Here is a 119635-nt window from a genome sequence, read left to right as displayed (position 1 = left end):
GTTGAGTTCCCTGAGTATTTCCAGGGACTTGCCAGGTTACCTCCAGATCTGAAGTGGAATTGCCATAACATTAACATCCAGGTACGATGCCGATATCGAAAGCTCCGTATTGTCATGGCTCTAGTCGAATTGAAAGAGTTGAAAAGAATGCTTCGGGAGCTGCTAGACAAGGGGTCCATTCAACCTAGGGTTTCTCCCTTGGGGAGCGTTGGGGTATTGCGAATAAGAAGGATGGGTCGATGAGGATGTGCGCGACATAGAGAACTGAAAATGCGATAAAGAATAAATACCCGCTAACTAGGATCGATGATTTGTTTGATTCAACTCAGGGCACGCAGGCCTCTCCAAGATTGACCTACGGGTCTGGGTATCCCCAACTTAGGTGAAAGCGGAGATGTATCGAAGATAATTCGAACACGATATGGCCATTTTGAATTTACGGTTATACCTTTGGTGTATAATGCAACATGCAGCCTTTATGGACTTGATTGAACAGGTCTTTCATGAGTATCTTGGACCAGTTGTTCGTGGATTTATTAATGATATCCTAGAGTATTTCTAGGAGTACTGTTAGAGCATGAAATTCATTTGAGACAGTATTGCAAAATGCTTAGCGATAAGAGGTTGTATGCTAACTGAAGAAGTGCGATATTGTTGGAACAAATTGCATTTATAGGGACACGCTGTGTCTAAAGAAGGAATATCAAGGAACCGAGTAGTAGATCGAAGCCGTCAGTAGGGAATGGTCGAGACCGAAGAATGTTCAGGCGGTTAGAAGTTTTCGGGTCTTGAGGTTCTACCGTCGTTTGTGGAAGGGTTTCTCCTAGTTTCGAGGTCCTTTGATGAAAACTCACGTAGAAGGAACGTAGTAGATTGGACGGAATGAAGTGCGAAGCTGAGTTCTTAAGAGTGAAATGGCGATGGTCACGACCTTCGTTTTGGACTCTTCATCTAGTGATGGTGTTTTATTATAGTAGTGATGCTTCGAAAAAAAAGGGTCTTGGCTCGTGTGTCTAATGCACGCAGGGCAATAGTTAGTGCTTAGCTTCCCATAATCAAAGAATACAAGAAGAAAACTACCTGATGCATGATTTAGAAAGAATTAGCAGCCGTAGTGTGCGCACTGAAAAATTTGGAGACAATAAAGGTTTTGAGATTTTTACCGACAAACAGTCTTAAATACTTTTTCACCCAAAAGGAGGGTCAAACATTGAGGACAACAACAGGTGGCTGACTTGATTAAAGCTACGACTGTATTATTAGCTATCATCTGGAAAGGCTAATGTCGTAGTAATGCTCTGAAACCGAAAGTCTATGGCGCATCTGTTTTGGCGGAGGAGGTTCAGCACAGATCATATGGACCTTGAACGGTTGAGTTTGGAGGTGTAGATGGAAAACCATCAAAAAAAGTTTGTCCTGCTAGCTTGTGGTACAGCCGACTTTGGAGAAGAGGATCCATGCGGCGGCAGAAGGAGGATCTTGAGTTGGTTTAAGGTATGAAGGATGCAGAAGGGGTTGAAGTTGGCTTTAGTGTCTTGTGGCCGATTGGGTTTATTGAGATTTTGTGGAAGGGTTTGTGTTACCGAATATGTCTATGATCAACGAGGTATTTGGAGAAGCGCATCGTTTCATTACACTGCATCCTGGTAGTATGGAAAATTACCGGGATTGGGGCAAATTTTGTGGTCCAACATGGAAAGAGAGGGATCGCACGTTTTTTGAGCATGCCTAACATGTCAGCGGCTCAAGGGACATAAGAGGCCGGTAGGACCACTTCAGGCACTAACGTCCGTGAGTGGAAAGTGGGAACACGTCTCAATGGATTTGTGCCGGGTTTACCGGCCGGCGGTGCCCATGGGCAGACAGGCCATATGGGTTATAATGGATCGGTGACGGAAAGACTTACACATTTCATTCGATAGAGTCAGTACTCTATGAATAAGGCTGACAGAGCTTTCTGTATTGGAGGTGGTACAACTCCCTGGTTTGTCCACTATACTATGTTTCAAATCAGGATCCGCATTTTACCATCTCAATTTGGAAGAGTTTATAGGATGCCTTGGGATCGCGGCTAATGTTCAGTACATCCTTTACAAGCATATGGTGGGACAGCGGAGAGGAGAGGACTATTGATAGTAGAGGCTATGTTGTGGGCGTTGTGTACTAGTTTTTATGTAGTTTGATAACGATATCTACCGCTTGTTGAGTTTGCTTCTAATAACAGGTACCAGCGCAGATAGAGATGCACACGTTATGAGGCGTTGTATGGTCGTCGGGTGTCGATCTCCATTTTTACGGGATGTCGGGAGGTGAGCGGAGATACTTAGGTCCAGAATTAGTCAACAGACCTATGCCAAGGTCGAAATGATTAGGGAAAAGAAGAAGCAGCTCAGAGTTGACAGAAGAGCTATGCTAATCCTCATAACGAGAGTTGGAATTCGGGTAGGCGATATAGTATCCTAGAATCACTCCAATGGCAAAGGCGGGGTGGTATGCTGGTGTAAGGTTCGGACGGAAAGGAAGTTAAGTCCTCGTATATAAGGGCCTTTTTGAGATCGTTGCAAAGGATAGGTGCGGTCGCTTATCGAGTGGCTTTACCTCCAGCATTATTCCAGAGTCCCCATGATGTATTACGTGTCTGTATTGAGGAATACGTTACCAGATCCATCCCACGGATTGAGTTACACACTCTAGAGATCGTGATACCTTATCATATGAGGAAAGCACCAGTGCAGATAGTTGGATCGGAAGATACTCAGTTATGGCCTAGGAAAACCTTTCTTGAAAGATATTATGGAATAAACCATACAGTGGAAGAAACTTATGGGAATTAGAATCTGAAATACGCTGACGTTTACCAAGTTATTGATGGATGTAGTATATATAGTGTAGATGGTATAGATTAATGGGAAACGGTATGATCTTCGGGAGAGTTTTGTTTAGGTATATAATCTCCCGAAGTATTTTTTTTTTTGTACCCACATATTCTCGGCCATAGGGAGGGTATGTAATGAAAATTGGGCCAAGTACTGGATGGGTGACGGTTCGATTTGGTTGGTAAAGCTAAAAATAGGAAAGATTATGGTAACAATTGTTATCAGTAATTTGGAGGACGAAATTTTTATAAAGGAAGGGAAGATTGTGAGACCCAAACCTATATAACTGGGTTCGTTAATGAAGGGTCACATTCGTCGACGAAAGTCCTTTAGATCCGCGTTTGATGAAATTCAGAAGACCTCTCTTCAATGAGCAGATATCAAGCGGATTAGGAGATATCCGGAACTGGACCGGCGATGAAGGATGGCCTTGTTGGCCGAGCTGTTGTGTGGTGGGATTCGTCGATGAAGCACGTCGCCTGCTTGTCGATGAGTTGGACTTGGTCAAAGGCCCTATAAAATCCAAGTTGCTGCTTAGAAAGCTAAGTTGCTTCCAAAACTCTATCTCTCTCTCTCTCTCTACCAATGAACATTTCTCTCTCTCTAGATTTTCGATTCGCAGTACCTTTTCCAAAAACGGAGGGTATTGTGTGGATTAGAAGAGAAACTCTACAATTTAGTGGATCAGATCCTAGTTTCAGAGATTTGAGTTTTCCAAAAAATCGAGGTAAGGATTCTGATCTTAACTTTTGATTGGATATTTGGATAGTACTAGAAGAATAGAAGATTATATTTGGATTTTTAGGTTTTTGGGATCCCAGGTTATCGATTTGAATAAGTAGTACGAAGTTAGTTTCGTTTCGAGTTTAACGGTAAGGGGGAATTGATTAACAACATTTTTTTGGAAAACTAAACCGATAGAAAAAGCTAGTTTATAATTATTATGTTGATTTAACTGCTTATTTGCTAAAATTCTACAGAGTAGAAATGGGGTTTTATGATTTACGATTTTGGTAAAAATGAGGGATTTTGGCATATGATCTCAAAGTTTATGAAATGCTTCTTGCAGTTATATTGTATAGGAGATGTTGGGGGGGGGAATCCTTACTTTTCCTTTTAAAGAGATGTTGATGGGATTATATCATTTAGCGGTTTTTTTTGGACTAAACTCGTGTGGATATATGTTGACATGGAAATGGTATGAATTTCTATACTATGGATATAAAATTTATGGGAAGGAGTTCAAGTTGTTCTACTGAGTATGTTTTGAAATGGCAACTTATGAATTTTCTATACTATTTCGTATAGGATTATGGGGAACGGACTTCTAATTTGTTATATGAGTATGTGGAAAACAGAGGTGGGATACACTGAGGTTGCATCCAGTAAACAAAAAGCGGGTCAACTGAGTAGATAGCACCTGTTGAACCGATGGGAGTATCTGAATTGTGAAAAATACGTGGAATTGCATAAAGCTTACCTATATTTTGTTTATACATTGTATATATGATACTGGAACCATAACTTGGTGACCAAAATAAGTTGAAAGAAATCTTCAGTAAAAAGGGGTTGAAAGATATCACAGTGCAGGGTTGAAATAAAACTCTAGGGCTAGTGGTACCTGCTGGCAATACAGTGCAACCATACATGAGAATCAGTATGGGTATATTAGATGGTCGACCTGGAGGGAGGAGGAGTTAGTTTTAAGATGTGGTAAAAATAAAACAGGGGACGGCGGACTATACAGATGCTCGGCTCTTGGCTACCCGAACGGACATTGTCAGAGAGCAAATCAAGAGTGCACAACCCGTGCACGAGGGTAAAAAGGAGGAAGGAAAATTGGTCATATTCAAGCTGGAGGGTTCTAATAATCATATGCATGATTTAAATACTTGATGGGCAGATACATGGTTATGTGTTACAGTATTATAAATAATGTCCAAACGTATGGGTTGATGAAAATGTGCATATAGCAGTCACACCTGTTTAACACTTTGTTGACATCTACGAGTCCAATCCGGTTTTGAATGACAAAGCGCTTGGTATTGATCTGTGCATTGAGTTTGTGAACAGAATCTATATTAAGATGTACGGAAAGATACCGAGTCCTGAAAGCATAAAGTAAAGCTGATACATTTTGGAAAGCACCATGGAAACTCAAAAACGTGCGAAAATTCAGATGCAAAGCAACAAAGTTCAAGAATATCTTGTGAAAGGATATTTAGATTCATGTACTTACATTTTCGTATGATTAATTGGGATCATAATTAAAATGATGTTAGGATTCAGCATTTATGGTACATCATTAGGGACTTTCATGTGGACTTAGAAATGTTTCTGAAACCTCATGAAAAAAATATGTTTATAAAAAGGACCCAAGAAGGAGAACAAAGAAAATTTGAGTTTAGGAATTATATATATGTGAAAAAGGGGGACTTCGGAAGCCTAAAGTGAACTTAGACGCTGAAGAATTACTTCTGTTAGTCTGAGATTAAGAGTTCAGTCACCTGAAGAATTAAATGGGAAAAGACACAACCTGGGCAGAGGTATGCGGTCGCCGAAAGCACTTCGTAGCAGAACTTGACAACATTAGGAGCCTGATGAAGTCGCGGAAACAGTAAAAATTCATATTGTTAATTAAACGGAAACTCGCGAGCCTCTTCTTTGATCCAACTGGTTTTGAAATCAATCCAAGGGTAAGGACAATGTAAAATACTAAACATATCTAAACCCTAGAAGCAGCTAAGACATGCAAGAGAGAGAATACATATTTTGACAAAAGATTTGAGAAAACCTTGCTATCCTTGCTATACGATTGCCTACAACTTCAACTTATACTCAATTTCTTTGGGAACATCAATAGAATATCAAAGGATCTCTCTTATACTTCGTGTTTGTCAAAATTGGTATTGAGGTTTATCATTCAAGTCAATATTTTTAGATTTTCTATTCCCATCACTTGTTCTGTTTTTCATTAGACCGTTTGATCTGCTCTACAATTACATCTTTTTGAACAAGTTCATACTGATTTAAGTATGGGTGATGGATTGAAAAGGGTGTTTCAAGTGCAGTGTTTTCAAAGGATCTATTACTTTAGATCTATTACAAAGCCACTTGGATTAGATATCTTGGAATCTCCCTTAAATTACATATGTTGTTGAAGGATTTTTTTGAAATAGATTAATTTGATTCGTGGATTCAAGTGTGTAGCAGATTCATATTTTAGGATAAATTGAAACACTGGAAAATATATCCGTGGTAGTCATATATATCGATGTATTAAGGATATTTTGCTTGGAACAATCTTATACTCAGTTTATTGATCTGTGGATTACATATCATATACTCTATTTACATATTACAAAGATTGGGTTGGATTAAATATTTTGAAGAAAGCTTTTTGATAAGATTTATATATATTCAAGATAAGGATTTTATCAAGTTCACATTTAGACCTACTTGGGCATCTGTGCAAAGGAACTATAACCCTAATATTACCCAAAGCATTTCTATATTTTTACTTGGGCGTTTTGGTTTTAAAGAGGGATTTTGTGTGAAGCATATCATACATCAACGATGGTTATCGTTTCTACATTCTGAGCTCAACGCTATATCATATGCTTAATACTAGGACTTTAATGTACTCACCAGCTTTTGTTAGAAAGCAAATTGCGTGTTGCAGATTGAGCCTAAATTGTAAACACGGTTCGGTGTTGGAACAGGGTTGTAAGATGGAAGTGTACCTCTGTAGCCGCGAGTATGAGGAAGTGTAATATTGTAAGCAGCGGATTAGGAGAACTGTAACTCTGGTAAGCAGCTCCGTCCCAATTTAAGGCGCAAGGATTTTAGGGAATCCTTAAGTGGGCTTCGCTCAAGCCGAGGACGTAGGCGGGTTCGCTTGACTCATAAAATCGTATTTTAATTTCTTGCTTGCTTGTGTATGTGGAATAACTTTCATTGCACTTAATTGGGTAAAAAAGGAATTCATTGATAAAATAACTTTATTCCGACATTAAGTCCCTACCATTTAATAGTTCAAAAACATAGAAATAGGGATGTTAGGTAAATAGGTTTCAAATTTTTTTTTAAAATACCCAATTCACCCCCCCCCCTTCTTGGGATTACACCATGAATCAACACACTTTCTTCCTTACTGAGAGGTGTCTCACCCTATTATCCAACCTTTGTTTTCAGGTCCAACAGTACGTCATTCCTTGTAGCTAAAGGTACTGGGGAGATTTTATTTTGGTTTTGCTTACGTAAGCATTCGAATCATGTATTATACTTAGATGAAGGTCCTTACTGGAGGATTGTAATAACATAATTTATTTTATGTCTGAATTTATGTACTGGTGGATGTATTAGTAAGCTCTGGTATAAGTCTAGTAGAAATTCCAATGAATTGTTTATGTTTTTTCGTAACATTTACATTATAATTATGTATGATTTACACCCGTAGGTCCTTGTTTAGGGCGGATTGTCTATGTATCTTGAACAGGTACAAGTATTTGTATTCGGGTTAACGGGTGTCGGTCCGTATGAAGGGTCGGGTCGCTACAAGACATTAGCATTTCATTTCATATGCATTTCTATTTTTTTATTCTTTCTTCACTCATTCTTCAATTTCTGTCTTTCATTGTCAATTAGGACAATCATTACACTTCTTTTGTTGTCTTCATACCACTCATGTGAATTAAGTCGAAGAGTAGTCCATGAACTAACTCTATTTCTAGGGGTGGCTCAACCTTCACATCTTGAGTAGGCTACAAGACCTAGATTTCTATCTCCCCACTAGATGTCACCTCTAGGTTAGCAAGTCAAAAATAGAGACTAGTGTACAAAGAATATCTAGAAAAGAAGGGAAAGTTGAGTTTCATGAATTCTGAGATAATGTCAAAACTCAAAAGAACGATAAATGGCTCAACAGTACCTCACAAGGTGTCATAGTCACCACGAGCACTCTCTCAGTGCTCATAAGGAACCCTAAGTGCTACAAATCACGTGAATGTATATTTCAGCCTCATGAGATACCATGCAAATACAAGAGTTTATTTAACCCAGATTAACACAAATAAACTACTAATCAACCTACATACAGTTAAAATTCCTAGTTTAGCCGTATAAAGATAAACTGCACATAAATAACCCACTATACTACTTAAGTGTGTAACTCCTAAGTTATATGCAAGTATGTAAAGGGTATAAGTTAGTGTTAATCATGGCTTAATCATTCATATTCATTTTTTTTTTTGTATTTTCTCATCCCCCCAACTAAAGTGGAGCATTGTCCTCAATGTGAAAGCATAAGGAAAGTAGAGCGTACCTGGGCGGAGAAGTAATGGAAAAGAAAAACTGAAACTATAGAAAAATGTACCTGAAAATTAACTAAAAATAAAACAAGGTAAAAGAAAATAAAAATAACGGAAAGAAAAACATCACAGTCTGTCTGGCGGAGGCTCTAGAGGAATTTCATCTGGTGGGTGCAGGTATATAAATTGAACCGGCGAGTCTCCAAATTTGAGTCGCCACAATGAATTAGTCTTGTTACCTACACAAAAGTTAGTCTCAAATAAATCAATACATTCTATGTTACCAGACAAAACATGTGTATATTGCCTTCCTTGTTTTAACAAAAAAGGATCTTTATTTAGTATATTTTCAGGAAGGTCACTTCTTTAAGAGCTGGTCTTTGAGGCAAAGTTGTTAGAGTAGTTACGTTTGGTTCTTCAAAAGCATCAACATTAAAAATTTTACTTGGTTCTTTGAAAATTAAACTCTCACTAGTCTGCTCACCCTCTTTATCGGGTGTACCCATCACCTTATCATTGTAGGGATTTGCTTCAGCATTGTGCTCCTAGACATTTAGTCCAATAGGGAATGATGGTTCCATAGCTGTCAATCGTTAAAGGGTAAGGTACCACAAGTTGTACTCCTTACTAGTCTCTCTCTCCACGTTAACTGATTTCTTCAATTCTGGGTTTGCTTCCTCTGATTTTTTTTTTACCACATTTATCTCAATTGTAACTTCAGGTGTCGAGATAACTGTTGGTTTGTCAGTAAGTATCTCAGGTGGGGAACTTCTTTTTCACTCTCGAAGTAATAACAACCTCCGCAGTCTCAAGAGAAATATATGTATTTGTTACTGTTGGTGGCTGGTATTCTTGAGGATTAGGCTGAGGTTCTACCAAAAATTCTCCTTTTTCTAAGATATCCAATTGCGGCTATCGCATTAATGGTGTCCCATAATTCAGTTATGGCTTGAGTGTACTGATTGTTAGTTGTGACGTGAATCTGCATTGAATGTTGAAACCTATTCGTCATCTGCGTCATGCTATCATCAGGAGATTTCTTTACTGGAATAGGAGTTAAATTTGGTTGAAATCGCGGAGGCGCGTAGCTTTGAGAGACCTGTTGCGACTTATACTGCAACTGCTGTGGAGGGGTTGCATAAGATTGAGGAACTTTCTGACATCATGAGGAAGATGGACTAGATTGATCATTCTTCCATGAGAGGTTATGGTAATTTCTTCATCAAGGATTATAAGTGTTCGAGAATAGTTGATTTTGGGATTTTTTGACCCAATTTACTGATTGTACCCGATCAGATCTACTCTCCTGCCAAATTGGTAGTAAATGACAATCCGGAATTCTGTGTTCTGAGGTCTCACAAATAGAGCAATCCTCAGCTTTCACTTTTTCTGATTCCATAACCTCTAGTTTCTTAGACAACGCAGCAACAAGAGTCTGTAGACTAGTTTCCTTTTTGATCTCGTATCTGCCTCCACCACTGATCGCTTTGAGAGGTTGTGCTGCCACTGGTGCCCGTTTATGTCTTGTGTTCCATTGTTGGGCACTCTCAGATAAATAATCGAAGAATGATAAAGCCTCATCTGGTTCTTTACTGAATAACTCCCCGTTGCATATAGTCTAGACAAACTGTTTACATTCAGGGGTTAAAGCAGTATAAAAATAATTCATTAACCTCCAAGATTCGAATATGTGATGTAGACATATATTCATCAGGTCCTTGAATCTCTCCCAGTAAGCCTGGAACGTCTCATCACCTTCTTGCATGAATTGAATGATCTGTTCCTACAAAAATTGAGTTCTCTGTAAAGGAAAAAAATTATGCAGAAATTCATTTTGCATATTAACCCAACTAGAGATAGAATTAGGTCTAAGAGAATTAAACTATGCCTTAGCCTTATCTTTCAATGAAAAAAGAAATAGACGCAATCTAATTGCTTGATTAGTAGCAGCCCCACCTATGAATGTAACACATGCAAACTCAAAATCAATTAAATGCTGATATGAATTTTCGCACTTCATCCCATAAAATTGAGGTATCATAGATATCATTGCAAGCTTAATGTTAAAGTTCTGTGCATTCTTAGGCAATATGATGCAAGATGGTTGTGTGGTTCGTGTGGATTGCAAAAAATCCATAAGCGTGCGTGGTGTAGGTGCAACCATTTTTTTTTCAAAACTTAATTTTTTTTCTTTTTCTTTTTCATGAGAAAAATTAAAATAACGGAAAAACACTAGTTTGAAATTAAAATTGACATTTTCCGTCAACGGTGCCAAAAACTTGACTCATTCTAAAAATGAGCAACTCGGAAGTTATTCCAAGTATAGGAGTTCAGTTGTATAATACTTAACCCAAAGGCATGATCGTTTCCTCAGGGAATGCAGTTCAGTTCCAAAATTTATGTAATTCGAAAAGAAATTAAGAAAAGACAAATTATCGAACACAATTCAGATTCAGTTCCTGAGATTTTTGCAATGAAACTTAAAACAACGTAAATCCTAACTGAAAATTTATTATGCATAAAAATAAATAAATAAATGCCATATTAAATGCTAGAATAATGAAAGAAACAAATCCTGTAATCATTCTATTAAATAAAAATATTAACTTTAAACATAAACCCAAGCAAAAATAAACTCTAATTAAATAAAAATACTAATTTTAATAGTAAAAATACCAAAAAAAAATATTTAAATGCTAACAAAGACTCCAAATAAGAAAAACAAACTAAAGAATGACCCAAACAAATATTAAAGATTCAACGCAAGACTTAAAAAAAAAAAAACAATCTAAACTGAATAATTTAAACTAAAATAAAATTTCAACCATAACTTTTTATTAAACGAATAAACTAAAGAAAGGGAATATAAGAGAAAGAAAGATTTAATTTTAAAACTAATTAACAATATTTAAATGACAAGAAAATCAAGCTTATTTTTTTATAATAAAAATAGATCCAACAATTGTTTAAGATTCAAACAAAAAAATAAAGAGAGAGAGAGAGAGAGAGAGAGAGAGAGAGAGAGCTTAGCCGTGAGGAGGGAGAATGGAGAAGAGGAGAGGCCTCCCTTGCTGTGCGCGGCCTCCCAAGGAGTTAAAAGAAAGACCTCCAAATTATCCCTAAACCCTAGCTTACTCTCCTAAAGAAAAAATAACTAAAGAGCCCCTTTTGTTGACTTTTCAAAACCCACAAAAGTCCCTTTTTTTCTTGAAATTTCGGCTACCCCCCAAGGAGATCCATCTCATGGCTTTTGCATGGGCTTCAAGCCCACTCACGTGGTCACATCAAAATAGGTCTTTATTCTTTTTTTTTTCCTTTTGTTATACATGGTCAATTCTGCACTTTTAAGCCCGATTTTGACCCAGTAAATGTCTGTATCTCTTAAATATCAAAACACAAAAGTTGTATAGATCTTTATAAGCTTTCCCTAGAATTTTGAATTGTCTCGATCGGATTTCGATCGAGAAAGTTACACCTAGATCACGAAGTAATGTCGAAATAGTCCACAAAACAGCGTATGGTAACTTCATGTCCAATTTCGACCTGGATGCAATCAGTATTTTTCAAAATGCAAAACACGAAAATTGTAGAGTGTTTTCTTATATTTTTACAAAATCTTGAATCATCTGAATTGGAGGTCATATGAGAGAGTTACGCACGGATTATGAAGTACCATCGATTTTTGATTTCCAATAGTCGTCCTGCAATAAAAAATACCAAAAATTCATAAATTACTCAATAAAACTCAAATATTATAAATAAGACATAATGTTAAAATATTGAGAGTAATTAAATATTTAATTAAAAATATAATTCTTAATATATAAATTAAAGTACCTAATTACGCAATTTAAGCACGTAATCCCGTGTGAAAGCTCATGCGCCGAAGAAGACTTGAAGGCCGAATGGAGGGCTTGCTATGAGCTTTATTGGAGGGTCAAAAACCGTAGGCTACTAGTGCTATTTGTTAGAGGCTTCAAAAAAAGCAAGAAGCTGGGCCGTGTATTTGCATGCCACATGCAAAGTGTGGGCTGAACATGAGCTGGGTTGTGTGTGTGAAAAGAAGAGGGTGGTGGGCTTGTGGGCTTGCTGGGAGGCCTCGGGTGTGTGCAAAGGAGATAACCGTGCATGGATGAGACCACGTAAAGGGCCTTGAAGCCCATGCAGACGGCCATGCGTGAACAAGCGTGAACCGGCCGTGCATGCGTGAAGAAGCAGCCGACCTGGTGGGGATTTTGAATTGGCAAATTGGCATTTAATGTAAGCGGTTGCTTTTGCTTTTAAAAAGGTGTCCTTTTAGGGTTTCTTTATCTAGGTAATGCATGTGCCCTGGGGAGTCCAAGCGCCGTACACAGCAGTTGGGGAAGAGGACCCGAACTCTCCTCCATTCCTCAGGGCTGGCAACCTTACTCTCTCTCTCTCTCTCTCTCATCTCTCCTTTTCTCTCTCTCTTTTCCTCTTTGTTTAATTAGTTTTTATTTACTTTCATTGTCATTTAAATATAATTTTAAAATTTTGGTTTAAGTTTATTATTGCTTTGAATATTCAGTTTTAAAATCATTGTTAGGTTTCTCTCTTTCTCTCTCTCTTCCTTTCTCTCTTTTCTTTTAAATAATTGTTTAAGTTAATATTACTCATTTGAGTAATGTTTTAATTAAAGTCTTGAAAATTTTAATTTCTATTTGATTTTTATTAAAGTTTAATTTTTAGTTTGCATTTTGTTAAGTTCTTGATTGTGTTAAAAATTTATTTTTAGTTGCATTAGTGTTTGATTGACGATTTTAGGGTTGCTTGCTTTAGTTATGTAATAAAGTTTTTTGTTTTTGGGCGTTTGCCCAAAATTTCAAATGTAGGTTTTATTCCCTATCTGAATGGTTAAACGTAGTATTATTTTTCGTAGTTAATTTTGTTATCGTCTATTTTATTGTATTTGTTTCCTGTTTCTTGTTGTTAATTTTATGCGTGTTAGGTTTATAGTTTATCTTTTGTGTCGTTTCAATTGTACACAAATATCTCAAAAATCCCAGGAACTGAATCTGAATTGAGTTCAGTGAACTTTTCTTTTCTTAAGTTCTTTTGGGTTTACACAAAGTTTGGAATTAAATTGCATTCTCTGAGAAGACGATCTGATCTTTTGACTAAATATTACATGACAGAACTCCTATACTTGGGATAGCCTTCGCGCTGCTCATTTTTAGAGTAAGCCATATGTTCAAAAGATAATTAGACTACACGGCATACCAGTGTCCATTATATTGGATCGAGACCCACGGTTCACATTTCAGTTCTGAAAAAGTTTACAGAAAGCTTTGGGGTATCAACTTACTTTAACACAACATTTCACAACCAAACTGATGGACAATGAGAGATGGAAATTCAAATATTAGAGAATATGTTGTGGGCATGTGTATTGGATTTCAGAAGAAGTTGGGTTCAATATCTGTCATTGGTTGAGTCGCTTACAACAACAGTTATCGAGCCAATATCGAGATGACACCGCATGAAGTGTTATATGGTCGAAGGTGCCAATCTCCATTGTATTGAGATAAGGTTGGCGAACGGTAACTTTTGGGACCCGAGATTATACAGCAAACTTATGAGTTAAACTCATACAGGATAGAATAAAAATAGCTCAAAATCGAGTAAAGTGTTATGTTAATACCCGTCGACGAGAGCTAGAATTTGAGGTAGGGGATAATATATTTATGAGGATTGCTCCGATAAAAGGAATCATGAGGTTTGGAAAAAAAGGTAAACTAAGTTCTAGGTATATTGGGCTGGGGAGGATAGGTCTAGTTGCTTACAGAATAGTCTTACCTCTAGCGTTATCCAAAATTCATGATGCATTCCACATTTCAATGTTGAAAAAGTACAATCCAGACCTTTCTCATGTGATAAGTTATGAGTCATTGGAGGTCAATGATACCCTATCATATGAAGAAGTGTTAGTCCAGATTCTAAACATGAGAGATGAAGAGTTACGTACCAAAAAGATTTCGTTAGTAAAGGTACTCTGACGCAATCATGTAATTGAGTAAGTCTCGTGAGAATTAAAAGAAGAAATACGTCATAAGTACCCACATCTTTTCAACAAGATTCGACACGAAGCTAGGTACTCATGTAAATAATTCAATTCATTTCCATTAGATTTAAGTTAGCAAATTTTGAAGACGAAATTGTTATAAAGAGTGAAGGATGTATTAAGTCAAAAAAAAATTATTATTATTATTAAATTAAATTATTAATTAATCAATTAATTAAATAAATATATAATATAATATAATATATATAATAATACAATAATGTAATAATATTATATATATATATATATATATATAGTAAAAGGAGGATATGGATTATCCTCGCGTCTCTCTTGCTCTCTCTCTCTTCCTTTTGTCTTTTCTTACTTAAGTGATTTCCTTTTGCAATGTAAGGCTTTGTAAGCTCATCTTCCCCATTTAATGATATATATATATATATATATATATATATATATATATATATATATAGTAAAAGGAGGATATGGATTATCCTCACGTCTCTCTTGCTCTCTCTCTCTTCCTTTTGTCTTTTCTTACTTAAGTGATTTCCTTTTGCAATGTAAGGCTTTGTAAGCTCATCTTCCCCATTTAATGATATATATATATATATAGTAAAAGGAGGATATGGATTATCCTCACGTCTCTCTTGCTCTCTCTCTCTTCCTTTTGTCTTTTCTTACTTAAGTGATTTCCTTTTGCAATGTAAGGCTTTGTAAGCTCATCTTCCCCATTTAATGCACGACAAGTAAACGCCCTTTACAACTTAATTTAGATACAATCTTATCTCATGTATGTATTTCTCAAATCCCGCACCCGCATGCAAGCTTGCGAGCACTATGCATTCGAATACACCTTCAACTATGCATTCGAATACACCTTCTGTTAAAATTACAATTTTATTCTTACTTCAATTTTATTATAAATAGGATTGATGTAGTAACGTAAAAAAATTAATTAAGATTAATTATTAATTAATTAATTAACTAACCTAAAATTTAATTAAGATTAATTATTAATTAATTAATTAATCAATTAAACACCATCAAATAAATAAATAAAAAGAATAGTGTCAATGTGAATTGAAATGGATAATTAAATGCAATCCATGTGAAATTGAAATGGATTTCAATTCTTTAGCTTCTAGAACACGCCCTCTTTGCGCCATTCTCACGCCACTCTCTCTCTCTCCTTCTTTTTCAACTTTCTCTCTCCTTAACTTCTTTCTCTCTCTTCGATTTTTTCGGTCAAACGAGCACCGATTGAAAATCGAAAAATACCACTGGACTCCATTCTCTACCACTGACATTTCTACTGGAGTGAATTTGTCGTATAAGTGACATAGACATATTTCTTGGGGTAAGACAAATTCTCACCCTTACCTCAATTTTTCTTAAATCTTAAGTTAAATTAACAATTGGGAACCACCACAGGATTCCTGAAACAATTCTCTACAAATCTAGGGGAGCGAAATTTTGGTTTGAGGTTCCGGGGCATAGCTCCAAAATCAGGGTAAGGTTGCATTTTTGGGTTTTAATGATTATTTGAGGGAAATAGGTTAAGGAATATTATTAAGAAGTGTTATAGGATTGATATGATTGATTTGGAATTTATGAATACAAGGGCTTTTGCATGGACGCCGCAGGAGCGGTGTAGGGTCCCTGCGGGTTTATTTTTAAGGGTCAGGTAAGGGGGAATAAAATTACATCAGTATTTTATTAAAGTGAACCAAATATTTTCGAGCATATGAAACCTAGTATTTATTTATATGATTTTCAGAAAAAACCTGAGTATTGGAAAATAATGATTTTGTTTAAGATTTATATTTGGGATAATTGCATATGATATTAAAACTGTGTGGCATGATAACAATTTTTCTTAATAAATTGAATATGAATTACTGTGATATTTGAACTTGCATATGGGGATATTTGTAATAACTATGGCATGATGAATGAATTGTTATGTTTGAATTCCTGTGTGGAAATGCGTGTGTGAATTACCTGGTGTGGTTATTCGAATGCATCACAATATAATGTTGGCATGAGGAGGTTGTTATATTGCCTATATATAAATCATGATATTACGTTGGCAGGCTGATGAGTTCGTTATATTGTCAGTTATATGGGGTAGGACATTGGCAAGTCTGAGGAGCTTGTTCTACTGATGTACTACGGGTAGGTCATAGGGATTGGATACTAGTGAATAGTGGTGCCTGTGTGGACCACATGTCGCGGAAGTCGGAGTGGTACCTGTGTGGGCCACATTATATCCTATGTGAATGATGGCGCCTGTGTGGGCCATGTTATGTATCCTATGTGGATGGTGGCGCCTTTGTGGGCCACGTTATGTACCATGTGTGGATAGTAGTACCTGTGTGGGCCACGTGTAGATAAGAAGTACGTAGGTGCCTGTGTGGACTACGTACTGATATGTACGCAGTTGCTGTGTGTGGGCCACGTGCTGAGGATAATAGAAGACGAAATATGAGATGCATGATTCATGTGTGGATGTGTTGTGCACATGTGAATTTAATTATAGCATAATAATAATGGTATATCATATTGTGAATGCATGTGTGTACATGAGGCGAGGTAAACATACCTTCGGGGCTTACTAAGAAAGGCGAGTGCTCTGATAGGTAGTTTCTTGGAATCAGTGTAAAGGAATGCTACTTGTATGGGCTGGTAATCATCCTGATCCTTGGAAACTTTTGCCTTTAAAAATAAAAATAAAGATGTGTATACTGGCGGCGAGATAATTCTTCACCTGATGGCTTACTGAGTAAGGTGAGTGCTCTGGTAGGTATCTTTTAGGTATTAGAGCAGAGGGAAGTTACTTATATTGGTGGGTAATCTTCCCTATCCTCGAGGACTTTCGCCTGCATAAAAATTATGTACTTGTGCATATTGGATGTGTGTATGATGTCAGATGTTAGTGATGTTATTAATGATGCATTTTCTTAACTGTTATTGATATTATATGAGAAACAATTTATTTTGATATATATATTAAAACTCGTATGCTATTAAAACTCGTCTGCCACACACTGTTATAATTTACTTCCACCCTTACTAAGAAGCGTTTTACCCAAATGGAGAATCAACTTTTCAGGTTTTTTTGGAGATCGGGCTTGAAGGCCTAGACTGTGATTGTTTTTGGTAGCTTTCTTTTTGGGGATATTGTGAGATATTAGTAAATATACAAATATATTTGTACGAACTTATGTTTTAAATACTGATTATAGATATGGATATCTGGATGTTGCAGTGTTCTTTTTTGGGATGTTATATAGAATTCTAGTATTTATTTGAGGTTATTTATTTATATTTCATTGCGTGATTGTTAATTATGGTATCTGATATGGAGGAATGAACAGCGTGGCACTCGGGTCCCACTTGGCGGGCTCGAGGCGTCACAATTGGTTTTTGAGTTAATTTACATATGAAATTTCAAGCAAAAAATTGAAGGAAAAAAATGGGAAAAAAAGATTTAGTGGTAGACGAAGAATTTTTTGTATAACTAAATTCTTACTCTCCCACTATTTTTAAACTCATTTTGGGAATTTGTTATTTTATTGCGTTAGAGGAACGAATCAAGGTAAGTGAGCTAAATTATGTTATATTTTATTTTAAAATATACCTTATTTAAATTAAGTACGTGGATTTAATTATAGTTGTTTTATTTAAATATATACCTGAGTTTAATTAAATCACATGGGTTTGACCACATCCGTTTTATTTTAAAATATATATATATATATATATATATTTGAGTTAAATTAAAATACGTGGATTTGATCATACTTGCGTTTTTATTTAATATACCTGAGTATATCATTATAAATTTTCTCAAGTAATTTATAAAATTATAATTAGCACGCAAATAGTATGACATGAGTTTATTTTATTGCATAAATGAACAAATATGAGATTTTTGCAGTGTTATGTTTATTACATGATTTATTGCGAATAATGCTAAGATTTTATTACAAATTTATATTGAAAAAATGATGAGATTATTATATTATTTTATTGCAAAATAATAATTGTATATTTTAATAACCCTGATGGCTCGAATGTGGCGGATGCTTGGTTTCGTAGCTACAGATGAGTATGAGTGCAACCACACTGTGTGAAAGTGTTGGTGGTAGATAGTGGATTTGTCCTGAATGCACACTCTGAATCAGGATGTGATAGGAAAATCGCACTTATAGATATGTTACAATTTGATTAATTTGGTCGGCCAATCAAGTTATGTTTAGTCTTCGGACCGCACAACTCGGTCATGGGGGGTAAACATGACATGCATAGGCCAAAAAGAGTTTTTTTTTTTTTTATACATATTCATATATTTAGGTGATCAGGGCCAATTATTAGGCCTAAATAATGGTTTTCTTATGACCATATTTAAAGGGTCCTATATGATGATTTCAGTAAAGGAAAGTGTACACGTATTTGTGAATAGAGCCCCGTTTAGTAGGTTTATATGATGATGTGAAAGAAAGGTATAAAGAAAGTATATATATTTATATGCGTACGTCTATTTGGATAAAAATGATTACATGCAGTTTTTAACAGTTAAATTATTAAATGAATTTTTACACTATAAAGTCATTTTAGCACACACTAGTAATAATCTAACTTTTACTTACTGAAAGTTATCTCACCCCAATAATTATCTTATATTTTAGGACGTATTAGAAATCAAGCATAGCGAGCATCATCTAGGCGGGATTAGAGAATATAAATTAGAATAACTGTTTGTATAATATTGTTAAAAAAAATATTCTTATATTTCATATGATGTAAATATTTCTATATGGAGATACTCATGTAAATATGGTTATTTAGTACTCTGATTTATAATACTTGAGGTTTTACATTACTTCCGCTGCAAATAAATAAATTATTTATGGAAAGTCGCACCCTGGACCCCATCGTATTTGGGGCATCACACAAGGTGCATATTGATCCCCATCTAATTTTCATTTGCCATGTGATATGCTCATGGATAGAGTCTTTCTTTGTCCTTCATTGATTCTTTGATCCATTCAATCACTTTTTTGCTTGTACTTTTGTTCAATTTTTAATGAAACCTTCTAGATGTGTACTTACCAAATGCCAATATTCCATTTCTATTTTCCAGTATTTTCCTTTTTGGTTGTCCATATTGCTACTTTAAAAGAATTTGGATACGATTTTATGGTGCATATGTGCAAACACAAATATACACGTGCGCACAAATGACAATAAACTATGCAGTCAATAAATAATATTATATTTCACTATAATCTTTTGCAACGAATATATCATGCCCCAAACTAGATGAACCTTTCTTTGATATTATATGATCTTTGAGATAATTTTACCTTGTGATTTGTCTGCACGTCCTTTTGTTGTTTACTTACAATGGTCATACTTAGTAGTTCAACTTGTAAATCTCCTATATCTCCTACTAGATTATCATATAATATTCTTATTCTATGATTTCATTACCACGGCTAGCTCATTTGGATTGTCATCTAATGCTCACATTTTGTGTTCGCTTCATTTATACTTTTTAAGAAAAAAAAAGTTGTTTTTTTAAAATAATTTGTGCGTGAAACTTTCAAAAATATGGCAAAAGTTAGCAAAATACTTGCATAAAGTGAGAATTGACACATGGTCACCAACCATGAGAAACTTGCACACAAGGCCGACTCTTCACAATATGGGCTTTAGGCAAATGATTTAATTAAGGACTCTAATATTTTGTTTAATTTTTATTTTTGTTTAAAATTAATTTTTCTAACTTTTTGAGATGCAAAATCACTAATTATGGGAATAGTGCATAATAAATAATGTTAATATTATTTAATTAAAAAAAAATTTGGAACCCAAAAACTATTATTATTATATTAAGAAAAAAGTTGGGGGCTCCAAAAATTTGGGGACCCTAGGCGGGCGCCTCAACTGCCTAAAGGTAAAAGCCGGCCCTCTTTGCACATCAATATTTTATAGATGTCTTGCAATATACTTTATAGCCTTGATTTCTTACAGAAATTAAGGGTTAGTTTATGCTATTGTTGAAGTGAGTTTAGAATACTAATATAAACTGCTAAAATAAATGTTCTTTATTTTTATTTTTCTCATAATTTGCATAGGCCATGTACATAAGGAAAGTTATTGTGAAAATAGTAGTATGTGTATGAGCATGTATGTGCACATAGACAAAAGGAAAAAAAAATTATGCAGCAAATAAATAATATTATGTCTACAATTTCCTTCTGCAATGATAACATTATGCTCTACTCCAAATTTATACGGCTTTATGATTGTCTCTATCACATCTCCTTTTGGATTATCATGTTATGTTCCAATTTAATAGTGTCCAACTATACAACCAAGTTTACATGAAATAATATGTCCTTTAACTCCCAGGGTGTAGCTCAGTTGGCAGGGCGGGCTTGGGATTTCCTTTCACGAGGTGAGCCTAATCCTGGCATCCCGGGTTCGATTCCTGCGGCGGGCTCCTGAGTTTACCTCCTCGTAGTGGTGTGGGGTAGCTATTACGAGGCGTGGGATTAGTCACTGCCGGTGCGGACCGTAAAACGGACGTTGACGGCTGGTGGACACTCGGCGATATTCAAAAAAAAAAAAAAAAGTCCTTTTGTAAAATTTAGTTACTTTTATTTAAAAAAATCTATTTACATTGAACAATGAAAAACATAAAAGGAAAAACAACAAAGCCATTCAATAAGTACAAATTGCTTCATTCATATTTTGAAGAAAAAAGGTTCATTTCCTTCAAATAACTTTCTTTGATAACTTTTCCCAATTATACTAAGAAATTAGCATAATACTTGCGTAAACTTGAACTTGATAGATGGTAGATTACATAACAGTTTGAACATCAATATTCTATAACAATCTAGTAATATTTTAAAGGCTTTATTTAACAAAAATAAAGTATCAAACTATTATATTGCACTAAAATGTGTTTGAGCACTATTTAAAAAACTCATTGCATGAGTTTTTACTTCTATCTTCTTTTTGAGTCTGATAGTTTTTTTGCTTTGCTTCCTTTTGTGCTTGCGCTTGCTTTTCTATTTAGTAATTGATGTTCATCTAAGAAACACGAGCAAATCTAGGTTTTTTGGCATTTGTCCATTGCTATGGAGCTAGCCTTTTGTTCATTATTTTTTTTGATCAATAAAGGTAAATATATTGATCAAATCATATATACAAGATACACTGGGCATACCTAGGATAACAAGGGAAAAACAAGTCCTATCCCAAATATTACAAAAGAAATCCAGGCCACTAGACCATCTAACAATTAGCAAGATGTTCCAAAACTAACAATAGAAATGGGAAGCATTAAAAATCATTAAACTGTTAAATTTGTCACAAACTACTCTATAAGTGTACCTTTGGATCACTTCTAGTAGTTCCGAGGGGGAGATCCTTTTTGCTTCAAATTTCCACTGTTCCGGAAAAGTGCCATATGAAATAAACCGTGGCTACTAGGCAGATTTTCTTCCCAGCTGATTGTATCCCATTACCTTTGGCTTTCTTATGTAGCCATTTCAAGGTAGCTTTCAAGGTAGACATAGATCTTCTTAATACATAGCATTCTTTAACTCTCTCCACACTTCATTGGTAAAGTTGCATTTAAAGAATAAGTGCTCATTGGTTTCAATTTCTGAATTACACAGCACACATTGCAAGTTCACACCTTCTCCATGAATTCTATCATTTGTCAATAGCTTTCCCTTGATCCATCCATAATGTAAAGCATGCTTGGGAAATACTTCCACATTTCATACATCTTTTATCCACAACACTGTACTCCTTTTTTATTCTCCAGAAATTATACGCTGCTATGTTGACAAGTTGACCCTCCACCACCCAGCTGTTTTAACAAAGTTTCTGCATATCTATAGTTTCCCCAGCTCTGTACAATATGGTTTCTCAGCTCCTAACCCCAGCTTTTTAAAGAGGGAGAGTCATCATGTGTGGGAGCTGCATCCCAAAAAAAATTTGTATCCCTTAAGAAATTTGATGAACCATTTCGACCATAGTGAGTCTTTTCCATAAAGTCCTAGAGAGCAAGGCTTTTATTCCAAGCACTCAGATCAAAAATTCCCAAACCTCCTTCATTTTTAGGAAGACAAATTTTTTTTTAAGCAATCGAGGGTTTCTTCTTTCCTCCCCAAAGAAAGGATCTACACAATTGCACTACATAATCAATAATTGATTTTGGAATAGGAAAATGCCAACCAGAAGCATTCAACCCCTTGGATAACAGAGTTTATGAGTTCCAACTTCCCTGCACAAGAGATGGTATGATTTTTTGGGGGGGGGCCATCCACTGAGTAGCTCAGAGATCTGTTGATAAGAGGAGCATAGTGTATTTGTTAAGCTTGAAAACTGCCAGTGGAATTCCCAAATACCCTAAACGGAAAACATCCCTTTGAAAATCTATAACGCCTCTGATCTGTTCCAGTTCCAGTGCTTTAATTCATTGCATGTATAAAGTAAAAAGTAAAAATAGTTTCTAGAAGTGTGGTTTCCTTCCTCATTGTTGTGCCTGAGAACATATTTTGATTGATTTTTTTTTTTGTTTTTTTTTGTTTACTTCCACATGGGTGCTTTAATTCGTCGAGCTATTGTCTAAATTAATGTGTGTTTATAAAATAAATAATCTATAGGCATAAGGCAAAGGAGGTCAATTTTTTTTTGCTTCTCATCACACAAGTGTTTGTTTCGTTATTTAGTATTTGATATGTCATGGAAGAAATAGCTAGCAAGCATAGTTTTCTTCAATGTTCATATAGATGATGGAGCTAGCCTTTGCTTTTCCTTTATTGATTCTATGATCCATAGCATTTCAGGCTTATATTTTTTCTTAAGAAAAATAACAAATTAAAAAAAAATACCTCTACAAGTGTATTTTTTCTTCCGATTATTGCACACGAGTAAGCTACTTGCTTTTTCTTCTTTTGGTTGTTTGCTCCCCTATGGATGCTTTACTATTGTAGTTTGCCTAAATGCTCCTCTCCTCTCTCTCTCTCTCTCCCTCTATCTCTCTCTCTCCTCTCTCTCTCTCTCATCTCTCTCTCTATCCTCTCTCTGCGCGCACGCACGCTTGTATAGAAATAGTTTTTGTATATGAAAATGCTATAGGTACAGAACCTTTCTTTTTTACTGGATTCTTTTGCGAATCTATAATGTTTTCATATGATTATACTCATAATAACTTCTTTCTCATTATCTTTGGATTTCCTAGTACATGTGTTATTAGTTTGTTATATGTCTCATTTTTTACTATATGGTTGTCTGAACACACATATGCATGCACACACTACCCAAGACCGCCTTGGTCTGATTCTTGGTCAACCTTGATCTGCAATAACTTGTTCTTCTTCTATTGCTCTTATTTTATATAAGAGGAGAGAGAGAGGAGAAGAGAGGAGGGTGAGAGAGAGGAGAGAGAGAGCGATGTATGTCGGTGCAACCCTAGCGAAGAAGACTCCAAGTGTGTCCGCCCAATACAAATTTTGGCATTATTGAAGAGATAGCTAGTAGAACTGGTCTTTTCCCATAAGCCTTGGGCGGCTGCTACATGGTGTATAGTGGGTAGCAAACCACAATTCATCAAAAATCATTAATAATATATAATGTTAGGGCTAGAGTAACATGATTTTGGGAATTGTACTCATTTAATATAGGGTGGTAAGTACAAATAAACAAGATTTGGATCCAGGGCTAATTGGAAGCAATTTAATTTTTAAAATTTATAAAATTTAGAGCTAATTCAAATAAACAAGATTACATTTCTAGGATTCATCTCAATATCTTATGAAATTTAATCAGAAAAATTTCAACCATGACCTATTTATATTAGAGTTATAATTTGAGGTGAACCCTAAATTGTTATTTTTCCATATCCTATTGAATCATAAAAATATCGGATATAAGTGATGTCAGTCGCTTATATTGAGAGAGGTTTTCAATGCGCTAAAAACAATTTTATTATGGCGCATATTAAGATAACTGTTGAAGACCAATTGTTCGGTATATATATTTTTTGTTTAAACATGAATGCTAATGAAAAGTGACTTTTTTTTTCTGTTACTACTAGGTGATTCTGATCAAAAAGTAATAGCACAAAGAGTTCGAGGATGATGACCCTCACCCCTCCCCTGCCACATTTCCCTCCCATCGCCCGCTTCTGCCATGGTTTTCCTCCTCCCGCTTTCAACTTTCTCTCCCTCTCTATAACTTTCTCCCTTCCCTCACTTTCTTCTGGCTTCCCTTCTCATGGAATAATTGTAAAAACTTAACATTCTATAAAATAAATAAATAAATTTAAAGTTTTCTCGTCATACGAACAACTCAGCCAACTCTTCACAGTCCAGAATATAGCAAACCATTGTTAGGACTTGCAATTAGGTGCCAAGTGATTTGGTTACGACGAGATGAGACTAAAGTGGGTTCAAGTAACTTGTTTGTGAATGGATTAGTTGCGTTTGAACTTTGAGTTGATTCATTTGACAAGATGTCAATTAAGGGGTTATATAGCTGGTTTCCTAATTGAAAACATAAAAATATTGCGGGCGAAAAAAAAAAAGAAGTTATGACAATCCTCCAAAAATTGTGAAACAATTTTAAACAACCAATTAAAAAAGGTAAGAAAAATTCGTTGAAAACAATTAAAAATAATTAACAAACTTAAATTAACTACGAACAGCGCAACAAGAAACGAAAGCATGGATTAGTAAGATACTGAAAATAAAATCGCGCCATCCCAGTTTGCATCACCGTTAGGCCAAGACAGGCAGGAGGTTTCCCGTTTTATATTCCCGTATAACAATCTAAACATTAATATTGAACAGGGAAGTTTTCCCACAATACTGCTACGTCATCTCACAGCTTCATGCTGCGAATTTAAACTGGTGGCCACTCCGACATCGGGCGTGGCAAGCCCGACGCCGGGGTCACGTGACGCGTTGGGACGGTCAATCAACTCTCGCAGGTCGCACCTGCGAGATTTTAGAAAGGGAGCGAACGGAAGATAGGGCGGCGACTACGTGGGTAAATCTTCGTCGGTCGAACCTGCGACGATTCCAGACAGGGAGCGCAGGGGAGGCGACGCGTGGCGATGGTGATTCAGACGGGGAGCGAATGGTGAGGCGGACACGTGGTTCAATCTTTGCAGGTCGAACCTGCGACGATTTCAGAAGGAGCGAGACGGGAGGGAAACGCGTGGTGGTGAATGCCGTGCTAATTGTACACGTGTTTGAATCTCGAAGTGGACCGGCGAGATTGTTTTGCGCGGTAAAATCTTTTGAGCTATCAGAACTCATTCAGGCAGAGGAGCAGGAGAGGACCTGTTGCAGACGAAGCCGTCGTGAGGACTACCCGTTGCGTGTGGCAGGTTGACCGGTCGGGCTCAGGCGGAAGGCGCGGCGCGCGAGAAGACTATTTAAAAAACGAAGATGGGGTACGGTATGTTATTAATCTTTTGAAAAATAACGTGTGAATATTTTTTTAGATTTAAATGAGATAATTGTTGATGTGTTATGTTGGTTGATATCACCGCCGCGTCTGAGTAGTGGTTCGTTGCTGCATCTAGAGGAGGTTAGTTTTTTTTAATTAATAATGTCATTATAGTTTATGTCTTTAATGGTATTTGTATATGCGGAAACAATATAATCTGAAATTTTGAAATACAAAGGAGGTTCAATGAGATTAGAACATAAATTATTTTTTTTTGAAAAAAAAGTTTGGAAAACTGAATGAAACCATTTCGTACATATATATATTTATATAGTTGTGTAGTTACGTACATGTTGAGACGAAATTGTTCATATTACAAAATTATGCACATAGATTTATAAATAATAGTGTTAATTATGTAGTTATGTATGTGGTTAGATTTCTAAATAATAATCTTAATTATGTAGTTATGTACGTACTACTATAATTGCATACCTACATATTTTTTGACGTATCTAAATCGAATCAATTATATAATTACGTACATGCATGCATGTTAGATGGTTTTGATAATTGAACCAAACTATTAATTATGCTTATCTAAATCAAACCAATTAGATAATTACGTACATATTCAGATTGAATTGTTCATAATTAAACAATTAGGTACATATATTTTCAAATTATTATGTTAATTACGTGATTATGTAGTTTAATTTCAAATGATAGTTCGGTGTAGCCAATATTATAATTAGGTACATAATTTTAAGCATATCTAAGCTGAACCAAATATGTAATGTATGTTCATGCATGCTTATTAGTTTTTTTTTTTATTTGGAAAATCGAACGAAATAAAATTACATGCGTACACGTAATTATGTAATTATGCATATATTCTATTTTAATGGTCCATAATTATAAAATCATGCATGTAGATTTTAATATTATAATGTTAATTATTTAATTATGTCATTTAATTACAAATAATAGGTATAACCAATAGTAGAATTAAAAACCAACGTACTTACGGGCATATCTAAACTGAACGAATGATGCAATTATGAATATGCATGCATATTAATTAAGAGAAAGTCGAACGAAGTCAAACTACGTTCATAATTGTTTATGTAATTGTATAAATGTTCGAATTGAACAATCCATAATTATGTTATGCACGTAGAGATTTTAATTATTATACTAGTTACTTGCTCGTAGTATAGTTTTAAATGTGATACATTAAATAAATTACTATTATAAATGATTAGGTTGAAAATTTAAATGGGCTGATGGTTTAAGTGGGTACACCCGTTTTATTAATTTAATTTTTGAGTCTAAATGGGTCACCCATTTATGACCCATATAATTACATGAGTGTACCCTAACCCATTTAAAGAATATAATGTGCATATTAATGTATTGAAAATTATTTTTGTTCACTATTCACTTAGCATACAACTTATACATAAAATTATTGTTTTGCGTAGGTCGTTTATATTTACCGGGCGTCAATTTAGATGACAGGAAGTTCAAGCAGTATTCCGGTTCCGGTATTGTTGTACATGGGGGGTAACATTATAACCAGCCAAACCGGTGTTAGTTATAGTATTCCGCCGGTTCAACCTATTAGAATTGGTCATAGGTGTAAATTAACTAAATTGCATACGAAGATATACAAGTATTTGCAAATTGATCAAAATCAAAATGCATTGCGGCTAACTGCGAGATACCCGATTAAGGGGCATCATGATACAATCTTCTATGAGGTTGTTCCCGTAACTAGTGATTACGGTTTACGCATGGTGTTGGATGCACACTGCGTAGGGACGACATATTTGACTGTGCAACTGTATGTTGAACTCATTCCTCAAATGGGTGTCGCCGCACATGGGCAGCCGGGAACGTCTATTGAGCACGTGGTTGAAGCGGAGGAAGAAGATGCAGATGTTGGTGGGATGCCTGTTGTGCATATGAACGAATGTCCACGATCGTCATTTGAGGCGCAGACGTATGAAGGAACTACTATCCATACGAATTTTCATGGTGTTTGCGAAGATGTTTCAGCAGAACAACCAGGATCGTTGTTCGCAATAGCGAACAACGCGCTGGACGTGGGGATGAACATCACAAACGATGTTCATTTACAAGATGACACGTACGAGGAGGAAATTGGTGAAGGGACGAACGAGTTCCCCGATGATGTCGACCGACCCCCCCGTCAATCGAACGATGGCACGGATACGGCAGATTTCATGGACGAACCTCCTATGTATGGTGTAATTGACGTAGAGGCTGCAGATTTGTCCCATGGTGACGAGCTTCCTATACGGGTAACTCGTTGGGATGAATCATCAGAACTCAGTCAAGGGATGCTATTCGGGTCGAAAGATCAATTGATAGCTGCTGTGCGAATATACCACGCTCGAACGCACCATGACTTCTACGTCCTGCAGTCGACCCCACTATTATGGGTTGTTAGGTGTAAGAACTCTGAATGCAGCTGGAGACTGCGTGCAATGTATCGTCAGAAACATCGATTCTTTGAAATCACTCAATATGGTGGTCCGCACACATGCTTGAATGAACTCCTCTCGCAAGACCATAGCCAAATCACGTCGTCCCTTATTGCTAGTGAGGTTGTGAATATGATAAGGGGTGATGCGTCGACCTCAATCGCTACATTGAAAGAATTCATAGATCGTCGTTTTGGCTATTCCATCTCATATAAGAAAATTTGGTTAGGCAAACAGAAGGCAATTGCCCAAGTATTCGGCGATTGGGAGAAGTCTTATCAGACGTTGCCTAGGTGGATGGAAGCAATGTGCACTTATAATCCTGGTACTGTCGTAAAGTGGAGGTGGAACCCTATACTGGGCAGCGATCAGACCGTAACATTTGTATCAGTCTTTTGGGCGTTCGCAGCATCTATTCAGGGTTTTCCTCACTGTCCTCCTGTGATCTGTATAGATGGGACACACTTGTACGGTAAGTATAAGGGAAAACTCCTTATTACGACGTGCCCGGATGCAAATAGGCAAATATTTCCCCTTGCATTCGCTATTGTGCAAGAGGAAAGTTTGGACACATGGAATTGGTTTCTGTGTTGTCTTCGTTCCATTACCGATAGGGACGACATTTGCCTTATATCAGATAGGCATCCAGGGATCATCGCCGTAGTGTCTCACAATCCCGATTGGCAGCCACCGCGTGCGCACCACCGATTCTGCCTTCGACACGTTGTAAGCAACTTCAGCACGAAAGTGCACAGTGTCAACCTTAAGCGAATGGTTGAGCGCGCGGGAAGGGAGCATCAGGTTAGAAAGTTTAACATGTGGATGGAGAAGATCTTCGATGAGGGTGGGGAACCCGCAAAGACGTTCTTCGATCAAATCGCTCGTCATATGTGGACTCAGTGCCACGACGGGGGCAGAAGGTATGGGAACATGACGACCAACCTCGTCGAATGTTTCAACGCCGTCCTTAAGGGCGCTCGTAGCCTCCCAATCACTGCCCTTGTGCAACTGACATTTTATCGTGTTGCACATTATTTCAATAGCCGACATGAGGCTGCTCGTAATGCAATATCAGGAGGAAATGCATTAACTCCTCATATATTGCTTGCGATGGAAAGAAGGAAGTTGAAGGCGACTGGACATCGCGTGACGACGTTCAACCGGTCTAGAGGTACTTTCAACATCACGACTGCGCAGTTGGGACCTCATAAAGGAAACAACGTGCAAACGCTTCGCATTCAGGATTTGCACGGCTGCTCGTGTGGGAAGTGGCAAGCCTTACACTTTCCATGCTCCCACCTTCTCGCTACATGTGCGGAGACACGACTCAACCCCATGCAGTACGTTAAGCCTTGTTGGACCACCGCCGAACATTATGTGACATATGCGGCGGATTTTCAGCCGATTATGCACGAGGCGTACTGGCCAGCATCGTTTTTGCCGACTATACAGGCAAATCCAGCCTATGCTCGACATAAAGGTCGTCCAAGGAGCTCCCGTATACACAATGAGATGGATGCTAGGGAAGGTAGGAAAAGGAGCACGTGCAGTATATGTCATCAAGAAGGGCATAATCGCACAAGGTGTCCAAGAAGGACCCACTCGGGCGATGCAGCGGGACCGTCACGATGATTTCGTATGCAGTTTTATAGTATTTCACACCGTTTCTTTTTTATTTATACCTATGCTGATGCAACTGTGCATTTCCAGGATTGATCCCGGGCCTTCTAATCCGAGCGTCTTGACGATGGGCGATCATCACAGGGCTAGCCGAGCGTGGGCTGAGGGGCATGCGGAGCCCCTGTGCTGCCGAGGGGGCACGCAGTTCGCCGAGCGTTGGTTAGAGGCGGACCTCCGCATTGTCCAGCTGATACGCGAGGCGGGGTTTTATGGCATTTATCGGATTGCTCATATCCAGCTTGACTGGCATCTTGTCACATCATTGGTGGAGCGATGGAGACCTGAGACGCACACGTTCCACCTACCTCATGGTGAGGCCACCGTCACATTACAGAACGTAGCTGTTTTGTTCGGGTTGCCGATTGATGGGCGAGCTGTCATAGGTCGCATTGCCGGACCAGTGGAGGGACCTACAGACCGTCAGGGTCGACACGCCCTGCGTACTATGTGCGAGCGTTGTTAGGCGTTGTTCCGCCTGACAGCGAGTTGGTTGGTGCACGCATCCGTATGCGGGTTCCTTGAGGGGGATGCGTTTCGTGAGCTCCCGGCACATGCAGATGTTCAGACCATAGCATGCCACGCACGAGCCCACTTGTTGCGTTTGATTTGTGGGGTGATCTTCTCGGATGTTTCCGGCAGTTATGCGCATCTTATGTTCCTTCCACTTCTTGAGGACTTCGGAGCGTGTCACTCGTACAGTTGGGGGTCCGCCACTTTGGCGTGGTTGTACAGGGAGATGTGCCGCGCCGCGCACCACTCGAAGACACAGATTGCGGGCCCCCTTCGCTTACTCCAGGTTTGGGCTTGGGAGAGATTTCCTTCATTCACGCCTACGCGGCGAGGTTTCCTACAGATTGAGAGGGGTCAGGACGGTCGTTCGGTTGATCCTCTCCCGCTCGCATATCGGTTAGTAGATATTTTATCTATCCCTTTATATTCACTCAATAACTATTACGAATACTAATTCGTAATATGCAGTAGTCTTGCATTTGGGAACTTAGATTTCATCTTACACAGATGGAGGGACGACTTGAGGGCATCGATGGTTGCGCTTCACACATTGCCCTGGTACAGGTTCGAGTTGGACATGCACCGGGAGCATAAGGTATAAATCAGTTAAAGTATAGCACATGAAAGCATTTCTTTCTTACTTTCAGTTGTGTATAGTCCGCATAACTTTGTGTTTTGTCTAACTACAGTTTATATGGATGCCCTACACGGATGAGATTTTAGCCGACATGCCGCCTGACTATGCAAACGGGAGGGACCTGTGGGTAGCGCGAGTGCCACTCATATGCTTTCATATTATTGAGTGGTATCTCCCCGATCGAGTCATGCGGCAGTTCGGGTTTCGACAGGTCATTCCCGCCCCATTTATGACTTCAGGGATAGATATTGTTAGAGACGATCTCCACGGCATGGATGGACGCGGTCGAGGGATCACAGACTGGTCGACTACGCACGCGATATTCGTCACTGCGTGGGAGCATCGGCGAGACTATATCGTACGAGGAGTGGCGGAGCACATTCCGATGCGTCCAGATGACCCATACTTCACTTGGTATAGGTCTATCACACGCCGCTTCGTCGACAGGACCGCAGCTGTATATTTGAGCCTCGTAAGAAGATTAATGACACAACTCATTTTTTTATATATACGTTCCAATTTGAATGCGTTAATAAAATATGTTCATCTCCTGCAGGCTGACATAGTCATTGAGGCAGAGCAGATCTCGTCGGATCCTGCGATCCACCGATTGATGCATGCTGCACTGGACCTCGTCCACGAGGACGGTCGACGGATCCCACAACGAGGAGGGCGACCTGATGTACCAGCACGAGGAGGTCGACCAGCTCCAGTCCGCGAAGGACGACATGCTTCCTCTAGTCGTCCAGGGACTCCCATGTCCTCCCCACCAGTCGTACAGGCCGAGTACTTGTTTGGCCCGTCAGCGCCTTATGCGCCTTCCACTGCAGCTGATATTGCCGGACCATCGAGCAGATCGACTGATGCCCCATCCGACTCTACTGCTACCCCATCGATGTCATTTTTATTGGACGATCTTTTCGATGGGGTCGAGGTCGATGCACCCTCTAGGCCGCCTTATTCTCGTCCCGAGACATCGTATCATTTCTCACCGCGTGCGCTACGCATGGCTGATGATGATGATGATGCAGCACCTCTTGGGGGAGAGGATTCACATCCAGCACGACGGGCCAGGACACCTGATGATGTTGACGAGCAGGGAGAGGGTAGACGCAGACGGCAGCCAGCACGACCCCGGAGACGACCTCGCTGCGGCACGGAGTAGTTTAGCATTACTTTAGTTGCATTTTATTTGTATGTATATCATTGATTGTTTTGATTTCATTTGTATATAATTGATTACTTTTTTCTTTCTTTTGTATATATCATTTAATAATTCGTATATCTAAAGAATTCAATACTGCCAAATCTAAATAATGACACATAATTCGTATCGTCTAAATTTGCATGTCTAGTTAAGTTAATTCCTTAAATTCAGTTGTCTTTTACTACAAAATTCGTATTGCTAAAATTTGTATGTCTGCATGCATTTACGTGCGTCGTCAGATGCAAACGTGTTTCAGCACTCTAAACCCTCGCATGTGTAATAATTCTATATTATAAGCGTTGATGTCCAATCAATCAAAATAGTGAAAGCAATTGGCATAAAAATAGAATTTCCAAGGGAATAATTTTTCGTTGAACCTTACCAAAGGATGATGCTCAAGGGAGGAATGTAATTAAGGCAGGCATTGAACTATTTTTGGAATGCAATTACTGCATTTGATTACTGACATGGAGTAAGTAATTCAAATTTTTATTTCTTTCCAACATTTTGTATTCTTTTTTATAATGGTATAAAAAATAAGTTTTTTTTTTTAATAAATACCCCTAAAGCATAATCAAATAATTTTATAATTATTATTTTTTATTTGTAATAGTGATTATTAATAGTTTTATTATACATTTTTAGTGCTGTTATTGATTTTTAATGAATTTATATTTAATATTATCCTTAAAATAATAATAATTTATTAGTTTCATTGAGATTTAAAAAATTCTAAGGACCTTTCCCGAGCTTTCAAGAATTATGATGACCTCCCTTGCGGTTTATTAAAAAAACATGTACCTCTTCTCGTCTTTTGTAAAAAAATAAGTCTTTTAAGGAAGATTTATCTATTTTTAGTAAATTTCAAGGGAGGTCTAACAATTTTGAAACCTTTAGGACAAATAAATAGGATTTTGGAAACTTAGGGGAGCTCCAATCGGTTTGCCAAACCTCAAGGTAGGTTTGTTTCTTTTACCGTAATTGTTAGTATTACCTGTTTTTTTTTTTTTAATAATAGTCCTAGTTGCAATTATGCACGTGTTACTTCATTTTATTTCAACAACTTGAGCATGCTTTGGATACGTTCACATTTAGACATTATATTTCTAAAGAAAAAATATGTCATCAATAACATACTATAAGAGATACATCATAACTCATGAAGAGTGTAGGGAAAATAAAAACAAATGTTCCATCCCATTTCTAACCATTAAAATTGTATTCAAAATTCATTTCTCTTACAATTTATTCTGTGCATCAAATCCATTAAGTGTTTCCGCACATGGAGCACATTTTGTGAAAAAAATGCTATTATTTTGTATGAATTTAAAATTTTCACAAATTTTTAAATTTTGTAGCAAATTGTGTTATTTTATTGTAATTCATAATCACTACAAAAAACATGATTTTTAGTGACGAAAGTATTAGTGACGGTTCTAAATTTGTTACTACAAGCGCATATTAGTCACGGTTTTTAAAAACCATAACTAGTAATGCACTTTTGGTGAAGATTTTCAAACTGTCACTAATACTGTCGTAACTAAAAACCAGTTTTCCTCCTCAAACCATTGTGGGAATTCAGGGTTTTGCGCGGAAATTATCCCGCAAAAATATTGGCGACGTTTCTTGGTATATTAGTGACGGTTTATTAACCGTCAGTAATAGCATCATATTCATAACGATTGCCTAAGCTGTTACTAATAATAATAGTTGACTAAGAAAAAGTCAACACGATTAGTGTCGGTTCTAAGAAATCGTCACTAATACTACAATATTAGTCACAATTCTTCTAAACCGTCCCTATTAGTCTTGTACTAGTAACGGTTTATAAAACTGTCACTAAGAATGCATTTGTTGATACTAAAAAAGTCAAATCAATTAGTGACGATTTATGTAAATCGTCGCTTTTAGTCTATTATTAGCGACGAATTTATTAAACTGTCACTAATAGAGTTTTTTATTTAAAAAATATAAAGAATTTATTAACTATATTACTGACTTTTTAGAAAGACCGTCGCTAATAGTCTCTTATTAGGGACGATTTATTGAAACTGTGACTAATAGTCTATTATTAGCGATGAATTTACTAAACTGTCACTACTAGTGTTTTTTATTTAAAAATATAAATTTTTTTTTTTAACTATATTAATCACAATTAATTAAGAGAATCTTGGCAAAATACTTGGAAACTGACCTAGTTAATGAGTTCGACTTCTCAAACTCCTAAGCGGAATGATCTATGTTTGGCCAATTCGAAACTGAGATTGTTCTTAATTAACATAGTGGATGAAAAAATTGGAAGAGATGTCATTTATATATAATAATATTACTGAATATTGGTTGAAAAGATTCTCTAAGTTTAAACATTTTTAAGTTCATATCTTTTGGAATGACCATTTACTGACCAGGGAAGATGTGGTCAAGTTCTGGAATGATTAGGCTAATTTTTTAAATGCAAAAGAGTTTGAGAGATCTTTTGAAGTTGTTCATTATCACAATATTAGTAAGGAATAGGATGCATGAAATTAAGAACAATTGTTGATAATTTACGATGCCAACCCACATGGTTCTTCTTTAAGGCCAACCCAGAAAAATGACTTAAAATGAGCCTCTGTTTTTATAATTTACGATGCAACGAGGACAAGTTACCCCTGTTCAGAGTCTTATTTTATATTTTATTTATTTTTAATTATAAAACGGGAAAAAGCTCCAAGTTCATTCCTTTGGTTCTCCGTACGGTCGCTCCTTAAATCTCGCAGGTCCAACCTGCGAGATTTACCACGTGGCACGATCTAAGTTCACTCCCTTCTTAAATCTTGCAGGTCCAACCTGCGAGATTCACCACGTGTCACGATCGCTTACCAGCCACGCGTCGCCTCCGTTCGCTCCCTTCTAAAATCTCGCAGGTTTGACCTGCGAGATTTATTCACCCGTCGCCACGCGTCACGTTACCCCTGCTTCGTTCTTTGCCACGCGTCGATGGCGGAGTGGCCACCAGTTTAAATCTCGCAGCATGAAGCTGCGAGATTACGTGAGCATTATTTTGGGAAAAAATTCCCTGTTCAGAGTATTATTTTATATTTTATATACTTTTAATTATAAAACGGGAAAAAACTCCAAACATTTTTCATATTTAGGTTTCGTTTGAAACTCAAAAAATATTAGAAAAAGGAAAAAATATTCAAAAATCTACATTTTTATATTTGCTTATCAAGAGAAGGGAAAAAAAAAATATCAAATTTATAAATAAAATTTAAAATTTACATTTTTTTAGTATTTCAATTGTCTTAATTTCTAATTATATTTTTAAAAAATTATTTTAATAATATTTAATTTTAAAAAATACAAAATAAATAAAAAAATTTCACCGTGTTTTCCTTTCCTTCGACAAAATCCTTGGACAGGCAGAGAGAAAAGCTCCCCGGACCACACCACACACAATGGCGGAAGAAGGAAAAGCGGATGTTCAGCTATTTGAGCTGCTCGCCGATCTTCTTTACCAGGTCTGTAGCCCTAATTCCCACCGGTTCTGAATTGATGAATTGATGAATTGATTTGCCCTTTTGGATGTTCCAATTCCCCTTTTTCGCATGATTTTTTATTTGCTATTCTCTGCAATTTGCATATTCCAACCGAGTTACGCTGCGGTTTTGTTATCGGTTCGATTTCCTCCATAGAAATTTAATTTCGTTTTAGTGACCAGACGTAAAAAAAGTATTCGAATAGAGACAACCATATCTATAACTCAAATTCAACGGCAATTATGTACAAGACAACAATTACAATTCAAATAGATGCAATTATAACACGCATTCAATGAACTGCAAAAATGACTTTGATTAAGTGGATAAAAACAAAAGCGCATAGTGAATTACTCCATTACACTCTTATATATACCTTCTTCTGGGCAGAGGGTTTTCATATCTCAACAATCTCCCAATGGCTAATTTTTCGATCTTTGCTAGAGTTTTTATACTATTGTTGGTCATCTTCTTGGGAAGTTTCATGAGTTCCTAAGCATGAAAGGCTCTAGGGGGTTCAGATCCCCTCCACAACTCTACTCCATCCCTTGCATTGCCAAGCTTTCACCTCAATAGGAAGATTCCAGGGGATTCCAATCCCATCCGCAACTCTACTCCACCACCCAAATTGCCAAGCTTTTATCTTGACAAGAAGGCTCCAAGGGGATCCAATCCCATCCACAACTCTATACCACCCACATTGCCAAACTTTTACCTTGGTAGGATCTCTCCAAGGGGATCCAATCCCATCCACAACCCTTTTCGGCCACCCATGCCAAGCATTTACCCTTACAAGAACTCTCCAAGAGGATCCAATCTCATACACAACCTGTAATGACCCGGCCCTTTACACGGACCCGGGTGGCCACTGAACATATGAAATATGTGTATCTGATAAACATGCACGAATAACCCGCCCTAAACAAGGACAAACGGGTGTAACACATACATAACTGGGATATAAATATTGCGGAAAAACATAAACATCCATCGGAATTTCCTATTAGACATTTACCAGAATTTACTAACTGTAACGTCAAATACAAACGTCCATACTTAGAACATCACCAGTTCTTACAATCACCCAAAAAGGTACTCCGAATAAGTTTATTACACAAATAAAATACTTATGTAATCAAAACTCAAAACAAACTCCCCAGTCCCTCCAAGCAACTAAGACCGACGTCTAGAAGGACCTGAAAACAATGGTTGTATAATGGGGTGAGACACTTCTCAGTAAGGCGGAAGATATTACAATCAGTGTGTGACCATATTTTGTATTCAATTTAAAACCGATACATTAAATGAACATTTTCAATACTGAAATGCGAAAGATATATCAACATAAATAACATGAATTTCCCATAATAGCTTTTAAATCATGTATATGAGTGTTAGAACAACTACCAGCTTGGTATGATATAGTATGCCTATTTTACCCCGTGGCACGGGTTGTGCACTGATGACTCTAACAATGCCTTGTTTGTGCAGACACTGTTAAGTATCTAATATATAGTCCGACTGCCCCCATGTGGTTTATTATTTCACCAGTGGTTTCATTTCACCTGCTAGCCGACTATCTATGTACTCAAACTGATTTTAAACATGAATGGTTGCACTGTACCCTTCCAGTTGAGGAATATTCCCTGCCATTGGGGGTTATCTTTCAACCCCATAACTGAAGCTTTTTCAACTACTAACTGGAGTATCTTTCAACTCCTATTAGTGGAGTATCTTTCAACTCTTTTAGTAGCAAGCTGTGGTTCCATTTATCATATATACAATTTATAACAAAATACAGTAACCTGTGCAATTCTAGTATTTTCACAAATTCAAATAATCACATCGGGTTCAAACCAGGGCCTATCCACTTGGTTTACCCCTTTTCACAAATACAGTTCGGTGTATCACCGGCCTCTGTTTTGCACATACTCAGTATAACAAATTGGAACTCGGTTCCCATAATCTATATCAATAGTATAGAAAATTCATACATTTCCATTTCAACATATATTACACGAGTTTAGTCCAAAAATCCGCTAAATGATATAAATCCAATAAACATCATTTGAAAGAGAAAGTAAAGGATTCAAGCATCTCCTATTACAATATAAATGCAAATAAGTGTTTTTCGTAAGATTTGGAGATCGTATGCCAAAATCCTTGTTTTTACCAAAAACCGTAAAATCGTAAAACCGGCATTTCTACTTGGTAGAATTTAGCAACTAAGCAGTTAAATCATACATATAAATATAAACTAACTTTTTAGCGGTTTAGTTTTCCAAAAATGACTGTCGTAATCAAATTCCCCTTACCTTAAACCTGGAAATGAAGACACGAATGGTTTGGTCCAAAACAACGACCTTAGATCCTCGAAACCTAAAAACCACAGAATATTACCTCATTGCAATCCCGACTACTATACAAATACCTAATCAAAATCAGAATCAGATCCTTACCTTGATTTTTGGGGAAAACTTGAAAATCTTCAAAACGACGATCTGATCCGCTATAGTTGTAGAGTTTCTCCTTCTGATCTATGCAGGAACCTTCGATCGTCGAAACGGACGACGAACGGCGAAGGATCTTAGAGAGAGAGAGAGAGAATGAGAGAATTTATAGAATAAAACTTAACTTAATCTCTAAGTAATCTAAATAATTATCTCCTCCAAGATATTTATATACAAATATCTAAAAATATCTCCTTTCAAAATATCTTCTCCAAAATATCTCCTCCAAAATATCTCTTTATTTATTTATTTATTATTATTATTATTATTAGTATTATTATTGTTTTTTCGGGTCGGGTTACTACACAACCTTTCTCCGCCACCCATGCTGCCAAGCTTTTACCTTGACAAGAACTCTCCAAGGGGATCCTATCCCATGCACAATGCTTTTCCACCACCCATATTGCGAAGCTTTTACCCTGATAGGAACTCTCCAAGTGGATCCAATCCCATCCACAACTCTATTCCAGCACCCACATTGCCAAGCTTTTACCTCGACAGAAACTCTCCCAAGGGATCCAATCCCATCCACAACCCGTTTCCACCATCCCCATTGCCAAGCTTTTACTCTGATAGGAACTCTCCAAAGGGATCCAATACTATCCCCAACCCTTTTCCACCACCCACATTGCCAAGCATTTACCTCGAGAGGATCTCCCCAAGAGGATCCAATCCCATCCAAAACTCTATTCCAACACCCATATTGCCAAGCTTTTACCTTGATAGAAACTCTCCAAGTGGATCCAATCCCACCCACAACCATATGCCACCACCTACATTGCCAAGCTTTTACCTCGACAAGGAGGCTCCAAGGGGATCCACTCCCATCCACAACTCTATTCTATCACCCTCATTGCCAAGCTTTTACCCCAACAGGAAGGCTTTAAGGGGATCGAATCCCATCCACAACCCTATTTCGTCGACCACACTACCATTTTAACTGCTTGTTTGGTACGTCAGAATGGAATTGGTTAACAATATAATGGAATGAAAATTATGCGGTGAACATGTGAAAATATAAAGACCAGTTTTATTCAAATAAAAAAAATTGGGTTAGAGTTTTTCTGACACAAAAATAGCTCGCCCTCTATTAGGATGTAACCAAGTTAGTTTGGAATGTAAATCCTTTTAGAAAAAAAAAGGGTTCTAAGCTTTTCATCAGTTTCATTCTAAATTTTGGTGAATGATATGTTATTGTGTGTTTTCGTGATTATGAGTGCTTTTGGTTTCCATATAGGAATGCTTGATCTCTCTTCGATGTGTGTCCAACTCTTTGTACATTGCATGTCATTGATTGTTGCTTGATTGTGGTTTGATTAGAATCTCATATTGTCTATTAATCGTAGAGATTAGTCAATCATGTTAGTAGTAGTGAGTTTGGCGTATGTCGTATGTAAATTAATTATTTAGATTAAGCTTCAACTTTGCAAGACACCTTTGATGGGACAACCATCAGACACAATGAGCCAATGTGGTCTATACCCAAGGTCTTAAATTTCGATTTCGACCCAAATTTTGAAGCTCCAAATGTACGGAAAGTTCGACGGAAATTTTGATTTTGATGTCAATTTCAATTTCGATTTGAAAAAATAACTGAAATCAGTAGTAAAGCATGGAATTCTTTATGAAACTTTAGAAATGGTTAATAGACATAATAATGTAAGTTGTAGGACTAATATATTACAAGTTAAATACATCTATGTTGTGTATGAGGTGGAAAAGTTGTAATATAGTATGCGTATCAAACATATTTGTAAGATAATGTACATTAAACATATTTAGGTAATACAATGAAATTCATAAGTCATTTAAATATTATATATCATACAAATAATGATAATTTAGACATGAATGGTTAAATAAATGTTGCTGTGTGCTTTTTTTTTTTTTCATTAATTTCAAAAGCACTTGTAAAAATCTCTTGTTTCGATAAAAATAAATAAAAGGAAAATTTCACATCACTCCTAAGTCTCTTATTATTTGAGTTCTGAGTATAGTTAAAATTTCGACAAGTTTCGCTAAAATTTCGATATTTCAATAAATTTCAAATGATTCATTGAGATTTTGACAAAAATTATGCAAGATGGAAATTGACGGCCATTTCAATTTCGAGGGTAATGGAAACCGGAAATTTCGATGATTTTGTGGAAATTTAAGACCATGATTGCAGTACTAGCTATGAAGATACGATGGTATTCTATTAATATAAAGCATTCTGATAATCATGCGTCCATACCCATTTTTTTTATCCTTTTTTAGCAAATCAGTCAATGGAACAACTCTTTTTGAATACCCTTGAATGAATTTTTGATAGTAGTTGGCCAACCCAAAGGAACGAATATAGTAAAGCAACCTTTGAGGGTGCAAGACAATCAAGTATGGCATTGACATTCCTTGCATCCATTTGGACTTGTCCTTCGCTCACCCAATGTCCCAAGAACATTACTTCTTGGCAACACAATTCACACTTTTCTTTTTTAAGATACAACTAATTCTCTTGCAATTTGGTGAACACCTTTCTCAAATGCTTCACGTGATCCTCCAAGGAATCACTATAAGTGACAATGCCATCTAAGTATATAACCACAAAATAGGCAATATATTCATAGAATACAACATTCATTAAATTATAGAAAGTAGCGGGAGCATTAGTTAAACACAATGGCATCACCAAGAATTCATAGGAATCACACCTAGTCACACATGTTTAGGTCTAGTTTTGTGAAATAGGAGGCTTTGGGCAATTGGTCAAACAACAACTCCACATTAGGAATGTGTTACTTATTCTTGATGGTGATCTTGTTCAATGCCCGGTAATAGTGCACACACATTTGCAAAGAACCATCTTGTTTCTTTTGAAACAACACCAGAACACCATAAGGGGCGTTGGGGGTTTGGATGAGTCTAGCTCTCAACAATTCATTCAATTGCTTCCTTAATTCAATCGACTTCAAGGTTTCCATTTTATAAGGGGCTTGTGCAAGGGGTCTAGTACCTAGCATTAATTCAATTGATCTAGTTTAATTCCACAGCATGGGACTTCAACCAATTGGTTTGATTTAATTTTTGCTAAAGCGGCCAAGAATGTGGAGTCCCCTTTCCTCAATCTAGCAGTCGCTTGGATGATAGATATATTACCAACCTTATGCTTGCCTAACTTCTTGCTTGAATCCTTGTATGCAATATGAACAAACAAAGAAGCTTGTTCTTCAAAGACTAAGATTTGAGTATGTTGGGGCATCAACATCACTTCTTCCTTCACAAATTCTATGCCTAGAATGGCATTAAAGTCATAAAACAATAGTTTGCATTGTCCTTCTCATGAACCATGGTTAAGATAGTCGTAGCCATTTCCTTATTCGGCCTAAATTCAGAGAATGGCCTTCCATAGTATTGATTCGACTTGAACTTTGAGTGAGTTTGAGGCCAAAATTTGCTACTTCTTCACGACAAAATTATGGGTGGCTCTTGAATTCCCCACTTAATTCCATGATCTTCATCATGACATAAATAAGACCCCTCTAAGATAGGGGCTTCGTAGCAGTGATAGCTTTTGACAATTGCAATAGATTCACCTGTGATAGTCCTTCAACATCAAAGTCACAATTCTTCGAATCTGAAACTACCGAAATCATTTAGGACGATTGCAGGCTTGATGAGGGCTAGAATTTTGAGAATTTTGAGAAGTTTATGATGCAGGGGTGGCATCAAGGATTTGCAGCCATGGGAAAGGTTAGAAGAGATTGAAGACAGGAAGGGAAGTGAAGGGAAGAGAGGATAGAAGAGATACAAGGGGGAAAATTCATGTCGAATTCCAATTCAAATTCAACAACTGCTTACAACATGGCTTTCACACTTTATTTATAATAAAGCCTCTAAACACATGAAATTGCACACATACCCCTAAAACTATAGTACGTTACAAACATACCCCCTAGAATACCCAAATAATGCAAACAAGCCCCCAAATAAACGTACTACTATCTTAATTAAACTAAACAATAATAAAATACTAACTAAACCCAACAATCCTCTATCCAATTCTTTTGAAGTATCCTCCAAGTAGGATCTTCCCAAAATATTGCTTCTTGTCCTACATCAAATCTCCCCCAATTAGAAAAAAAATTGGCCTCGAAGTTTGAAATGTTGGAGGATTAGAAGCAAGAAGCAAACTTGGACTCTTCAAAAGCCAGCTCTTGAGTGAAATAAGAGACCACGTTCCATTGGCAGCAGTTAACACTAATGAACTTATAAACATATCAAGAATGACCCACTCAACCTTTGGTATGTCTAAAAGACTTTGGATGTCTTCAAACACATTCATTTCGTTCCTTGTAGTGTCTTCAAGTTGAGTAATTGTGCTTGATTTCTTGTCTTGGTTGATTGGTAGAGCGGGCAAAATGATCTTCTTACCATTATAATGGAAGACATATGTGTTCTTATGTTCCTGAGTCACACCCAAACAATCCAACCGAGGGGAACTAAGGAGTACATGGCCAATATTTATGGGTATAACATCACACCAAACATTAGCAAGATATTCATCCATTTGGGTAGGAACCCAAACTTATTCCGCATACATGTAGAGTAGAGTTTTTAACCCAAGATATCTCATAAGGCTCTAGGTGAGGTTCCAGTTGAAGTTACATTCGAGTGACTCCATTTCTAGATATCACATTCATAGGACATCTTCCATCAATAATTAATTTGCAGAATTTTTCCCGTACTTAAGAAAGGCATGGAATGGCTTGATATTAAGCTTAGAGTATGACAAAAGCCATTCATTTTTCCAATAAGCTGTCACCATATTGCTAGATTTCTTTATATATACTTTTACTATATATCACCAAAAGCCCTTAAAGAAAATGCTCAAAATCATGCAAAACCATGAACTTGACTCCTAATTTTCAAGAAATATCTTCAATTCACCTTAGATCTTGAGTGTCATGCTGAAATGAAACAAAGTCACTTACAAAACTCTCAAAGTGGAGCAATAAGACCTGATTTTTGATGCTGGCAGTGACAATTTCTAGGTTTTTGTGCCAAATTATCGCGCTTGCTTGCTAAATATTGGTCACTGTCCACAATCAAAATATTTCCTTGCAGGTCAAAATATCATGGAGAAAGCCCAAAATCTCGTGATTGGGTTTCTTGCGAGATTGAAATTAGGTGGACAGTCTAATAGATTCTCACTCGCAGTTGCCGATACATAGGGTGTGTGCGCTGCCGGTAGGGGTCCTTTGGTGGTGAAAGTTGGGGCGAGGGGAGATCAAGGGATGGGGATTGAAGTGGTGGTGGTAGTTTGATGGGGAAAGCATTGGAGATTAGGGTTTTTGAAGGACCGACAATTGGGTAACCTAGTGATGGGCCTCGTGGCGCATGGGCCCACATGCATGGCCAGATGGTGATGAAAATTTGAGGGAAAAGGTTTTAGAGGTTTTGATTTCAATGGGATGGGTGTTGTTGCACAATGGTGTCTGGGAAGCGGTGTTCGAACAAATAGGGACACGACTGGAATTTTAGAAGAAGTTCAGAATTGTTTTCTCATTTTATTTAATTGAAATTTCAAGGCATAGGAGAATCAGACAGAGAGAATGAAAGAATAGAAGAAGAAGAGAAGAAGAGGGGGAAGAAGAGTGAAAAGAGAAGATGGGGGAATTGAAATGGAAGAATAGAGATTGATATCAGGCTGATACCAAATGATGTAGGGGCAACATCAAGGATCTGCAGTCATGGGCTTAGTGTAGAAGAGATTGGCGAAAGGAAGGAAGGGAAGAGAGGAGATACAAGGGGGAAAACTCGCGTTCATTTCCAACTCAAATTCAGCAACTTCTTATAACATGACTTTCACGCACTAGTTGCAAGAAAGCCTCTAAACACATGAAATTACATGCATACGCCTACATTACATTACAAACAGACCCATAGAATACGCAAATACTACAGCAAGCCCCCAATACACATTATACTATCTTAATTAAACTAAACAAATAATAAACTGCTAACTAAATCCAAAAATCCTCATTCTAATTCTTCTTAAGTATTCTCCAACAAGGATGCTCCCAAAGTCTTGCTTATTGTCCTACATCAATTTGCTTTCCCTTATTCTAACCACTTATTGCTCCCCATTTGCCTTATATTTGTTTTGCTTTTGGATTTGCTTTGGAACCCTGGTATTTGCATTGATTATGAAATCAATTAAGTTGTTTGTTGCTACTATGGTTAGAGGGTGATCCTTCACACAACCCATCTTTGCAATTCCATTTGTGCCCATGGGTATAGACCAAGCAAGAAGTTTAACAACTTGTATTCCTCTCCAACATCAAGGAACTGAACTCCTTGACATAGTCATGAATTGTGCTGGTTTGTTTCAGTTGTTTCAAGGCATCCCTTATAACCTATGCCTGTTACAGGGGAGGAACTGATCTTTCAATTCTTTCTTCATAGTCTCCCATGTTTCAATCCAAGGCCTTCGTGTGTTAGCATCATCCTTTGTTTGAGTTGGCCACCAAATTTTTGCATTATGTGACAAAAACTGCTCCATACTCCACTAGAAATTTCCCATATTCTTCACACTTCAACTCCCTTTAAAATATTTTGGTTTAGGAACTCGAATCTAATGGGAGGTTTCACCCCCACCAGAGCTTGAAGAGATGGCCCTCTTCCCTAGTCTGATCTCGCCATCCACAAAACCAAGCCTACCATTTATGAATTCTTTGAGAGTTGTCATGTTGCTTGAGAGGAAATTTTTTGTTTTGTTGCAACCAGGAAGTCAACATGTGTTTGCTGCAACTCAACTAATTCCTTAGTTAATCATTTGTATTGCACTACCAATGGAACCATGTTGTTGATGGAAAACCAAGGAAGTTTTCCAATCGATCTACTCTATCTTGCCAACCTGAATTCGTGAGCTATGAACTAGGCTCTAAGATCAATTATCAAGGGGTCTTAATTTCCAACAAATTTTTACCTATTGTGATGGCACTAGGTCTCACTTGGTTCAACCAATATCCCACAATTAAATTTGTTGGTATGTTGTCCTACAAGTGTACTGACAGCATAGCATGCATATAAGCCAAGCAGGAGAAGCACCTCCTAACCATGCACAAGCACTCACATATGAATCCTGGTGGTTTCATGAATGCAACATGTCTATTGAAACCAATTGACAACCTCAACTGCATAGGAAAGTAAGTGACTCCAATGGTTGTGGTTATGCGATGAGGGAAGTCTAGGAAGGGGTTGATTTTGATAGGGTGGCAGTGGGAAGAAATTTGGTGCACACATGGGGGCACACCAGTTGTTAGATAATGATCAAAATTTAGGGATCGGCTAGTTAGAGACACTTGATTTCAATGGTGTGGTGGTGGTGTTGCAAATATTACTAGCGGAATGGTGTTCATAGATGAGGGAGAGCAGTACATATGCTTTTTTTAGGGGGGGGGGGGGGGAGGGAAATTATGATTTAATTCAAATTATGAACTAACTTCACAACATGCCCTACCCAAACACCTTCACACCCTAAAGTTAACTAAAGTGTAAATGCATAATCACACATCTTTTTAGAGCATAATCATACATGACCCCTATGTGAAACAAATACAAAATAGGCAGAGTTTAGGTGCATCATGGTTTTCTAAATCTAAGTATAAAAAAATATGTATGCCATGGTTTTAAATAGTAGCCGTTACTAGTTTGTAACAATTTTTTGAGTTCTCAATACCGTTACACATTGCTAAATTGGTGGGAAAAAAAATCGCAACTGCAGCAGCTGTTATGGAGGGAAATTATGATTTAATTCAAATTATGAACTAACTTCACAACATGCCCTACCCAAACACCTTCACACCCTAAAGTTAACTAAAGTGTAAATGCATAATCACACATCTTTTTAGAGCATAATCATACATAACCCCTATGTGAAACAAATACAAAATAGGCAGAGTTTAGGTGCATCATGGTTTTCTAAATCTAAGTATAAAAAAATATGTATGCCATGGTTTTAAATAGTAGCTGTTACTAGTTTGTAACAATTTTTTGAGTTCTCAATACCGTTACACATTGCTAAATTGGTGGGAAAAAAAATCACAACTGCAGCAGCTGTTATGGTCCACTAGACCACTACTATTTCTTTTAGATAATAGAAGAACTATATTAGATAGAAAAAAGAAGGTACAACGTGCAGGGACAAGGAGTGCGCCAAATAACAACAAAAGACCATCAAAGAAAAAGGAAAAAAGAAAGAAAGTAAAACACCCAAGATCACAAAATAAAACTAGACTAAATTAACTAAGGAAAGCCCTTTTCAAACCCTTTCCATCCTAATTTATCGAGCTCTTCAAATTCACTAACTCTCTTTGACCCTCAATCTTTTGACTTTTGCCACCATCCAATCACACCTCATTTCTTCTAACATCAGTCAATTTTAAATCCATTTTATCCAAAAGATCTTGAGCTTCTACCTCCTTCTTAGGAGTCTCCTCCAGTGGTGTAGGCAAAATTCCATCCATACGCTGTAAACTATTAACCAGCCCATCATTTTCAAAAATAGATACTCTCTCTAAACCTTACGGTGGGGAGGATGAACATAAAATAAATCCCTTAGCTTGTCACAAGAGTCAGAAACATAACCATATTGTTCTCGAATCTCACCCAACAACAATCCCCCACCATAGTCGAACTCACTAATATTGTCACTCCCTGAATCTGAAAAAACCCCCATTTCTTTTATCTCCTTTCCTTTACTTGCCTCATTGTAGCCCCCAATTTCCTTCTTTGCATTAGTCTTCCACTAGGCTAAATCTATATTCTCCTTTAGAATGTCTCCATAATACCTTTGGCACTGACTCACCAGATTTTTCTCTCATCCTCAAATATCGTCCTCATCCCCACGCCTATACGAGTTGCCTTCTGACAAGAACAAACCTTGTTGCCCTCAGATCTTTTAGAATTTGGATAAAAAAACATTAAAATTTCTCCCCAAGACAGCTTCTAATTTTTCACTCCTTTCCACCCCACCTTTTGATCCCTTTTCAGCACTAGTCTCATCTTTAACATCACAATCTTGTTTCAAAACTAACATGCTACTATTCTGATTTTGTTCCAAAGCTTGTTCATTTCGATTTGTATCTCAGAGAGCTGGAGTTTGTGAAAGAAGTCCATTATCAAAAGGCAAAAAGTCCTTCTTCCCACTTATCAACACCTGAATATTAGGAACGGTATTTTGGGCCTGCTCATTATTGGGATCCAGCAAGGAAGTACCCGAATCACCTTGTTCCTTCGGCTTGGAACCCAAAAGATGTGGTTCACCCTTAATCTCCATATTACTGCCCACATCATACTTACCTAAACATTGGGCCTACTCAAATAATGGACCGAGTTTAGATAAGAGAGATGCACCTTCTTTTTCAAATATTTGGGCCAGGTCCAACGCAAGAAAAAAACCGCCCTGCCCACTCCTCTTCATGATCTACTCCTTGAAAACAACCCTAACTGCCTCAGAGAGGTGTGCAGCTTCCCCTGGAATCCTAGCTTCCTTCGCATGCTAGTCAGTTGATTCTGGTTGGTTAGCACTGGAACCTGTCTTCGAGACTCCATAATCCTTCTTCTGTATTGTACCTCCACGCCTACAGCACTGCTCTTCCCTTTCAACCTCTCTATCCTGATTTTCCGAGAGATCTTGACTTCTGCAACCTTCACCTTCCGCTTTTTTACCTTCCCGCACCACCTGACTCCACAATCTGGGATGAGAAGAACCATCTTCAGCTACACCTCCAAAATCCTAGTGAAATTCCTTAGCTAACACGCTGAAATCGCTTGCAAAGTGACACCACCCCTCACCCTTTTTGCTGCCAGGAATAAATGCTGAAAGTTTCTTACCTTTCCACCCCAACCCTGACTCCAAAACTTCCACTCCTTCGTCCATCTAATAGACAGCCAATACTGTGTGATACCCTTGCGCATACATCAAAATCTCCTGTCCATGTGACTGAAAACCAACAATCCATCAGCAAACCAGGATGCAGCCTCTTGTGAAAACCTAAGCCACCCGTTTTGAGCAGCATTATTATCAACCACAAGCAAAGATGAAACCCCCCTGCCCTTGCCCAAGCATACCCTGCAGCAGTAAGTTTCATAGAAGTGTATGCAGATTGTTTCACAAGAGAGGAAGAGAGAGAACAATAGAGAGAAATCGAGACATCCTTGACCTTCCTGCTCTGAGCCCTGAAGATGAACTTCGAGGAAGAAGATTTGACCTTGCAAGGGCTTTTGCGAATATGAAGCTACCAACTTGCAGTCTTGTTCGCAGTAGGTTTCACTACTTTCTAAAGAGCTTATTGCTGTACCAATTGGGAAGTACCAGAGCAAAGAATCGAAGAAGAAAAAAATCTTCTTACGATGAGTGGCTGCTTCTGATCTATTTCTGCTGCAGCAACTACTCTGGTCATTGAAGCAGCATCGGCTACCTTCTAAATCCTAGGGAGATTTGTGAGAGAGGTAGGGAAAGTCGTTTCACGAGAGAGAGAGAGCCCAGGAGCACTGCTAGGCCAGAATCAGAACATCTCCAGCTACCTTTGAAACCCTAGGGAGATTCACAAAAGACTATCAATGGGAATGATAATCTAAAATGGAAAAACTGTAAGGTTCTTATGGACCACTAAATGGCTACTACAAGACTCTTACAGTAAAAAATAATTTTTTTCCCTTTTTCTTCTCACTGTTGTTTTTTTCCCCTTTTTAAACCATTCTCTAGAAACTATGTGAAGAGAGTGGGGAGAAAATTATAACAAGGCTGATAATGATGCAAAAATTATTTATTTTTTTAAGGTACGAGAGATGCATTAGAGGGCGGGCCATGGATCTACACAGCAACGACCCTCCCCTTACCCAGCGGGGAGCCTTGTGGCCTGACGATGCCCTTTTTTTTTCCTTTTTTTTTTTATGTGAGAGATGCATTAATAAACAATTTGACATGAACATTGTTTTGTTAGGAAGTATTTATTTTGATAATTTAGTAATTTAATATTTCTTTTCTATATTTTTCAACTTCAAACTTTTTTTTTTTTATTTAAAGATTTTGTCATGTTCAAGTTGTTGCTTTATTTATTTAATGATAAATTTTATGATTTCATATTATAATTTTAAAGCTTATGTTATAGTTATACAATATAACTTGTTGGTCATTACTTTAAAAATAAACTAATAGAACTTGTTCAATTTGTTGTATTTATGTGCCTGATAGATTAATGAAGCATATAATATATTTTGTTTTATTAATTAATTTATCACACATGATTAATGAAAAAGTGGGAATATATATATATATATATAGTGACTGTATAAATTTTCTATCAATAGCTTTTTAAAACAAATGTAAAATTTGTTACTCTTACTAGAACATACTGAGGTTGTGCATGCTTGAAATAAAATTCACTGCCTACACCTGCTTTATGTAACATCTGCTGCTCTCGCTTCCCGTTACACCCATTATTATTACACTACACTGCCCGTTACCACTATTTAAAAAAATGATGTATGCTGAATAGATGGTTTAAACGTCATTGGCAGTTTGCTGTCAACAAGTCTTTAATCTTTGCTTAAAGATACTACAATGTCAGTTATACTGTTCACAGACAATTAATTGAAGCACAAACTGTGTAGGTAATATTACCTCCTGCATGCAAGAAGGGTGCAGTCCCTACACCAAAAATCTTTTGAAGGAAAAATTATCAATATTTCCCATACAAATCAACGTTAATATGGCGTGAAATGGATGATGAATAGTGTAGGAATAATATCCCTTTTTCAAGCTTCATTGGGTATGTAGCAAAAGAAAGCTAGTTTCATTAATTATAAGTGACATTTATTCAGTTGCCTTCATCATCTGTGAAACCATGCAATATGCATTTTGACAGATAAATGCTGAGTTTCTTATTGGGTTAACTGATGCATGGTGCCTAGAATTTCATTTTGATGCTCTTCATTTAGTCAATTTTGTTTGTCTACCTAAACATCTTGCAAGCGGAATCTGCATTTGAGAATTATGTATGTGAAGAATGAGAGGAAAGAGTAAACCAAATGGTTTGTTCCATAAATGAATAGTCTCCGCTATGGCTCTTGTAATGATTCACTCAGTCTTGAGAAGGATCCTCACTCACTCTCCTCACTTTCTCGATCAAGACTATGGTGCTGATAGCTATTGACAATGGGGATTTGTTTGGTCCAGATCAAAGGGAAATCTTTCGATTTGAGATTGGATAAAGTAGGGCTGGTTGGAGCTTGCTTTGTTCAAGAGAAGAATTAGTGGATGAATTGATGGTTTCATTTTCCGTCAGTTGCAGCAAAATGGTTTTCACATGGACTCTCATCTCTTGTTGGAAGACTAAGCAAGGTTTTTGTAGCTCCACTTGGGTTTTTGTTGATTATTGGATGGTGATTCATGCGAGGGTAGGGAAATTATTGGAATTAAGGCATGGTTGGAGAGGGAAAAGATATTATTTGTCCTTGAAGGATCCAGAGACAATGGGTGGTCTCGATTTGGGGAAGAATTCAATATTTTGGTTAGCTTTTGTTTGTTAGGCATTGATGGAGTTGATAGTAATAAGAGTGATGAGAAATGGTCCTGGAGTTCGATAGTTTCTGAATAAAAATGAAGCTAATGGAGTTCGATCAATTCCTAAAATAGGTGTTCGCTTTATTCCTAACGATGGAGTTTGCTTGATTCTCAAGGATAGAGTTTGACCGATCCCATAGGATGTGCTGGAGGTGGTGTGTGTTTGTTGTAGGGGGGGCGGGGGAATGCAATAGGGGGTTTTGTTAATAGCTTTTATTGATCAATCGACATCCTTGAGGGAGAAGGCTTTGGTGGAGGAGGCTAGACTAGAGGTGGCTAGGGTTTTTTGCATAGACAAAAGTGATGGCTAAGATTGGGTGGGTTGGGCCTAGGCTTTTGACAATTAATATATATATATATATATGGGCGAAATGTTTGAGAATAATAAAGGCCTTTTAAGCTTCTTGATGGGCATGTTGGTTAAGGAGGCCCAAGAGTAGATTCTTGATTCTATAATGGGCTAGTATAGAGAAGAGAAGATTTAGTAGTGTAAATTGCAATTGGGCCAATCGAATGGGCAAAGCCAAATGCTTAGTCAGGATTCAAGTGAAGAAGAAGGCCCTCGTACAAAAATGGGCCAGTATAGAGAAGAGAAGATTCAGTAGGGTAAATTGCAATTGGGCCAACCGAATGGGCAAAGCCAAATGCTTAGTGAGGATTTAAGTGAAGAAGGCCCTCGTACAAAAACCTCTAAGGTTATGGGATTCTGCATCTCCTTCGAACATAAGAAAGAAGTGTGCGGTTTAGCATATTCTATCCACTTCAAACAAGATATATGGTGGCCAAGAGGAGAGAAGCATGTGCTTTAAGAATAAAAAAGGAAAAGGAAATTGTTGAATAATTGGGTAAAATGGAAGACCTAACTTCAATGATAGGTCTCTCCCTATATTTATAATAAATGTCAAGTACAATACCAATGACCATAACACCTTTACTCACACTTACTAACATAACTCTAACACGTAATAATAATGACTAAATAGCCATTAACACTCCCACTTGTTACATGTGAATTTCACATGAGCAACTCCCAAGGCTCTAATGAACGAATAAGCAAGTTAAAACTTAGACTTCACATGAGTGGTTGTAATGAGATTCTGTACAAATTTAACCTGAGTAAAGTGAAAATCAACTTCAATGTGCTTTGTCCGCTCATGGAAGACCGGGTTGGAGGCAATATAAATTGTAGTTCAATTATCATTCATCAACTCCATAAGCTGAGAATGTGGAAAACCTAGTTCTTTCAACATGTTCTTCAACCAAACAAGTTCACATATAGTGTGCGCCATAACCCTATATTCTGACTTAGCACTTGACTTAGCTGTCACAGTTTGTTTCTTACTTTTCCATGATGCCAAATTACCACCGACAAAGATACAATACCCGGTTGTGGTTCTTTGGTCGGAAGGCAACTCGACCCAATTTGCATCTGTATATCCCTGAATATGAGTGTGACCCCAATCCTGATATAAGAGACCTCTCACTGGTGCATCTTTGAGATATGTCAAAATGCGAATTACTGCATTCTCAGTGACTTGTTCTTGGGGATTCGAGAAATTGACTCACAACACTTGTTGCGAAGGATATATCTTGTCAAGTGACCATGAGATAATTCAACTTTCTAATAAGTCTTTGGTACCGACTTGGGTTAGACAACAAATCACCCATATCTGGTACTAACTTACTATTAGGATCTATGGGTGTATCACCAGGTTTGAATCCCAAAAACTCGTCTCATCTAAAAGATTAAGAACATACTTTCTCTATGATGAGACAGTTCTTGTACAAAATCTCAATACTTCTATACCCAAGAAGTACTTCAATGGTCTCAAGTACTTGGTTTGAAACTTAGTTTGTAGGAAAAACTTTAGTTCCTGGATACCTCAATCATCATCACCAATGATCAAAATGTCATCCACATAATAAGCAAAATCTTGCCATATGGAGTATGACAATAAAATATAATGATATACTACACATTGTCAGAGGCCAAACTCAAGAATTACAATACTAAATTGGCCAAACCATGCTCTGGCAGATTGTTTTAAGCCACATAATGATTTCTTAAGCTGACACACTGAACCTAACTCCCCCCCTGAGCAACAAGCCCAGGTGGTTGCTCCATAGAAGTAGTGGCTAAAGAGATGAACAAACATCTCGAGGCATGTTTAGCGACTAGAGAGAATGTGTCTGAATAATCCAAACCGTACTCTCAAGTATATCCCTTAGCAAGGAGGTAAGCATTCAAACGAGCCACAAAGACATTAGGATTGACTTTCATATTGTACACCCAATGAAAAACAACCACAAACTTTTTAGGACGAAGAGATACCAAATCCCAACTATCATGATCATGTAGCGCACATCTCTTCAACCATTGCAATCCTTCTCCCAAATTGGGACAAGGCTTCAGAAATAGATTTTAAAAGAGCAATAGGAGACAAAGTACTAATGAAACAGTAATACAAGGGTGACAAGAAATCATAACAAACAAATATAGAAATTGGATATTGGGTGCAAGTGTATTTACCTTTTCGAACAGCTATAAAAAATCAACATCATGGGAAATAAGATCATTTGTTGAGGGAATTAGAGGCGCATTAGTATAAGCTAGAGGAGGCTCTCCTCCCTTGAGTTGTCGTGTGTATACTTGCAAATTGGGATGATCCAAGAGACGAGAAGGACTTAAACTAGATGAAGATGTAGGAAGATTGGACATAGATAATAGGTTGGGATTTGGAAGGCAAGATAGAGGAAGGGACTCGCCAAGGTCAATATAACTCAACTCAGAGTAGTATGGTGTAGACTAAAAAAAAGTGTCATCAATAGAGACAAAATTGATATAAAGTAGGCTATAATATCGATATCCCTTTTGGTATGGGAATAGCCTAGAAAAATACATTTGATAGCATGAGGATCCAACTTATCCGTTTTTGGAGTTAATTGATGAATAAAGGACACAATCGAATATACAAGGAGGAAGGGAAAATAAAGGAGCCTTAAGGAAGATAACTGAATATGATATTTTACCATCAAGGACAAAGGATGACATTTTATTGATGAGGGAGCAAGTTGTGAGAACAACATCACTCCAAAAATCCTCTGGGACATTCGTTTGATAAAATAGAGCATGGTTGACTTCAAGAATATGTCTATTTTTCTGCTCTGCAACTCCATTTTGTTGTGGAATGTGGCCACAAAAGGACTAATGGATCATACCAAAATTAGTCATATAGGTAGTGAATTGGGTACTGAAGTACTCCTTAGCATTCTCGCTATGAAGTACCCTGATTGGCATATCAAATTGAGTCTTTATTTCAGAGCAGAAGGCACACGAGACATTAAACAACTCAAAATGGTCTTTTATTAGATATAACCAACTCAAAACCCTAACTTCAACGTGACATGACTAGGATCCAAATATTAAAATAGGTTACCATGAAAGGACTAACCACACATTTGTCGACTCGGGAAGAAAAGGGAACACGATGATGTTCTCCCAATTAAGAAGACTCACACTCAAGATTTGACATAGAACTCAATGTAGGAACTAGTTGTTTCAACTTGTCCAAGGATGAGTGACGACGGCGACAATGGATTTGAATTGGTGTAACTGCGGTTGTGCAGGCAATGGGAGGAGAAAGCGACTCAAAGTAGTAAAGCCCACGAGCCTCACTGTCCTATGCCAATTGTCTTCCTCGTCTTCAGATCCTGAATAACCATAGAATTAGGAAAGAAAGTGGTAAAACAATTTAGTGACTTTGTAAGCTTACTAACTGACATAAGATCGGAAGGGGATTTAGGAATGTATAAATCAGAAGAAAGAGAGATGGAAGAAGTAAGATTTGTTGGTCCTATCCCCTTAATAGCAATAGTGTACCCATAAACAAGGGTAACTTAAGGTAGATCTTTAGGATACTAGAGAGCAGAAAAGAAGTTGGTTGCACCTGTTATACGGTCAGTGGCAGCAGAATTGATAACCCAAGGACTAGTGGGCAAAAGATGCAATATGTAAGATGATTGTTGAGACAATTGATACTGTAGAAACCTTGAATTTTCCTCCTCTGATATAGTCACAGTATGCCGTTCATTCAAACAAGTGACTAACGAGGGAACCATACTTTTGGGATTTGCAAATTCCATCTTAACAGTCACAAACTTAGACTAATGATAACAAGATTAATTGCTGGAACAATCAGAGTAACCACAAACAAGGTGACTCGGCATGAACGAGTCACAAATAAAATAGTACAAGTTTGCCACAGCACCAAGAAACTCAGATGCAGTGCCAAGAAACCAAGACACAGCACTGAAACAATTGGAGAGGTGAACCACTGAAACTACCACTCACAAATCACCAACAAACTTAAATAACACTGCCACAACCTCACCAAAAAAAAAAAGACCTTATGGACACTATAAGAAACCAACACACAGCACTGGAACGATTGGAGAGGTGAACCACTGAAACTAACATGGACAAATCACCAATAAACTAATATGACACTGCCACAGCCTCACAAAAACAGCTTAAGAGCACTAACACTGCTCCAAGGGAGTCACAAATGACCTTTACTAACACCAAACGACCAGTAATGAATTACCAGAAGTGCATGGTCCAAACAAAGATTGGGTATTTGAGCAAAACACATGCCCAATGGCTTGATATTTTGGTCTATAGAAAGGATTAGAACATCGAATAAAAAACACAGCAAATCTCACTGTTTCAGACTCAATAAATTCAATAAATATTGACAAACAGCTTCACGAAGCGTCAAACAACCATTCCTAGGGAGCTGCACACGAGTAATTAAAGAAGGTGATATCTTTGGACAAAAAATTGGATGAAAAACTCCATTCATATGTTTATAGAGGGATTAAATCACTGCTATGATTTCAGGTCAAAAACATGCCCAAAAGTAGCTTCACACATTGGCGTGTGGGGTTGGCACTGGCAGCCTTCGACCAGTGCGTGAGGGCTTGTGGGGAAGCTCCTGGAGATAGGATTTCAGTGGGGGGGTGGGGGGAGTTTGGCATTGTTTGTGGGTGACTTGTGTTTTTTTTTTTTCAAAATCTATAGTATATTTTATGTTCCTGTACTGGCAGTATAACCCAGGAAATTTCCAGCCACTGGTCTGACTTTTGGCAGTTGCTGGCTGTTTTCTAGGGCTATAGTGTTGCTGGAAATTCTTCTATGATGGTAGACAAGCAGCGGATTTAGGGTTTTAGACTTTGGTTTTGATGGTGGCTGTAACAATTAGGGTTTAGGTTTCATCATCATGCTCTTGACCATATTGAATCATTGGGTAAAATGGAAGACCTAACATCAATGATAGGTCTCTTTCTCTATTTATATATGTCAAGTACAATACCAATGACCATAATACCCTTACTCACACTTACTTATGTAACTCTAACACGTAATAATAATGCTAAAAGACTAAATAACCATTAACAGAGGCGAAATCATATTAAGTGGGTTCGAGGATAAAGTATGGGGGATCTCTTCTAAAAAATTTTTATTCTTGTGGAGTTGAAAATCAAGACTTTATTGTTGGTTCGGAAGGGATTTCAGATGATAAGGGAGTCAATTTGGATATTTTGAAGAGTCGAAAGGTTTATGCTTGTCAAAAGGAAGTGCAATTGAGTTTTGAAAGGTGAACATATTTTGAAGATTATCAGAATTCATCTGGTGACAAAACAAAAAAAGTAAAAATAAAAATTAAGAGAGATTCTCAAGGTATTTCAAGAATAGTGGAGGAGTCTATCGTCAAGAGGGTTAATACAAGTAAGGATGGTAAGAGATGGAGGGATGTTTTAAAGGATGATGGGTAGTAGTAATTTTGGTTGTGACGAGGGTTTACTCTTGGATCAAATTCTGGAGCAGCAAGGATTTTGTTCTGATTCTTCTTTTCATTGTCTCGGGGACTTATCTTATGTGCTGCTGCCGCCTCTAAAAACATTCTTGATCATCATTTAAAGAACTGAAGGTAAAAGATGGAGTTCTGCCTACTCCAGTTCAAGTTTCTGTCGGTAAAGACATTCAAACTCAGAATCTTTTTTTTCAGCTTGGGCCCCTCGTTGGCTGATCATGGAGGAAATGAAGTTAAGCTTGATGGGGATAAATTAAAGTGAAGGGTCAGAGGAAATTAGCAAACTTGATTTGTTCGGAGAATTATGATGGGAAGGTATTAATTAAAGAAGGGGCTTTCTTTGATAATTTCAGCTCTTTACTTTTATTTTTGTATTTATCATTTTTTATTTTTAACTTTTCTTTTTGATCTCTGCATTTGTTTTTCCTCTTTTTCGTTTTGAGAATTTTGTATCCTTGCTCCAATTGTACATTCTCTTTTTTAATATATCTTCTTTTATTATCAGAAAAATGTGCATGAAGAATGCTGTCTATTATTTAAAATGTTATATTAATGTCTGTACCGTCATTTGTCAACCAAATTTGCTGACTACCTCTACGATTATAGAATGGCGTTTGGATTCAGGTGCAAGGCATTCAAGCAGTACCAGAGTTTCATGCAAAGAGTGGTTGCAGAAGTAGAAATGAAGCATCAAGCATAGTTTAGGATTTTTTTAAATCTAATGCTTAGAAGTTTTGATCTGTTGAACTTTAGAGCATTTTTTTTTCTCTAATTTTTTATTTTTAAAATTTTTCCTCTTGGGTTCCAAAAGTTGCAAATTAAAAAAAAAAATGAATTAAAAAAAAATTGTTTAAATGATAAAAAATCACACAATTTTTTTTTGTTACTACTGCATGTTATGGATTTTTTGTTTTTAGAAGCTCGTTGAACTTCGAAGAATCTTAGGCAAAAATTCCACCTTCTTGTTTAATTTTCCAAATTAATATAGGAAAGTTCAAAAACATCTTTTTATTGTTTTCTAGATTTCTTATATAAATATTATAAAATTGAAAAAAAATTCTATTTTTTGTAATTATTTGGAAATTTGAAAATGGAAAATGAGAACTATTCTCCTCAACTAAACAGACCCTTAAGATTTATTGATGATAATATTTTCAAAAAATCTTTATTTTGATCATATGGAGCTTATATTTTTAAAGATAATTTTATTTTTTTGTGATTTGCAGTGGTCTTGATGATGATTTTTTATGGATTTTTACATTAGTTAACGTTTTTTGTAAAATATTTACAGTTTTTTTCAACTGACATCTCATTTTACTTGGGCAAGTGCCATCTCCTAAGAGACATCCTATCATTAAAGCTTAAGACTTCAGGAGATTCAAATCTTAGGAAGGGCAGGAATGGATATGGGATGGGACTTGGGCTACCTCTCTTTGTGTAGTAAGCCTGAAGCTTAGACGAGTGCCTCATGCACCGCGCTTTTGACTACCTTGCATGTGTCATTGTTATGATTAAGAATCTAACTCAAATAGGAGGTGTTGTGCTATGTTATAGAAGAAAGGAGCATTTGGCTGCTGCTATGTGTTACCCTCTAGGTCATTAGATCATGCTTCCTCATAATTAAGAGCTCTAAAATTCAGAAGCAACTTACTGTTTTGACAAACTGCAAGACTATTTATCAAAAAATATCTGGTATAATGTCATTGCTGCAATTTATTATATTTATGTACAACATTATTGTTGGATTCTTGTGTAGTGATGCCCCATACATTAAAATCTTTGTGTAGGTTGAAGCATTAACAAATCAAGAAGAAGTCGAATTACGTGCTAAAATTGAAAGCCTTGATTTAGAGGTCAAAAAAATCCCTCCAAAGTCTGCTCAGAATCTTGGTGAGGTAAATCTGAAGTTCAATTGTTCATATTTTTTGAGTTTGTTCTCGCTCATTCTTCCAGGATTTCTATATTTACTTTTTTCTAGTAGAGTTAACATCTGAAGCAAGCCTTTTTCTTTTCTGGCCATCTTTCATTGTTGTTTATGTAGTTGGAAATAGCCAGGGAGTTGGATAAACTATCAGAGAAGCTAGATGATGTGGATGAGATGATATCCTCAGCCATGGCAGCAGACCCACAGGTGCAGACCCTGTTGAGTAGTACTGCAAATGTATGGATGCCAGTTATCACTGCTACTACCGATGAACGCCGTAATTTTTCAGCGTCAACCAGTGATGATTATCCTGAGGCGAAAGGGAAGTGTTCCCACTGATTTCCATGCTTTGATTCTCATTATCGTTGTATGTTTTCCCTCTTGGAGAAATGGATCGTGTTCTTGTGTTTTCTTTGTGTCTCAATGCAATACAAGGCCCTGTTTATTGTACTCCTTGTGTTTCTGTGTTCATTCTCTCCCCTGCCTTTGTGAAAGTTGTGAGCGTTATCCTGTATTGTTTGATTATAGAAAGTACGATGAGATCATGATTATCCCACGAGATTGTATACATGTATGACAATCAACATTATGTTGATTGAATGGGATTTGTGAATCATTTCATACATTGAAAGGTGAATTTTTCCAAAACTTGCCATGCTTTTGGTTTGCTGGATATATATTTTAAAAAATAAGTTACTTATAATAGGTTGGTTACAATTAATTATGCAAAAATTATGGTAATATCATGAAGCAAACAACAATGTAAAACTCATTGCATAACAAGGAATAGATTAGGTATAACTGTTTTCAAATTTTGTCATACTTAAGGAATATACAAGGAGTAGCTACTACCTACATTGCTAAAATTTTCACCATGTCCCATTTTATTCCAAGAAAGAGCTATTTTGCGAACCAAACGAGCCATTAGTTCGGATATGTTTTGGGCATATATCACAAGGCTATATGTATACTAAGAAGATTAAGAAAAGTAGGAAAAATGAGGATTTATTCATGAGTTCTAATAACATGATAGTGTTTGGGAGCATTGATTTTGTGCTTTGGATTTGGTGTGAATTTGAACAAAATGTAATATAATTTTGTATGTGTTATCCAAATCCACTCAAATTTAAATTCAAGATTCAAAATTTACATTGCAAATTATAGGAACAAAAATATGCATGATTATACTATAAGTATTTGAGAGTATGGATTTTGGGTTTGAATTAGATTAATGTAGATTTAAAAGAAAATTTAATGCAAAGTTATTTTATATTTCATTAAAATTTATACAAATTAAAATTCAAATATCAAATTTCTTTTCTCAAATGCATGGTTAGAGGAGTGATATAATAAATTTTATAAGAGATGGGTAGTAGGGGATATATGTCCCCTTTAAAGCTTTTATTGCATATTTGGTACATAGGAATGGAAGGAATCATAAGAAATGAAATCGAATTTATTTCTTGATTTTATCATAAATTTCATTCAAGTTTACATTTCATTCACTTCCTATTTCATTCTATTTTGCAGACTAAAATGAATAAAATGATTACAAATCATTGATGTATACATGTTGGTTTAATGTTTTTAGGCATAAAACTTTTAGTTCATTTAACATAAGTCGTATTGTTTGATTTGTATTCAATAATTAAATAACTCAAACTGAATTGAGGTTAATTGGGGCTCAAATCAAATATTTAAAGGCCATTGAAGTACGCATAGTTGTTTAATGAATCATAGTCTTCTTTCTCTTTGGGTTCAAAAATCCATGAAAGAACTTTGTATTGTTATCCCCCGCCTCCAACCACTTCTTTATGGCTAGCTGAGAAATATGAATCTCCTCCCTCTTTTCCCAAGCTTCCAACTCGAGTTTAGTAAGGAAGAAATCTTCCTCCATTTTTGGCGAATACCCTTCCTGTAGCTGAGCCTCTAGAACCTCCATATTTTTCTCCAGTTTTTTAATGTTCTGATGCAAATGTCCAAAAACTTGTTTGTTCCAATTTCAAATTGCAACTTTTGTATGCTTCAATTTAGCAGCAAGTCTAACTAAACCTATGCTATGTGATTCCTCCCTTCAGGCTTCCTCCACGCAAGATTTAAAAGACGGATGAGTGCTCCACATATTCTGATACCTGCAAGGAGAAGGACCATACTGATGCAAATTTCTATGAAATCGAATAATCAATGGGTTATGATCTGAGGTCCTCCCCTTTCCATACTCAAAATAAGTATTTGGAAAAGATTGGAGAAGATTCGAATTATAGAGGACCCTATCCAATTTTGCCCAACTCCAAGAATTTCCATTGTGACCATTACACCAAAACATGTTGTTGCCAGTACCAACCAAATCCATAAGACCACAGTTGTCTAAGCAAGTATTAAATTCTTTCATAGCCGATAACGGCCTCGTATGACCACAAATACATTCTGAATATGAACGGATGATATTAAAATCTCCCGCCACAAACCAAGGGAAATCATACCTCTTTACAAACTCCAAAACATTCCAAAGTTCCCGACGATCTGTTTGACGACATTTAGCATAAAAAAATGAAGCCAAGAAATTTTGTTGCACAGAACTAAAAATACTCAAAATAACTTGATCAGACATATTTTGTAACTCAAAGTGCACTTCTTCTTCCCAAAACATCCAAAGTTTACCCCCCACTGATGCATTCGCACAAAAATTCAGAAAATTTAGAAAGTCAGCCCATTGCGACATCAGACTTTCATCAGAAAATGGCTCTAAAATAACCAAAATAGAAGGCGAAAATTTCCTCATTAACTTTTGTAAACGGATTTTAGACGTGCCTAAACCCCACACGTTCCACACTAAAATTGTATTAATCATAAATCAAGTTTCTTTGGATGAGTAATAACCCTTTGAGACTTCTCACTTTGCCCATTAATATCCTTCAACTTAACCAACGGAACATGTAAATCATCATCCGAACAATAACCTTTTTCCAATGGGAGTTTCTCTAAAGTATTTGTCTCCACCTCCTTATCCAATTCAAAATTATGTGGGACATACCTGAGCATGATTGTACACTCTTGTTCCAAGATTTTTGAAACCATATTACTAGATGTCATCAACTGATCATGCACTACTATACCATTTTCCACTAATAGAATATCAGCGTCGGGAACACCCATGACTGGTTCAACAATCTCCACCCTCTGCACATTCTCATACTGTTATGTGTTCATCTGCAAAATATCCACTTCAGGCCTCGGATCTTCAGGAACAAACTCCCCATCTTCCATCTCACTTTGCGGAACTTTCTCCACCATTGGCAAAATTTGTGATGTTGTTGCACCCTCTTGAACATGAGCCACCTCTAAAGGTTCTTCAACAATGCATGGATCTATCAATTCTCTCTGAACTTCATTCCCTTTATCCAATTTCTTCACACGCCAAACTTCTTGTCGATTTTCTTGTCTAGCATTTTTCATATCCTTACTTCTATCCTCAATTTTCTGTTTCCTTTCACCCACTCGGCATACCACCTTTGAATGCCCTTGTCTATGACATTTCTCACAACAAAATCCTTGCTTTTCATACCTTACTTCCTGCCAAATTTCATGATTTGCAGAAACCACAATCTAGAAAACATCCACTTGATCTTCCAATAAATGCACCTCCACGCACATTCTCGCACCTGTAGCCCTAGTTTGGTTAAGCGTAGCATTGTCAGTTCCCAGGTATCGACCAAACCTCGTGGCTAGAATTTGTAAACAATCAGGCCTGTACATATGCATCGGAAAGAAGACCAAGGAGAAATAACCATTGAGGGGCCAAGGATGGTTCCTGCTTCAAATTGAAATCCTTTGTCCATCGAAAAAGACGAAATGGAAACCTAGCCAAAATCCTTCCTTCATGAGAACATCCATGAAGAAAATCTCGTACATTCGTCATCTGAACCAGTATGTGAAAATCATCCATGAAACTAACAGAAGGGATCTTCGAAAGGCCCCAAGACTTTATGATATTCAAACGGATAACGTCAATGGATGGTCTAGATCGCAATAATTTTAAAACCAACGCAAATCGAAAATCTTCCGCCACTTTGTTCATCTCAGTCTTAGAGAATATGAAACCAATATCTCCATCCTTCTTAATAGGATATCTCATGGGTAGTTTGAAAGAGGAAGATGACGAGTTAACAGCCTGAGAATGTGATACTACATGGGTATACGACAAAGGTCCTGAACCACCTTTCGAAAGAGGCCCCACTAGTGGAGGATCCCCTATACGGCCGACAGGCGCCGCCATCTAAACTCTAGGCTGTAGGCATCTTTCTTAGACTAAATCTTAGATGGTTGAAGAGATACATACCTGATTAAAGATTTTTTGAGTACTGGTAGAAAAAAAGCTTACCGAATTCAATGTCTTGGAGATCCGACAGGCGGCGAGATGGGCAACCATCTGTGGTTGTGGCTAGTGACTTTGCTCTCTGGCGAATCGCGCACAGTAGGAGGAGGCTTGGGATGTGGATGTGGGATGTGAGTGGGAGAGATGCAGAGCTCGAAGTCCCCATGGGTGTCAAACTTTCCCCTGGTTCTGAATTCTAGACCGCCATCGCGAGACTCCTATGCAAAACTCGGAACTGCACAAGCCACTGTCTGCATCTCCTCTACAATCCACGAATGGCTCCCTCACGTTCCTGAAACCACTGTCGTCTCAAAGCTGTCGTCGTGAGAGTTTCTCCTCTGCAAATCCTAGAAATGGCACAAACTTCCGTCTGAGTCTCCTCTGCAAATCCCCGAAAGGCACCGAGTCACCGTCTTCGTCATCGCTAGAGCTAGGGTTCGTCGCCGTCATCACGAGGGCTAGGGGTCCTCTGCGAAAGGGGAGGAAAAAGGTATTTATTGTATATTATTGAGCGAGATTCTTGTTGGGAATTAAGAACAAATTCTCGAAATCTGTGAGAAACAAAATAGAGAAAGAATATGCGCCAAAGAAATATCAATCACACGCACAAGGCAATATTTACGTGGTTCGGCAATTTTGCCTACGTCCACAGAGTTGTAGGGTTTTTACTATTATCAGGAAAAAAATACAGAGAGTGCGGCAGTACAATGCTCTCCCTCTCGCTCTCTCGCAAAGTATGATCGCATACCCTAATCACCCAAAAACAATCCTTTTATATGTTGCGCATAGGGTTCCGAATGGGCTACAAAATGGGCCCAAAAATATTTTTCCATGGATTAAGCCTTTGGATAGAAATCTCTCATTAAAGAAATGTCGGGTCATCATCCAAATTTAACGCAACTAGGCTCCACAAAAGCCCAACAATTCTTTTAGGAGATTGTTTCCATATTTAGAGTAGAGATTGTACTGTAAGTAGTTTGTACTAGCTTATAAAAAATTATTTAAGAAATATAGAAATTATTCATTCTTATTTCATAAGTCAATTCATGCACCCAACCTAGCAGATCATATGGAAGCAGTGATCCAAATTTTATAATGGAACTTGGGATATAACTAGAGTTTTATTTATTTTTTTTTCCTTTTTGAAAAATTTGTGATTTTCTAAGAATGTTAATGAATTACCTCTTTTAAGGAAGTTTTCATCATGCCCATTTTTGAATTTCTATCATTTGTGAATTAATTATGATATGAATAGTAGAAGAAAAAGTGGGCAAACTTGCAACCATCACTCCCATTAGAACTGTAGGGGATTAGATTCTGTATTTATTGTAAGAAGCTCAATCAATACATGAAGTATTTATGGTGTCTATAGACATGTTTTCTCCCCCTAAAAAATGATTAGGTCCTGTATTTAGAAGAGTCTAAGAGAGCTAGCCCTTGGCGTTATCCCGAGTCAAATTTCAGTTCTTCTTGCTATTTTCTGTTAACATTTTTTTTTGAAAAAAAAAATATGAGAAAAATTAGAATTCTGTTAAGGATACGTTGGAGAATGCAGAAATTTTTTTCTGCTATGAAGATATGTAAGATGCACTGGGTGCAGATCAATTAAAGATATACTTTTTATTCATTTTATTTTATTTTTTATAATCAAACATAAAAAAATGAACTGAATTTTCTCATATTTTTTATTTAATTTTTTCTCTAATATTTTCTAAATTCTAAATGTGAGCAAAATTTTTGGCAAAATTAAAAACAAAAGCAAAATAAAAAAAATGGTTCAAATTATGTATTGATTTTATGTCTCCATCGGCAGCCATATTAGACCCAAAAGGCAACAAAATGAATATGCATGCCGTGGCCATGCCATGAATCATGATGATCGGTCAATGCCCATCGATCACAGTTCACTGCCTCAAACTGTAATTAGAGCCTTTGTTCTGATAATTAATTATCCAAAACAGGGAAAAAGAAAAGCGTATTAATTGTATGGCGAATGAAACAGGGTATGTAAACTCAAGAAGTCCTTGTATGGATTCAAACAATCTCTTAGAGCATGGTTCGACAGATTTGCGAAGGTGGTAAAAAACCAAGGATACCGACAAGGGCAATCAGATCACACTATGTTTTTTCATCAGTCTGAAAGTGGTAAGAAAACAATTCTCATTTTGTATATTGATGATATAATCCTAACTGGAGATGATATAGTAAAGATAGAAAGATTGACGAAAGTCCTAGTTGCCGAGTTTGAAATTAAAGAGGTGGGACAAATGTGATACTTCTTAGGAATGGAAGTTGCCAGATCAAAAAAGGGTATTAGTGTCTCTCAGCGAAAGTATATCCTTGATTTCCTAACCGAAACTGGCATGCTTGGATGCAAACCTAGTGAAACCCCCATTGAAGTAGTAAGAGAGTTGAAGACTACGAAATATCAGTTGAAAAGGAGAGGTATCAAAGATTGGTTGGTAAACTCATCTATCTATCACATACCAGACCCAACATTGCATTTGCAGTTAGTGTGGTAAGCCAACACATGCATTCACCCAAAAAGACTCACCTAGATGTCGTGTGCAAGATCCTTATGTATCTTAAAGGCTCTTTGGGTAAAGGACTCTTCTTCAAGAAGTGTGAAAGTAAGGAAGTAGAAGTTTTTACAGATGCAGATTGGGTAGGATCAACTGAAGATAGAAGGTCTACCACCGAATATTGCACCTTTGTTTGGGGGAATTTGGTGACTTGGAGGAGTAAAAAACAAAATGTAGTGGCTCGAAGTGGTGTTGAGGCTAAATTTAGGACGGCTGCACAAGGGATATGTGAAGGACTGTTGTTACGGAAACTCTTCGAAGAATTACAGATCTTGATGAAATTCTCTATCAAACTCTACTGTGACAACAAAACAACCATCATTATCTTTCTTAATCTAGTTTAACATGACAGGACTAAGCATGTATAAGTAGACCGACACTTTATCAAGGAAAAGGTTGAAGAAGGAATCATTTGTATAACGTATGCACCTACCAAGGAACAAACCGCAGACATCCTTACCAAATGGTTAGCTCGACAAAGTTTCGATGATTTCATCTACAAGTTGGACATAATCAATATCTATGATCCAACTTGAGGGGGAGTGTAGAAATCCCGTGTATTTTGGAGATATTTGGGGGGTGTTTATTGTATATTATTGAGTGAGATTCTTTTAAGAGATTGTTTCCATATTTAGAGCAGAGATTGTATTATAAGTAGTTTGTACTGACTTGTACAAAATTATTTAAGAAATACAGAAATTATTCATTTTGATTTCATAAGTCAATTCATGCACCAACCTAGCAGATCATATGGAAGCAGTGATCTGGATTTTATAATGGAACCTGAGATATAGTTAGAGTTTTATTTTTTTACTTTTGAAAAATTTGTGATTTTTTAGGAATGTTAGTGAATTATGCAAATAATAGTCTTTTAAGGATGTTTTCATCATGTCCATTTTTGAATTTCTATCATTTGTGAATTAATTATGATATGGATAGTAGAAGAAAAAGTGGGCAAACTTGTAGCCATCACTCCCATTAGAACTGCAGGAGATTAGATTCTCTATTTACTACAAGAAGCTCAATCAATACATGAAGTATTTGTAGTGTCTATAGACATGTTTTCTCCCCCTAAGAAATGATTAGGTCCTACATGAAGAGTCCAAGAGAGCTAGCCGTTGGCATTATCCCGAGTCAAATTTAAGTTCTTCTTGCTATTTTCTATAAACATTTTTTTGAAAAAAAAAAATAATGAGAAAAGTTAGAATTCTGTTAAGGATACATTGCAGAATGCAGAAATTTTTTTCTGGTATGAAGATATGTATGATGCACTGGGTGCAGGTCAACTAAAGATATACTTATTTATTTATTTTATTTTATTTTATTGATAATCAAACATAAAAAAATAAACTGAATTTTCTCATATTTTTTTTAAAATTTTTTTATCTAATATTTTTAAAATTCTAAATGCGAGCTAAATTTTTGACAAAATTAAAAACAAAAGCAAAATAAAAAAATGGTTGAAATTATGTATTGATTTCATGTCTCCATCAGCAACCATATTAGACCCAAAAGGCAGCAAAATCAAAATGAATATGCATGCCATGAATCACGATGATCGGTCGATGCCCATCGATCACAGTTCACTGCCTCAAACTGGAATTAGAGCCTTTTGTTCTGATAATTAATTATCCAAAACAGGAAAGAGAAAAGCGTATAAATTGTGTGAAAGAGAGAATTATTAGGGGAAGGGAGTTACGCAGTGGCTTCCATCTACTTGCATTAATATAACACAAATTATAACAATTTTTTTTAATGAATTTATAATAAATAATTGATAAAAAGTTACTAATTCCAAATATTACTTTCAAAATATCTTTATTATTCTATTATTCTCTCGAATTTATTCAAGAAAAATGGAAAAATCAAACCAAACCGAGCCCTTATCAAGCAAATCCTACAACTGATCTTTTAATTCTGTTAACTCTGTCGGTGTTATTCGATACGGTGCTTTAGAGACCAGCGCTGTACTTGGAAGTAGATCAATAGGGAAATCTACCTCACGATCAGGTGACAGACCTAGTAATTCATCTGGAAACACATCTGTAAATTCTTTCACTACAGGTGTGTTAGCAAGCTTCAATTCATTATCTGACATTTCTTTTACAAAGGCTACAAATCCCCGACAACCGATCAAGAGCAGTCTCCACATCTGAATAGCTGAAACCATCTGAGGTAGAGAGTTCACTCGTGACCCTTTAAATCTGAATTCTGGTCTTCCTGGCGGTCTAAAAATTACTTCTCTTGCATGGTAGTCTATACTGGCAAAATTAGCTGCTAGCCAATCCATGTCGAAAATAATATCAAACCTATGCATGTCTAACACTACCAAATCAGCAGATAGAATCCTCCCCTGAACATCAATTGGATAACCATGAAGCACCCTACTACATCTCACTACTGATCTGGTCAATGTAACTACTAAGAATTCAACATCTAATGTCTGTGTTTCAGTCCCACACAATTTAATACACCTCGAGGATACAAACGAGTGTGTGACACCTGAATCAAATAGTGTAATAACTTTAAATAAAAACAAATTAACTTTACCTGTCACCACTTTGTCGGCTGCCTCAGCATCACCCGGCGTTAGAGCAAAGACCCTAACTCGAACCATATTTCTCTGCTGGCCTCTATGTGGCGCTTGGTAGCCTCCTCGAGCAGGTTTAGGAGTAGGAGCAGTACCAATCTGAGCATGACAGTTCCTCATCATATACCCTGGCTCCCTATATCAGTAGCAAACACCTCGCTCGGTATGACACTCCCCCAGGTGTCTCTTCCAGTAAGACAAGCAAGCTGGAGATGGCTGTACACCCTGAAAACCGCGATTCCCGGTCTCCTGCCTCCGAGCTCTATAGTAGCCACCTCTCTTCCCTGAACCACAACCGACTCCTTGCTGGGAACCAGAAGGTGTGGATCTCTTCTTCTGTCTCTACTCCTCAGCCTTCAATCGCTCCCCAACTTCTGCTATAGTGGCCCTATCCATTAATTCAGTAAAATCCTTTAACTTCAATATCGACACCTGCTTATGAATTTCTCTCCTCAAACCTCTCTCAAACTGTCGTACCTTCTTTGCTTCAGCTAGTATGATGTATGGGGCAAAGCAAGATAATTTGATCAACCTCGCTGCGTACTGCTGTACGGTCTATTGTCCCTACTTCAGATTTAGAAATTCCTCTATCTTAACTTCCCTTGACGAGGCTGGAAAATACCTATCGAAGAATGTCTCCTTAAACCGCTCCCATGCTATCTCCACAGGTACTGTCCTCTGCTGCTCTAGGAGTTTCACCGCCGTCCACCACCTCTTGGCTTCCCTAGTCAATCTATAGGTAGCGAACAACACCCTCTGCTTCTTAGAAAATTGCAGCACTGTAAATATTTTCTGTATCTCCTGCACCCAGTTTTCAGCGACTGTAGGATCTGTTCCCCTTGAGAAGTTTGAAGGATTCATCTTTATGAATTTCTCTATCGAGCTACCGTGGCTTGCCGAAGGACCACCTTGTTCCCTCGAACTCCTAGCAATTTCGGCCATAACTTGCTGTGCCACGCTATGTAAGACTACATCTGAGCACTACCCACAGCGCTTGAGGGTCTAGCACCCTCATTCCCACTGGCATGGGCACTACCGCCACCAGGGTCCATCCTAAAAAACAAATAACTTAACTCAGAACCCCTTCACTTTACATATCACCTAGCCAATATAGTATGTACTCCTAATTAATTCATCTCTCCAGATTTTAATTCAAGGTTCAATCCTGCAACCTAGATACCCAACCCGATGATAGTTTACCATGACTTTCTTGAAATCGTCACCCCAGGAAAATCACACAAACCACCATGAAAGTCCTTCATCTAGACTACAAAGTCAAACCTCAAATTCCCTTATCCAATACTCTGATATTATTATTGCTGCATTCTAGAGTCTACAAAACCTACTATCCTAGGCTTTGATACCAAACTGTAACAACCTGCTTAAATATTCATATAATAAAACATAATTAATAACAAAGTCAACCCGAACTCGTGGGTATCGGGGACACCTATCATACACAGTGGAAACCTAAGCAGTAAAAAATTTAAATCATATTTTCATAACCATAAAATCCAAATACCAGAGTTAACTACATTTCCAAATGTCTGTGTTTATATCTAAGAACCCACCACACCAATCTTTGGCTCCTAGATAAAAAAACTTACCCTCCTAGTAGGGTAGAACTACACTATCTCAATGGCGGCCTCGATCTGCCAGTCCTCCTGGGTTTCCTAAAAATTATTTAAGTTCGGGGGTGAGACACTTCTCAGTAAGGGAAAATAAACTAAATACAGCTGTGTGGCAATATGAACATTTAATGCAATTATACATATACAATATATTTCATATATCTGTAAACATTCATCATAATATACTGAATAATCATATACTTTCGTATTTTCTAATAAATCATTCCGTTCATAGAATGTTTGTTATAGTTGATAGTACTGAAAACATCACAGTGAAATATAGAGCTGATGGGATAGTTGAACGGTATAAAGCCCAACTTGTTGCAAAAGGATTTACGCAAACCTATGACATTAATTACTACACGAAGATATTTGCACTAGTGGCAAAACTGAATATAGTTCAGGTCCTCTTGTCCTTGGCAGCTAACTTGGATTGGCCACTGCAGCAACTCGACATTAGGAATGTATTTCTAAGTGGCGAGTTAGAAGAAGAAGTTTACATGACGATACCTCTAGGTTTTAGTAAGAGAGGTGAAGAAAACAGGGTATGTAAACTCAAGAAGTCCCTGTATGGACTCAAGCAACCTCCTAGAGCATGGTTCGACAGATTTGCGAAGGTGATAAAAAACCAAGGATACCGATAAGGGCAATCAGATCACACTATGTTTTTTCATCAGACTGAAAGTGGTAAGAAAAAAATTCTGATTGTGTATGTTGATGATATAATCCTAATCGGAGATGATCCAATAGAGATGGAAAGATTGAAGAAAGTCCTATTTGCTGAGTTTGAAGTTAAAGAAGTGGGACAAATGCGATACTTCTTAGGAATGGAAGTTGCCAGATCAAAAAGGGTATTAGTGTCTCTTAGCGAAAGTATATCCTTGATCTCATAACCGAAATTGGCATGCTTGGATGCAAAATGGAAGTTGCCAGATCAAAAAAGGGTATTAGTGTCTCTCAGCGAAAGTATATCCTTGATCTCCTAACCGAAATTGGCATGCTTGGATGCAAACCTAGTGAAACCCCCATTGAAGCAGTAAAGAGAGTTGAAGATTGTGGAATATCAGTTGAAAAATAGAGGTATTAGAGATTGGTTGGTAAACTCATCTATCTATCACATACCAGACCCAACATTGCATTTACTGTTAGTGTGGTAAGCCAATACATGCATTCACCCAAAAAGACTCACCTAGATGCCGGGTACAAGATCCTTAGGTATCTCAAGGGCTCTCCGGGTAAAGAACTCTTCTTCAATAAGTGTGAAAGTAAGGAAGTAGAAGTTTTCACGGATGCAAATTGGGCAGGATCAACAGAAGATAGAAGGTCTACCACCGGATATTGCACATTTGTATTAGAAAATTTGGTGACTTGGAGGAGTACAAAATAGAATGTACTGGCTCGAAGTAGTGTTGAGACTAAATTCAGGGCAGCTGCACAAGGGATATGTGAAGGATTGTGGTTATGGAAACTCTTCGAAGAATTACAGATCCCGATGAAATTCTCTATCAAACTCTACTGTGACAACAAAACAACCATCAATATCTCTCTTAATCTAGTTCAACATGATAGGACTAAGCATGTATAAGTAGACCGACACTTTATCAAAGAAAAGGTTGAAGAAGGAACCATTTGTATGTCGTATGTACCTACCAAGGAACAAACTGCAGACATCTTTACCAAAGGAGCAGCTTAATCCATTCATTGCTTAACCACTCGAACCATGAAAAATAAAACACTAGTCTAATTATACAACATAAATGACGGATAAGACCTTTCTTTTTAGCTAGACTTGGTCCGTCAATATTTATTTTCAAAAATAGAATTGATGTATAGAAGAATTTGATAACTAGTTTACATAAATAAAAAAAAAATTCCTGGCTATTAATATAACATAAATTATAACAAAATTATTTTATGAATTTATACTAAAGAATTGATAAAAAGTAACTAATTCCAAATATTACTTTCAAAATATCTCTATTATTCTATTATTCTCTCGTATTTATTCAAGAAAAATGGAAAAATCAAACCAAACCGAGCCAAATGTCGTATTTGACTCATGAAAAATAATGCACTTGTCTATTTAGTTAGACTTGGTCAGTCAATAAATATGAGTCCCTTTTTCTTTTTTTGTTGCTTTGTTCACCCCCCCCCCCTCCTTTTTTTTTTTTTAAAAAAATTTTTGGGTGTCCTAAATCATGCCCAAACTGAAAATCCATGTTTGAAATTAAAATTTTCAAGCAATGAGCAAATAGAAATAATAAGTGCGAAGCTCGTGGAATGAGGGATTAGTCCAGTACAACAGTGCAGTCTTCACGCTAAAGTGACCTAGGCTGTGACTCTGACAACAAATCAATTTCTTAGTAGCTTCCTCCCCATTAAAACATTAAAAGCATTTTTATAAAATTTATATAAAAAAAATAAATAAACAAGGAGCAGCTTAATCCATTCATTGCTTAACCACTCGAACCATGAAAAATAATACACTAGTCTAATTATACAACATAAATGATGGATAAGACCTTTCTTTTTAGCTAGACTTGGTCCGTCAATATTTATTTTCAAAAATAAAATTGATGAATAGAAGAATTTGATAACTAGTTTACATAAAAAAAAAAAAAAATTGCTGGCTATTAATATAACATAAATTATAACAAAATTATTTTATAAATTTATACTAAAGAATTGATAAAAAGTAACTAATTCCAAATATTACTTTCAAAATATCTCTATTATTCTATTATTCTCTCGTATTTATTCAAGAAAAATGGAAAAATCAAACCAAACCGAGCCAAATGTCGTATTTGACTCATGAAAAATAATGCACTAGTCTATTTAGTTAGACTTGGCCAATCAATAAATATGAGTCTCTTTCTCTTTTTTTGTTGCTTTGTTCCCCCCCCCCCCCCTTTTTTTTTTTTTTTTTTTAAATTTTTGGGTGTCCTAAATCATGCCCAAACAGAAAATCCATGTTTGAAATTAAAATTTTCAAGCAATGAGCAAATAGAAATAATAAGTGCGAAGCTCGTGGAATGAGGGATTAGTCCAGTACAACAGTGCAGTCTTCACACTAAAGTGACCTGGGCTATGACTCTGGCAACAAATCAATTTCTTAGTAGCTTCCTCTCCATTAGAACATTAAAAGCATTTTTATAAAATTTATATATAAAAAATAAATAAACAAGGAGCAGCTTAATCCATTCATTGCTTAACCACTCGAACCATGAAAAATAATACACTAGTCTAATTATACAACATAAATGACGGATAAGACCTTTCTTTTTAGCTAGACTTGGTCCGTCAATATTTATTTTCAAAAATAGAATTGATGTATAGAAGAATTTGATAACTAGTTTACATAAAAAAAAAAAAAAATTGCTGGCTATTAATATAACATAAATTATAACAAAATTATTTTATGAATTTATACTAAAGAATTGATAAAAAGTAACTAATTCCAAAATTACTTTCAAAATATCTCTATTATTCTATTATTCTCTCGTATTTATTCAAGAAAAATGGAAAAATCAAACCAAACCGAGCCAAGTGTCGTATTTGACTCATGAAAAATAATGCACTAGTCTATTTAATTAGACTTGGCCAGTCAATAAATATGAGTCTCTTTCTCTTTCTTTGTTGCTTTGTTCTCCCTCCCCCCCCCCCCTTTTTTTTTTTTTTTTTTTAATATTTGGGTGTCCTAAATCATGCCCAAACTGAAAATCCATGTTTGAAATTAAAATTTTCAAGCAATGAGCAAATAGAAATAATAAGTGTGAAGCTCATGGAATGAGGGATTAGTCCAGTACAACAGTGCAGTCTTCACGCTAAAGTGACCTGAGTTGTGACTCCGGCAACAAATCAATTTCTTAGTAGCTTCCTCCCCATTAAAATATTAAAAGCATTTTTATAAAATTTATATAAAATAAATAAATAAACAAGGAGCAGCTTAATCCATTCATTGCTTAACCATTCGAACCATGAAAAATAATACACTAGTCTAATTATACAACATAAATGACGGATAAGACCTTTCTTTTTAGCTAGACTTGGTCCTGTCAATATTTATTTTCAAAAATAGAATTGATGTATAGAAGAATTTGATAACTAGTTTACATAAAATAAAATAAAATTGCTGGCTATTAATATAACATAAATTATAACAAAATTATTTTATGAATTTATACTAAAGAATTGATAAAAAGTAACTAATTCCAAATATTACTTTCAAAATATCTCTATTATTTTATTATTGTCTCGTATTTATTCAAGAAAAATGGAAAAATCAAACCAAACCGAGCCAAATGTCGGTTAATAATTTTTTAGCTTTATTTTAGTTTAGAATTTTTAATTTTGTTTAGTTATTTGTTTGATTTCAATTTGACTCATACAGTAACTATGATTGATCAAGTTAGATTGACATATTACAAATTTATGTAGAATATATTTTATATAACTATATTAATACTTTAATTTAATTTTTAAATTTTAAAATTGACACACCAATTATACTATATATATATATATATATATATATATATATATATATAAAAGAAAAAAAAATTGATGGTACCCTAAATTTTAATAAAATTGGATCCTATGATTTGATTCAATTAATTGGATATTTACTTTAAAACTATTAAATTGAATTTTGACTAATCATTTGAACTGATTTCATCATCTCAATTATTTTAGACCACATGTATGGTTTCTTGACAATCCTACCTCAAAACTGCATTATGTATTTTTACTTGTAAATTTATGTATGTACTTGAATTTCTTACTAAAAGAAAAGAAGACATTTTCTACATATAGAAGACCAAAAGTAGAAGTTCATTGGAAGGCAGTTGGCAAAGTCATGCGATCAGAACTGCATTAATGAGAAACGGGAAACTACTATGTGAAACAAGAAAATAAAAGAAAAATATGAGCTAGAAAATCCATGTTTGAAATTAAAATTTTCAGGCAATGAGCATATAGAAATAATAAGTGCGAAGCTCAGTACAACAGCGCAGTCTTCATGCTAAATTGACCTGGGGTGTGACTCCAGCAACAAATCAATTTCTTAGTAGCTTCCTCCTCAGCATTTGCTAACAAATTACAATTAAAGAGCTGATGAAGATTACCACGTACATACGCATGATCTATAAATACAAATTGCTCATCGTCTTCAAATTCAAATGGGAAAAAAACATAGAAGCATTTTTATTTAGCCTGTGCTATTTGCATGCATCCATAAGAATGGATGCACACCCAACAACAATTTTGGTGGTTGTTCTGGTGCTGCTTTCTTGGGTCAGGGTAGTGAGTTTCTCTAATGGAAATCCAAATGCCATCCATTGTAGGGCAGAGGAAAGAGAAGCCCTTCTCGAGTTTAAAAAGGTCTCAGGGATCTTTCCAACCGCCTCTCTTTGTGGGTAGGCGAAGATTGTTGCAGGTGGAGAGGAGTTCGCTGTGACAACATTACCGGTCATGTTCTCCATCTCAACCTCTCCAATCCAATCAACTTTAATATTTATGATTTTTACGATTATGGTTCTCATATCGATGCTTTCAAGAGGTCCAGGTTGGGTGGGAACATAAGTGGTTCATTGTTGCAGTTGAAGCATCTCCGGCACTTGGACTTGAGTCGCAATGATTTTGGAGGGCTTAAAATTCCTGATTTCTTTGGTTCCCTCGCCTCTCTCACATATTTTAACCTGTCTTTGGCAGGATTTGGTGGCTCCATTCCACCTCAGATTGGGAATCTTTCAAGTTTGCGTTATCTTGATCTTGGCCGCAATTTTTATTATAATGATTTGTACGTTACGTCAGATGACGTAAGATGGATTTCTCATCTCACCTCAATTGAGTTTCTAGACATGAGTTATGTGGATCTCAGCCGGGCATCCAGTAATTGGCTAAAGGTGATGAGCATGCTCCCTTCCTTATCCACTTTACACTTGTCTAGTTGTTCGCTAGGTAACACTCTTCCACTTTCTCATGTCAATTTTTCTTCTCTTTCCACCCTTGATCTCTCCGATAACCTCTTCGATTCTTCAATATTTGGCTGCCTCTCTGGTCTTCCTTCTTTTCTTTCACTCAGTCTGTGGGGTTCCAATTTCCTAGGGGGTTCAATTCCTATCTCTCTACAAAACATGTCCACTTTGATCTTTCTCTATGTGAATTCAACTCTACAGTACCAGAATTGTTGTATGGTATGACTACCCTCCAAAGCCTCGATCTTTCAATTAACAATCTTCAAGGTACAATTTCAGGTGCTATTGACAATCTTACGTCACTCACGGAACTCCATCTAGATGGCAATGACCTTGAAGGAAGGATCCCAAGATCCTTGGGAAATCTTTGCAATTTAAGAGTTTTACATTTGTCATCGAACCAATTCAATGGAGATATATCTGAATTTTTGGGACATAATTCATGCTTCCAGGAGACACTGGAGTCTTTGGTTTTAAGTGGAAATCACCTATCAGGCCAATTGCCCGATCAATTAGCAGAATTTAAAACTTTGTCCTATCTTGATATTTCTACCAACTCCATTTCTGATCCAATTCCTGTGTCTATAAGGAAATTGTCATCGTTAAGGGACTTGGATATTTCTTCCAACTTTTTCAACGGGAGTATTCTAGAAAGTCTTGGGAGTTTCTCAAAATAAGAAACGCTGTACATCAGTAAGAATTCCTTACAGGGCACCATTTCAGAAGTGCACTTGGCAAATCTGACGAGGCTGAAATATTTTTATGCTAATCAGTTAAATCAGTTGGCCTTGCAAGTGAGTCGCAACTGGATTCCATCATTTCAACTCCTTAAATTTTCAATGAGCTCAAGCCACGTGGGGCCTCAATTTCCTAGATGGCTGGAAACGCAGAAGAATCTCAGGCAGTTAGAACTACGCCATGCATCAATATCAGATGTCATCCCCGCTTGGTTCTGTAGCCTATCTCAGATCTCTTATTTGGATTTATCGCAGAACCAGATCCAAAGCACATTGCCACCCATGTCTTCTATTTTATATTATTTAGATCTTTCCAAAAATTTCTTAAATGGATCGGTTACTGCGCACTTTTGTAGAAGGAAAGAGAAGGAAACAAACTTGACATATGTAGATCTATCAAGCAATCATTTCTCTGGAGAACTTCCTGATTGCTGGATGAAATTCAAACAGTTAAGGGTCTTGAGATTGGACAACAATAATTCCAAAGGAAATATGCCAAGCTCCATGAGTTCTCTAACATCTCTCGAGTATTTACAGTTGGGCAGAAACAACCTTTCTGGGAAAATACCTACGGTATTTCGAAAATTTAATAATTTAATAGTTTTGGATCTTGGGGAGAATAAATTTTCTGAAAGCATACCATCGTGGACGGGGAAAAGCTTTCCTGGGCTAAGAATCCTTCGCCTCCGTTCAAAATGTTCGGTGGCATTATTCCACCCAATCTCTGTCTTCTCAATTCTCTTCAAATCCTAGACCTCGCGCATAATAACATCTCAAGTACCATTCCAAAATGTTTTGGTGACTTCAACGCAATGGTCAACGAGCCATATAATTCATGGTACTTCGCACTTTATAGTTATAATGGATTTAGGCTGCCGTTGACGATCTTCGCAGATAGCATACTGCTGGTAATGAAAGATCAGGAGTATGAATATGGTAGTTCAATCCTTCCATTGGCGAGAAGCATGGACCTTTCACGTAACAACTTATACGGAGAGATCCCTACAGAGTTGACCCGTCTCCAAGGTTTGATATCCTTAAACTTGTCTATGAATAAATTTCACGGAATGATCCCTAAGAAGATTGGTAGCATGACACAATTGGAGTCTTTTGATTTATCAATGAACCAACTTACTGGTGAAATTTCAAATGGTATATCAAATTTGACATTCTTGCATATTTTAAACTTGTCATATAACAACTTGTCAGGTAGAATTCCTTTGAGCACCCAAATCCAATCCTTTAGTCCACTCAGTTTCATTGGCAACCATGACCTCTGTGGCCCTCCACTTGTACCAAATATGATGATCATGTTGTTCCAATTATACCAAAGGGTGGCATGGAGGAGAAGCATGATATATGGATTGACATGAAGTGGTTTTATATGGGCTTCCCATTTGGATTTGTGGTGGGCTTTTGGGTAGTTTTGGGTCCTTTAGCATTTACCAAGACTTTAGATTGGCCTATTTTTCAGTACTTGGATGACTTGAAATACAAAGTATTTAGATTTCTCCTTTGAGTCAATGTAATTCGTAAGTCCATGTTTCAGTACTTAATAACACAACACAAGGTCTTATGGGTTGTCTTTATAATTTTGCCGACATTATGTTTTTCTTACAATTTTGCAGACTTCTATTTACAAATTATAAGTCTATGTACAACTAAAAAATTGGCCTTACATGTTGGATTTAAGGCAATGATCTTATTGATTTAGTGTTTACCCCTATATATATAAAATATATAAAAAGTCTTTATAAAATGCATGTGTTATAAATTTGTTTATTTTCTCTGCCCAAGATGACAAATAAGTATCTCTAGTCCTCATTTTCTAAATTAACTTTTTTTTTTCCCACTATACCAAGAATTTCTATTTAACACTGCATTATAATTGATGTGGCATGCCATATGAGTGAAAAAAAAAATGTCATTGTTGAAAAATTTTGACACCAAACATTTTCTTGTTTTTATATATTGAATACAATGATATGATTTTGCAAGTATTAGACCCTCTGATTTCAAAATATGACAATGGAAACTAGGATATAGTTAGAGTTTTATTTTTGAAAAATTTGTGATTTTCTAGGAATGTTAGTGAATTATGCAAATAATAGTCTTTTAAGGATGTTTTCATCATGTCCATTTTTGAATTTCTATCATTCTTGAATTATGAGATGAATAGTGGAAGAAAAAGTGTGCAAACTTGCAGCCATCACTCCCATTAGAATTGCACGGGATTAGATTCTCTATTCACTGCAAGTAGCTCAATACAAATTTCCACTTTTTTTTCTTCCCTAAATTAACCTAAACATGTCTATAATAATAATAATAATAATAATTGAGTATGATTTTGACATGCATAAAATGAATTAGAATATTAAATTTCTTATGAGATTGAACTGAGTTAAATAACTGTTTTAATGAATTTACCTTTCCTAAAAAAAATTGTGAACTAAAAAAATTGTTTTCATAATTATCCTACTTTGTTAAATTATACATTATCTATAAAGAATAGACTAATAATTTAAAAGATTAAAAACATTCTTATAAAAATTATAAATTAAAAAAAAACAAACAAACAAACACCAGCTTAATCTATTCATTGCTCAACCACTCTTGATTCATGAAAAATAATACACTAGTCTAATTATATAACATAAATAACAGATAAGACGTTTCTTTTTAGCTAGAATTGGTCTGTCAATGTTTATTTTCAAAAATAGAGTTGTTCTATAGAAGAATTTGATAACTAGTTTACACAAAAAAAATATGTTGGCTATTAATATGACATAAATTATAACAAAAATATTTTTATGAATTTATAATAAAGAATAGATAAAAAGTAACTAATTCCAAATATTACTTTCAAAATATCTCTATTATTTTCTCTCATATTTATTTCACAGTGGATGAAATTAGAGGAGAGCAAGAAAAATAGAAAAATCAAACCAAAAGGAGCCAAAATGTCGGTTAATAATTTTCTAGCTTTGTTTTAGTTTACAATTTTTAATTTTTTTGGTTAGTTATTTGATTTCAACTTGACTCATACAGTAACTATGGTAAATCGAGTTAGATGGGCATATTATAAATTTATGTAGAATAAATATTATGTAACTATATTAATACTTGAATTTAATGTTCAAATTTTAAAATTGAAGCATCAATTATAATATATAGAAGAAAAAAAAATTGATGATGCCCTAAATTTTAATTAAATTGGATCCTATGGTTTGATTCAATAAATTGAATATTTACTAAAAACTATTAAATTATATTTTGACTAACCATATGAACTGATTCCATCTCAATTATATATGTTAGCATCGTGATCAAATGAGGATTATGGGTAGAGCAATTAACACATGTTAAGTAACTAAGTGTGAGACCCAAACTACTGATACATAAACCATGTAATTTAATTTATGCTTATCCACGAATAGGAAGAATTGAATAAAATTCAAGAGAATTGGACCCCAATAGGACCACCGGCTAAGCCATTAAATCATTAGTATTGATTTTCATGTGGAATTCAAGAGAATTCCACTATGATCTCAACTTTTGTTTCTTTAATTCTCCACCCTCAGATTTGTCATTTAGACTTTTGGTCTATTTAAAATATTAATTATTTTAAAATTAATCCATTAAATATTATTTGAATAGGCTTATAAAAAATGTTAAAAATAGGCCTATAACCACATCTAGAGGCAAGCACTAACCTTCATATGAAATCTTTGACTGTTTCTTAAATATTTTTTTTATTCAAAACGAAATGAAGAAAATTAAGGGTCGTTTAATTATGAAAAATATTTTTTATTTTAATTTTTTGAAAAGTGATGAAAAAAAGTTAGTTAATTTTTGTGTATAAATCATCGAACAACAATATAAATAATTTTAGCATTTTTTCTTGTGGAAGTAGGTTTATCTTTCATTTTTAAGTTTTTTTTTAAATAATTATGAAAATGCACCTTATTTTCTAATTCGTTAATACATAGAAAAAGCATTTTTTAGATTTTTTACTCTTACTTTGTGTACGAGAGCATGAAACTCAAATGTTAGAATTTACTTTGTGGATTATGCATATTGTTTATTCTAAATCCATGTAAATCCAAATTCAAGTCCCAAAACTCGTGATTCTAAACATTACCTCACATAAATGTTAGAAAATTAGAAAACAAGTTATCTTTTTTGTGATTGTTTTAAAATTTAGAAATAAAAAATAAAAAACTATTTTAAAAATTTAGATAAACTCTTTATTTTTTACCTTTTCAATATTAATCTTCAAAAATTAAAAACAAGTTGGAGTTTTTATAAATCTTTGGAAAACTTAAAATGAGAAAATCAAATATGTTTTCCACAGCAAAACCGGCCTTAAGTTTTTATTGTATTTTCTCTCCATTATTAATAAGAATAAATTTTTATTTAAATATGAATAAATATAGGTAAAGACAACATGTTTGTCGCAATGTCCTGAAGAAGGGTTCGGAATGGCAAGAGATAATATATATTGAAATTTGAATGGAGTTGCCACTAATATATTATTTACTTTGGTACGGTTAGAACACCTATTTACTACTCATTGATTGGTCTTTGGACGATTCTTAGGCCAATGAACCAATAATCTCAATTTACTTTATCAGAGTTGGGATTAGGAGTTCAGTTATGCGAGGGGAAGGTGTTAGCACCCCTACACACCCGTTCTACAAATGGTACCTAATTAATTATGAATTATCCCTAAATTGAATTTTGATGGGCTTTAATTAACTTATTTAAAGTAAAAAAGAAAACAAATGAACAAACTAAATAAATAAACAAAAGTAAACAAATAATTAATTAATAATTTTTTTAAAAAAATCACAGCGCGCGAATGCCAAATAAGACCTCTAAATGAGGAGATCTTGTTAGATAAATCCCCCTTATAGCAAATAGAGATGAGGTTTGAAATACCTCTTGACCCTATCATTAGGGTGCACCCATACAAAAACAAGTAAAATCATCAAAAAATATCTTTGAAAACATTCTCAGATTTTTCAAAATCTTTTCAAAATTTTTCAGTGATTTTTTTTTCTCATTTATTTGGTATTTCTATTTTTCCATTTTTTTATTCCAAGCCAAAATAATTCAAAATATTTTTCTTGACTTCAAAAATATTTTTTCAAAAAAATAATGGTTCGGATTTGAATAGGGTCAACCGGTTCAATTAAATTGAATTGGTTCAAACCCAGTGGGTGTCACGTGTCCACCCACCATGGTGACACATGACATTTTGTTTTTTTAAATTTTTTATCACGTCACCCTGACACATGTCGCTATCTGGTTGCCTCCCTTTTTACTTCTTTTTTTTTTTTTAATTTTCAAAATAAGGTGACGTCACCTTGATACGTGTCAACACTTAGTTAGCCTAGATCATAAGACATGGATTGATGACATGGCGAAGTTTTGATTGTCCAGATAAAACACAGAATGAACGGCCGATATTGAGCCATGTTGCCCCTGGGATACTTGACCGAGAATGTGCCACATGCCATCACGCGGTGGTGGCGCATGGCCCACCACCCCAAATATAAAACCCCACATTTTTTTTATTTTCTCATTTTTCTTCTTCTTCTTCTTCATGACCTCTTGGACTTGTTCTTTTTTTTTTTTTTTTCTCTCGAATTTTCTCTATTTTCTTCCTCTGTTTCTTTGTTCTTTTTCTTTTATTTTCTCATTGATTATCTTAAAAACACAACTAGCTAGGGTAGCAGTAGGAGAAAGTTTTGGGCAGTACTAGACCACGTCAAGGGCATGAGTGTGAGTCGAAGCACCATTCGTCTATCAACACATGCATAAATGATATCATTTTCCATCTAAATTTAAAAGATAAATGGAGAGAAGGTAATGAGATCTGGAGTAGCTCGAGACAACACTAGTATTTGACATGATGATTCGAGAATGGGAATGAGCACGCAACACCCTTATACAGGCAAAGGGGTTATGGTTCTTCTTCATGAGATGACACTGTGTTTGTGCATGCATGTTAGAGGAAGCTAGCTAGGCAATCCACACGCACATGTGCCCCTTTTTCCCTCTATTTAATTGTTCTTTTTATTTTATTTTCTCAATGATTATCTTATTTTTCTTGCAGATCTAAACCATACGAGAAATCAAGCCCCAGACCTGCTTCAAAAAACAAAATGCAAGATGAGTATACTCTCTCATCTGTTTTTCATTTTTCTTGAATCTCATGTTTTGAGTTCGAATTTGGTCAAGTTATGGGTGTGTTGGCTCTCCCTGAACTTAGTGTATGGACTCGGTTAGTTAGGTGACTCAATGAGGCAACTCACTGTGTCACGCCCCGAACCCAGTAATGGGACCCAGGGGGTGAAAAAGTAACCTAACCTATCCTTGTATCATACAAGATCAAGATACAGTACAATGAATGAGGGTACGACCCCGTGGGATTCCCCAGCACCCTATACACATTCACATACACATCCAGAATATACACAACGGAAAAAATGGTCTTCCTATACATGTTCTGTACCATACTAGAGTCTATACAAAGGAGTGAACTTCACAGAAATACAATACAACCCGGATTTCAGCTAAAATCACCCAAAGACCACCCAATACACTATGCTCCTACACCAGGACACTAGTTCTAGTTACTCGAAGGACCTAAAAAATATGTACGTACAGCAGGGGTGAGACACCTCTCAATAAGGCAGATACAGGTTATATCGGTGTGTTGTATTTGAGTGTTATCATGACAGCAAAACATACATAGTTAAGTGTAATTCCAATACTTTCACAAAACAGTGCATACACACACACACACACATGATCAAGTAACCCGGTGTCGTCACACCCTTCGGCCCAAAGCCGGCCCGCGATACATGGCATCCCTGACACATAGCAAACCCCAGGCTCCTATGGCATCGTACCGGTACAAGCTGGTGGATCCACACCCTTCGGTGATCAGCCGGTAAGGCTCACACCCTCAGATATAGAGCCAGACACTCTTGGCAATGTGGCAGGCGATAAACACACGCCCTTAGATATAGATCCAGACACTCTTTCAGTACGTGGAACAACTTGGAACCCGGTTCCTATTGCATTTCATTTTAAAACACAACCATGCATGCTCATATAACTAAACAAACCACACCCATTTGGTAATCCATAAATCATGATTTTTCAAACGTACACAGTTTAACAAAGTCAAGGCATGACCATCTCTAACACAGTACATAACACAATATACCAAAGGTTTTCCAACAAAACTAGGGAATGTAGCAAAGTACCCCCATTTTCCCTAAAAATTGTTACATGAAAAACCCATAATTTTACTTGTTAGACTTCCCCAAATGAGTAACCAAAACACACACAGGACCGTGAACCATAGTTCTTCCGAGTCCAATTTCAAAAATAACTGACATAAACTGAATCCCCTTATCTTTTCTCAAATGATAAATCCCGAACTCCAACGCCCCTAAACCACGAACTGAGTTCCAAAACCTACATACCACAATACAAAATATGCTCACAAACCTATTCTCTACACAACTACCAGATCAGAATTGAAAACCAAGCCTTACCTCAATTCCAAGCCAAAAGATGAAGATACCCGAATCAACGATCCGATTCGTAGAATTTGTAGAGAATCCTTCTCTGATCCTCGTGGTAACGTCGAATCAATGATTCCTGCAACGTACGTCGCAGAAATCTAGAAAGATAGAGAATAGGTTGAATTTCTAGAGAGATAGAGAGAGAATTTAAGTTTTCTTAGCTGAGAAGTAATGAAAATATCTATTTGTAGCCCTTTGACCCAGCCACTACTCGTCGACGAATGTTGTCTTCATTGACGAGACCATATAGACAGCTTGTTGACGAGACGATGGCCTCGTCTATGAGCCTGAGATTTTCAATTTCCCGAAACCCCTCAGCTTCTCCTCGTCGATGAGACTCTGCACTTCATCACCGAGAACTACAAAGACTTCGTTGACAAAATCTAGCTTTGTTGATGAAGCTTGCTTAATTACCAATTTACCCCTCTCTTAATTAATTGATTTTCTATATCACGGTTCGGGTTCTTACACACTAAGTCTTGGTGAACCGAGTGGGCTTTGGACATGTGGGCTTTGTTTGGAGTTTGGGTTTTGGCCCACTGTTTCTCTGTTTAGGCTTTGAGTGTCGGCCCACGATTGGGCTTTATTTAGGCTTTGGTTCTAGGCCAGAGGACTTGGGCTTAATACAATTCGCGGACTGAAGACTTTAACACTTGGGCTTAACTTCCAATTAATATGAGCCCTGACCCTCAAATATTTTTTTAAGTAAGCTTAACCTAGGTTCACTGTGAATTGACTTGGGCTTTAGAATTTGAATATATAGGCTCAGGTATTGATGGACCCATATCCAATTTGGATCTGGATCTCAGGTCTATGGGCCTCTGAGTCAAACGGGTCAAATTACCAATCGTATCTGGTTTCGATCGAGTTGGATCACCAATCTGATCTGGTTTCAATCGGGTCGAATTCTTCCTGAATCCTATTTTTGCAATTTAAACATAGAAAACCCTAGTTAAATTTAAACTTACCTCAGGTCTTCATACTTCACCAACTTTGGGCCCCCTATTTATGTGTGAATGATGCTATGTATTTGCTTACTATGAATGATTCACTGAACCCTTTTGCTTGTCTGCACTCTGTGTATCTGAATTTTCCTCTTGAAATGCTGATTATTGTGCTTTTCTCCCCTGAACTCTTGCATTGTTCCTATGTAAATTGCTCTGCAATTCTCACTATAACTCTCATCCTTGTGAATTTCTCCCTATAAATCTCATACTGTATTTTCTCACACACTATTTACTATGTCTCTTCTGCTGTGAATGTTGTCTCATGATTGACTGAAATGCTAACTATTTATAGGCTTTTGAAACCTATTTGAATTTAATTGTGATTGATTTTTGATTGATTCTAATTTGCTCAATCTTATCCGTCATCAACTTGATTTAAACTTTCTCATTTAAACTCTTGAATTTGAGCATATTTTTTTTTTCCTTTTTTGCATATTATCAATTTGATACAGATTAAAGACTTGCTGACCCACCTATTTTCCTTCTCGGTATTCTCTGTTTTTTTATTTTTCTTGTATTTATAATTTTTTTCTTATATTTGTATTTTTTTTGTATGAAATAGAAAATTCCTTTTTTTCCCTTTGTTTTTGTAATATAAGACCCGGGGTGTCCACAATGTTAATTTGAGATTTTGACATTTGAATGTTGAACTTAAATTTATGTATACAACAAAATATAAAATTGGGAGTCATACAAAATCTTAATTTTGTTATCATATTTTCTAGCCAATCCCAACAAAATTTAAATTACAAGTTGAACTAAAATACTTTTTTTTTTTTTGCCCTTTAGGCTTCTTATGCTAACCTACCACTTGAATTTATATAGGAATAAGATAGGAGAAAATGCTGCAGAATAGAAAATTGCTTCAAGGCACGTTACAATATCATTTTCTTTAAAACATTATTTGTCCCTACTAGATCGTGTGTATTGAGTCAGCAAATACATTTTCAGGATACAATGAAGTCCATAATAATGTAATCTGATATCAGTTTGTGTTATACACAAATGAAAATTGCTCACAAACACCCATAGAATAATTTGGAGTCTGTAGAAAATAGAATTTAGATTTGAAAAAGATATAATTTGTGGAAGTTTTATGCAAGAAAGAGAAGGAGAGAATGATGAATTTATGTATATTTTGTGGAGTTAATTCTGTCTATTTATAGATAGAATTATGCATTTTTCAAAAGTTTGCTTCTATTCAAATCGCGAAACAGATTCAACCTGGTCACACCCGGCGTCGACCTGGTCGAGCCCCTGGTCAAAACTTTCAGGAATTCATGTGCATTCGATGGTACCGTCTATCAGGTCGCACTTGGTCTCCTAGTCCCGCCACCATGATCAACGGTCACGATCTCACAACGATGCAAGCGTCCAAAGTGCTAAGTGTTTGTGCGCCATGTTGACCTTATTGGTCACTCCCAATTTTGATTATGACAAATACTCTCGGTACTGATGTTTGTACTGAGAATTGCATGCAGGTTCACCTTGTGCGCGCTTTGGACTGAAAGTCATATCAAGATGACGTGAGGTGTTCGTGCCGAAGAATGAATATATATGTGTTGTATTATGTATTCATTTAATTATTTCTTCATTCTGGGATGTAACTTATTATAAACTGTGCACGTGTATGACTTGTAATAATTTGCATAATGCATGATAGGTAGATATGCTCAAAACGACCATAGTTGGACTTTAGGTGCCTACACAAACCCAAGGTCACTAAAACAAATGCACAAAGGGCCCCATTATCATCTTCATATCAGGGGAATCATAACTGGATAAAACATGGACTTAAATTGAATAGGCTAAACGGGTTCGGGCGACCGAGCCTATGCCGTGTGAAGCGGCTTGGGCGACCGAACAAAGTCAACATATTGATTTAGCTTCAAGCGACCGAACCTCTTTTGAATGTATGTTCATCGGGCACCCGAATGCTTTTCAGAGCACTTTTCAACTACTCGGGCAATCGTCTGTTTATGTTCAAATAGAGGCTCGGGCGACCAAACTACCTTGTTCGGTTAGCCGAACTATGCTTCGGGCACCCGAACCTCGGACATTTGGCTATTGACTTTGTTTCAGCCAACCAACCTCAACTCGGGCATCCGAACTTCTTAAAATTGATTTCTTGATTGTATCCGTTCGGGCACCCGAACCTTAGGCCGGGTACCTAAACCTTGCGAGTTAAAATAATTTTTACCTGATTTTTTAATGGGGTAAACTGGGTTAATTTTCTTAATGGTCTTTTAGACAATTCTAATAATGCCCATTATGTCCCCAATGGTCAAAAAATCTTGCTTGCCTGTATATACCAATTCATTTGTCTTAATTACTAGATGATTAGCAAACTTGATTAGGGTAAAAATTCTCTCAACTCTTAAAACCCTAAAAACCCTATTTTAGCCAAATATTCTTTCAAGCACTCACATATTTCTCATTCGTGATTTCACCAAGCATTGTGAGTATCTCTACAAGTCTATTGTGCTTAACCTACTTTGCTATAACTCTCACTTGGATTATTTGCTTGATTGTTTTTCTTTGAGAGTTTAGCTTTAAAGTTCTTCCACGGATTTCATTTGATAAATCTTGTGTGGGAAGACTTTGGGGTTTTGGTTCTTGCATCTTTGTTGCAAGTTACCTAAACCTAGATTTTGTGTGCAAAAATCCTTTACAAAAGCTAGTCTTTCAAACAACTCCATTGTGCTTTGTACATTGAAATATCCTATTGAGTTTGTTTGATTTATCTTACTTAGCATATATGAAACCCTGATCTGATTTTGTGGTATTCAAATAGTGTGTTTCAAATATTGCTTAGATATACACTCTAGATTTGGACTGAAAATATATACGTGATTGAGTGTTTAGCACACATTAGAGCACTGAGCATATTTACATATCATTCGCGCTTGCATTATTGACTGAGCTATATTGGTGCACACATCTGCTTGTGTTGAAGCGCATTTACGTGTACAAACAAATTTATACACATTGGTTGTATTCCAAGCATGGGCCTGAAAAGGGAGACTAGCCCTGTGGAATAGTCTCGGATTGGCTTAGACTTGGTTAGGAAAGCTAGGTGCGCCATCTTGTTAAGGCGTGTGGGTTGAGGTCAGCCCCTTGAATTGGCCTGGTTTGTATAGGTGTCGCTCCATCCGTTTAAGTAAGCATTATAGTGGTAATCCTTTTACTGGTGTGGCCAAGGGGGGAACGTAGGCACTGTTGGCCGAACTCGATAACATATCGTGCGTATTCTTTACTTTTTCAAAATTTACATTTACTGCACGTGTATATTTATTTGATGGTTGCGTAGACTTACCCTAAGCTAAATTACATTGTTGTTTAAATCTGGTGACCTAGGTAACAATTTTTTAAATTCCCAATTCACCCCCCCTCTTGGGGTTGCACAATATCTATCAATTGGTATTAGAGACTCGTCACTTAGACTTAGAAGTTATTTAGTAAAAGATCATGATGGCTCACATTAGTGCATCCCCTTCTTGTGAGGGAAGATTAGTCACACACCCAACTATATTTGGTGGTATTGATTATGCAATATGGAAATTTAGAATGACTATGTATTTAAAAGCTCTAAATTGGAAATTTTGGAAAGTCATTGATCAGGGTGATTGTGTGCCTATGAAGGCTTTTGGGTGTACTGATGTTCCTAAATCTGAGCTTGAAATGAATGACCACGATAGGGACTTAGTATAGATAAACTTTGATGCCATGAATACCTTACTGCATGCTTTAGATTCTAACGTTTTATGTGAGGTTATGGCTTGTAGTAGTGCTAAGAAGATTTGGGACGAACTTGAGTGGAGATATGGTCCGTCCATGCAAAAGGGAGTCATCTCTCCATGCGACTCAGGCTCCACTGATCATAAGGAAGGTAACCAGTGTTATGTAGCTTTAACCAATGATGAGGTTATTTCAGTTCCCTTTGTTTTAGTAGACAAATTTGAAAATGATTCATACGCTGATTTGAATGATATGTCTGATTGTGAATCATATGATAGTAGTGATAGTGAGAGCATGCCATCTTATGAGGAACTGCAAATTGAATACATGAGAACTCATAAGTCACTCGTAAAAGCAAATAAGAAATATTCTATTTTGGAAAACAAGTATGAAGCATACATGAAAGAATGTGAATCTAAAGTTCTTGCTGAAAGAAAAAACATTTTGAAAATTAATAGCCTAGAAAGCAAGAAAGAATCATTAGAAAATGAGATAACTATTTTGAAATCTAAAATTTCTAATGATGACAATAAAGATTACTTGATTGCAGATCTTGAAAGTAAAGCAAACAATATGTCTAAAGAACTCTTGAAACTTCAGAATGTTTGCAAAAATTTGGAAAACTCAAAAATTCAAGATCTAGAGAAGAAAATAGAAAACCAATCTAGGATCATCTATACGTTCACTAGAGGCAAGGAAAACTTTGATAAACTGTTAGGTGCACGAAAAATGACCTTAGATAAAGAAGGTATAGGTTATAATGGGATTGAAAACAAGAAGAGAAAGAACCTATACATGGGATACTTTTTAAAACAATTGAAACACCTCGCCAGTACCTCTTCTAGTCCATACACTCACACCACATGCATCTTATGTAAAAAGAAAGGGCACACAAAATTTGACTGCATGTTTAAAAGAAAAGGTGTGAAACCTAAGCAAGTACGGAAAGCCAAAGAATCATCAGCTCCTAACCCATCAAAGACAAAAGGAAGAAAAATGGTATGGGTAATTAAGAGAGAAAAGGAGGGACCTGCTCAAACAGGAATCACATGATTACATAGCTCTCCCTTAGCAGTTAGGATTATTCGTAGAGTGCAGCATTCTCTAAAAGGTTAGGTAGTGGCTTGAGGCTCGTTAATCCTGTCCAAATCTTACCTTGTATCCAATTCATTGTTCTAACCCCTACAGATAATCCATAGGGTCTTTTGCTTTAAAAATAAGATCATATAAGAAAAAATGGATAATGGTCGGGCGATCGAACCCATCAGTACATTTGTACTTCGGTCGACCGAACTAGAAGGTTGACCAAGCCATTGACCACACTTCGGGCGGGTGAATTTTCATGTTCAAATTATCTCGGGCTCCCGAACCATCTTCGGGTCCCCGAATATATTTTTCGGATTACCGAACTAAGACCTTCGAGCGACCGATTGACTTAGTTCAAAAAGAATTCAGGCGGCCGACCATCGAAAATTCAAAATTGGCGCTTGAAATTCAGCCGACCGAATCTCTCTTCTTGCTACCGAACAGACTCAGAGACCTCTCGTAATTAAGGGTGTTCGGGCGACCGAACCATGGCTCAGGCACCCGAACCGCGCTGATATATAGGTTCTCCACGAAAATTGGTTCATTTTCTCCACACATTCGAGAGCATCCTCTGTTTTTCTCTCTCACATCCTTCCCTAGCCCTAAGACAGACTCATTCCCATGGCCAGAGAGGAGAGATGTGTTGCCGTGGGTGTTCCCTTAGATCAATGGTTTCCCACACCCGATCGACGAATCAAGTATGAGAGAGTGTTCCGTTTAAAGGATCCCATTTTGGGAAAGATTCTTGATATTGAGTTCATACAAACTCACTTCAACAATGTCCTTGACATGTTTCGATATCAAGGATGGTACGAGTTCATTGCCTTCCAGCCCAGAGGGATGTACCTGCTGCTTGTTTGGCTCTTTTATGCCAACCTTGCTCAGGATGGCCAGGGCTACTACACCAGGGTGCTGGAGACCGACATCCATTTCGATGACGCATACTTGGCTGAGACATTCGATATCTAGCGTGGCGACTTCACCTGCCCCGACTCCTCATCCACCTAGATAGCCGAGCAAGACTTCACTGTGAGTACATTCGTTAATTTGGTAATGGCACGTCTTGTAGCTGATTTGACTCATACCCCCAACTAATGATCCTTGACTTTAGAGGCAAAGGTGGTACACCACCTGATTTCCTATAACGTCATGCCTAAGTCAGGATCAATGGACCATGTGTCCTACTTGAACTGCTTTGTCATGTGGCACCTCTTCACCAGGAAGAAGCTAGACCTACCTAGATTAATCCTGCAGTGGATGTTTGTCAAAACCGTGGAAAAGAGGATCATTTTACCCTACGGTGAGATTTTATCTAGGATATTCATTAGGGAAAAAGATTAAATAGGTCACCACTTGCCACCATTAAGAAAGTACGTCCATTTGATGTTTTTAATTCGACCACCTTAAAGTTGATGGGATACGAGCTGACTGGCAACATGTGGTTGCCTACTGCACAATGAGAGAGAGCTGGGAGCTCAGGAGGTCCCACGGGAGCTGCCCCATGTACCATCTACCGCTGAGATCATGGCAGCCATCACCGATCTCTCTGCCTCGTTTCAAGAATTCCAAGTCTCCATGACTGAGCAGGCATCCTCTTCTCAGGCTAGACTTGACTCCTTTTACTGTGAATTCACTGATTTTCGGTCCGAGGTGCGGGCTAACTTTCACATCCTTGATGAGCGACTGCGTGAGATGAATGATGAGGATATCGGTGAGGATGACCAGATGGAGCTGAGTGGGGAAGAGGGAGATGATGATCATGACGATGGACAGACCTAGGAGTGCTTCATGAGGATCTAGTCCATCATTCTACATCTTCTTATTTGATCATCAGTGTTATTTCTTTCAGATACATTTCTATTATTGGGTCTGTACTTATACTTAAAACAGCTTATATGTCTATTTCTGTTTGACTTTCGTATTCACCACACACACACAGATACTATGATATGGTGACTATGCTATTTGACTATGATGTATATATATATGTATGCAGTACTTTGGTTTGCATGTGTTTGTGTTTAAATGATTACTTTGTTAAGATACATGCTTAGTATAGAATGCCTCCTGCATGGCGGATGCAATGGTTAAGAATTGTCTGCTGGTAGATTATAGGTTCTCGCATGCCTTACTCTTGAAATACTGCCTGTTTGAGAACTATTTTTTTGCAGGTTAATTTTGGGAAATGTCCTGTTTACAACTGGCATGCTGCCGAATTTTCTGTAGACATTTGCCCAAAATAATTGAGATGATGTGCTTTGCAAATGTAATCTATATTTAAAATCTAAATTCTTATGCTTGTCTCATTTGCTTTATTTGATTAAACTCCTTGGGGCTGGTTGTGTGTATTTATTTAGAAAACTGGCAGATTCTTATAGATTGTTTACATCTTTAGACAAAATGATGGCAAATTTTGGAAACCTTTGCACTTAACTTAATATCATTTTCTTAATGCCAAATCTCTTAAAACTTGAGTGCGTTTCTAAGAAAATTTGTGATTTTTGCTCAAGTTGATTTATAAAGAAAATGCATATTCTTAGGGGGAGTCTTTTATTTCAAAATCATTAAACTCTGGGAAAATAAATATGTAAATGTATCCTACATTCACCGCTATATCCTTTGGAAAATATAATATCAACTAGTATCAATGTGCACAACTTGGTAAATTTATGATTGATATCATGTTCATTTCAAAACTGATAAAATGTCCTTATAACTAGTGGTATTGTTTTAACAATTGGTATCTTCTATACCACTTAGTTATAACGATTGGTATCAGACTCACACGTAGGTGCATACTTATTTGTTTTGAAAACCAAAGATTAATCTTCATCCTTACATAATCATCTATTGGGGAGAGTATAGAACATTAAGATTATTGACGTGCTGCATGCTACTTATACTTCCTCAATGCATATTCTGTTTGGGTTAATTGATTAAAATTCGTCATATACTATTCACTATAACTCCAAACAAGTCACTTGGGTACATAATTATGATTGGGAACAGTATACTTTCAAACGACATGTTGCCAAAATTTTTAATCTTCCCAATATACTTCTTGTATCTAATTGATATGCTTTGCCTTTGTGCTTTATTGTTTAACCCTTTTTGTTGTTGCCAAAAGGGGGAGAAGAGGCAAAAGTGGGTAATATTGTGGGTAATATTGTGCTTAACTATGCTTACATCTCTTATTACCTATTTTACTTTAACTATCCTTATGCATAAAGTCAGGGGGAGTCTATCTTGGCTGACCCACTTTTTGCATAAGGTATTTGTCATCATAAAAAATGGGGAGATTGTTGACCTTATTAGTCACACCCAGTTTTGATTATGACAAATACTCTTGGTACTAATGTTTGTACTGAGAATTGCATGTAGGTTCACCTTGTGCACGCTTAGAACTGAAAGTCATATCATGATGACGTGAGGTGTTCATGCCAAAGAATGAATATATATGTGTTGTATTATGTATTAATTTAATTATTTCTTCATTTTGGGATGTAATTTATTATGGATTGTGCGCGTGTATGACTTGTAATAATTTGCATAATGCATGATAGATAGATATGCTCAAAACGACCATAGTTGGACTTTAGGTGCCTACACAAACCCAAGGTCACTAAAACAAATGCACAAAGGTCCCCATTATCATATTCATATCAGGGGAATCACAACTGGCTAAAACATGGACTTAAATTGAATAGGCTAAGTGGGTTCGGGTGACGAACCTATGCCGTGTAAAGCGGCTTGGGCGACCGAACAAAGTCAACATATTGACTTAGCTTCGGGCGACCGAACCTCTTTTGAACGTATCTTCATCGGGCACCCGAATGCTTTTCAGAGCACTTTTCAACTACTTGGGCGACCGTCTATTTACGTTCAAATAGAGGCTCGGGCGACCGAACTACCTAGTTTGGTTAACTGAACTATGCTTCGGGCACCCGAACCTCGGACATTTGGCTACCAACTTTGTTTCAGCCAACCGAATCTCAACTCGGGCACTCGAACTTTTTAAAATTGATTTCTTGACTGTGTCTATTCGGGCACCCGAACCTTAGGCCGGGGACCTGAACCTCGCGAGTTAAAATAATTTTTACCTATTTTTTTAATGCAGTAAACTGGGTTAATTTTCTTAATGGTCTTTTAGATAATTTTAATAATACCCATTGTGTCCCCAACGGTCAAAAAATCTTCCTTGCCTATATATACCAGTTCATTTGTCTTAATTATAAGAGGATTAGCAAACTTGATTAGGGTAAAAATTCTTTCAACTCTCAAAACCCTAAAAACCCTATTTTAGCCAAATATTCTTTTAAGCACTCACATATTTCTCATTCGTGATTTCTCCAAGCATTGTGAGTATCTCTACAAGGCTATTGTGCTTAACCTACTTTGTTATAACTCTCACTTCGATTATTTGCTTGATTGTTTTTCTTTGAGAGTTTAGATTTAAAGTTCTTCCACGGATTTCATTTGATAAATCTTGTGTGGGAAGACTTTAGGGTTTTGGTTCTTGAATCTTTGTTGCAAGTTACCTAAACCTAGATTTTGTGTGCAAAAGTCCTTTACAAAAGCTAGTCTTTCAAACAACTCCATTGTGCTTTGTACATTGAAATATCCTGTTGAGTTTGTTTGATTTATCTTGCTTAGCATATTTGAAACCCTGATTTGATTTTGTGGTATTCAAATAGTGTGTTTCAAATCTTGCTTAGATATACACTCTAAATTTGGACTGAAAATATATACGTGATTGAGTGTTTAGCACACATTAGAGCACTGAGCATATTTACATATCATTCGTGCTTGCATTATTGACTGAGCTATATTGGTGCACACATATGCTTGTGTTGAAGCGCATTTATGTGTACAAACAAATTTATACACATTGGTTGTATTCCAAGCACAGGACTGAAGAGGGAGACTAGACCTATGAAATAGTCCCTGATTGGCTTAGACCCGATTAGAAAAGTTAGGTGCGCCATCCTATTAAGGCGTGTGGGTTGAGGTCAACCCCTTGAATTGACCTGGTTTGTATAGGTGTCACTTCACCCGTTTAAGTGAGCATTATAGTGGTAATCCTTGTGCTGGTGTGACCAAGGCGGGGACATAGGCACTGTTGGCCGAACCTTGATAACATATCGTGCGTATTCTTTACTTTTCCGAAATTTACATTTACTCTACGTGTATGTTTGTTTGATGGTTGCACAGACTGACCCTAGGCTAAATTACATTGTTGTTTAAATCTGGTGACCTAGGTAACAATTTTTTAAATACCCAATTCATCCCCCTCTCTTGGGGTTGCACAATATCTATCACGCCAAATAATGTGCCACTAGCGCCCTACAACCATGCCACGCATGCGTGCAAGCGTGCATGCACGGACGGTGCGAAACACCATCCTGGGGTGCTCTAGAGTACACACTATTTCTTTATATCTCTTAACCAACTTTAAGAGATTATTCCACATTGTTATTTATTAATGACTTTTCCTTTTCCACTTTTTCCAATGTGGGACAAACTCATATAACAATAAACACTCCTTAGAAATGCTTTAGAAAATTCATAAATGGGGGATTTTGAAAACACAAAAAATTTGATAATTTAGAAAATATTCCAACACTTTATACATGCAATTTCAAATTCATTCTCTGTTTTGATTGGCTTGGTAGGCTTTCTATATTTTTGGAGATGGATGAGTATGTTTTTCATGTTTTCGATGAGTTGGACTTGTGGGTTGTTAGTGTAAAGTTTGGAGTGAGCTTCAATCTAAAATTTTTTTACTGGACCCAAATATAATAGCCATCCTCTTAGCATAGTAACAATATGGATAAAACATCTTGTACTATTCTAAAACAATATGCTAAGTGTATTTACCAATATGGCCTAATTAAATTTGGTGCTAACATGTTGAAGGGAAAAGTGGAAGAAGTAGCATCATATCAAAAAGAATTTACAGTCATCTTAAGGGGCAAGCTTAATGCATACCCTTGAATGACTAGCTATGAGATTGAATGTAGTCTATTTAGATTCACTAACCCAAACAAGAAAAAGAAAAAGAAAGTGGTATGCTAAATTAAGCATCATTTAATTTTACAAAAACATTCTACTAGTTTCAAAAAAAGAAGAAAAAAGCAAGAAAAAGTGATCTAAGTCACGCCCCTTCTAAAGGGCTAAACAAAGAATGCAACTCCATTTGGAAAGGGCAGTCTCCTCTTGACCTTAGCTAAAAAAAATAGTTATGTATTTTGGAAATACACAAGAGAGAAACACTAAAAACCTCTTTGCCATGACGTAAGATTAGTTATTTTCTTAGCAAGATAATTATGTCATATATAGTATTTCTAATGAAATTGAGCATTTTAGATCATATGCATGATCTCTTTATTAGCAATGCATCACAGCTAGTTAGAAGGAAACCGTCGACCATTTCATCTAACCGTCGACTATTTCATCAAATCGTCGACGCTTTTGTCCTTTACAGATTTAAATGTCAAGGATCTGAGGCAAAGCAATGGCACAATAAAAACTCTCACAATGCTAGGATTGATCAAAGGATGGGTGCATAAGAGGATTTGAGTAAGAATAGGCAAAATAAGCTTTTTGAATTTGAGAGAATTTTTTGCTAATTAGTTCTCTAATCTTTTGCTAATCTGCACAAATAAGGCCCTATATATAGAGGTTGCCCAAATTATAACTGTAAAAGACTCATAGGGCATTATTATAATTGTTTAAAAACCATTTAGAAAAAATAACCTTGTTTAACAAATTTTAACCTCGATAAAAAAATAAACAACCCGAGAGTTTTCAGGTGACTGAACTATGGTTCGGTCGCCCAAACAGACTTAGTTCAAAAAGTCACTTTTGAACATTCGAGTGCCCAAATCAGAGCTCGGTTTGCTGAATCAAGGCATTTCCATTCTTTCCGCATTTTGGTCGCCTAGTCTATCATTCGGTTAACCGAACTTATGTGTTTGGTCGTCTGGGGCCATTTTGAACGTAAAGTTCGGTTGGTTGAGTTGGTGAAAATGATCACCTCAGTGGTTCGGTTGACCATGGACGGTGTGTTCATTTCAGTTCAATTTTTCGAACTCTGGTTAGCTTGTTGACCGGTCCGCAATTGGGGCGCCCGAGGTGTTTTGAACATAACGAGTTCGGTCGCTCGACCTTTCACAATTTTGCCTCTTTAGTCCAAAATTCTTTACCCTAATAATGTAAGTGGTTGTGAGGACTATCTTGTGCATTTGTGTAGGTACCTAAGGTCTTTCTAAAGTTTATGAGCTTACAACAAACCTATATGCATGATATGCAGAGATTATTATAGACCTTTTTTCCTATAACTTATATTACAGACCCAAATTGAATAATAACATAAATTACAACATAAAATAATCTTCAGGGTCTTCATTTTCTTCAAGTTACCACACGCTATCGATGTGATCCAACTTAGTATGATCCTGCATACAAACTTGAAAGTCATCAAATACCAGGGTATTTATCATAATCAAAACAGGGTATGACCTAAAAGGTCAACAAATTCTAAACTACTAATCATTTATCAATGTTACCTGAGTTCCTGAGAAAACACCCCCTGGGATCCTCAACCCATGACTGTAGTGTTTGGAAACCCAAATCCTAAAATTACAACACCCTAGTTTAATCAACTCAACTTTAGTATATTTTCATCTAACACAAGATCTGGGTTCATAAAAGCCTACTAACTATATAACCCCAAAATAACCCACTTACTGTGATTTTGGGATGGTGACTGAGCTTCTCAAACCAAAATTCTGCTATGGCTAAGTTGTAAAGAATCATCCCAGGATCATCATGGTAACTTTTGACCGTCGAAACGGGGTGAATCGAAGTGAGAAATGAAGAGAGAAGGCATAGGATATGCTTTCTAGCAAGAGAAAATGGAGGAAGGAAGATTTTCTATCCAAAAATATGATTTTTGCATATTTATAGGTGGTTGGTCACGTGGCTTCTTCGATGAGACACGTGGCCTCGTTGATGAACCAAAGATGGGAGTTCGTCGACAAAAGTAATGAATTCATTGATGAACCAAGGTCTGAAATTTTCCCTCTCGGTATCTTTTCGTTGACGAGAAACTGAAGCCCATCCACGAACTATAAGGGTGTTCGTCAATGAAATTAGGGCATTCGTTGACAAACCCTGCTTTATCCTTTTTTGGATTTTCCCTTTCCTCCCATTATCTCCCTTTCTCTCTATTATTTAATTGCTATTATTTTTCAAGTCTCCACAAACCCACTTGAGGATTCCACTATATGCTCACTTAACCAGGTAGAGCGACGTCATTTATAACTCTCCTTAGAGGGCAGAGTCTCTCTAACTCAATTACAAGGCTGAGCCACAACTAGTTCTCCTTACGAGGCGGAGTCTCCTCAAGTCACCTAACCAGGCTAGAGCCAAACTGGTACACCTTACAGGACGATGTATTCCTCTTCAGACCATGCCTGGAATACAAAGAAAATAAAATGATTTTTTATACAAATAAAATGCTTCTCCAATAATAAAATGTGTACAATAATAAACGCAATGCACTCTAGTATGGTGGGAGTGTAAGGTCAATAGAGTTTATACAAAATCTCTCAAAAATGTATTTATGAAATAATATGAGAGATACTGATAAATATGATCTTTGATTCAATTATATAATCTTTTGTAAGTGTATTTCAAAGATCTTAAAAACTCATGTAATATCTCCAATATATTTTTCAACAATAAATTGTAGGAGATAATGGAGATTAGCTTTTCAAATATATTTTGCTATAAGCACAAAGACTAGCTTTTGAATCTTGCAATGAGTGTGCAAATATTCACAAGTTGTAGAGATTTTTCCCAACAATATTTATCAATGAAATAGTACGGGAAAAACTCAAGCTCAATCTTAAATAATGATTATCAAATATGAATGAATGAGAGAGTATAAACTTAGCAATGAAATGTATAATGCCCACAATATAGAGTATTCAATCTAACTTCAAGTTGCAATGACTTTGCAAAGGAAGAAGATGAACTCAATGCTCTCTTTCTAAGAAGATTTTACAAAGAAATATGAGAAAGAGAATGAGTGAAAGCTTGTGTATGTGGGAGTATAAGAAAAAATAGCACAAAATATTTTTAGAGAATTTCTAAGCTAATCAACCCCTAATTATGCTTTTGAATGGGCTATATATAGAGCACTAAAAAATATGATGGTTTGGGGACACTTGTAATTTTAGAAATATTTAAACAAAAAATTAAGCATATTTAGCGCTAAAAATATCGGGTAAGCCAAGAGGGTCGGTCAACTAAGCAATGCATTAGTTGACTGACCTAGGGCATAATTTGAATTTTCTTATGGCTTCGGTTGACTAAGCAAGAGGCCGGTCGACTAAACTAGGCGATTTCCAAAGTTATGATAGTTTGGTCGACTAAGACCTAAGAGTGGTCAGCTGAGCTTGACAGCCGGTCAGCTAAGACATATTTGTTCTAAGATGGTTGGTCGGCTGGGCTATGCAAATTAGCCGAGTATATGAGGGTTGGTTGGTTGACCATTTCAAGAGAAAAACTGTTGGTCAACTAAGCTTGGATAAGATTACAATTTTGACCACAAGGCATGGTCGGTCGAATGAGCTTATTTAAACGTGAAGGGTTCAGTCGATCGGGGTCAGTGAAAGCCTAAGGTTTTGCCTTAATTTTGAACTTGAAAAATTCCAACCCTATGTGTATGAGTACGACATTTTAATTGAAGGGTTTTTCATGAAAATTTGGGCTCCCTAGGGTCAGTTTATGGTATTTGTTTGAGCATTCATCCCATTATGCATGATATGCATTATTATAAATTAAAATCTAAATTAAATGCATTACAAGTAAAATCATGTGTCTTCTTTTCCTTTTTCTCTTCTCATTTCCATGGAATAAGCCAAGTGTGTATAAGCTTTTGGATCATCATGGCTTCCATTGTACCTCTCATTTGTGTGCGTGTTGATTTATAAACCTGCTCATGCACTAAATACACACATAAGATACAAGTTCTTTGTCAGCATTAAGATAGGGACCAGACTTAAAAAGTCAACAAAAAGCACAAATCTCTCAAGGGAAATGGAAAAAATGAGGTGAAAATAAAGGAAATGGTAAAGGAGATGGAATTATACAAAACAAAAGGAATGAGTAAAGAAATCAAAGGAGCCACCAATTTTTTTATTTTTTTTTTAAGGTTTTCTAAGCCTCTTCCCCCATTTTATACATGCACAAAAAGGGCCATGGGGTGGTCTATTTATAAACCACTCAATGGAGGAAAATTTTGAAATTTAAGATTAAATTACTAACGTAAATACCTTGTGTGAGACATGGTAGTTACCATATAGGGACGCGTGGCAACATCGGGGGAACCAACCAATCAGGAAAAAACACACAATATTTTAAAGCTACCCAGATCGATTGACTGCCTTTTAGAGGTCAGTTGACCGTTTGCAGACTAGCGCCAATTGTTTCACATGTGTGGGAAGAAAACTCATGGGAAAATGACCAGTCAACTTCCTATGGTGGCAAGTCAATCGCTTTGTGATTTTCATTTCTTTATTGTATTATTTTAAAATTTTAATTACTTTAGCTTAGTTGTTATGTGTTAGTCAAAAAATGACTATTGACAATCGCTTTTGTTTTACTAATATCATTGGATAAAGATGTTAGGAAAAATATATAGATGCCATTTTTTTTACTAAACTCTATGACCAAAGATGAAAAGGCATTACCCCATCATTGACCCAATCATTACTTCAGCAAGAAATTCAACTGAAGTTACAAAGTTTTAAGTAAACTTCTCTTATCTTGTCCATCAAAGTCCTTATTTAGTACCCTTGGTACAAATGATTCACTAAAAACTTTGTAAATGCTTTTGTGTTTTTGGTTTACAAGTGAATAAGATGAAAAAATAATGGTCAAGAACATGAAAGTTGGCTTAAAGGAAAGCTTGAATATGGTCAAAACAATGTTGATTGCTTTGATAATGCTCTTACTACCTCTAATGAAATATGGCAAAGAATTAAATACAAAAGATTAATATTTGAAATTAAGAGCTTCTCCCTTCAAAATTGCCATAGTTTAAATTCTTTGCCAACATCGTCTTCTTGAACATGAAATTTGGGTTAAAGGAGGGCTTGAATATGGTAAAAAACAATATTGATTGCTTTGATAATGCTCTTACTACCTCGTGAAATATTATAAGGAATTTAATAAAAAAGATTAATATTTGATCTTATTATTCTTTTCCTCATCATCCTCCTCCTTCTCCTTCTTCTTCTTCTTCAAGATAAAAAAAAATCTAACTTTATTACTTGTCAATGAATATTACATCATTTTTGGAATTCAAAGCTTTAAGTATAGTACGTACTTAGATCTAGTACAATCTGTGGATAAATCTTCTTAATTTCGTCTAAATTGAAAGGTTCTTAGAACTCTTCATCATACATTTTAGCTAGAATCACATCTCCTCTTGAGAAAACCTTCCATATTAGCTAGAATCAAAACTCCGCTCGAGAAAACATTCTTCACTATATAGGAACCTTTGTAGTTTCGAGTGACTTTTCCATTGGGATCATTTATATTATTTGGCATCTTCTTAAGCATCAAGTATCCTTCCTTGAAAGCGAACAAACCTTTTTATTGCAGGCTTTAGCTATTCTTTACTAATACAATTGGTCGTGATGCATTACCTTCAACTTCTTCTTAGTTGTGAAGTTCAACTGATCCAATCTATTCTATACCCATTCAACTTTGGTTAGCTCAGATTCCATTATAATTATGAGTGATGTTATCTTCACTATTTTTCTTGTCTCACATTGGTAGAATAGTTCCACATTGGTAGAAAAAGTTGTTTTAAATTTTTTCTTTGTTTGTCCCAAATTCTTGAGAAGTGTTTTTTGGACTTGAAGTTGAAACTATATAAAGAGCTCAACTCTCCATTTGTAAAACACACCTCAAAATTGTACTTTGTTAAGAAGTAGTGGATTGATTGTCAGCGCCTGAGGACGTAGGTAATTCTGTATCGAACCTCATTAAATTCTTGTCTCGTTATTTATACTATCTTTTATTATTAGTTTCTGCATTTGCTTTAGTTCTTTATATTTTCAATAGCATTAGTTGTAGTATTGGTGTTTGGCACAAGTGGGGTGCTTGACACAACAATTGGTATCAAAACTAGGTTGAATAGTGTCGATACGGAGGTGTTCCTTTGTTAAGATCCTTGATTCCACATTTGATGCCTAAGAAAGACCTTGTCTAAGTGAGTGCTCAGAGACCATTGCAGTTCAGCTGCTTCCTGGAGGTCGACCTAGTCAAAGTGGAATTTCATAAGATAAAACAGAGTAGACATAGTTGGTATGTACTATTCATCCTAGGCCTTTTGCTTTGTTGGCTACTATTGAATATATAGAAGATTGCAGAAACTAGCGCAATAGTAGAGGAAACTCTATCCACACGAACTCCAACCCCTTCGGCTTCGACATCATCATCAAGGACGATAGCCAATGCTCGGTTTGAGGGGCAGAAATTTGATGGTACCAATAATTTTGGTATGTGACAATGTGAGGTGATGGACATCCTATATCAGTAAGAATTAGATATTGCTTTGGATGATAAACCAATGGATATGGGTGATAGTGATTGGGAAAAGAACAATCGTTAGGCATGTGCTACAATTCATCCATGTCTCGCTAAAAATAAAAAATATTGTGTTATGAGGGAGACATATGCAAATAAATTGTGGAAGACATTGGAAGATCTATTTATGACCAAGAATCTAGAAAATCGACTCTATTTGAAAAAGAAATTGTTTCGCTTCCAGTATCAACCAGGTATTTCAATTAACAACCATATAAATGCTTTCAAAAAAATTTTGGCCAATTTGTTAAATTTGGATGAAAAGGTGAAAGATGAGGACAAAGCCATATTGTTACTAAAATTTTTCCCTAATGATTATGAACATCTGACCACCACTTTATTGTATGGAAAAGATAAAGTTACTTTTGATGTTGTTTGTACTGCATTGATTAGTACTAAATGCAGAAAGAAGGATCAGAGGGTCCATATGGAAATAGAACAAGCACTAACAATAAGGAGATGTTCTCAGAGTCTTAAGCCTGGAAGGAGGAGTAAATCTCATAAGAGGAGTAAATCTCATGGGAGACCTGCTAAAGGTGAATGTGCCTTTTGTCGTGAGAGAGAGAATTAGAAGAAAGATTGCCCTAAATTACGACAGAAGAATAAAGGCAAAGCACATTCTAATGTCAATATTGCCAATTATGAGGGAAATGAGTTAGATTTTTCTCTTGTTGGAACATCTTCGTCACATTATTTTGGTGAGTGGACTTTGGATTCTAGTTGTTCCTATCACATGTGTCCCAATAGAGAATGATTTTCTAGTTTTGAAGAATTAAATGGTGGGGTTGTTTTACGGGAAATGAAAATACTTATAAAACAATTAGAATAAGATCAATACAGTTGAAATGTCAAGATGGAACTATTAAAACTTTGACTAATGTTAGGTATGTTCCAAGCCTAAAGAAAAATTTGATTTCATTGCGTGCCTTAGAATCTAAAGGGTTCACTCTCACTTTGAAATATGGAACCTTAAAGATTAAATGATGTGCACTGGTGGTGATGAAAGAAATAAGGAAAAGTAACTTGTATTATTTACAAGGTAGTACAATTATTGACTCAACACCTATTGTTTTTTAGAAAGATGCAGGTTCAGATACAACCAGATTATGGCATATGTGATTAGCACATGCAAAATAAAAATCTTTGCAACAATTAGCTAAGCAAGGTTTGTTAAAGGGTGCAAAGGTGTGCAAACTTGAATTTTGTGAGCATTGCATTTTGGGAAAACATACTAGAGTGAAATTCAACACTGTAATCCACTAGACTGAAGGTATTTTAGACTACATCCATACAGATGTATAGGGGCCCAAATTCATTGGGTGGTATGCATTATTTTGTCACTTTTGTTGATGCTTTTTCCAGAAGAGTTTGGGTGTAATGAAGTGTGATATTTTCCTTAAGTGGAAATAATTAGTTGAAACTCAAGTTGGTAGAAAGATTAAACAGATTAGATCAGATAATGGTGGTGAATACAAGAGTGACTTGTTTATGAAGGTATGTCAGGATGAAGGTATTGCTTGACATTTCACAGTTAGAGATACATCACAGCAGAATGGGGTAGCAGAGTGCATGAATCAGACTTTGCTAGAGAAAGTTTAATGTATATTGTCTAATGCTGGATTATACAAAAGGTTTTGGGCTAAGGTTGTTAGATATGGGTGTCATCTCATTAATCGTCTATCATCATCTATAATAGGGCGGAAAAAACCCTATGAGGTATGGTCTAGAAAGCCTGCTAGTGATTATGATTCTTTACATGTATTTGGTGATAGCTTATTATCATGTCAAAGAATCTATGTTGGATCCAAGAGCCAAGAAAACAATATTCTTGGGGATAAGTGCAGGAGTCAAAGGATACCATCTTTGGTGTCTTGGGATGAAAAAAATGATTTTAAGCAGGGATGTGACTTTTGATGAACTTGCGATGATGAAAAAAACAATATGCAAGGAGTCACGAGTTCAAAAGAAAACCAGTGGTACTCAACAATAGGTGGAGGTTGAGACAATTTTGGGAAACCCAGTGAGAAATGAGACTACACAAGGTAGCTCTCCAGTTACGATGGGGAATAGTGTACAAGAAGAGGAGATTTCAATTCGAGAATCTTCACAGCAATAAGAATCAATTGTTTCTCAGAGACCAGAGGCCAAGATGAGAAATTTGAAAACTTGCTCCATATACTGATATGGTGCCATATGCACTTCCAGTTGTGGAGGATAATGTTCCTTGTACTTTCAAAGAAGCAATGAGGAACTCTAAATCAAACAAGTGGAAAAGAGCGATGGATGAAGAAATGCAGTCTCTTCATCAGAATCAGATTTGGGAGCTAACCCAGCTGCCCAAGGGTAAGAAAGCAATTGGTTGCAAATGGGTTTATGTAAAGAAGGAAGGATTTCCAGATGCAAATAATGTTTGCTTCAAAGCTAGATTGGTAGCTAAAGGCTACGCATAAAAGAAAGGCATTGATTATAATGAGGTATTTTCTTCCATTCAATTTTTTTTGGCTTTGGTAGCACAATTTGATCTTGAACTAGTTTAGCATGATGTAAAATTGGTGATTTGGAAGAGGAAATCTATATGACTCAGCCAGATGAATTTCAGGTTGTTGGAAAATAAAATTTGATATGTAAGCTGGGTAAATCTTTATATGGTTTAAAACAGTCTCCAAGATAGTGGTACAAATGATTTCATCAGTTTATGATGGTTCACAAGTCCATCAGAAATAAACATGATCATTGTGTTTATTTTCGCAGACTACAAAATGGATCTTTTATATATTTACTTTTGTATGTTGATGTTATGTTGATAGCTTCAAAGAACAGGGAAGAAATCAACAAGTTGAAAAGTTAATTAAATCAAGAGTTTGAGATGAAAGATCTTGGTGAAGTAAAGAAGATACTTGGCATAGAGATTTGCAGAGACAGAATGAGAGGAAGAGTTAGTTTATCTCAGAAACAATATTTGAAGAAGGTAGTAAAAAGTTTTGGCATGTCTAAGCACTCAAAACCAGTAAGAACTCCTCTTGCTCCTCATTTCAAGCTTAGTGCAGCTTTATCTCATAAATCATATGAGGAACGTAAGTATATGTCATAGATTCCTCATGCATATGCTGTTAGTAGTATGATGTATGCAATGGTTTGTACTAGATTTGATATTTCACAAGCTGTTAGTATAGGGAGTAGGTATACACATGATCCGAGTAAAGGACATTGGTAAGCTATGAAATGAATTTTGAGATATATTATAAATACGATTGATGTTGGTATAGTATTTGAGAAAATTAATACTATTGAACAACGAGTTGTTTGATATGTGGATTCTGATTTTGCAGGTGATCTGGATAAATGTCAATCAACTACTTGATATGTTTTTACATTTGCTAATGGTCTAGTGAGTTGGAGGTCTACCTTACAATCTTCCATTGCCTTGTCTACAAAAGAAGCAAAGTACACAGTTGCTTCAAAGGCTATTAAGGAAGCTATTTGATTGCAAGTTTTACTTGAAAATTTGGAATCTGTTAAGAAGTACATTGTTGTATTCTGTGATAGCTAGAGTGCTATTCATTTGGCAAAGAACCAAGTCTATCATACACGAACGAAGCACATTGACATTCGGTGTCATTTTATGTGGGATATTATGGATGGAGGCAAGATACTTCTTCAGAAGACTACTATAGCTGAAAATCCCGCAGATATGTTGACCAAGATTGTAACAACAATCAAGTTTAAACATTGTTTGGACTTGATCAATATCCTGCAAGTTTGAATATTTTTGGAAGGCGCCAATGATGTGGAACTCCATAAAATGTTGATGACTGAAAAATTTGTTGAATTTATCATTAAGGTGGAGATTTGTTGTTTTTTGTCCCACATTGGTAGAATAGTTCCACATTGGTAGAAAAAGTTGTTTTGAATTTTTTCTTTGTTTATCCCACATTGGTGAGAAGTGTTTTTTGGACTTGAGATTGAAGTTATATAAAGAGCTTAACTCTCCATTTGTAAAGCACACCTCAAAGTTGTACTTTATCAAAAAGTAGTGCATTGATCGTCAGCGCCCGAGGACGTAGGTAATTCTGTACTGAACCTCGTTAAATTCTTGTCTTGTTTTCTATACTATCTTTTATTATTAGTTTCTGCTTTTGTTTTAGTTCTTTATATTTTCAATAACATTAGTTGTTGTATTGGTATTTGACACAAGTGGGGTGCCTAGCACAACATTCACTTCTATTTGTAGCCCTATATCCATCCCATGCACCAATGAATAAAGAGTTTCCTCAATTGAAGTATGTAATGCAAATGGAAACATATATGCCAATCTCCATAAGTGAATATCGTCTTTTCCGAGATATTTTAGCATTCTTGTTCGTAATCTTAACAACCTATTCATCTTTGGACAATACGTGGAAAAATTATGATGCTGAATCTTAAATTCTTGGCACGACACTTTCTTCATCCAATTATTCAAATTAGTGGCATTATTTGAAATAATTTGTTTTGAAGACCATATTTGCATATTAGCATATCCTTCTTTATAAATCTAATAACCATTTTTATAGAAATACTGGCATAAGATGCAACTTCTACATACTTTGTGAAATAATCAATGACCACCAGCATGAAGCAAATATTATTAGATGCTTTAAGCGAGGTTGGACCAATGACATCCATTCCCTACATTGAAAATGGCCAAGGAGCTACCATAGAGAGTGGTGGTACAAGTCGTGCCTTCAACTTATTAGCATAGATTTGACACATTAAACATCTTTTCACATAATCAACATATACAGTCTCTATGGTAGGCGAATAATAACCAACTTGTAAGACATTTTAGCTAACATGTGTCCATGTGGGTAAGCAAAACAAGACCCGACAAGACCCATCATGGATTTTTTCCATAATTTGAGATACTTCTTTAGCATCTACACATTTCAAAAGAGTTATAATTGAGCTTCTCTTGTACAAAGTATTCCTACTAAGAAAGTACACATGGCTGACCATTGAACACTTCTATTATCATTGTCTAAAGCATGTGGTGGATACTGTTGATTTATCAAATATTACTTTATGTCTTGGTACCAAGGCTTCTAATCCACTTCTTCAATAACCATACAGTAAGTTGGATTACTATGCACATCCACACTCAATAACTGAATCTTTTCTTCATCTATAACTTTATTCATTGAGGCCTAGGTTGCCAATGCATCTGCAAATATATTCTTTATTTATAAGAAACATTCAAAAGAGATAAACTTGAATTGTTGTACAAGATTCATTATAAACTATTGATAAGGAATCACCTTTTGATCCTTGGTTTTCCATTCCTTAACAACTTGACATATAATTAATGATGAATCTCCATAAAACTCAAGATCTTGAATTCTCATTTCTAGTGTAGCCTTTAACTTGTTATACAAGATTTATATTTGATAAAATTGATTGTATAGGGAAAAGTTAGCTTAACAATAATAGGAAATTGTTCTCCTTCTGGTGATTTAAGCACTGCCCCTACTTCACATCTTTAAGTATTTGCTGCACCATCAAAATACATCTTCCATCTGATTTCTTCACTATCCATAGTAAAAATATGCTCATTAAGAAAATTAAAATTCATTGATACCTTCTTATCCATGACATGATCAACTAAGTGATCAACAAACACTTGTCCCTTGATTGCTTCCATTTAGGTGAGAACATGCTTAAACGAGCTATTTTTATTGACAAAGATGGCTTCTCAAAAATATACTTCAAAGGGTCCATCCGAGATATAAGGTAGTATGATACAATAATTGCTTTAATCGGTGATTTGTTCAAGTAATAGCAAAACAAGTTCTTTCCATACCTAAATATCTGGACTCACACTAGTTAAATTTCTTCCTAATGTAATAAATAGTTGTTTCCTTTTTTGGTAATCCAACATTTTGACACAACATACACCCCATAGATTCCTTCAATGTTATTAAGTATATAATTAGTGGCTTTTTAGTGACATCAAAACTGGTGGATTTCTTAGATACTCCTTAATATTATCAAAAGCTTATAGTGTTTATCATTCTAAACACCAAGGTTATCTTTCTTCAATAATCTAAACATTGACTCACATGCAGTAGTCAACTGTGATGTGAACTAAGCAGTGTAGTTCAATATTTCCAAAAATCCTTGAACTTGCTTCTGAGTTGAGGAAGGCTCCAACTTCTCAGTTGTTAAAACCTTAGCCACCTCAATCCTTATTTGACTAGAAACAAATCCTAACAAATTTATGGATGTAGTTATCAAAGTACACTTAGTTGGATTCAACCTTAATCTATACTTCTTTAATATTTCAAATAATTTTTTCAAGATCCCACCACTTTTTAACCCAAGGGCATTACTTTATGGTAAAAGGTGCTCTATTGAGTAATGAATGTTGTCTTTGACTTATCCTATTCTACCATCATAATCTAACTGTATCTAGAAAAGCCATCTATAATTGAGAATTGCTTGTCCAATTGTGTTACTACCAACATGTTAATGTGGGTCAATGGAAAATCATCTTTTGGGCCGACCTTGTTCAAATATTGGTTATCCTATTCTACCATCTTAATCTAATTGTATCTAGAAAGCCATTTCCTTGATTTTGACTTGTTGTTCAGGGAACATCCTTATATGTTTTTGCTTCACATGTTTACAATTTGGCCAAATAGGTATATCATGAGTCACTATATACAGATCTAAATTTAGTCATATTTTGATGAGACCAAGCAAATACATCCTTAAACTTATGTAATAATGCCACCACTTCTTATCTTGTATGTGGATTCATCAAAATACCAATATTTACATCTTGTGGAGCTTCTATTCCAAAATTCACCCCTTCCACACCTTCTAAATATGGTTTAATCTACTTATTTTTATGCTATAATAACCTTAGAAGTTCTTATAATGAATCTAATTTCTCAGCTTCTTCACTATGGTATGGTAAAACACTTTTATTGCAATTAACATCGTTATCATGTTACAAGGAGGGTTTTATTTTTCTGTAGGGACAAAATAAACTACCTTTAAGAGAGTAAAACAAAGAGATTGGGATGGTACAAACACACAAAAAGAAAAAAAGAAAAGAAAAGATAACCCTGTTACAACAAAAAAGTATTTCTTTGGCCACATATCAAACCAAAGAAAGAACAATGTTTATCAAATCATTCGTACATGAGTAGTACCACAATTGTGCAACGATCAAAAGATCCTAATGCAAATCCATAAACATCCAAGTGATGCTCCTCTTGACCAATCATGTTGCTAACAACTTGCTATTGAACATCTTAATAAATTCTTTGAGCTCAACATCTTCCTTTATTGTAGTCTCTAATCTATGATATAATACATGCAAGCTTTGGAAACATGTAGTGAATACGAGGGATCACTAGTCCATGCTTATATGGGCTTCTTCCTTTAATTTTGGCCAACCTTTTCTCCCTAGGTAAGGCAATTGCATTGAATTTATTCTTTATTAATAGTTGAAAACACAAACCAAAGGTATCTCTCTAATTGTTTTTAGTATTATTGGTTTAGTTATCCCTTGTAAATCCTTTCCCAAACCTTCCTAATTTTATATTCACGCTTCAACATTTTTCTAGTAGTCATCATACTAACTTCTGCAAACTTGAGTTCTAGAACTTTTGTTGTAATGACCTGCCTATTTTTGCTATATATATTTTTTTCCACATAATAGCATTTATAATAACCTTGATAACCTACTAAAACTGAACTAATCATGATCAACTTGGACCCATGAGTACCAGGGATATACTTGTCATACATCTTTAATATCTAAGCAACGGAAAACATAAATTACATACATGTCATACCACATCAAACACAATACTAAAGTTCTACTGAGTCTATCATATATATACAATCATCCACAAAAAGTCCAAAAAGTATCCTAGGGTCTCAATCCAAAGGCCCATCTGACCCTAGCTCAACTACTTACTCTTCTAATCAGTCCAAAAACCCATCTGACCCTAGCTCAACTACTTACTCTTCTAACAGGATAGTTTGGTCAAGTTCTATTGCTGCGGGGCTCTATTCGCCCTCCTACCTGGATTTCCTAAAATGTTTGTGATGCTGGGGTCAGACACCTCTTAGTAAGGGAGATAAACTAACATCAGTGTGTGGCAACATGAGTATTATTGTGACATAAACATGAACTGTACTTAATTGTATAACATGTAAAACTATCTATATATTTTTTGAATAAAACATGATTTGACATATCATAATATAACATACTAAATTTTTGTACATGTAAATCATCTTATATAACTGTACAATACTGAAACAATACTTGGGATGGATAGTTAGCTGATGTCATGTCTTACCCCCACATGACAGGGTTGTGTGGCCTGAAAGTGGGACCTAGCAATGGCTGGCCAACCACGCTAAGTCAAACATAAGTCTGTAAGTACGATGAGCTTGCCCCACCTAGTCTGGACTACCAGTGAGACACCTGCACTACCATGAAGTCACATCGACTGCCATCTCCCACACTCTATTTGAGATGTGTGGTAGCACTAATATAAACATAATCTTGAATATATAACTACAGTACCGTGCTTTGTGAAACTAAACTAAGCCATCCGAATTCTGATAACATATAATACATTTCACAATACTGATACATAACTATTTCATATTTCATAGAAATATCTGACATGATCATATTTTCTTGAATCTTGACATAACATGCATATTTACAATATCTATGCCAACATAAATCACGTCATCTACGCCGGCATATCATAATATATAAATCACGACATCTACGCCGGCATATCATATCGTATAAATCACAACATCTGCGTTGACATATCCTATTGTATAAATCACGACATTTGCACCGACATAAAACATAACATACTGAATCTTGATATTTTTGCATTATTAACGTATTATTTAAAAATCATAGTTTCTGTACTATTTTTATGGTTTTTATGAAAACTATTATAACATGCTTATTCTGGGAAATCATAATATTTTAGTATAACATAATTTTCATAGAAAATCATACTCATGCCACATCAATGCAATTAATATTCTATACATAAAATTTGATCTAAAATCATACTTCTTGATAAAATGTATTAATTCCAATTTCGTGTTAAAAAATAGTATTCCCAAGCACTATACTAAACATACATATTTCTAAAAATAATGTTGTATATTAAATAATAATTCCATGAAAAATACTAAATTAATTTATCTCCTTACCCGACTTATTAAGAAGCCCACAAAATTAGCCAAACTTGCTACTGTGTGTGTTCCTAGCTCAACACCCTGAAATTCACATTTTTCCCACAAAACTCTAGTATTAACTCACCTAATACATTTTCCTCAGTTCAAAAATACCAAATACCTTATAAAACTTAAAATAATCAACTTACCCAAATTTTGGGATGGTGCTCAAGTTGGCCTAACCAGCAATCTACTTTAGTAGAAGAGAATCTTCCCAAGAGTAGCGTGGCAGCTTCTGATCGTTGAACCGACAAAGAACGAAGCCAGAAATCTAGAGAAAAGGAAGGGGAGACTTTAGAGAGAGAGAGAGAGAGAGAGAGAGAGAGAGAGAGAGTGTGTGTGTGTGTATGTGTGTGTTCTTTCTGTGAATCCCTCGTAGAAAGTATGTTTTTGGCCTTATATAGAGTGCTATCCATCTGTCCTCGTAGACGAGCCACGTTGCCTCGTCAATGAGACAAAAAAGAAGGTTCGTCGATGAACACTTCACCCTCATTGACGAAATTCAAGCCCTAAGAATAACCCTCTCGTTAAATTCTCATCGACGAGACATGCGTCCACGTCGACGTGCCCAAGAAGGCTTCTCATCGACGAACACTCTGTGCTCGTTGACGAGAGCCTGCTGAGTCCCCCTTGGAATTTTCCTTTTCTCTCATTTCTTTTATTATTTAATTACTATAATTCTTCAGGTTTCTACATTTGTACTCTCGCTACCAAGAGCTGGACATGTTATTTTAAAAGCATGGTAAGGACAATCCACTTTTTTATTTTTAACTTCAATAAAGGATACCATTCTTGGTTTGACAATTCAAATATTTTCTTCCCTTTTTATGGCAATCATGTGATTTCCAAAAACAAATTTTAGCTTCTAATGCAAATAAGACTACATTGTACTAACTATATGGATCCATGACCTACACAATAAGAAGTTAAAAGAAGGCATGATCTCCAAGACTTGGAACACAAGTGTGAAAGTTCGCAAACTAATCTCAATAACCAAGTCAATTTCTTTAGCTATTTCTCTCATAGTCTTATCCAAAGCTTTAACAGTAAAGTTACTCTTCCTTATCAATGAATTTTCTAAACCCAAATTCCCCAATGTTGAGTATGGACCAACATTAAGAGCTAAAACATTGTCTATCAATACCCAAGGGGCTCTAATCATCTGATCATGTTTCATAACTATATGAAGTGGACTTACATGACCTCACCTTTTAGCTAGGATCTCTTCATTTATGTAGGCTCTCTTATTAGCTATTAGTATAAAATTGACAATGTTCTTAAATTATTCAACTAACACATTTTAAGGAACATGAACTTTATTTAACACTTTCAATAGAGCATTTCGATGACTTTCTGATGCTATTAGCAAGTTGAACACTAAAATCCAAGTTGGAGTTTCATTCAACTACTTCGCAATATTGTAATTGCCATTCTTAAGCTATTGTAAGAACTTTACCACTTTTTCATCACTAAATTCTCTACTTTTCTCTTTATGAACATCTTTCTCATTTTTTTTCTCTTACCTTATTTTTAACCTTCCTTATTCCTTCTATATTTTTTTGAGTGTAGAAATGACCACTCCGTGTCATACCTCTAACATTAGTTAAGTTAGCTGCACTTGTTGGAACTATTAAATATACAATCTTTGTCTCTTACTTCTAAGGCATAGCCTGGTTGGATGAATATGGCAATGTAGCAAGTGGCTTGAAAATCAAAGATTTAGTTCTAGGCATGGGCATTGGGTAATATTGGATAAAAATTTGTTGTATAAGTGATGGTGATGGAAGATCTTGGTTGGCTAAGGACAATAACTTCACACACTTCAAGGGTATTGATAGATAGGCTTTTGTGATTAGATAATGGATTTGTTTTAATAGAGGATTGGAAACATCACCAACTAGTTGGAATTAGATTGTTGACATCAATAAGATATTGGATTCTATATTTAAGAGCCAAACATGTATTGGTTGAATGACTAGGCAAATTTATATGGCACTCACAAGATATATTTGGGTAATGGAACCTTATGTTTTGTCCCCATTTGGATTGGCATTTAGTTAACTGGGCATATTGTTTTGTGAGCTGAAAATTGGTTGAGTAGCATGAGTACAAATAGCTTGAGTTAAGGTTTCGCTCTATGACCTTGAGATACTACACTGATTTCACCTTATTCTTTTTAATAACTTGTTTTGATGACTGAATAACAATGTTATTTGTCAACTTTCCTGATATCAAACAACTTTCAATACTTTCACGAATAGTCATAAATGTTTCAAAGTTGGATAAAATTTGTGGGAACAGATTATGAAAATACATTCCTTTCAAAGTTCTAAAAAAAATTGCTAACCATTTCAGTGTCTAACAAAGGTGGGTTTACTTGCAATAGCCTCTCTCCATCTTTGAGCATAATCCTTGAAGGTCTCTAAAATTTTCTTTTCCATGTTTTGAAGACTCATCCGATCAATAGCAATGCTAGCATTGTTTCTAAAGGAGGTTAGACAAGTCTCTCCACTTTTGAACTTGGATTTTATGCATCAAGGCATACTATTTTATAGCCGAATTAGCAAGACTCTTATAGAACACATGCATTAAAAGCTTTTGGTTCTTGGCATAAAGAGCAATCTTCCTTGCATACATTAGCAAGTGAATCTTAGGATCACTTGTTTCATTATACTTGTTAAAATCAAGTGCTTTAAACTTATCTGGTAAGACCACATTAATGAATAGGCATAAGTCCTCGAAATCTCTGACATCTTCTTATTGTATGCCTTGAATTGACCTTAATTGCTCTTTAACGTATGCCATATGATCTTTATCACCCACCTCTTCTTCTTTTGGTGCAGTTTATTAGCAACACACTCCCTTCAATTAATTCCATCAATGAAGATTGAAAGTAGAATAACGTTCCTAAGAGGGGTAACTACAATTATCAGCGTGGCAAATTATGTAAAGTGATTTTCTTTGTCAGCCTGTCTCGTATCTCAAACTCTTATTATATGTTTCGTAGATAAGAGTGGAATGGAAATTGAATTGAGTGGAATGAAATCAAATTTATCACTTAGTTTTTTTAAGCTCTTCATCAAATTTTTTTATTCTATTCCATTCCTTCCCAATTATATCATGCAAATCAAATATGACTTTATTGTGTGTGTAGCATAGCAAACTCACCTTAGCATTACCATAAGGGCTCCCCAATGCATGTGCCAAGTAATTATATATGCTCCAAATTTGATTTTAGACTAATGAAATGGAAAATGTTTTACAAAACCATTTCCATTTCTTTCAAATTTATGTATGAGACAAGCCTTTCCATCTCTCTTATATTACAATTTATCAACTTAAAACTCCAACAACTACTTGAGCAGTAGAGCGAAACAATTACCACAACACCAGTAAAGCGTTGGAGGTCTAATGCCCCCTTGTACATTTTAAGGTTAAGCACTATTTTTTCTTTTATTATGTCGGGTTCTTCTCATCCCTATCACCACCAGCGAACACTCTAGCAGACACTCCCCTTTGAGGCACACAACTTGGTGAAACCGGTGAGAGAGACTAATCCCACGCCTGCACACACGGTGCCCTCCACATGTGCAAGGGTAAATCGCGGATGTACACTCGAAATGGCAGGTTTCGAACTCTCAACCTCTTCGTCAAGTAGCCTGCAAGACTCCGTCCTTACCACCTGAGCATATGCCCGGGGGCCTGTGAGACTTCGTCCTTAAGCACTACTCTTGCAAGCAAGCAATTTGACTTACATCTGACTTGAACTCTTAACCTTAGAGATTTAGAAGATTAGCTTGTGCCACTAGGCTACCAACTTGGTTATAGATGGAGACCATGTTTAGAGATAACTAAAATGTTGTTGATAGTGGAAAATAAGAATGTTAAAATGAATATAGGATGAGCTTGACTCATGCAAATATTTTTATTTGGTTTGCACTGCAAGATTCTTGGAATGTACATAAGATGTCAATGTTAGTGTTTTGTTCAACATGAGAATCCATTTTAAAATGTAACCATTACACCCTTGACACTTGTATAAATAATATATGAATGATAATTATAATTTCAACACAAAAACAAACTAAGAATGTATACCTTATTAAATACTTATATCCTAAAACTTTCAACAATCACAATTTTTTTAAAAAAATCAACATTGACTAATCTAATTAATCGAAATAATTGGGTTCAAAGTTTAACAATTATATTATTATAACACCATAATAGTAATAATATCACTTTCATTTTTATTAGTAATTTATTATTTAAAGTTAATAAAATTGTGTAATAATTCTATACACATGCATGCACTATAGGTGTAAGAACCTGATCCGTGAGATATGGAATAAATAAATAAAAAAAAAGGATAAAACAGTAAATTGAGTAGGCTTTGTCAACGAAGTCAGAGTTTCATTGACGAAAGCCCTTCTATTGCTCGGTGACGAAATGTAGTGGCTTGTCAACAACGAGAAGCCAAGAGGTTTCGGGAAACTCGAAAATCTTAGGCTCATTGACGAATTCCCTTTGTCGGCTCGTCGACAAGACGCCACCTCGTCGACGAGGTTGGCCGAGTCAAAGGTGTTATAAATATCTTTCTTGTTGCTTAGAAGTTAAGATATCTAAATTCTCTCCCTCTCTCTAGGAACTCGAAACTCCACCCTCTCTCTCTAGTTTTCTTCACCATTCGTCGTTAGAATCGGAGATCTGACGTTACTACGAGGATTAGGGAAGGATTCTCTTCGTGATTTGTGGAACGAATCTTCGTTTCAAGGATTTTCGGGTTTGGACCCAAAATCGAGGTAAGGCTCGATTTTTATTTCCGTTTTGGTAGATTTATAGAGAATGGAATTGCAAGTATGTTTTGTACTACGATTTGTAGGTTTTGGGAACTCGGTTCACTGTTTAGGAGCTGTAGAGTTCGAGTTTGGATTTTTAGGGAAAGGTAAGGGGATTTTGTTTATATCAGTTATTTGCAAAATCGGATTCGGTAGAACTGTGATTCACAGTCCTGTGTGCATTTTGACTACTTATTTGGGGAAATTTAACAGGTAAAATTAAGAAATTTTCATGTTACAGTTTTGGAAAAAAAGGGGCATTAGGTTGCATCTCTGGTTTCGTTGGAAAACCGTGGATATATTGTGTTATGGAGATGGTCGTGCCTTGACTTGTTTAAACTGTATTTTGGAAAACATGATTTGTGATTACCAAATAAGTGTGGAATGTACTGTTATATGAATATGCATGACTTGTGATTTTTGACTGAAATGAGATATGGGAACGTGAGTTCTGAATTGTTTCAGGTTGTGAAAGAGTGTCTGACTCTATATCCGAGGGTGTGAAATATCACCTGTCAGTGGCAAGAGTGTCCGGCTCTATTTTCGAAGGCATGAAATATCGCCTTTTTCGACTGATCACCAAAGGGTGTGGATCCACCAGATGTACCGGTACGATGTCATGGGAGCCTAGGGCTACACCATGTGCCGGGGACACTGTGTAATGCGAGCTGGATTCAGGTTGAAGGGTGTGGCGACACCGAGTTACTTGATCATGTGTGTGTTGAAAACTATTTTGTGAAAAATATTGGAACTATATTGAACTGTGAATGCTATATGTCATGATAACACTCATATGCCACACACCGATATAACCTGATTTTATCTTATTGAGATGTGTCTCACCCCTATCATACGTACATGTTTTCAGGTCCCACGAGTAGCTGAAACTAGCGTCCTAGCATTGGGGGCGTGGTTGTCGGTCTAACTGCGTTTAGTACTAGCGTAAGTACTAGATTATAGTCGAGTTGTCATGTTGGGTTTTGTAGACACTCGAGGCTTGTTTTGTATTATAGGACCTGGATGTTGGGTTTGTATAGACTTTGGTATGGTATGGCATGTTATTATAGTTTGACTATTTTCTACTGTGTAAACTGTGTTGGTGAATGTGAATAGGTTATACAGGAACCCCATGGGGTCGGACCCTTACACTGTATAGTATCATGTGTATTTGAAATAAACGGGGACAGGTTAGGTTACTACATCACACCCTAGGCCCATTACTGGATTCGGGGTGTAACAGCTTGGTATTAGAGCTAACTAGGTTGCTAGGTCTTGTAGACTTGGTTAGGTGTAGCTATGTGTACATACCAGAGTATGGGAGGTCGGAAATGGGTAGAGTAGGTCAAGAGTTGTTTTGTTGCTAGACAAGGACTCATTAGCGGTGTTATTTTTCCTAGAATGACAATTTTAGTAAAATCACGGCAAACTATTGATGATTTTGTGTCGGTGTGATAGGACAGACTTGGACCTGTGAGATTAGTCATGGTTAGATGTCAGTGATTGCATTAACTATACGTGACGTAGGAGTGCTAATAGATTTCTATTGTATTTTCATAATGGAACCCAAGGATAACAACTTGGAAAGTGGTTCCGAGGGGACTAAGAGCAATGAGTCTCCTTCTGTGCCTCGAGGGTTGACGAGGCAGGTTATGCGGGAGATTGGCCGGAGTGTTAGGAGACATGACCATTCTCCTACTAATATGGGGTGTATCATTGAGAGGTTCACACGTATGCACCCTCCGACATTTTCATGGGGACCCGATCTGATGATAGCAGAGGACTAGGTTGAGATGACCAAAAGGATTCTGGAGGTCCTACACTGCACAGATAAGTAGAGATTCCTCTATGCTACCTTCCAGTTGTCAGGAGAGGTTGGACGATGATGGACTGTGGTGAGTTTACTAGAGAAGCAAAGGACCAGTCCTACAGAGATGACATGGAGCTGCTTCAAGGAAGTGTTCTTTAAGAGATACTTTCCGGCTTCCACACGCGATGCTAAGGCGGATGAGCTCTCTGTTCTGACACAAGGAGACATAACGGTGTAGGGGTATGCTGCTCGATATCTAGAGCTATCACGTTTCGTGCCGTGCTTGATCTTGAACAAGTATGAGAAGGCTCAGAGGTTCAAGAAGGGCTTGAGGAAAGACATCTGCAGATTAGTGGGTATGCTACAGATCCATGAGTTTTCAGTTTTGGTGGATAAGGCCACTGTGATCAAGACCGGCATCCGGAAGGATGAGGTGGATCAGGAACCGAAGAAGAGGCCAGTGCCATCTGGTTCTCATCAGGGATCATGGAATAAGAGGAACCATAGCTCAGGTTACCATTAGAATACCAAGCGTGAGAGTTCTTAGGTAGATCAGTTACGTGATCGTTGTATCAGGTACCACGGGTGGCATGATGGGGAGTGCCAGTCTTTTGGAGGTAACTGTTACAGTTGTGGCAATCTAGGCCACAAGGCTCGTGACTGTCGTGCACTGAAGAGAGACGCGCCTGCATTTAGTGTGAACCGAGGTGATAATCAGATACCTCGGGGAACCAGCCAGGTGAACACAGCTCCAATGAGGGTGTATTCTCTTACTCCAGTGGATGCTGACCGTGTAGGGAATGTAGTGATAGGTACCTTGTTATTTCTTTCAAATAAAGTTGTTGTTTTATTTGATTCAAAGGCAACCCATTCCTTTGTATCTGTAAACTTCGTACGATTGTGTGGGGTTGAGACCCAAATTATGAATAAGGGGTTGTCTGTAGCTACACCATATGGGAGTGTATCATTCTGTACGAGGATGTTAGAAAACTACCTAGTGGTAATTCAGGGAAGGTTGCTGCTGGCGAATCTTGTGGT

At 36.4% G+C, this 119635-nt stretch overlaps 2 protein-coding genes across 2 annotated transcripts; both read left to right on the top strand.

Moving 5' to 3' along the window:
- Nucleotides 1-35616: 35616 nt before the first annotated feature.
- LOC131146146 (uncharacterized) lies at nt 35617-59342 on the top strand. The gene is made up of 3 exons (XM_058095510.1): nt 35617-35756; nt 58558-58665; nt 58812-59342. The coding sequence occupies exons 1-3, from the start codon at nt 35694-35696 to the stop codon at nt 59031-59033; spliced, it is 393 nt and encodes a 130-aa protein (XP_057951493.1). The 5' UTR covers nt 35617-35693; the 3' UTR covers nt 59034-59342.
- Nucleotides 59343-63083: 3741 nt separating this feature from the next.
- On the top strand, nt 63084-76524 carry LOC131145781 (receptor-like protein 34). Its single transcript, XM_058094968.1, has 4 exons — nt 63084-63168; nt 63270-63559; nt 75470-75953; nt 76049-76524. Exons 1-4 carry the CDS (start codon nt 63084-63086, stop codon nt 76522-76524), a joined length of 1335 nt encoding a protein of 444 aa, XP_057950951.1.
- The last annotated feature ends 43111 nt before the right edge of the window (nt 76525-119635 follow it).

The sequence above is a fragment of the Malania oleifera genome, chromosome 13 (genome assembly GCF_029873635.1).
Source record: "Malania oleifera isolate guangnan ecotype guangnan chromosome 13, ASM2987363v1, whole genome shotgun sequence".
Classification (NCBI taxonomy): domain Eukaryota; kingdom Viridiplantae; phylum Streptophyta; class Magnoliopsida; order Santalales; family Ximeniaceae; genus Malania; species Malania oleifera.
The sequence above is the reverse complement of the archived record's forward strand: the minus strand, read 5'-3'. Positions and strand labels throughout refer to the sequence as shown.

Coding starts and splice junctions, on each gene's coding strand:
- LOC131146146 (XM_058095510.1), top strand. CDS start 35,694: ATGGCGGAAGAAGGAAAAGCGGATGTTCAGCTATTTGAGCTGCTCGCC. Junction 35,757..58,557: donor TCGCCGATCTTCTTTACCAG/GTCTGTAGCCCT, acceptor ATCTTTGTGTAG/GTTGAAGCATTAACAAATCA. Junction 58,666..58,811: donor CTGCTCAGAATCTTGGTGAG/GTAAATCTGAAG, acceptor TTGTTTATGTAG/TTGGAAATAGCCAGGGAGTT.
- LOC131145781 (XM_058094968.1), top strand. CDS start 63,084: ATGTCTTGGAGATCCGACAGGCGGCGAGATGGGCAACCATCTGTGGTT. Junction 63,169..63,269: donor TCTCTGGCGAATCGCGCACA/GTAGGAGGAGGC, acceptor TCTGAATTCTAG/ACCGCCATCGCGAGACTCCT. Junction 75,954..76,048: donor TCCTTCTTTTCTTTCACTCA/GTCTGTGGGGTT, acceptor TCAACTCTACAG/TACCAGAATTGTTGTATGGT.